The sequence below is a fragment of the Lampetra fluviatilis genome, chromosome 9 (genome assembly GCF_964198595.1).
Source record: "Lampetra fluviatilis chromosome 9, kcLamFluv1.1, whole genome shotgun sequence".
NCBI lineage: Eukaryota > Metazoa > Chordata > Hyperoartia > Petromyzontiformes > Petromyzontidae > Lampetra > Lampetra fluviatilis.
Window position 1 is genome coordinate 9,570,888 of NC_136283.1, and position 144,179 is coordinate 9,715,066.

At 42.4% G+C, this 144,179-nt stretch overlaps 1 protein-coding gene across 3 annotated transcripts; it reads right to left on the reverse strand.

The window, feature by feature from the left end:
• Window positions 1-10,462: 10,462 nt before the first annotated feature.
• Window positions 10,463-72,090, reverse strand: LOC144934187 (netrin receptor UNC5C-like). 3 transcript variants are annotated; one of them, XM_078859750.1, is made up of 17 exons: window positions 71,559-72,090; window positions 42,244-42,468; window positions 39,498-39,641; window positions 38,462-38,565; window positions 35,919-36,099; window positions 32,470-32,637; window positions 31,661-31,825; window positions 30,850-30,879; window positions 29,540-29,737; window positions 26,346-26,804; window positions 23,994-24,081; window positions 23,105-23,273; window positions 21,111-21,347; window positions 18,696-18,845; window positions 17,984-18,148; window positions 14,958-15,136; window positions 10,463-11,534 (listed from the first exon to the last, which is right to left on the reverse strand). In XM_078859750.1, exons 1-17 carry the CDS (start codon window positions 71,665-71,667, stop codon window positions 11,372-11,374), a joined length of 2,934 nt encoding a protein of 977 aa, XP_078715876.1. In that variant the 5' UTR covers window positions 71,668-72,090; the 3' UTR covers window positions 10,463-11,371. The 3 variants fall into 3 exon arrangements, with proteins under 3 accessions (XP_078715876.1, XP_078715877.1, XP_078715878.1); XM_078859751.1 differs by lacking the exon at window positions 30,850-30,879 and having other exon boundaries at window positions 71,559-72,089; XM_078859752.1 differs by lacking the exon at window positions 10,463-11,534 and having other exon boundaries at window positions 15,014-15,136; window positions 18,767-18,845.
• Between the last annotated feature and the right edge of the window lie 72,089 nt (window positions 72,091-144,179).

The window sequence follows — 144,179 nt, forward strand, 5'->3', positions numbered from 1 at the left end:
CTCATTGCGCTGGATATTTTGGGGCCTTTTCCTGTCACGCCTAGGGGTAACAAGTACATGTTGGTTGGTGTGGAATACTTTACCCGATGGCCTATGGCGTGGCCACTCGCCAACCAGTCAGCGGCGGCCGTGGCGGATGCTTTTGTCCAAGGCTACGTCTTGGACAAGGGGGCTCCTGAACGCTTGCTGACTGACCAGGGAAAGAATTTTTCGAGTAAATTGCTGCAGGAGGTGTGCGACCTTTTGGGTACTAAAAAGGTGCGTACCTCCCCGTACCACCCACAGACTGACGGGATGGTGGAGTGACTCCACAGGACTTTAACCTCCATGTTGTGCCAGCAGGTGTGCGAGGCACAGGTTGACTGGGACTTGCAGGTCCCGGGGGTCCTCGCCGCGTATAGAATGGCCCCCCACGCAGCTACGGGGTTTTCCCCATTTTATCTGATGTATGGTCGGGAGGCCGATCCGCCCATGGAGACTCAGCTGGAACTTTCCGCGCCACGGCCCAATTCCAAATTGGCCGACCATATTAAATTTAACATTGCAAAACTCGCCGAGGCACGGGAGGCCGCACGGCTTAATTCAAGATCTCGGCAAGTCGCCACCGAGCGCTTGCGTGCACGGAAGGTGTCCGTGCACGATTGGAAACCGGGCGATAAGGCCTGGCTGCACTGCCCTCATGCACCTTTGGCTACGTCACCTAAATTGTTGAGGCCATGGCGGGGACCCGTGGAGGTCGTGCGGGTTGCACGCCCCCTGTGTGTGCAGATAAAATGGGGAAAGCGCAGGTGGTACGTTCACCCCTCCCGGCTAAAACCGTTCTCGACACCATATGGCCTTCCTTTGTGTCGTGATGACCGAGCAGGTGATGTGACCGACGACCCGGGAAGGGGGATTTCTTCGCCTGATCCTCACATCTTTTCGCCTGATCCGCTCCCAGGTGTCCAGGAACTGACGGCTGCCGACCTCCGGCGACCGGATCCCCGGGGCACGGCCGGTTCTTCCAGGCCCGAACCGTGCCTTCCTGGGCTGCCGGTGCCACCGGACGGTCGACAGCGTCTCGTCCCGTACGACGGACCGGCCAGGCGGACTCGCGCTAGGTCGCACAACTTTTCCTGACCGAATAAATGGGGTGGGCATGCGGGCCGATGCGGCCGGAGCGTCTCGTCACTACGTTCCCCGTCCGCTCGACCACTTTATCACCCTTTCAAGGAGCGTGCGGAAGGGGGATCGGTAGTCAAGGAGACACTGGACACGTTTTTTTTCAGAATAACTTTATTGTGTTGCTCGTCGGTTTGTACATAGGTTGTTGTTGTGTTGTGTTGTTGTGTTGTCTTGTTGTGTTGTGTTGTTGTGTTGTCTTGTTGTGTTGTGTTGTGTTGTTGTTTTGCGTTGTTGTTGTGTTACGGGGCACACTTCGGGAGTGGGGTGTTTTTTTTTGTTGGTTTGTTGTTGTTTGGCAGCCGAGCCGGCTGCGAGCTATGTGGGGGGGGGTGATGTAGTGGTGATACGCGCTGGTAGTAAGGATCGTGGGGTAGCGCGTGGTGATTGGCTGTGTGTTGGTGATGCGCGCTGACGGTGAGGGATCGTAGGTCAGCGCGGGGTCATGGGTTATGTGATGGTGATTGGCTGTGTGTTGGTGACGCGCGCTGACAGTGATGGATCGTGTGGCAGTGCGTGGGGATTGGTTATGTGCGCTGGCACAAGAAGGGATCGTGTGGCAGCGCGTGATGATTGGTCGGTTAGGGTGGGTGCTCGCATCGCCGTCCACATAGGCTCCGTCTCCTTGGAGCGGAGGGTTATATAAGGCGGTGCGCGCGGGCGCTCGGGGAGAAGTTGGTGACCAGTGAAGACGGAAGACGGAGGAGGAAGAGATAGGGCCCTGAGACACTTAGTCCCGCTGTCCTTGTAGGGACCGGGGCCCTGCGTGGCTCAGAGGCGGGACCTTGGGACCCGGGGGCCGGACGTCCGTGTGAGGACCGGGCCACGGGACCCAGTGGTCGTGATCCGTACCCAAGCTGGGGTGGGTCTAGAGGTTTCCCCGGATGCTACGGGGCTGGAATGCCCGTGTGTGTGTAGCCGGGTGGAACGTGTAGCGTGAGCAGTAGTTACCACCCGTGTCAGGTGGAACGTGTAGCGTGAGCTGTAGTGACAACACGTGTTATTGTGACAACCCAAGTGTGAATAAAGTGTGCTACCCGTCAAGTGGTTTCCCGCCGTAGTTTACTATACTTCATATGCATGTACTGTGCATATGGATGATTAACATGTGAAATGCTGACACATGCAATTGTAAATATAAAATTTACCTTTAAATATTTACATAACAATCTATGTGAATGGGTCGTTCAGCCCTCTGTGTTTAGTGCAACATGCACGTTATGCTGGACCCTAAACCAGTTCCATATTAGGGTCTCTTCCCAAGCCGCGAGCTCTGCTATTACACATCCACTTTTAAAGTCCCTGGGCACTTGGCTAACGGATTATAAACCCATCTGATCTACGTCTGGGCTTGTGCTCAGGAGGGCATGTAACTGTGCTCCTCTGAGTCCTCTATATAAATTGAACCTTTGCCATCAATTGTCTGGAATAATGGATCGTTTTTGTTCAGTTATTTTACCAATCCTGCACTATCTAGCTAAGCATTGCAAATGCTTGCCATCACTTGTATATCCCAACTGCGTATGTTTACGTGCAAATATTCCAAAGTGCAGCACTTTGCTGATGAAAGGGAAATGGTAACAAAGAGTAGTTGCTGATATAAATGTAACATTTTTAAGATAGATAAGTCAAGCTGTGGGTGGCAAATTGTGTGTGTCTACGTATGGGGAAGCATACATAGAGAAGAGGCAGCCGTTTACCAGCAAGGGTGGACGAGTGACATTTGCGACTATGAACGGAGCACCGGGCTAAAATGCAGCAAGTTGCCACAGTGTGAAGCACAGGTGGTGCACTAGTCAGCTGTCCCAGTCAGCAACTCATGGAACTTGGGTCTGTCCTGTCACCAGCCAGCAATCCTTCAATACTTCACGTGGCCTCAAGGTGCACTTAACCTGGCACAAGCGCCGTGTTGACATCACCGTTATTGAGTGACGAACGTAGGTTGTTATGGGGGGAAGCAGTACACGAAGCTACAAATCTGGAAACCTAAGTTCAATACTGGCACCAGTGGTCAGTCGTATCTGACCCGGTTTTGGGTCTCTAAGGGTTCATCTCAGGCATAAATGAGTACCTGGTGCAATAGATAAATATGGCACTGGGAAGGCAAAGGAGTCTGCTCCCTCATCCCCTTCCCATCATGCGATGTGCCGTCCTTAGGAATTCACTAACAGCACTTTACCCAACAGTCTATAAGGCTATATGGGATATGTTTGTATTTGTGTTAGTGGGTGACTATGCCAAGTTATAGTATTTCAAAGGATGTCAAGCCTAACTCCAGTGCTGTGGCGAAGTCACCGCTATTTAGCGGTGGATATCGCTGATGGCGGCGTCTGCTCAATGTGCATATGTATGTTGGGGTGTATGTTACTCCTCGTGCTCAGCTAGTATGTTGTAAAGTCAACAAACAGAAAAAAATGTGGACGTAAAGCGAAATAAGTTAATCCATTGTGTTAACATTTATCACAGTGAACATTTTTCACATAAATAGCATATGCTCTACACTTTATGTATTCAACATATATTTTTCTTTTGCTCAGTAAATATACATGTGCGAAATGTCTACGATGTAATTGCTGCTTAACCTTTGACTTTCATACTATACATTATATGTGTTTTGCCAGCAGATTTATTTGTATTTTAAATACCTGCAATGGCACAGCCACAGTTCCTCTGATTACGATCCCCAAAGAATAAGCATTTTTTCATGTACATAAATTTATAAATGCTGCCGCATTTTGGCAGAGAAATTTTCCACCTGCTGGGATTTGAGTATAACGCCAGTAGAGTATAAGAACTCCACGCTTTGCTGCAGCAGGATTGTGAAACTATGCAAGCACTCGACATTGGTTGGCAGGAATTTTATTTACATTACGTTTTTTATCTTCTTTTCCAGTGAGCAACACAAGTAGGCAGCAAGATAAGAAATCAAGTCAAACGTGTGGTCAAACATTCATTCAACAGATGCACGTCAGAATCACACGGGCTCTGAATGCACAGATTACAGCCTTGCATTTTGTAAATGTTGTTCGCAAATGTAGCATACAAAGTAGGAAATACATTTTAGGAGCAATAATGGATCGACCATAACAAAGGCTGGAGTTAGACTGAAGACAGTAGCAGTGAGCTCCAGGTGGATGAAGGTGAAAGATTTGGTGGTTGTTATTCTGAGGTTATAAGGTATATGAGGTTCATTTTGGAACATACGTTGGTCGGTTTAAGCAGTGATTCTTAAAAAAGTAATCATTTAATAATTTTCGAACCAAAAGCCCTCTTGTAATCTGGAATTGGATTCAAACCCAATATATGCATTCATTCACTGTTTTTGTGTTCATCAGAATGTCACACTTTACTCCATCATTTATTGGACGCGCATGTTAATAAACCGCCGTATTATAGGCAACGAGTTATTTCCTGCATACGTTACGTTTATATATGTTGTCTTAGTGGCACACAAATACCACTGAGACAATAGTTCTTATCTCATAACCGAGTCTGTGCACCATCGAAAAACAACATCTATAAAATGATTTTGTTTAGCAAATTATTATGGTACATGATAACTCTAAACCATCTGCTAAAGAAATTCCCAGTAGCTTTGTCATAGCAGTGCAAACGAGAGCATCGTTTTGGTTTATCTCCAAAACAACGGGCAATGTTTTGAGGCTTTCTTTTTTAAGGTAATTGATAGGCTACTCATTGTGCTAAGGCTCGGGAAAAACATCGTGTCCATTCGTTTGTTTGTCCAACTGTCCATTCACCCGACGACCAATAATATAATCACTTAAAGGCCTCTCAAAGGAAAATTAAAAGACTTTCATCCAGTGTTCTCAGGTGCCCCATTACTCCGTTGAGTTAAATTGTCATCTTCCTCAAAACCCTCCATTAAGTTAGGGACCTCGTACAATTCCCTAAGAAGCTCCCACAACTTGGAGAGAGACGTTGCACATCATGCTGACCAACACGTGGCACAAGCACACTCCAGTCTTTGTATTCACGTTATATGAATGTCGCATCAATATTTTTCGTCTTCAATTATTCAAGCTTAAGCATTCCTCAATTGTTGCTTTGGAACAATGCACCAGTATGGTATAATAACCCGTATTTGACATTTGTTGTAAAAATATGTATACTAACCATACACAGTTATTTAAAAGGCTCATTATTTCATCATTCTCTTCATGTTGCATATTGCCGCAATGAGATGTGTCTCGTATAATTGGCTATTTTCATGTTTATGCCATTTGCCTGCCACTCTGCGTGTTAGGGTTAAAATAAAAAATGTAATAAAAATCCTTAAAACACGACGTTAAAAGAATGCATGCATGATAAAACATTGTTAATGATTACATCCTTTCTTTTATATATCCAAAGTTTATTTGTTGAAAAAAATACACAAATGCGGATCGTGTTTGGACGATAAAGTTAATGACCTGGAATTTTATATTTTAGGTGTCTAATAAATTACAGTACTACTGTTTTATGCAAACTGAAAATAAGTAATAAGATGTGAAACATTTATATGTGTCTGTTTTAAAAATGCTTTCTCCCCAAATATATATTTCCTTTTGTGCATTTGTATGTTTGGTGTAATTAAAGAATATCCAAGTGTCTCACTTCTCAATAATTTACATATCTTTTGCACTTACCACATTAACATCATACAATAATAGCATACCACTGGAATAGAACAAATGTGGTATATTTACAACCGCTGTGTTCAGCAAGTGCCTCTTTGAATGTACAAATAACAAAAACACACCAGCGCATTACCTGTGCTGCTGTTATTCTTAATGATCCCAGCACAGTGGGTGTGAAATAGTCTGAATAACGATGCCATCAGTACTCTGTAAGTGTTATGTGTGCCGGCATGATGGTGGATGTGAGCAGGCTGCATTCGCAACACATTCTAGTAAAATATCCACAGGGGATGGAGTGGGGACCGAAATTACCTCGAATTGCACTGCAGACCCCATTATTCCATCCCAGTTGTTATTTACATCGCCACACATTAAGCAGGGTGAAAACTGGTGATAAGTGTCCTTGATTCTGTGATGTATTCCTTAGAGTAGCTGTGTGCATTTGATTTAGAAGGTTAAGAAAAATCAAGTTTCACTCATTTGGACTCATGCTGCATGAAAACATTACTATCAATTTCACTTAGAGCAAACAAGCAAGGGACTCCACTTGATATGATACATGTGTATGTGATAATATAATGGTTTATCAAGAAAAGCCGTTGGGATATTGTATTCATTATTTCGCGAATTTTTTGCATGTAGGAGGAAACTAGTGAATGGTTACTATCCATCCTGTTTCAAGGAAAACCACAATGTCATCCCTGAGACAACCTCCAGTTTGGAGTAGCAACAATAAAATAACTAAAGAATAAAACCAATCGATAACCGCACAATGTATCAACCATGTTATTCACTAACTAAACGACTCAACCCAACTCTCACCAATCACAACAATTAGTATTCACGGTCTATGACATTTTGAATACTTGTGTCTAAGTGTTTTAGCAGTGATCGCGCGAAGACATTTTCAAGATGTATGTATGTTGACCATCTTTTGCACTGTACGTAGCCAACCGTGCTAATCAGAGGTGTGGGGGAAGGAAAACAAACTAAACACAAAAGAGTAGTTCTAAAGAAATTAGTTTTCAACCTAGATTTAAAAGCGCATAGCTACAATGGCTTTCTAATATCGGAAGGAAGAGTGTTCTAAACGGCCAGAGAAATGCATCTGAAAGCGCGTGATGCAGTGACCATCTTTGTTCAATGGCCAATCAAAAGCCGCTGCTGCGAGGATGACCAGAGTTTCCGTGATGGTTTATGCTCCTTGACAAGATCAGAAAGGTATTGTGGTTAAATTGTGGCAAGCACTTTGTGTGTAATGAGTTCGACCTTATAATGCAACCATTTGGCAACCGGAAGCCAATGCAGCTCGATGACCACTGAACAGATACGGTTGGATCTTGCAGTACATGTCACGACACGTGCCAGAAAATGTTCTACGCGTCGCAAATTGGTAATGATTTTGGCAGACATCCCTTAGAGCAGTGAGTTTCAATAATCTAGCATTTCCCATACTATGCTGCATGCCACCCATATTGGCTATGTCACTGCTCACTAGTGGTCGAATGTGTTGTAGTGCCCTCATATGAAAATTGCAGAACCTGATTATATTTTCCATGTGGTGATCAAACGACATTCCCGTCGAGTATGGTGCTGAGGCTCTTTAGATGAGTAGAAAACTGAATCCTGGAGTCCGCAACCGCCACACCTGATACTCTCACATTTTTTCCGCCTGAGTGCCAACCAGCAGAACCTTCGGTTTTTCTGGATTTAGCAGAATTTCATTTAGTGCAAACCACACGTGCACCACTCACGTGCAATCTTCGAGGTTACTGAGGCTTTATATATATATGTGATCGAACATTGATCGAGCCATGACGTTTTGAATACGTGTGTTTATGTGGCAGAGCAGTGATTGAGTTATGACATTTTGTGATTGAGCAATGATGGAGATATGACATTGTTAAAAAGTGTCTATGGAATTGAGCAGTGATTGAGCAATGACATCAAGCAATGATCAAGTAGAGGCGATTATTGTTTGTGGGTACAGTGATGCCAGTTACACGATTTGTGGATCTAAAAAGCCCATTAATTGCATTTTTGGCTGTTAGCCCACCCATTGATGACGATTGGCTTCCCTGAGCACTGACATAATTTATGATTAATTTTGTCGCGGATTAATTATATCCTGGTATAGCGCACCATCAGGCTAATGTATATATTACGTTACAAGTAAATATACTTTAATCAAATCAACCTTCGAAGGATATTTACAAAGTGCCAGCTGTATAGGAGTTAACGACGAAAATAAAGTCCGTGTCATTAAGAGCAGGACATAATTAAAGTTTACTTTTAGCCATAAGTTAATTATTTAGTCCAGGATAATATCACAATCTTTCAATTACGTTAAATGTGCAGCTTTAAGCGCACATTATTTCTAAATGGATGTTATCATTCGTCTTATGGGAATTTGAACAGTTGGACTCCTATCCTGCTGTGCTTAAAACTTGGTTTCATTTTGCCTGCGGCAGTGTTATTTCGAGAATCACGGGTGGTGATGCGGGTGTGCTGGAGTGAAAAGGGGGTCACTTCTTGGCCACAGTTACGCTTGCGAAACGTGCACTCTTCGAATGGCTCATCTTCGTCGGTTCGAAACATTCAGGCTGACCTGCCTGTTATCTATCCATTCTGGATTTAATTGGGCATTTTTCATGTCTGTCTCTGTGTGTGCGTGCCCTTTGTGGACTCAACCTCAAATGAGTACCTGAGACAAAGGTGGCCGGGCGTGGTGTTGGCCACCCCCCCCCCCCCTCGTGTGCCGTGCCGGCCTTCATAGGTGCTCGCTAACAACAGCATTTTGTCCAACAGTCTGTCAAAGGCTATACGAGGTTCCTTTGTGCATATTTGGCGACAAATATTGTATCTCAAACGATCCTGGGCCGTCCTAAATTGACTAAATCTAAAACAGAGTATCCCGTGGTGTGTATACACATCAGCATATTATGCGCAAACCTTGCCCAACGCATGTTCTGCCTGGACTGGAGGCGGTTTAAGGAAGGAGTTTGACGCGCTTAGACGCTGCTAAGGATGTTACGAAGATAGTTGTTGAGATGAAAATGCCGCATCAGTCGGAAAGTATCAAGTGTGTGAACAATTTATTAAGCGAGCATTTTTTTGTTAACGTGATAATGTAACACACACACATTCCTGTCAACCCCTTATCAGTGCCCTACCTTATTACAGAGCAATTCAGACCTTATTGGTCACCCCGTGCCCGAATAAATCTCACCGTTCATCCGACAAAGTCCCATCACAAGGGAGAAACACAAACAAATAGACAACATAGTTTGTTGTGGCCCTATTGAAACGGCTGTACGCAGAATGTACTTGAAAACTCATTTTCCCTGTACGAGAATACAAAGTAAAGCGTATGGGTTGACAGGTATGCGACTCCGCATCCCTTATTACAATAATGAGGGGTTGATAATTTCGGACCCAGAACCCCAACCCATATTTTTCCCACGAGGGTCTATTATTTGTCGAGCACGGCATTTTCCAGGAATGTAACCCCCCCCCGCCCCCCTTGTTTGGCGATGTTTTTTTCTGTAACGGAGAAACAAAGGCGACCGGGCATGAGGTTGGCCACCTACCCCCTCGTATGCTGTTGGTCTTCATGGGTTGCTGGCGAACAGGACTTGCCCCAACAGCCTGTTGAAGGCTAAGGGGGAGGGAGGGGATGTTAGTTTTTTTTGTCTTTTTTGCAAGTCTTTGTTGTCTTGAGTATTAACCCACAAAAGCATGGGTAATGGGGGGCGGTAGTGCAGTGGTTAGCGTGCTGTATTACGAACCCGGCGATCCGAGTTCAATTCCCGCTGACAGCCAACACCAGTGGATTATCTGAACCTGTCCTGGGCCTCCCCTAGGTCGACTCGGCCTCAAATGAGTACCCAGCTGCTGTATCGCCACTGGGGAGACAAAGGCGGTCAGGCGTGGTGCTGGCCACCCACCCCCTTGTGTGCCATGCCAGCCTTCGTAGGTGCTCGCTAACAGCACTTGCCCCAACAGTCCGTGAAGGCTATACGGATAGTCTTTGTTTTTGCATGGCTTTGTTGTCGGAGTATGAACCCACAAAAGCATGCGTTCAACCAATGAACGTAACCAATGGTGGAGGTTAATGGTCTTGGGTATGCTGTAAAATATGGAGGTATTCGCAGTGCATAAGCTCAGAAGAATAAAAAAAACGGATTCAAATAAAATCGGATAAGGGAGCAACCTCTCTTTCATTAAGGATGACATGGACAAGAGAGAGGGAGTCGTTATTAAAAAAACATTATCAAAAGGGGAGGGTATGTAGGTGCCAGATAGTGCCAATTTTGGTGGCCATAAAGGTCATCAGGGTTGAGGGCCTCGGAGGTTCGTCTGGCCAGAAGAGCAGACTTTCAGGTGGGTCGGGAGAATTCTGACTCCTTACATACAAACCACACCTACGTATCTGGTTGTCAAATAAGGGACTTACATTACAATATAATGTATGAGGTTTTTTTGTCTTTAGGCTATTTCCCAACATTATATTTTTCAAAGATTACTCTTTGATACAAGGAATAGTCATTTTTAAGATGTAAGCTTTAATATGTGTACTCAAATTCCACATTCAAGAAACAGAATGCTTTCAAATCTTTAAATATATTTTAAAACATAATTTAAGTACATCAACGCAACAGGTGTTTAATGGAAATATAATTTATTCCGTAAAAACGCTTTCATATTACAATTAGAGTGCCAGATTATACAGTAAAATTACACCTACTCAAACATATAATAGGCAAGAGTACATTTAATTGGAACCAATTAATGCAGTATTGACAGCGGTTGCATAGTTTACTAGATTACGCATTTGATCTCACATCAGCTAAGAAAATTAAGGCTTTACAGTGGACACACACTCAAAAGATGCACACTTGCTTTCCAAGCAGAGCAAAGACCTTATAAAATATGAAATACAAATTTTTTTTTTGGTAAAGATACAGTATACTATAGAAATAAATATCCAATACAATTTCTAAATATAAAAAAATCCAAGGAATGAGCAACACATACATGTAACAATTGTACATCAACTAAATAACAGTAAATACAAATACCAATAAGTAACCCCTAACCAAATATAGAGAATGCGTAATTTATTAAAGTCTTGCTTTGTACATTGTATTCAAAGTGTACCTACTTAAATTAAATACAGTGAGTGTTATGACAGGTGTGAGTTTGTGTCTCTTGCCAACATATGTAAACATATACTCGTGTACTAAAGGAAAAGGCTAAAAAGCAGTAACAATACATATGTTGGAATCTTTTGTTTGTGTTATAAAATGGACAATGTAGCAATGGCGATGTTCGCTTTCGGTCCGTTGGATTTTCTTTGTTACACTTGGGCTTTAACCCGACATTTTTGTTTATATAGTACAATTGGAGACACTGTCATCTTGCACTGCTCACAGTCATCTTGAATTTCTTGGCAACTTCTTTCTCTCGGCTGCGCTGCATAGCGGCATGGAGCTTAAGAGCCATCCCACTGGGATTGGGTGTTGGTCTGTCCATTAGTGTCCTTATGGATGCTATCACGCCCATTCTTGAGCTCAGGCATGGGCCAGGGCAGGGTGTGGGGCCTCCTTGCGGCCCATCTCCTCCAGCACGCTGGCCAGTGAGTCCAGATCTCCATCCTCCTCGTGCTGGGCCTCCCACAGGTCCAGCACCACCCCCGTGGGGCTCCCTCTCGTCTCGAAATAGTCCATGCTAGCACTGCAAGGGGCACAGGTCAGATATGAGGGCATCTCAACATCCCACCGTTTGGAGTGACAGATAAAAAATGAAACAACAGGTTACCTGATAAGTCGGATTCAGTTACATCCATCGTAATTATCATAGAATATGGAATATTTTGAGAGGATCCAATATAGCTTAACACGTAGGCGTTCACGACCAACATCCATAAGAGTTTTTTTGGGTTAGATCGCGTAAATATAAAGGTGTCGTTAAACCTGACACCACCCGACAGCCAATTAGTTAGATCCAATATGCAATAAAATATACAACAGGCAATGTTTCCGGCAATGGCTCTTCACAGCAAAATGGCCATTGCCCAAAATGTATCCTGTAATTTATTTCCTCTTTAGAGCAGTGCTATTGACACAAGTATTTGGTTTTTGTTATTGGTCCTTATACACAACTGGCAATGCAGTATCACACACATCTTGTTCAATATAGTAAAAGCAACAAAAGTATAATACCATTTTTTTTACCTTAGTGGTAGAAATTAGCCCTGGTTTTTTTACACAATGTGAATTAGTTTAATTCAACATTAAATGTTTGAAGATTAATTCCATGGCTTCCATTTAATATGTTGCTGAATTATGTTAAATGTGTTTGGGGCCTTAAACATAAATTAAAGAGACATGGAATTTCTGAGTTTTGTTTTCACTTCAGGTGTACGATGCACATCACCTGCATTTTTCAGAAATTAAATATTTAACAAAAAAATAAATAAATCAGTATGCCAACTTGAATTTCACAACATACTACGTTGCAAAGATTATTTTTACGTCAAGAAAATAACATGGCATTAAAGAAAAAAAGAAACTGTACAACTTATCATAGTTTTTGTGTTCACATTTCGTATTTACAGTATTTTAGTGACAATTCATGCAGGATTTAGTCTGAAACTTACATTTTATATGATTTTCTAACAATGTACGCATGCAGTACTGAGTTTTAATTACAGTAGTGTCTTCAATATATACCAAATATAATTGGTCAGTGTGTTCCTGTTAAGCAGTCGTATTGATAACGTGTGTGGATACATCCATAAAGTAAAATTAAAATGCGTTTGTCTACGCACATAGGGGAGTTAACAGACTGCGGTCCACTTACTCCTTTACAAATGTCTTTTTAAAAGCTCCGATTTAAAAACACGTCAGACGTATGCCATTAGCAGCACATATTGCTGGGACCTTAAACAAACACCATTAGGCACCACACAGAGTGAGCTCTGATTTCACAGTCCATATGGCCGATTGTAATAATTAAAGGACCTCTACAATCACCAGACAGATACAATCATGTGAGTTTGTGCGTTTCTTCATCAATGGACCGCAGAGCCTAATTGAATTGAAGTGCTGATGGCCCAGAAACATTTAAACATCGACATGGGGTCATTAACATTATGTATTGTAATGATTACTCAAAGCTCTATAAAATGTTCCCCATTAAACCTAAGCCCAGAAAAGCCCAGATATGCGACAGGAACAGTGACAAACACGGTGCATGCATTACTGCCAGTTGGATACGAGTTAAAAGACGCCATTTGCTTTACCATTGGTTTAGTCAAATCCATAGTATGTCAACAATCAGTTGCTAACACTATTAGGTTGCAGTCATGGCCTGATGTTTATTTTTCTAAATGCAAGAAATATTGGGGTTGGATGAAATGAAACAAAAAGCACATGTTTTATGATGAAGGGTTGTACATATAACATTGTATTATATACATTCTTGGATTGTTCTCAATGTTTAAACAAATATTCGTTTTAAATAACATAAATTGACATAATTTAAACAGCCTAAGTCAGCCAGTTGGTTGGATTATGGATATCCTAACAATACTTTTTGTCAAGGAATGCAAAATAAACAGTAACATATCATTGTATTAATGTAGGCAAATGGTCTGTCTGTTTAAGCGGGGGCTACGAGCCAATTTGGTCATTAGTGGGTCACCCACAATTTACCCCACTGAAAGTGTTAGCAAGCACCACCTCCACCATGTGGAGGCGGTGGTGGTGCCAACACTGTGCCCAGTATCTCCCTAGTGCTGGCATTGCCACACTTTAGCAAGGCTGATTTCATGCTGAGTGAATCTGTAAGAGGTCCAGGCCAGAGTACAAATGCTAATTGGCACTTACGCTTGGCCAGGAATTGAACCTGGGTTACTAGGATCATAGGGCACGGTGCTAACACCACCACCACACGGACATACAAGCTGTGCATATATGTTATGCTTTCATACTCATTATTAAGCATTAGTCATTATCAGCATTTTGTTTCCCAGAAAGCTTTCTAAATAATTGTGTTTCATGCTAATGCTGGATGTCATATTAAGGCTAAGTGCCTCACCAGATAAGTATGTTTACCCAGGAAATTCATTCGGGTATTTGCATTTTAGCAAACCCGTCGAGGCTGACTAATGTAAGCCAAAATGAGCATTCACTGGTTTGACAGTGGCTGTTTCCACTGCAGGTGTTTAACCAAACATTTATCCAGATAAAGAAAAGAGTGACTTTTGTAGACTTAAAAATTAGCCTAACAGGTAATTTACTTACATACTTAATCGAAAACGAATGTCCCCACGATGGGATACAGTAAAAAGGGTTCTGTTTTTATTTATAATTCACAGAATTCCAGAATTCTCAAGACAACTAAAGTAACACCACGTCAACTGGTGCAGATAAAATGGCAACAGTGTTAATACGTACCACATCTATTTTTTGTTTACCTTTAAGTTAAAATGTTAAATTCGAGCAAGCCTGCCTCCAGTCAAAAGGAAAATGTTCACTTGCTTGCCAGTAGTTGTTTCCATTGCAAGTGGAAACAGCCACTGCAGATGTCACACCTGAAGAAATTCACAGGAGTAACTCCTGGACCGGATGGAATAACTGTAGACATCATGACAAAAGCAGGGCCACCTATTGGATCAAATTTAGAAAACCTATTTACGAAACAGATAAAGGAATAAATCACCTTCATTGTGGAATGGCGCAATCATTCTATTAAAACATTGAGACCTGAAGAATTACAGACCCGTTAGCCTTATATCACAGGTATGTAAATTGTTCTAAAATATCAAAGGGAACAGAAGAATGGACCATTTAGAGGCCTTCCAGACACGTGAGAAAATCTTTTGATAGGATGACATGTTCTTTGCACAAACAGTTGGCCATGGTTCGTAAAGTGTAACAATAATATCCTTCTAAACCAACATTATGTATATTTAACTTTTTTGTGCACATACGTAGCCAACCGTGCTATATAGCTCTCAATGTCCACTCATAGGAGTGTATGCCTAGTCTATTATTATTAACCCCACAGAAAAGTCTCTGTTCACCCCTACCTGTTGATGCCCAGTCTATTCTTAATAACCTCATATAAGATTCCCTGTCTGTCCACCCGTACCTGTTGATGCCCAACCTGTGCGCCAGGAGCCTCCAGTCGTTGCCACGGGGGTTGGGGGAGTCCAGGCTGCTGCACAGCTTCTGGCGGATGGAGTAGGGCAGCTTGAAAGCCTGGGGACCCACGAGGGCCGAGCCAGCAGAGGCAGCCTCCGTGGGGGAATCATCAGTGGCACTCGGAGCCTGCAAGACAAAATCAGCAACCACTGACTAAATGTACTGCGTGTGGTGGTACTTGTCAACAATCCAGCTCTCAGCAGACCTGGTTGATGGATTTTGCTGAAGTCAATGTGCCTAATCCTAACAATCTTCTCTTTAGTCCACTGCCAAACGGCAGTTATGTGACTCAAACTGCCTGCATTCTGTAAGATATTGACCTCTTTAATTTCACCATATGGATCCATTCCTTCAAGTCATTAAATCGCGTTTAACATTTTCTGCCTCTTGGTTTCTTTCCCAACATCTCTACACAACTTCATCCATCAAACATTCACCTCTAAGAATGTGCCCTTCCATATATGTTGTTTTCCCTGGATTCTTCTGAGACTCCTCTCTCCTGAATTTGCTCGAGAACTTCCGCATTCTTCCTTTCCATCCAACAGATTTCCTCCAAATGACTCCACAACCAACCAATTCAGAGGGAAATGAGGTGGTGTCTAAAAGACAGTATAGAGTACAGGTCACCAACCGGTCTGTGAAAATTGTACGCGTTATCCTGTCGCATGCATGGGTGTTTTTATAGACTCTGTTTTCCTCACGCTTGTAAAAAATACTCACAAATAAAATGACCAAACATCCCGAGCATAACCTTTTTTAAATATAATTTTGCCACTATGGTGTGACTTTGCTGAAAATATGGAGATTATTTTAATTAACATAAAATTATCATGATGGAACAGTTTTTGCCTAAATCCTCAATGGCATTCTGATAATAGCTGCCAGTAGTAACTTGTATCATTTGGATTTATTGCACAGACATGCATCTCACAGTTTACTAGACAGAGCAGATTCCAAATCCTGGAGAAAAAAAACACCATTAGTGTGCGTTTTCCCACCACAGGCATTCAATATCTTGTTTCATCACTGGCAAAGATCAGCTTTTAACAGATACATACTAACCATTTGCCAAAATACAGCTTATCTAAGGTAAATATTCTCGCCTCCCTTCAACAGCAACAAGATATTATAACAACATGGTTTTGGCCGCTAGAGGTTGATGTGGTTACAACCCACTGTGTCTAATATTAAACCCCTCATATCAAATGTTGTGTTTCTAGGTGGAAGTCTTCTAAGACATGAGACACAAGAGAAGTGGAGAATACAATCCTGAGAAATGTACGGGTTTCTGGATAAGGTTAGACTGGGTAGCCTGGTAGTACGTACACTCATTCGAAACAATTTGGTTTAACAGAATATGTATTTAGACTGGAGGAATCCGATAAGATATGAAGCTATTTTTCACATATGTCCAGTACGGGCAGGTCCGCAAGTTACAACAGCAACCAATACAAAAATCATAGGAGTCAAAAAATTATAAAATAGTAAGCAAATCACGAAAAAACAAAACATTAATTATATAAGTCCGATTTATCAAGATTGGGCAAGGCAGCAAAAACAACAACATAGTCCCAGACTACACCAAGATAACAGTCCCTCAAAGAAATTGCACATTAACATTGATTTAAATCATACTCTTTGGTTCTTTCGGTAAAGTCACGTAGGTATAAAATAAAATAAATTAAATCACCACGTTTCCGGCGCAACACAAGCGTCCGTCATCAGGTGGGACAACCACAGTAAGAAAACAATTGCTGAAGTGGGCAAAAGGGCTGCTGTAACAAGAGGCTAAATAGGTAAGAGAAGGGGGGAGGATCCAGGGAGGAGAGATAGAGAGGGTGGGGGTGTGGGCTAGGGGGAGTGGAGTGCTGAAGCTAAGACACATAAACACATGGCAAAATGCCGGGGTGGGGAGGGGAAGTGAGCGGGTCTGGGAGTGGGAGGCTGAAGAAACTGGAGATGCGGATATGAAGGCAAACCGTAAAGCGGTTAAGGTTTTACCTGGTTAATAACATCCTTCCAATGATTGCCCAATTTGTATCCATCTTCTCGGTTGAAGTTATGTCTATGTTTATATATCTGGATGGCTTCATGAACACACCTTTGATAGTAGTCAGAAGGTTTGCAGAGCACCTTGGTCTCGGAAAAAATAATATCATGAGAGCCCACAGTGTTATAGCAATGGTCAGCCACGGCGGAGGTATTAGTCCTGCCGTGTTTCAGATCTGCCTTGTGCTCGCGAACACGGTCCGACACATGCCGTTTCGTTTCCCCAATGTAACAATCACCACAGGAGCAACTTAGTTTGTAGACTCCTGGATATTGCATGTCAGGAATGACATCCTTTACAGATGGGATTAGATCACAGATTTTGTGTACTGTACTGAATCGGACCTGGATCTTGTGTTTGTTTAAGATTTTGGCAATCTTTTTGGTAACGCCTGCTATGTTTGGTAACGTGATGGTTTTGATTGGTGTCTCAGGGGGTTGTTTCTCCATGGTTGGAGAAACAGTTTTGCGGATGATGCGGTCCGAATAGCCATTCATCTTAATGGCCTGGTGTACGAGTTCTAGATTGATTTAAATCCTCCAATTGCCTGCATTTACCAAATAATTCTGACCACGTTAAAGCAGAATAGAGAATGTTGCTCTTCTTCCACAACTATTTGGAATTAGGTTGAGCCAATCCATTTGTTTTTTCCAAGATCAGCTGCATTACCTGGAAGCACATATATCAGAGACTCTGTGAGCCAGAAATAATCCCCATGACATGCATGGTGTTTAGAGGTTTTCAGCCTGCAGTGGGTTAATAAAAGGGCCGTAGATGTACATGTGTATATATTTTTTTACATATGTATTTACTCGAAATGACTCAAGTTATCAGTGGAAGTAAAACATTATAATGACAAACTGACACATCTTTTTAAGTTGGAGAAAAGAGTTGCACAAGAGGGCATGCCGCGGGGGACTCACGTTGAGCAGGGTAGTGCGCAGCTGCAGCACCTGGCCCTCGCCCTCCAGCTGCTGCACACAGAGCTTGCAGGAGAACTCGGTGCTGCTCAGGCCGGCCCTCTCCAGGGTGAAGGTGCAGTGCAGCAGCCGCTGGCAGCCCGGCCACACGTGCCAGAAGGGGATCTCCTGCACGGCGGCGGTGCAACAAACAAAGGGTCAAAGCGCCGTGAGCCAGCGTTCAAAATTCCCCTGTCTCATGACCGTGGCCAGTCTCTTCTAGATGGAGCATTCTCGACTTCTCAAGAAGCAAAATGTAAAAGTGCAGCCCTGCAATTCCTTGCTCATGTAATTAGGCGGAGTATGCTAAATGTTACATAAAGTGGGAAGTTTCACGTTTTTTTCACACAAAAAATCGACATACTAACCCACGTCGTTTTTGGAAAAAAACAATGATGGGTTAGTTAACATTGGCCACATTTTCATAAGATTTGTCTTTAAATAAAAAGTGCATTCCTCCAATGTGTTCAGGCTTAGAATGATAAATATTAAATAAAAAGTTGGAAATGTACTCATGCAGGTACAGAATGTTGTGCATCATTGAATACCCCCTTTGGATTTTGACTTAAAACTTTCGTGACTGCAGGAATTCATATTCTTTGGTTATTTCGGTAAAGTCACATATATAGCCTTCAAAGCCATATTCAAAAGAACAATGTGAGCTACTTCATTGAACCTGGAACGTGTTGAGCAGCTTGTTAGTCCAGAGGACGTCTGGGATGGTGTGGATCGAGAGTCGCAGGTTGCCTGAGTTGGCTTTGAAGTTCAGGGTCGTGGGTTCCTCCAGCAGACGGCCTCCCAGCTGCTTCTCCAGCTCCACGACCTCCTGTATGTCCCCCACCACACACAGCAAAAAGGACAAAGATAAAAGATTATTTTCAGCCTGGATAGGCTATACTATTGGGACAGGCTCTTCTAATAAGAGCACACTAAGGGCAACGTGACATATGGAGGGGGTGATGGGGTTAGCACCACACCCAGTCTCCTTTGTGTCTGGAGTGCTGACGAAGCACAACTGCAAGATATGCCAAATTTTACGCCAAGTCTACCCAAGTGCAAACGAGCACACATTGAGATAACCATTGTCATTTGTTATTTGCATGTCTAATTCAAGTCGGGTCAGTGGGATTATACAATAGCAGGCTTATTGCCATGCCATCTCTTCTGAAAACATGTCCACATATTTATGTTCATTTTACCAGGTAAGGCTTACTGAGCTATATAGCTCTTTTTCAGAAGTGATCTGGACACAAATGATAGTGAAACAAAGTGGCTTATCACGTGGAAATTTACAGCAGCCAAATACTCTTAACGCGTGGTGATGTTGATTCTAAATGTTGAGCAAAAAACCGGAGGACCCGGAGAAAAATCCACGCGACCATGGGGAGAGAGAAATGCAAACTCCAAATATACACACGTCAGGGTTGGGATTTAATCCACAACCTGTATACCAGGCGAGGTAGATACCATCTCGTCACCATACATATCCCATACACACTGTGGTTTTTTATTCCCTTTCGAATTTAGTAATGCTTGCATAACTGTTAGGAGCCAGCACAAATGTGTGCACACCCGCATGCATGTGAGCGCAAGGGCACACGTAAACATACACATTCACCCACTCACATACATAACATTGCCAAGCTTGGCACTTATAACTATTGCCTCCCTATTCATAATATTATCTCAGCCCCAGGGAATAGCTTTTGATTCACATAAAAGCAGGACAAGCTGTGCCGAGCCTGGGAAGCAAATTAAACACTGAATCTCAAGTAACTAGTGGGCTTGTCGGCAAATTTAATATGTGCAGAATTTGCGATCCAAGTCAAAGCTTTTACACAAAACTAGATATCAGGACATTGTAATAAAAGATATCCGTTACAATGTGTGCAGAACTTTGACATTTATTATGCACATTTATATTTGTGGCCAACGACAAATGATGTGACTGAAACAACTGGGCTTTAACATCATTAAAAATACATTAAATGACCAATTTGGAGTGGTATGAAATATAATCTGAACAGAAATAAGAAAATTAAATTATAAAGAAATGCACGCTTCGAAAGACTGCAATGTCCCCACATATAAATACTCGGCTTTCTCAACCATAGTTGAGCTGTAATTGTACCATAAAGCCAAACTGAATAATCTACTAATGCATGTATGAATTAAGTCACTCAGTAGAGATATCACCATGCAAAAAGAGAATTGAATCAGCCATGTCAAGGCATCTCAGTGTGTAAGTACCATGATGAAAAATAATGATGCTTTGCTAATGACCAGCTGGGCAGAATTACATTTTGATATTCAGATAAACTGTGACTATCGCAAAAACAGTTTCACGTGGGTGGCTGAGCGACATACATTCACAAGACACAAACTTTGCAGTTAACACTGCGAAGACAAATTGAGGTGTTAAAAATGTTCAGACATGAGCTGATCCATGATTGATAACTTCAATGAACATAACAATGACTGTCAATTATTTTGTATATTTTTATGAGTAATAAAAAATAATCAATGTATACGAAATTATTCAAATTTTACACAAACAAAATTTTAAAGCAGCTTTGCACTTTCAAATATATAGAAATCTTCCAATATAAGCAAAACAACTACACAAATGCCCTCAATATATTCATGGGCTTTCCTGTGCCTACTTTATGATCACATCTCACTTAACTATCCACCACTGCTCTATGCTCAGGAAAAACCAACTTCCACTCGTCTAAACCTCTCAACCTCTGTTCAATGGACAAGTACTATTCTTCTCAGCTCATTACATATACATAAAATGTATTATTTACAAATCATGAAAATTATATAGCCCCTCTGGAGGGTATTTGTTTCGCTAATGTAGCAAATAAAATTGTGTAAATGAGACGAAAAAAATAATACAAACTGGATGGTAAGCATGAGTGAAAGAAATAAGTGATTATTGAATAGAACGACAATTGTTCGAAATGGCAAATCATCAAATCACTGTAGAGGGTCAATAATTACATCCCTATAGAACACACACACAGACAGACAAGATGAGCAGTAGTGCTGGTGGCTGGCGTAATCCCCGGGAGGGAGCGGCTCTCACCGCGAGGGACTCGGTGTCGTCGTTGAGGCAGTAGAGGCGCAGGCTGTACTCCAGGGAGGGGCACACGCTGGGCGCGAACGCCGCCAGCCTCAGCCGCTTGACGGCCGCCGGGCCGAGCGCCTCCCCCAGCACGGCGTACGTGCCCGGTGTCTCTGTGAGCACGTGGCACACCCGCTCCTCCAGCTGCCAGTGGCAGCACGGCGGCCGTGCAGGCTCCTCGCCCAGCCTCAGCACCTCCTGCAATGCAGGGAGGGAGGGAAGAAGTTAGTCAGACGAGTAAATGAGCGAGTCAGTGAAGAGCCAGTGGAGTGAGCAAGTAGGCAGTCGAACTCCAGTGCACTACAAGGCTGTTCAACATTGAGGCTCAATAACACGGTGTTAATTAAACAATTAATTGACCTTCTTTAGCTAAGTGACAGTACCCTGAAATACAAAATCTATTTTGCAGTGAATCTGAGTTACTAGAACATAGATTTTGTTTTCTAAGTCAAACTGTCTATAGTCTAAAAAAATACCTGGCACAAAACCAAATCATAACATATATATAAAAATGCCTTTTGGCAAAACTAGCAAATAATATGTAATACATAATATTTTCTCAGTTCACTGCAATGTAATTTTTACAATGACAGTGATTATGATTTTTTTCAAATACATTATTACACTTGTTTATCCAGGTAAGCCTCACTGAGCCTTAAGGCTAGCTTTTTTTCTGTAGGAGGGATGTCGCTGTGTGTAATCCCAAATGAGCAATTTGCAGGTAAAATATCAGCATTGGGATGTATGGCCGGCACAGCAACCTTTTATGCGAGTTTTGCAGCTATGGGAGGAGTATTTGGAGGAAATCCATGCGGAAATGGGGGAAGAGAGTACAAACTCAACACAGAATTGCGCCCAAGTCGGGAATGAAAACCCAGGCCTTCTTGCTGTGAGGCGCGAGTGCTACGACTGTGCTACCCTGCTGCCCAATGCATATACATGTTTGACGCTGTTGGGCTGTAAAGCACATGGAGCATTTGTTTCCAAGAAGCAGATTGCAAAGGTTTGGTGGATTGAAACCCACCTTGAACTGGTAATCGTGCAGGGAATTTTTAGAGCACACCATCTGCTATACAAATGATGCCAAAGGCCTTGTGCAATAATTTGCAAAGGTAGGCGGCTATGGCACGCCAGTGGCAAGGCACACATTTGAACATTTCCCCTCTGCAGGAGAGCCTCATTATAGTGAGGCCAGACAATGACAGGTTGTAAGGTGTGAACAGGTTAACAACAGTGCACTTTTTGAACAGTCATTTCTGCCGCTGCCTAATACTGTCAAAGGCACTAACGATGACTCCAGCATGGTTCACTTTGATTATTCGGCAGCAGTACAAGTCCTCACGGCACTACCCTCACTTTCTTTTCTCCGTGATGTCTCTTATTTTGCAAGCGGAGTTTGGAAGCAATGTACAGTACACCACAGCAGCAGCACACTATCAACCATCTGTTCTCTATCCTATTTCCCATAGTTGCTCTCATGTTATCTGGTGTCTGTGTGTGCATGCTCTTTATCAGCTCTTCCTTTATCTGCACTCACTTGGCTTTTGTTTTATCTGCACTCTCTCTAAAGTGCCATTAAGTGCCCTTGTTTGAAGGGCTTTATCATTATAACTGGCGATGTAGTTTCAGATACAATACACTGCCATTTGGATAAAGCCACAATCTGATCCACTATTAAGGACTTTATAATGATACATATCAGGCTTTGATACAGAACCCCACTTACATTTGGAATGACGGAATGTCAATCAGCTTAACATCTCGGGTCAATAAAGTAAGTACCATTCTGTGCTAAGTCACCAGTGAGTATCCTATGGGTAAACTCACACATATCAGAGACATGTGGAACTTCCACCACTAGCTCAGGACAGCTAATTCAGATGAGAATTACTCAACACTCAATCAAGCAGGCAGGATAAACTTTGACTTAATGCTAAAATACTCAAGAGGCTCACCTCCCAGTGCCCGGAGTCGAGCTGCCGTTTGAGGCCGAGGGCCCAGTCTTCAGAGTTTAGTTCGGCGCAGTGGCGGAGGGAGAGGATGACGGGGGAGAGGAGCGGGACGCTGGGAGGCCCGCATGACACCACAGGGCTCAGCAGGGTCTGGCTGCCCTCAAGCACTGGCCTGTGAACACAAAAACACAAAGCCAAATCATATAACCTACACAGTCTGTTGATGCAAGTGCTATTCGCGAGCACCTATGAAGAGTGGCACGGCACACGTAGGGGTGAGTGTGGCCAGCACCACACATGGGTCACCTTTGTCTCCCCAATGCTGATGTTTACACACCACAGCAGGTATTAATTTTAATGGTGCAAGTCTGTTAAATCCCTCCACTTATGTCAACCCAGCAGTATAAATTGGTACACTAGTTAGGTGTCTGGCATTTCACGTTGTGGTGGGATAAAGTCTTCCCACCACAGCCTATCCTTTAATGTGCCCTCTAGTGGAGGCCCTTCTGCCAACCAGTGGCGTGAGCAAGCAATTTCAGGGATGTACCTTTAAACTGCAATGTAAAATGGTTATGGAATACATACATGGCCTTAAAATACGGCAATAATAAATGAAGCAATAGACATGCCTTGTTAATCCATACAATATGTAACTATAATGTTCATTGATATATGAGTAACACTTGGGGAACAAGGATAAGTTAAACTGCCGAAACAGAACATTCTGTAACACCAATTGCTGAACTGTCACATTTAAAGATTTTACAGTTGAAAACAATAAGCACAAACAAGCAGTGCTTGCTAAATTTAAGATACGGTTTATCAGTACAACTGGGTATAATAAAACGTGACGTAAGATAAGCACCAACATTATCTATTGTTTGCTTCATACCTTTTATCTTCGTTCCTGTGAACAGTGAGATACATCTGGTAGAACTGGCCAGAAGGGATTGCACCAGGCGGCACAAGCAAGCTCAGCCCTTTTAAAAGAGATGAGACAGAGGAGATTACAGCAAGAGATTTTAGAAACAGCAGATGTTGCAGGCAAAGGCACGCACGTGAAGACTCACGGCGCCAACCTACACACCGCAATCCATTCTTGCGTCTCCTGAACGCGTACTTAATATTTTAACACAGTACATTGTTTATGGGTCGCGTTATTTTGCAGCTCAACAATAAAACAAACAAGCTATTACTATTTGGCTTGAAACTTTTGTGACTGCAGGAATTCATATTCTTGGTTCTTTCGGTAAAGTCACGTAGATAGAAAAATAATCATAAAAAGTGAAAACAAATAATAAAAATTAAATAATTTTTTTTAAAAATACTAATGTAGATTGTAGCTTGGTTCTTATCGGAGTGAGTTTACTGGCAGTCGATAATGTAGACTGTAGCAATGGTTAATAAAAATAAAAACAAAAACCACGACGTTTCAATCGCAACACAAGCGGTCGTCATCAGTAAAAGGGGGGTTTGCCTCTAAAGGAAAAATGCTTATAAAGGTTTGAAGATGGGCGTAGCCCAAGTGTCAGCAGCATGGGCGGGGCAGCTAATGCTAATGTAGGAGGAAGCAACAGCTCCGGTGGCGGGTCTTCACCAATCAAAGGGCTGCCAGGCAATCATTGTGCCTTGCTCCATACACCCACACAGCTGATGGTAGAGGTTGACAAGAAAACACAAATCAAGTCATGACCAAAAGTGGTTGATGACATCTTTCCAATGATTGCTGAGTTTATAACCATCCTCTCGGTTTAAATTGTGTCTGTGTCTGTATATATGGATGGCTTCATGAACAAATCTTTGTTGATAGCCAGTAGGCTTGCAAAGTACCATCGTCTTAGAGAAAACCGTGTTTCAAATCTGCCGTATGCTCACGAACACGGTCCGAGCCATGTCGCTTAGTTTCCCCAATGTAACTGCTGCCGCAGATACAGCTTAGTTTGTAGACACCAGGATATTGCATGTCAGGAATCTTGTCCTTCACAGATGGGATCAGATCATAAATTTTATGTACTGTGTTAAATTGGATCTGGATCTTATGTTTGTTCTTGATTTTAGAAATCTCTTTGGTTACCCTGCTATGTATGGCAAGGTAATAGTTTTGATTGGATCCTCAGATGGCTCCTTCCTCACGGTTGGGGTCATGACTTTGCGGATTGTGTAGTCATAATATCCATTTGCCTTGAGAGCTTGAAACAAGTTATTGTTGTGGATTAAAAATTCGGTCAATAGCTTGGGGAAGAGCCTTGTGCAAGCAGTGAATAATTAAATTACCGGATGATGTGGGCTTACGTATGTATTTAGATAACCAGAAATGGCTTATTCACATCTTATTACATTTTAAATAAAGCTTGAAATGAAACACAAGCATCTTACAGCAATTGCTTTTTTTTTGGGGGGGGGGGGGGGGGTCCTGATCAACGTTTTAGTAGGGCGAGGGCAAGATTGGCTAAATGCAATCTTCAGTGGACAGTGTGGCTTCTCCAAACTCATCATAATCCAGCACCAGATTTATCAAGCCAAGTGCTATGATGTCGACCCATAAGCACCTATCACCCCACCCCATGGAGAATATGCTCGTGATTTGTATGTTTGTTCAACTATGTGTGACCCTATTCTTATCATGCATTCAAAAACAAGCCCACATTATGCAACTGGACAGTACATTTCATTACTATATGATGTTCACTTATCCCTACATTACTAAGTTAATTAACTGAAGGTTATTTTTGCACACATTGAGTCATCGTTATGTAGAGTCAGTTTTAATGCTCATTCAAGATTTCTCCACATAGTCTCTCTCTTGCCAGTAAAAATACGACGGTTATGTGATTGGCTTATCACTCGTGATGGGTTAAAAAGTAGGTGCTGAAAAGTAATAAAAATCTTGATCGACCTCATGCTGAAATAAGCATCAAATGTCATGTTCCACTGTTAGCCTTGAGGTAGTAGTGAAAATTACACATTCTTAAGGTGTGGGCTAGTCCCACCAAAGAAAAACTATCTTCGTAGAGGTGAAAACATTACGAGGACATATGCTGTAATTCTATATTCCATAAAAACACTCTCCATCACAGATGCATGCACTGTGAAACAACTGAATTCAGTTCGTGAAGACGCTCCCAGCACGTGGAGCGGAAAATCGGCCAGTGTGTCAGACAACATGGGGTAGGACCCTGCAACACATTAGAGGGTCTCCACAGCAGAACCGCGAAAACCTCACATCGTAAAATGTCTCAATTACCGGAGTTTGGTATCACAAGACGGCCCCCCATGCAGCCAAATGTCCCATAGACACTGGCACCACCAGCATCCCCAGATGCTGCGCCGCCGCCACCGTGCTGCAGCGTCCCCACGCCCTGCTCGCTCCTCAGGCTGGCCTGGTCGGCATCCAGCCGGGGCCTCTGCGGGCCACGTCTCGGAGAGGGCCCCGGCGCTCCGTAGCCGACGTTGCCGTCCGGGGCGGGGCGCCTGGGTGACGCGGCGACAGAGCGGCCGCTGCCCCCCTGCGCGTCGGCAGGCGGCAGGCCGGAGGAGCCACACACGTTGATCTTGAAGCTCGGCAGCGCATCAAGCAGCGGCGACTGGGTCATGGGGATCTTCTGTGCCGTGTCGTGTGCGGGGAAGGCGGGCTGCTGGAACGAGCCGGCGGTGACCGTGAGGTCGGGCTGGATGGCCGTGCGCAGAAGATACGAGTTGTCGGCTGCCGGGAGAAGCGTAAAAGAGGAGCGCGTGAGTGAGCACAGCGCAGAAGGTGGCGGCGGCGACGTTATTTCACGCACGTCATGTTGTTAAATTTGTTTAGATTGGGGCAGAGGAACGAGCCTTACTTGTTTTCAAACCTAACACAATTGTAAGTAATATGTGCCATGTTGTTTTTACTGGTGGCTCATTGCTTTAACGTTGTGCAATTAAACATTCTGCATCTAGCTTGTTGTGCTGGTATGCAGACCATATTTATGCCGGTATGCTGCTGTGTCAGGGCAGTGTTTATTTCCTTTGCTCGTGCTTTCATATGATCTTTTTAATGTCATATTTGACTGTTAATCTTTCTCTGTATACATGGGCTGTAGTCAGAAATATTCAAACTATCCATTCTGAACATTTAACATTTCATTTTAAATGAAATAATTAATTACAACCATATGTCAGTCCACTGCTGAATGAAGGATTCCCCATGATGTGTTGGTCTTGGGGGTTATTGATCACACTTTACGACATTGGTCAGTGTAGGCTGTGAAGTGGTGGGCAAAGACCGGTTCAGATACCACTCTCCACTCATGTAAGCCATGACCGGGAATCAAAATCAAGTCACCAGGTTTATTGCACAGTCCCCTAACCACTGTGCCGCTGCTCCCATACTTTTCAATACTACACTACAATCTGGTCCATCATTGGACTGGCAGCTTTTAAACAAAAGTGCATACAAATTATATATTTTTTTAAACGTTAGAAACCTATAGATCTCACAAATTTAACAGAATGGAAAATATGTGAACGTGATGTGTTAATGGCCTACCCACTTTGATACGCATGTATTACTTGCATTTATACAATGTGAGGGTGCATGTAAACATAATTGTCAAACAGTGTAATATGAATCACAAAGGCCATATGTAGTATTTGTATGTAGTAACATTTCCATATCAATTATTCACTCAAATGGTCGCTAGAGTCGGTGGCTTCATAAATTTTAACTGGTGGCTGCATGGTACATACACACATACATATGAACTTTACTGCATTTATGATTTCCCCACCACCGCCACCACCTTTGAATTCCCTGTGTGGGGATTTATCCTCTGTGGATTGAGGAATCTGGTATTTGAGGCTTACAGGGTCAGGATTAGGAAGCGTGGAGAGTGACAGTTATAATGCAGGTGAGGCACATGTGTGGTTTTAGGGTCAGTGCACCACACATGCACTCAGCCATAAGGTTTCCCAAGCACAAAATGTAGTCCAATGGAATAATACCACAGCATGTTCTGTGTTCTAAATTAATAATTTCTGTATCTTGGACAGTTATTGGTTGTATGTATATATACGCAATCACTGGCCGAGTTGGAAGCTAGTCCTGGAAAATATTAAAAGCTATAATAGTAAACCGTTCACTCCGTTTGTATGAAAATCACACAAACTATGATGCTCTAACGGTTCAGCCACAAAAATAACCTTAACTGCATCCATACATTTCTCAATTTCAATGAAACTAAAGTCCCCTGCACTATTGATGGCATGCTTCAGTGATGTCTCACAATATTACAAGGTAGGGGCATAATTGGAATTGTTGACTGTGGGTAATCAGCAAGCATTGTCAAGCTTAAAAAAAGGGATGCTAATCATTTAATTTATGGCTAAACAGATTTTCCAATTTCCACATGTAATGAACCAGACTAGCGATTATGGATGGGTGGACAAAACTGGTTTATGACAAAGGATTGCGCGAGGGGTTTCTCTGCTCTCCCCGTTCTCGGGTAGCGAATTTAAATAAATAATTATTCATGGCCAATGGCAGAGCCATTGGCCATGAATAATTATAGGAGTTGTTAGTAAGTAAGGACTGGTCCCTTGCCTTTCATTCGATGCGTGTGCGGCGATGGCGCAGCCATCGATCGAGGGACGAATTCGAACCGTTTGTGATCGGCATCGCGCTCGTTGAAGGTATGCCTTCAAGGAAGTCGTGTACTGTATACGCAACTGTGCACCATTCTGTGAGTCACTTATAACTGCTTTGCCGTTACTTACTGCCAATTATGGACTCAGACTATTGTCCTATCATCTCATAGAGTCTCTGGCATGTAATAATATGCTACACAGTGGCAGTGGGGGTCGCAAAATGCCGATTTATTACTAATAAACCCGAATGATCCGATTGAAATTAGGGATTTCGATCGGATCATTGGGGGGGCACGTGACACCCCCCCCCCCACTGGCTCCGCTAGTGATAGTGGGGGGTGACCCCCTCATGTAGAATGTTTATGTGGTAACCGTGCACATTTCTTCTTGTCATTTGCTGATCCCATCAAGGAGCATTAACTATCATGCAAAGTCCAGTCATCCTCGCAGCGGCTTTTGGCTAGCCATTGAAAAAAGATGGTCACTACATCGCGGCGCTTTTAGATGCGCTTCTGCTGCCGTCTGGAATGCTCTTCTTCCGATATTAGGAAGCCACTGAAGCTTTGCACTCTTTTATATAGATGGAAAATGCATTTCTTTAGAACTGCTTTTTGTGTTTAGTTTGTTATCCTTCCCCCCACATCTCCGATTAGCATGGTTGTCTATGTACGGTGCAAGAGAAGTTCAACATACATATATACATTTGCACTGTTCTGATCACTGTAATTTTGGGGAATTTATTGCAGGCTATTTATTTTGAATAACCACCTCACAATAACAAGTGTAAGCATAAATGTATAGAAGGAGGAAATGGACACTAACCGTGCCTACCAGCCTTCTGGTTGACAGGACGAAATCCACCAGTCAGGGCTGAGGCTGATTCAATGATGTCAGAGCCGTACTCTTGCTGGCGTCGTTTGTACAAGAGAATGGCCGCGGCCAAGACGATGCCGACTGTGATAACGACCACAGCTGCCACGCCAGCGTACAATGCCACCTCATCCCCTCTAGCCTCCGACGCTGTGGCAGAAGGGAAAGGAACACCATTGCTCTGGGCTGCGACATCTCACAAACTTCCATTATGGCGACAATTGCATTTGTTACATTTACGAAAGTGTCTCTTCGCTGCTCAAACAGGCCTTGGGTGTAGCTAATCTGCCAAGGCAGCCTGGATCCGTTCTTGGGAATTATACATCCTGTGATGGGGCATGGTCTCCCCGGAGGGCAACTTCTGTTGAATTGTCACAGTGGTACTCATTTTATTGACCCCTATTTGGGTAAAGAGCCGAGTCAAACCCTGAGAAGGATTTGAGATTGCGCCTTTCAAACTGTCAGTCAGGTTTTCTGCCACAGTGCTACCGAGTTGGCCATTTACTAAACTGGCACAGTTAAATTTTACTATAGGGCTTATAATAACAGGCCCATGGCATTACCAAATTAAAATGTAATCAAGAAAGGGAACTGATTACAAATATAATGTGATTCTGTTTTAAGAAGTCATACCATCAAAAATGGATGCCAATTAATCAAGGTAAACAGCTATATTATTACTTCACAAGGTTTGTAAAAAATGTCTTCCTTTTCATATATTAAAATTATTGGCTTTGCCAGGTACGTGTAATTTAATGTAGGTAAAAAGTGGAAGTTTACATTCAGTATTCATTAACCTCAATTATTTATGCAAGGTTAAAATAGAATTAATGTTTATTGGCACTGCTTTATAGCATGAACTAAGAGGGTCTGATCAAACCCCACACTATATATCACATTGCATGCACGTTTTGTGACGAATGGTATAAGTGGGATCTGATTGCACAGCATAGCATTTCAATGTCCATTCTTCCTTCACATGTAATATGATTTATAACGGTGGACCCTTCACAAAATAGATGAATATTATATTACTACAATTGGTAACACAACATAAACAGCATTTATATAAATAATTATACGTGTTCACACAACGTTTCGTAGAGACATTATGTTATATGCATCCCATTATGCTTAATTTATACTTATTATTTATGTTTTTAATTTACATTTTTTGTGATCAGGACCTGGGAAACAAGGTTTAAAAAAATAAAAATCACAATAAAATAAAGCAAAATGTAACAAAATGAAAGAAAACTTACAATAAAACAACTCATCACGGTATTTTGCATCTGCAGGAGACAGACAATCAAACGTTTCAAGAAAAATAAACAAAAAAGTAAACTCATTTTGCACACAAATCACAATCATTCAATGCATATACTTTTTTTACAATTCGATATACACACACACATGCATTTACAATGCATCCTGATTCAAATTATTGCTCATTAGAATAATAATGTTAGAAATCAACTACATTATTTAAAACATGTAATGTCAACAGCAATGGCATTTACGAGTGAAATACTCCTTTTAAACACGATCTTCGCTGTAAAAATTGGATTGCAATCAAATGCAGCACTCATCCCTGACAGATCCAGAACGTTCGGCAAACACACATTAGCCTATGAATGAAGTTCAGCCTCATTCCACAACACTGATCTATCTATGGCAATAAATTGGGACCAGTTGCCAACTGCCATGGACCACTCCGCGATAAAGTGGCATAGCTGCATTAGCGTGAAGCAGCTCATTAATCTTAACAACGCAGCCTTTAGCGGGCAACATGCACACCGTGCAAAAATCAGAATAATTATGTCTGCGGGGACTAGGCTTGCTTCATGCACTGTGCAAGGCAGTGTTAATTAATGTCATAGTGGGACTTGACTCGAAAGCGAATCAAATGTACCAATAGAATAAAAAAGAAATCACATATACAGTGGACTGCACGCTCACACAACCGTGTGGCTGTAAAACGCTGGCGATAGTACCAAACGGACATGCGCTCGAGTCGATGGATGCTTTATTACTGGGTTTGCACAGAATCGTGGGTGGCAAAGCTGTACTCACTCTGTAGGCAGAGAGCGTCGGAGCAGTTCTGGGACTGCAGTGGAGAGCCGTGGCAATCCTTGCCTCCGTTGACGGGGGCCGGGTTGGAGCACTCCCGGCTCCTCCAGTGGGTGCAGTCGGGACCACAGGTCGACCACTTGCTCCACTCCACCCAGCCGCCATCCACTGCCATGGCACGCAGCACAGCATATAGGACGATGTCACGGCATGCGGAAAAATTCAGCTGCTGCACATAAATAGGCAGGCAGGAGAGTCAAAATGCCACCATGCTCAAGCGAGTGTGGGGGGCAGTGCACATCTCTATTTACAGCACAGAACCAATCGTAAAAATTCAATATTCCTTTACTACAAATCCAGCAGAGGGTAATCCAGCACATGGCTGGTCCATCATTGTACTGAAATGCACAAAGTAGAATGAATAGGGAAAAGCCCACCATAGGCATAACTCGGGATATGTGCACAAATAGCAGTGCCATAGCTCAGGATCACTGCATCAACATCCAGAACAAGAAATGGAGCACATTTATTTACTTTTCCAGTAATGCATCAGGTTACATAAATTAACATCCTGTTTGCATTTGCTGTACTGGGAAACGAACCAACAATGTCACAATCAAGAATGTAAAACTAAGCAGTTCAAGCAAACTCAATAAACGATGGTACAAAGAGAATTTTAAGTTCACTTATTATTAGTGCTGTCACACTCACGTGTATATGCGCTCAAGCAACTTTACACCCATTTTATTTCAACATGTGAAATTACGACCACACCACTGTGATCTGACCAAAGAAATGAAGAGGCATTGCACCTGGGCACAGGGAGCTGCATGGCATCTTCTCCACACCCTGACCATCGCACACAGCCCCTCCGTTGAGAGGCGTCGGGTTACTGCAGCTCCTGGTTCTCTTCTGGGTGCCACGGCCACACTTGCTGTTACAGGGCGACCACTCCGTCCACTGGGACCACCCCCCATTCACTGCCAGGAGGGCATTTCAGCCACAGAAATACAATCACACACAACGACCACCGTTATGAACATTATTTAACGAACCGATGTAATGAAATCTATTTAAGCCAGCGGGGGAAACGAAGAGGTTGGTATGGCCAGTACCACGCATGCCAGATGCATACCTAGCCAATCAGCCTAGCGCAGGTGGCTTGGACACCACACACATTTTAATCTGTAAGCGGATGTTTACTGATGCATGCATAAACAATTACAATAAATGAATGTTAATCAGTTTGTGTAGGTCAGACCAACTTAAGTGTTTATAATATGCTAAAGCACAGTCCATTAATTGTTCTCTCGGGTCGTCATTTGCGGTTTTGTGAAGATAACAATAAAAGCAATCGGATACACTCCCAGATGGAAATCTGCAGTGATCATTACTGTAAAATTCCAATGTTTTTATTTAGAAAATTTTACTTTAAGCAATGATTAAGCTCATTAAATAGCTAATTGCATGCATTATTAAGTCATAGAAAGTGCAAAGATTATCTTTCCCTCTTCAGAGGACAGCAGAGATTCTCTTGGTCCCGTTCAACAAAAAACAAATGACTCCATTATTGGGCAAAATGTAATTCCTTAATATTAACATAAATTAGGGCAATCAAAACACACCACTGACACAACACGGGGGCATCTGACACCCGTATCTGAAATTCACAGGAACATTAAAATGCAATATAAAGCAATGCACCAAATAGGCTCAATTACCACAATTTGCCTCACAAGAGCCAACCAACATCAGCCATTAAATTACCAGTTACCAGAGACAGAAAGAGACCTTATGATCAGCTATTAGAAGTTTGTGTGCTGATGGGTTTTAATCGCCTGGTAAGAGTGGTTTTGAGCATCATAAAACATCAAATGGAAATATAAAAGAGAAACTACAAAATGTAAGCGGCATTTATGGGCTAGGCCACTGCACTATGAACCTGGCAAGTGAAAGCTGATGTTGCCCTGTCCACCCCTTCACCAGCGCACACTAACCATCGTGTTAAAGTACAGGTATCGTCAATCTGCTCAATGATGTAAATGGCATGGGGAGGCCTTCATCGAGTGGCAGGGGTGGAAATGGGCCGCAACGACCCAGAACGCCGAGGTGGGAGTGAAAATGTTAACCGGACTACGTGCGTCGAACTGATCCAAATCAGCAGGGATAAGTGTAGTAGCAGCGGGGGGGGGGGGGGTCTCAATGTATCTAAATGTGTAATCCGCAAGTGTCCATCCATCACGCTCTGGATCTCCCAAACGGTACGTTTGGAGAAACACGCGCATAAAATTGCGTAAAAGGTCTGCCAATATACATGACACATGTATATAAGATCGATTTGTGCTGCTGAAACGGGCAAACAACGTGAATGCATTCGTCGGTGCTCACGTGCGCCGCCCCCCCCCCTAGCACTCAGGCTCAGTTGGCACAGGCCAGATTTGTATGGGGTGGGGGTGCAATTATTGAGTTCCCCCTGTAATGTGTTTCTATTTCCAGCCCTGTCCAGCAGTAAATTGACAAAGGACTGTAAATATTGCTATTAATTGGTATTTCAGCAGATCTTACTCTGATTGCAGACCCCAAGGGGCCCATTGAATGGCTGCAAATCTAATAGGACTACAACTCTTGAAATATGTAAACTCATGGTGTTATAGGCTTCAGAAATAAAGGTGATATGGGAATAACTACTGCTCAGTTCAATATTGCCTTTTTCTGATAATCATTAAATCAAAATGTGTTGCATCTCTCAATGTGGTAGATTTATAGGATGTAATGCTCCAAATGTTGTTTTATTTGTTGTATACAGATGGATCCATTTATAGCGACCCCATTAATTTTTTATGAGCCACTTTTGATTGAATATTGCACAATGGCTCCATATCTAACAGAGGAACAAATCATTGTATCAGGAGATTGTTGAACGATTTTATAAGTCAAGTATTATGATTAACTATAAAACAATTTACTTTGAATTATATTTCAGCTTTTCCTAAAGTAAATTATTCATACAAATCTGACAGTGGAATGTTTACACTTTCCCATATACATTTAAACGGTTTGCATATAAATGCATTCACTGATGTAAACCAAAACAGGTGACGTAACATTGAGAGTGAAACTGACGGTGCTGTAAGTTTATGGACAACAAAGCAGGGATTATGACCCTTTTCAAGTCACCAACACCAGTTCCAGTCAGTAAATACACTCAGCAATCAGTTCTATTCAAAGAATGCATTTGCTACCTTACTATCACAGTTGTTAACCAGATTCTACGTGTGTATAACATGTATAACAAAAGGCTGCATTTACATTTGATCTGTTAATCTGTGCTGTCTATAGATTCTGATGAGATTTGATACAGCATACTTTGGATTAAATTAAAACAAAGGACACATACTGTAATAACTGACTATTTTATAGCGTTCCTTGCTGCATGTGTGCGTTTTAATACACATCTCATGTAATTTTGTGAACCAACAATCAGCAGAAATTACATGCAGTCCGTGCATTAATTAAAAAACTTTAGATACTTTGTACGGGACGCATGTGGTTGTTTACAGCACAGAGTGGTGTATGCTGTTTATTCTTGCTACATCATAAACGGGTTAAAGCAGATGTTTTACAACTTGGGAGCGTCTGCTCCCCTAGGGAGGTTTGAGGCAGTAGTGAAGCCTGCAATCAGATTGCAATGTCAAATGGTCCATCAGAGGCCTACATCTATAGCAGCACAGACCGGTGGAAAAATGGGCACAGGATTTAGTTAATAATTCATTATCATTCATAGCCCTTTTGTGAAACCACTGCTGAACGAATTAAGGCTGCCACACACTGTCTCAGTCATGGGAGTTATTTGACCGTACTTCACCACCCCGCTGGTCAGTGTTGAGGCTGTGGGTTCGCATTGAGGCTGTGCGTTAGTGTCGAGGCTGTTGGGTAGCTTGGAGGCCATGGGTTAGCATTACGTTTTGGGTTAGTGTCGAGGCTGCGAATTAGTCTTGAGGGTGTGGGTTAGGGTTGAGGCTGTGTATTAGTGCTGAGGCTGTGGGTAAGCGTTGAGGCTATGAGTTAGTATCGAGGCTTGGGTTAGCATTGAGGCTGTCGATTAGGGCTGTGGTTGTGATGGAATCAGCTTGTGTTGCAAGCTATGAGCTAGTGACGAGGCTTGGGTTAGCATTGAGGTTGTGGGTTTGCGTTGAGGCTGTGGGTTTGGGCTGTAGTTGTGACGGAATCAGCTTGTGTTGCAGGCATAAGCAGCACATACCATACACGGTGATCGTGGCAGTAGAGCTCCGCCGCTTGGCCACCAGATTCTTGGCAACGCACGTGTAGTTAGCGCTGTCTGACAGCCGAGTCTGCTTAATGATCAGGTTGTGATCTACCGTGATGTAGAAGTTTTGATCTATGACTGGGTCAATAATTTCTTCATTTTTCAGCCACTCCACCTAAAATGGGAAATGCATTGTCAGTTGATGAACATAGAATAGGCAAAATTTAAAGTTTCAAGGAAGACACCACGTCTAAAATTATGAAATTGAAATCAAACCTTTCTCTTCTGATTGTTCATTCTCTTAAAATAATATCTAGTAAACATCTTTCCCCCGTGATGAACGTCCAAATATTTCGTACAACTTGAGATTCGTTCGTAAATAGATGCTCTGCAAATCCAAAACTGTTGTGATTGGATCTTCTGCATGAACCTTCTTAGCATGTATTTTATATGTTGCTATTCATATTATGTTGCATTGTGTACTATTTGGGTAAAAATCATGCAGTTGCAAGTAGCTGGATTTTACTGACCAAATCAAAGCATCGGTACCACATTTCAAACAACATTTAAAGTACTGCACTGGCAGTAGTAGAGATGCACTGGCTAAAATTAAAACTACATTTATCAATGTATACCTTCCAATCATATTGGTAAGCATGGAAAATAAATGTCTATCGATAGAGGTAGACCATGTATTTGCAGTGGTGTTAGTAGCATTTCAAGGGGACACCATTAAATATTTAACATCAGCGTCAAATAGTTTAATTGCGATACATTGCCACTCTCTAAAAACAATGGTTGTGATCAATTGTGAACTTATCTGGGTCAAGCATGAGTGTAGTTTCCTAACTTTTCCTCGCGAAAGATAAACAATTATTAAAAAAATGGCACAGCCCTGAACATACTTCTGGAAGGGATCTCAAATGTGGACCACAATGAATTAGAATGGTAGGTAAAACCAATTTCAGCAGCAGATTTGAACATTAATTTTGAATGCCCATTTATACAATTCCTGTGTTTAGTTTATCTTCTGCAAATGGAATCGAGTTTCTGACTGTACAGGAGCCAAATAAATCACTGCGTTCCAGCAGCCCAAGCCCTTATGGAACTTCAGGATTATCATTATGAGGGTTGGTTATCTTCAAAAATCGCTCATGGTGGTATGCAGTCATGTGAAATTGAAGATAGCATACACAGTGCATATTTAGATGAAGTACAAAACACCCCATCAACAATATTGTAACACATTAGGGACAAATGACTTATTTTCACCACTAAAGTAACACACGTTTATCCATTAATTATTTAGCGTCACTCATTTTCCATTATAATAACCTCCTGAGCAAAGCACATGTTTATTTTGGTTTGTGATGCAGTGCTGGCTTGGTCTTTCACAACACTGTTTGGCTAAGGCTTATCAAGAAGATAGAGTTTATCTGGCAATGTGGGATCTCCAACCTGCCTCCAGCCAGCCTGCCAGACTTGATCTTATCTTGGTCTATGACGTTCCTGAAACCTTTCAGACAGTTATACATTTTTCAAACACCAAGCCTGTGGCATCTATACGAGACCTATGATTCCAATTAGCAAATCCATTTTCTTGCAGACAGATGCTGCAATTCCTGCTAATTGCAGTCATTCTGTTCACCCAGGGTTATTTAAGCTAATGATGCTGATTTCTCCTTAGGGCAGATGCAGTGCCTGGTTAGGGAGTGTGTTTGGTACGGAGCCAGTTTACACTGGGTTTGAGTCCCATCACAGACCTGTATTCACGTGGAAAATTACCAAAGTATAATAACATTTTCTGTTATTAAAGAAACATATAAGAACACCGAATCTATTACCGGATGCCAGTATCATAGCCCAATGAAAACATTCACACAAAATTAAAAGAAAATGCCTCAGAAACTACATTGCTGTATTCCATTTATAGACCAATACAAATTTCAACTGCCTCTCATTCCACTCATCTGTACAGTAGCCTACCGGAATGGGTAAACATTGCTGTTGTATTAACATTACACAAGTGGTGAACCCAAGAAGGCATGAACATAAACAATACAGCCCTCTTCATTATATTTTTATGGACAATATATAGTTCTGTAATTTGCAGTTCATCCAAAATGTCAAAAAAGCAATCAACTAAATGCTTTCGAAACATGTTTAATGCAGGCTTTGACATACTTGGGTGATTACACCTCATGGCCAGATCATAACTCAGCTGGGCCATCACGTACTTCCGTTTTGCACTCTTCCTATCTGGTCTCTTTTCTCTCCGCTCGTATTATGAAAGTTCCTCATGACGATACATTCCCAGCTTTAGAGCTCATTTGGTTATCAATCATGCTCCTAAAACGTGTTATCCATATACAAATAAATGCAAGTATATATTACATTAAAGGTACATGGGACTATGAAGAAAAGACACGAAATGGTTCAATGTAAAAAATATGTACGATGTGCAAGGGAACAAGACGTTATTTTTAATCGTGAGTGAAACTAAAGATGGTAAAACTCAAAAGGGACACTGTATTCACCTCGGCTTGGGGAATGGCATCAGGAGGGCGACAATGCAGCAGAACTTCATGGTCAAGAAGAACATCTTTGCCCAGTGGCTCTTGCTCAAAATTCTTCCGCAAATCTAACACAAAGCAATCCACCGTCAAAACTGGTCATTTCAAATTATCCATTTTTGAAAGCCTAATGGAATGCTTTTACATATTTTATACATTTCATTGTTACATTCCAATTTAAATTTCTCAAATGCAACTGCTGCCACGATGTTGAAAGCAGCATGCACATGAAATATTTGAAAGTATTATCACATATAGTAAAGTCTTTGATGAATGATGAGCTTGCACATAAGAATCCCAGTTTTGTACTGTATGTAAAACCAAAAGGCAACTATTTAGCGTTTTCCAATGTAAGCTGAGGCAGGAGGCTCAATTGAGTGAATGAAACTGCAACCGTCGATATATTTCTCATGATACCCATCTACGGTATCTGTCGAGTGTAGGTAGGTTTTTGGGTCGGTATTAATGTTAAGGCTATGTATAAAGTTACTATTTTAATATTGGAGTTGAGGCACATGTTATTATGAAAGTGGCATGGTTATTTTTAAGGCTAGGTTTCAAAGCCAGCGTCTCCTAGCTCAAACGAGAATGTCAATCATAGTTGGTGTCCACGTTGTCAGCGGTTGAAGTTCCTCATTCCCATGGAAGAATGAAATGTCCCCAAAGGATAAACGCCTGCTTCCTTCATGAAAAATAGTACTCGAGTGTCTCAACTCCTGAGCGACAGCAAGCTGCTCTAATACCAAACTAGGTTGAACTCATAACCTTCCAACTAAGAGTAATTCACAATAACGAAACTGCCAAATTAGGGGAAGAGTTAAGGTTACAGTACTGGTATGGCTATGAATATGACTCGGGTTATTTAAAGAGTAGCATTCACCAGTCACAACTGCGCTGCATTTGTGAATTGAAGTGCTTTTCACATCCACCAAAAAAGTGTGTGCGTTACTTCCACTACCAAAAACACGCGTTCAGCCCTCCGCCCACAGGGGATACGAACATGCTATGCGGACGTAAGCCTTGCGGCTCTTGCTGGTGCCGGCTGCGCTCCAGGCGACGCACTGACACCAGTAGTCCTCCAGCCCAAACAGCTCCTCCACCTGCTGCCGGGACACGTCTGTCTGAACCTCACGTACTGACCGCCCTGCGAGAGCAGAATCAACAACATCGCAATCAGCTGTTGTACCGGCCCAGGCCAGTCTGTTATCTGGCACCAAACCGATCTGGAGGCAGACTTGAGGGTGTTTGCATATTCCCCACTCCAGACACACAACAGTTCTAATCCTGAAGATACACACAATCCTGAAGATACACACTTATGTGTTCACAGACTGTAAGCACACAAAGAGATGTTTAAACTATTTTGATTAGACTATTTTTTTATAGTTTAGTATAGTTTTAGTTTAGACTGTACCCACACAAAGATATTTTTGTTTATCCAGGTCACATATTTAAGTAAATTGTCACTGAGTTTCAACACGGTTTTTTTTTTCATGAGAGCTCTCATCCAGATTTTTACCTAATTCTTTATTTTCATGTTTAAGCAATGTTAAATGTGAGGAGAAGTTAGTGCAAAGAGAAACTCTGTACATGTGAGAGGATAGCAATCAAACTTAGACATATCACAAAACCCCGTGCTGCTCTGCTGCCTACAGGCACCATATTGCCCTTTAGATAGTTATCTCACACGCAATGGTTATATATCTCTGTACGATCCACCAACCCAGCCTTTACGTTTCTAGATTATGGGCATGTCCACCTACACGTCTTTACTATTTGCGACTGGCATAGCAGCTGAAGCTCAAAAACTGAGAACAACCAGTCAGCATTACTCAGAAAACAGAGCCTTTGGTGAGGATAATTATCCCACCATCTTCATCTGGTTTGGGATGTCAAATACCTAGCAGTGCTTTTCCAAATGCTTATTCCATTGTGACTGGTCTCCAGGCAAATTATCCACTCTCAATAGGTAACTTATCATTCCCTGATAAAGAGATGCTTTTCTAATTAGTTCTTTACAGCATTGAAGCACATCCCTGCAACAGCCTAGCACACGTGAATTAATTAGACTCATGAAAATGACAAAGGTGCCACTGTTCATATAATAACGTAACAAAGCCAGGACAAGCCATTCCATTTAGTCTCTTAATGCTTAAACTTCTATTATGGCCATGAACCAATGCTGCTAAAGTGGTTAGCAGATGCAAACACTCACTAAAGAGTTCAAATAAAGCAGGTCAGTAAATGCCACATTCTTATTTCTGGTGTTTATTTGTGCAAATAGTTTTTAACAATTAAACACATTACTATGCTAGAGGTCCGATTAATATGTTGGAAAATACTGTACTGCATTTTGATACATTTTACAAATATCATTCACACCAATTTCATTAATTGGATATTCAATGTCATTTATGATACTTTCATTTATATTTGAGACTCATTTCACTGAAGGAAATGTTATCATGAGTATTCATGATTTAGTTTAAGCCATTTATTTTACATTGGAATTATAGCTTTTGTCTGCACACACACACATCCCTTTCATTTATATCGCAATGTGTTCAAGATTAACTCTACAACAGGTGAGGCACAAATAAATGCCAAACAACGTAAGCAGATGGCATTGAGATTGAAATTGCACAGCCTATTAAATATTGCATATTGATGGTTAGAAAAACTAACAGCTCTTAAATAATACATATCACTGAAACGTAATACATTTAAACAGAAGCTTAAAATGGGAAACATGATATTTTGCTTTTCCCTATTAAGGGCAATTATTTCACATTATTACCAAGAAGTTTCTCTGTTAATTTTGCAATTGTAGCCACTTCAAGAATAAACATGCATACCCTTCCAAAATTCTCTCAGTCAGCGGTGCGTCGTCATATTACAGCGAGAAGATGGCCCTGGAAGATGATACCGCAGAACTGCTTCTCGAGTCACTTCGAGAGCCCTCTCTTACCAAGCACTCGACAGTGCTCCTTCGAGCTCCATCAAGGGTGCTTTCTGCAGGTCAATCATCCCATAAATTATAAATTTTATGTCTCGTAGCTGCCCTAGGCTATATTATCGGAAGTGAAAAGCCAATACTGTATTATTTCATGTCAGTTTCTTGCAGTAATTAGTGACTAGGATGGTATTGTAGACTCGATAGATTTCAGAACCTGACTGAATTTCAGGATTTAAAAACCCTGCCTCTCAATTATGCTCGTTCAGTGTTCTGACACAAGCAACATTTCAGTCACTCAGCCACCTCTACATCTTTAAATACATTTGCAATGGTATAAAGGTAAAGGCGTAGCTCTACAATTATTTGCTCACATTACGGGCAGAAGGATTTAAACTAGAGGGAGATCTAGGAATCACATGTAGAGTTATATTGTATGTTTCAATTAGAATGAAATTTGAACGAATCCATTTAAAATGGTTAACATATAATTTAAATCTGATTGGTTGTTCCTGATAATTCATGACACCTATTGGACAAGCTGGCTGAGGTGATATATGCATTCTGACTTACTGGGTTTTAGTCCGACTACTTGGATGATCCTGAAGATCCTTGATGTTAATCATCCAACTTACCAGTGCTCTCAAACATTAACAATTGGTGCATTAAATGCTTGTACAAGTGACGATAATTGTGTTTCATTATTTTGTATGGTGGAGGATCTTACGACTGAACTATGGCCAAATCATGAGGTGGCCCAACCCAAAAATCTATTATGAATCAGGGTATATACCTGTTGTCTCATCCACCCTCTCCTCAATGTGATGGGCCTTCTGGTGGAGCCACTCCCCGTTGCACTTGAAGTAGATCTGGGTGGCAGGCGAGGCGGCACAGCTCATGGTGACCGGCTTGTTGCGCACGATGTAGGCGTCCTCCGGCTCCTGGAGGAAGTGGGGCAGGGGCTCTGCGAGAGCCGAGGGCCGAGAGAAAGCAGCTGCCGCACCGCTGCCTGCACTCTCTGGAGACCACAGTGGGGTGTGTGCATGTGCGTGAGTTTGTGTGTTTATGTGTGTGCACGTTCATGTGTGCATGCGTATACGTGTGTGTATGTGAGGGAGAGAGGAATGGTATCAAAGCGGTTAGAAAACTTTGCGACAAACCCGGCGACCTGAGTCCTGATTCCCACTCACTGTCAACATCAGTGGTGACTATATTAACCGGTCCTGGGCTTCCCCTGGGTTGACTCAGCCCTTGAATTAGTACTTGGTGCGGTGTGTAAACATTGGCACTTTGGAGACAAAAGTGGAAAGGCATGCTGTTTGCCGCATCACCCCTCATGTACAGTGCCGTCTTGGCTCTCGCTATGACACTTTACCCCAACAGCCCTTTCGGCTATATGGGTAATCTTTGTCTTTGTGTGGGAGCACGTATAAAAGCGCTAGACAAAAAACTCATGCTTTTATATTTTTTTCACATTGTCATAGTTCACCACGCCACAATGAAAATTTAATGGTGGAAATTGTGTGTACAGAAATGGTACTTTTTCCATCCAAGTCCAATATGCATCATTAATAAATGTCTTTCAATTTTAGGAAACATATCTGAAGCCGACTCGTAATGGGACTTTAATGAATCTTAGATTTCTGTATTCTTTTTCTCTTTTGAAAGTTTGCAAATAAATAAATTACATTGTCTCTATTTGTTAAATACTGCTTTGTATGTAAAAATAAATACATGAAATACATGTGCACAAAGTAAGACCATTATAATTATATGTGCAACAGAGTTTAAAAAGCTAAATCTAAAGTGAAGAAAAAATATCTGCACTTGATGCTGGCTAGTTAAACTTATATTTCATGTATGCAATGCAACACAATTAACAGCTAGCAGAGAGGCAACTATACTAGCACAAAGAGACACTTCTTTTAATGACAAGAGTTACATTTGCCGGAAATAGAAATAAAATACCCTTGCCATAAATGAGCAAATCTCATGCCTATTACCGTGCCTCTGCTAACAAAACCCAGCACAAAGCACAGACAATTTCACTCCAGCGAAAATAGATTGCAGAGGTCTGACCTTTGAGCCCTGGGTTTTAGGTTTGGGAAAATGAGTGGGGTAGGGGAGGGTTAGGGGGTGAGGCAACGTTTAGCCACTGCAATGTGTCACTTAGCAGGGGTCAGTGCCAGTATGCGAAATCATAACAACTTCTGTACACACTGGTCCAACAGCTATCCTTCCCATGTCAAAGGGTGAGTGAACTCTCCATTTACCAAACGAGACAGAGAGTGTGAAAATGAACAGGCCTCAATGGAAGTATGTGAAGCAATATAATTAACTATATACTCCGGGGTATAAAGAAATATGTTCAAAAGTAGCATTGCAAAGTTAACATTTGTCAAGAGCGAGTGTCTTAAAACTGTCGCAAGCAATCATATGTCAGTTTTGTCCTCAATCCATATGCACTCAGACACATTTTACTCCACATTGCAAAGTTCATTTTATGCCACATTGCAAACATGGTCCCTGAAAAAATAAACACAAAAAGAGAGGGCATAACGTTTACTTAGGTCAATTCTACTCAGCAGAGCAGCTATTTCTTAAACAAGCATTGTAAAGTGTGCATCGTAAATCAAAATCACTTTGAGTCAGACAATGGGACATTTAAAGCAAAAGAAGTAGACGAAAAAATAATAATAAAACGGCTTGTAATTGACTGGGAGCAGAACCAGATTCCTGGAGAGATAAGATCTGACAAAGGCCACAGACAGCCGTGCACTGGGCACTGGTAATTAGGTGGGTGGGCGGCTGGGTGCCGCATTTGGCCAGGACTGCCTTGCCTTCTCAATCAATATGGGCGTTTGTAGAACAGAAGTGCTGGAGAGGGTCACCAGGCCAGAGAATTTAACACTCAGGGTATTTGTTACCATGCCCTCCTACACACGTCCATAAAAAAACACGAGAGAGCACAAAGCTCTTATTGTCTTTATCCAAAAAGCGTTTTTTTTGTTGTTCTTCCATGACAACACTACAGTGTGTTGCCCGGTTATTTTATGCATATATACGTACAATTGTTTGAACATACTGAAGAATATATCTATAAAGTTAATATTAAATGTTTACATCTTACAAAACAACAACAAATTCAATATATTGTATGTGGTATATTTGTAATGAAAAGTTTAATTCAAAGGGATACAAAAAAAACCACATTGCAAAGCATATTGTACTTTTGTAAAAAGGTAATGTGCTGATATTTAATATTATGAGCTGAATGTATATGCAAAAAGCCCTAAATGGGAATTAAAAGGATATCATTGTTTAATTAAACCCATGTCCCACTCTCATTCGGCCCGTACAAATAAGCCAAGAACAATAATTCACACATGAACTGCCAGAGCTGTCATACTATTTACTTCTACACCATTATTCAGTAGTACACTTCCTGTGTGCACAGAGTCTGTACCATTACTCTTGAACGAACAGCTAAATGGCTTTCATTCTTTTCGAACCCCAACTCGTATTTAATCTCATCTACGCAGCGACCAATGCCGAGTGGCTTGTTTTCTACGACGCTTCGTTACCATTCAGCGGGGCTCAATTGCCCTCCCCTTGGATGACTTGGACAAAAAAACAAGGCGACCGACATCGTGGCGCTTACGCACGAACAGCATCATTTCGCATGGGACCTAATTTACGTCCATATGGAACCCAACTTTTCTTTTATATATTTTATGATACGGCAAGGCTTGACCCTGACCACCACAAGTATTTCTTCATTACCAAAGCGGCATGCTTTACGGCAAGAGTTTATTGCCACTGCAAGCGATACAATAAGTTGATGCATTTTCATTTGCTGCCTGGTACTATAAAATAGAGTGCACAAAATAAAGTTCATGAGTGTTTTTTTGTTGGTGCAAGGCTGTCCCAAAACACTTAACAGTCAAGCTCTTTTTCCCCATTGACCTTCAGGACTTATCCATTAAACCTGCAGTGGAGCACAAGTGCTCGCCAAACCCACATAGCCACGGTGAAAGTCTAAACCTTTCAAAGTGCATTTACGTTTTACCATCAAGACATCCATAAAACAGGAAATGTATTATAAAAAATGAACTTCTATGTTTTTATTTTGGCAATATAATATTAGATGGCTTCAGAATTAGGCATTTCAATTGTTCTTACGAGTCCTTGTATATCACTGTTGGAGGGTTGCAGCTTGCTCTGCACGTGTACGTACATGCTTTGCACATGACTGCAAACCATCACCATTACAGCATTAAACTGTGGCTTAATTCCAAAACACAAACATGAAATTCGAAATTTGTGGAACGTTTTCATGTGCATCCAATTTTTTATTTTTATCTTTCAAATAAATCACATGTCAACATTTTAAAAGGTATATTTCATTCATAATGTTCAACTGTATTCTACACAAGCGTTTCCAAACTTGGGAACATTTTATCATGACCTGAAACATGTGTTACTGTACTCCAGGGTGTAACTTCTATATTTGTATTGTTGGCATATAAAAACAACTATTACCTTTTCAAATAACCAAAATAAAACTTTTAAAAACAAAGTTATTTTTTCCACTCTCAAATTTTGACGTGCAAATGAAACAAAAAAAGGCATAGAGCTTGGAGAAAGTCTATCCACCACTAGCAGCATCCTAAACTATTTGTTCCAAACCTCCAGCTACAGATTGAATCTGGCTGCTGTACAGCATATTTCAGCTTTATACATCAAATCGTGTTAAACATAATATTTAGTGAATACTGCAGATCATTTTACACGTACACACAAGTGACCCATGGCCTGTGAATACACCCAGGCCACAAGTCACATTGCTGCCTCTAAAGGTGAACAAATAAACCATTACAAAACACGTGCTAATAGCAAGTTAGTCAATTAAGACATACTGCCTGCCCAAAGGCATTGATTTGTGTGACGAGCACTGCCATTGCGTGATATCACTAATCCGGTATGTGTTCAAAAAGGTTTCTCACGCCTGAGTCAGGCAAGGCATGGATGGATGTAAAATCCAGCCAAGCGAGGCACCCCTGACGTCTGCCAGCACTTTGTTTTATTGCCGTGTATCCTCTGGTAAATAAATACTCCACGGTGCGCTGCTGCTGCACCAGTTTAAGAAGCACCTCTTTAAGTAGCGGGTGACATATGACTTATAAGGGCTGTTCATTTGCCCATGACACCACAGTCTAATGTCACTGGCACACTTTTAAAACATGCCAATGGATCGTTATCTGTAGCCGTCTAAACTGCAGGGGTTTTGCCCATAAGCTGAAGGCCTTTGGTCCTCTTTGTTAAATTCCGGATGTTTTATACAGTGCAGTACCACAGGCACTTTTGTTTTTACGAACAAAAATGTACAGCCTGCATGTCTTTCCCAATGTGCTTTATTAAAGACAAGTTATTGTACAAGAGAACTCTTAACTGCGGCAATTTGGGAGCCCAATTTAGTGCATCCTATTATTTGCAAAAATGCTCCACTTATCAGAGGAAAAAATGAGGGGACAGCTGCAGATAGTTGAGAGGAATTTGTCACACGACTCCTCTTAACCGTACTATGAATTTTGGTAAATTTGGACACTGTTCGTTAAACGACTCATAGGAAGAGTCGCAGATAACGGTGGATAATTCGAATAGAGCCACGGGTAATAATGAGTTTTCACGGACCCCAAAGCTCCAGTGGATGAGTTGAGGATAAACGGGTGAATACATAAGAAATCTGTATTGAAATTGGCTGATAAATTATAATTAATGTTAATATATACTGATATTATATATGATAGTCCATCAACTCTAGTTAGTTTAACACCACAAATTGAGGTTGCATGGATAAATGCGTGTTTAACATTTGTAACGATTACACAACGCAAACACATGCACAAAAACACATTTTAGATTTGTGCTTCCGAATTCGTGCTTCAAGTTATATGTCAAGCTATGGTGGCTAACCAAGCTTCTACTTGCACAGTATGCAAATATACCTGGAAAAATAGGACAGTAAATAAATAACGCAGAATATCTACTAGCAGTGCGAATTGAAGACAACACACTTTTTATATTCAACAGCTTGTGCTTGTACATAAAAAATAACGTAGAAAATAACACTGCACATGAAGCATTGACTTGTATTACTGTAATACGGTAACATATAACTTCACATAACCCAGACAAATAAGAAGAACCAATTTCCAACACGTTTTTGACAAATTAGGTCAATAAAGTGTAACTGGTTTAAATTAAACAAACATTATATTTACATACATTTAGTTAAAATTGTGTATTAGCCTGTTTAATTAAATATTTTCTATAAGGCCTAGACAATATGGAATTATGTTTAAAGTTTTTTTTAGCCATTTATCTATGCATGACTAAGATAATACACTTAAGTGGAAGATTAATACAGTTATTTACCTTGACATTATTTTGGGAATTAGATTTCAGAATCTGAATAGTTATTTCTACTGGAGGAATCCGATGAGTTGTAAAGCTCTTTTTCACAGATGTCCATATTGCTGATAAGACACCAATGCCAATACTCAACTCAATTCAAAATAGGCAGAAATATAAACTTGCTTGTAGTTATGAATTTTTTTTTAATTCGTATGAAAATCACTGCCATTGACAGCATAATTTATTCGTTCAGAATTTGTAAACGGACCATAACTGGTGTGGCCAAAAATGACAGCTGCTCACGCCTGCTTACATCAGATCACAGCAGCAATATAAAACATCTTCAGTTGCCCAAAAAAGGTGTTTCCTAATTAATGTTGACACTCACATATCATAAGTCAGGATAACAACGTACCAGTAAAATTCCTCTGAAAGAGAAATGCAAGGGAGTCTTCTTTGGAAAACTTGAACGCAACATCTGGGTGCCCCGTGGAAGGAAAGTAGCAGTAACACCTGATTAAGTTACATTACCAACATTCTCCGTGTTTTGAGGATGATGGTAAATGTGACAACCTGGTAAGGCCGTGACAGGGAGGAAAGTACCAGTTCCATTTCGATCCCGCCATTACTTGGCACCCACGAGTGCATAAGTGAGAATCTCTACACCAAAACTGGACTGTCGGAGGTGAGAATGGCTCATAGGGTGGAGATGGATAAGACCGACCTGCCTAAGGATGTATTTGCGGAGGCCACGGTGTCCAGTTGATCATTTCCGATATCCATAGTCACCTTGCAAATGTTCACCACAGGAATGTGGCATACACTAGCCCAAAATGTGCCCATCACTCTTGCCAGATGGCCCTTAATGATTTAGGGAGGCAGCCTCACAACCACAGATTAACAATGACAAAGTGCTTGAGCCGGATGGCTATTTATGTCTTCTAGCCCAAGCGACCCTGAACTGGCTCAAATTATTCAGCTACTAACACCTCCCAGGGGTCATCTACTACATGCAGATCAGGATGGTCCTTGCCATATCTAAAGCCCGCAGCTGCTGCTGCCACTCTACCAGTGACTCTCTAGGATTAGGAGATATGGCCGGAGAGTCTGTGACTCTGGACCAACACAGAGGTTCCTTCGAGTGGCGGGAAACCATCAAAATTGTCTCCTAGAGCTGCTGTAGTTTGCAGAGCTAAAGACATGTCTGCGTTGGCATCTGTGCTGTGGGTCTCGCATCACCTCTTTTTAGGGCCAAGGCAAGCACCATTGTCGCAGGTCTCGGTGTCGTGGTTGATGCCCGGCAGAGCACTTTTAGTCCTTGTCTGAGTGTGTAAACATGGGTCCACAAGCACAGATTATCTCAGTCTGGCCCTTCGCCGCATGGTAATTGATGTCAACGAAGAATGGCAGAGGCACGGCAGTAACTAGCAAGCAAACCTTTAAAACAATATTAACTGAAAGTAATATTGATTTGATACTTTAGCATTGTATGTTTTGGGTTCCCTGAAAATAACAGGCTGGCACTGCTGCATCAGCATTTCCTGGAACATGATCAATAGCGTGACTTGTCCATAAACACAAGGCATAAAACGGAGTATGAGAAAAAATATAAGAACTACCTCAGCTTCCACCACCATTATAGGTCAGTCGTAAAAACGTATTTCATATTTTAATCCGGACTCCGAATTAATTCATACATTGCCAGGATCTAAACTAACTTGTTTTCCTGCAAAGGGCAAATTAATTACTTTACCATCGACAGCAGCCGTCTATGAAGTTAATATTATTTGAATGTCATATTTGCCGCCGTGTCTGATGCTGGTGGCGTGTAAAACTGGTTCGGCCAGAAGGTTCTTTGAGGTGAAGCACTTAGCCAAACCCGTGACGTTGCTGAGAAGCAGTGGCGCCACGTTTGTGGAAGTAAATCAGAAGTTTGGCCAAATGCGGTCATATTAGCACAACTGCTAGTTTTGTACCCAGAGGTAATGCTAGTAACGTAAACATATTAAACACCCCTGTATTTTGACCTCCGTCTACTTTTAAACAAAAACACCTTGTCAAAGATATGTTTTTCCTCTGTTGCAAATATTGCAGGTTTGCAAAAGTATAAAGCTTTAGGTGCAGTAACTAATGCACTGTAGAGGGTGGTCCAGACAACTGACCCCAATATTTTTTTCTCCTTCGCATGTTCATGTCTGTTTTAAATAAACCTTACTTTAAAAATATAACGGGAACGAGATTTAAATGTGGGTCACACAACTCATAAAACAATCCATACTGCACATGTGCATCAAGTTGGCAACAAGATCCGTAACTTTTGAGGTGGCCGGCTGGCTCATCAATGGGGCTGTAAGCACGGTTTTCCACGAACAAGTGCAGCAACTAAACGTATGCTCGAATCGAAATTGACCCGTTTTAATTGAAACATGTTTAGTGACTTTAAAAATCCCAAAAATTAATACATTTCTCTCAAACACTGCTGGAGAATTTCAATGACTCGTTGGGTTTCGCTTACAGAGGATGCTGCCGTGGTAGAATGTAAGTGCAGGCAGTCCTCGATTTACGAATTCGCGACTTATGAACACCCATACTTACAAACCAGCTTCCACGTAATACAAAAAAACCCCTGAAAACGAGAACTTGCAATTGCAAACTGAAACGCGGAACTATTTTGTTCAGAGGTGTGATCCTCCACGTGCTGGGAATGATTTGTGTGTGTGCGCGCACAGACGTGTGTGTTAAAGTGTTTGGGGAGCGGCTAAACGGGCTAAGTACGGGCAAGAGAAGAGATGGAGTGATGTGGTACAGGAGGACGTGGAGCTGAGTGGACTTGCCGATGACTGTTACCAGCGGTGTCAAGATCGGCCTTTGTGGAGGAGGCTCGTGAAGGACGCTGCTACTGGGCAGTTGGAGGCAGTCGCCCTCCAGCAACAACGGAGGGCGGAGGAGCGACGCTCACAACAACGAGCGGAGCGCCGGGTGGCTAAAGCACAGCAAGTTGGCACAGTAGGGGGCACAGGTGGTGCATCAGCCACTCATCTCGATCATCTCAGTCAGTCGACCCGTGGCACCTGGGTCTGCCCCGTGACCTCCTGCCAGCGGGCGTTCGACACTTCACGTGGCCTCAAGGTGAACCTAGCCTGGCACAAGCGTCGTGGTGACGTCACCGCCACTTAGTTGCGAATGGCGGCAGTGTAGAGGTTAGCACGCTGCGCTACGAACCCGGCTGACCCGAGTTCGATTCCTGCTCATGGCCAACACCAGTGACGATTATCTGAACCGGTCCTGGGCCTCCCCTAGGTCAACTCAGCCTCAATCGAGTACCTGGTGCGTTGTGTAGTAAACATCGCCACTGGGGTTGCTGGCCCACCCACCCCCTCGCGTGTCGTGCTTCCATTTTTGTTGAACCGTAACATATTTTGTTACACTATTCTATCGGCATTTAAATGCAGTGCATTGTTGTGTTCCAACTTATGAACCGTTCTACTTACGAACCATTCGACTTTCGAACGGGTCTCAAAAACGGAATTAGGTTCGTAACCCGAAGACTTCCCGTAACACTGACAATCCAGAGTTTTGTTTGCTCAATCTCCTGGTGAGGCAATTGAAAATGTGTGTGGGATGTGTGGGGTTTCATTTTACGGAGTTATTTCATATATATAGTACAGCATACAGTTTGTCTGGATGATTATGGGATAAGGGGAGGTGGTAATAAGACGTGCTGTACATTGTGGTAATACGATGTACTGTACATTGTGGTAAAAACCCTTCTTTAAAGTTTCAATTTAATTTTCCTTTGAAGCATCACAGTACCTTATGATTTCACATCGAGAAATACTGTACATCTTAAATCTGTACCCTGTAGAGTTTGTATGCCCACAGATAAATGTGTCCAATGTGTTGCCATGATGCTTCCCTCCCACAAATAAAAAGATGATGGAAGCATTACCTCACCGGTTTTCTGTATAGTTTGAACACTGAGCAAACAACAAAAGATCAATGCTATTGTGAGTGCATTAGCTGTACAGTAATGGATGCTGTAAAGGCAGTGTAAGCGGCCTCAGAACATCTATAAATGTACACTACATCCAGGAACACTATAAATCACAATTATTTCCAGGCAACTTTTGCATTTATTTCTTGTAAATAAATTATTACCATGAAAGCCCTCCTCCCTGACTGATTATATATTTATCCTCTGGCGTTAAGTGCATACTTCAACACTGTTGTTCGAAGCGAAATGTATCCCAGAATAATATATAATTATTCACTTTAACACCTGTGTGATGTAAGCAGTCCAATCCTTTGCAGATTTACATGTGTTTCTTAAGCACTTTACGTTGGCACACACAGCTAATTATGGTTCGAATGCAAAGCAATAATCGGGCACATTTGCAGTATCATCCCACCACAAGGTGTCATCGTAATCATCATCATCAGCCAAAATCAATCCGGCGCAGGATGACGGAATCCCCAACCCACAAGGCACGTATAAATGATATGCACATCCAGTTATTAAGAGGATTGAGACTTGAATATTATCTAGCCAATCGTCATTTTAACAGGCCAGATATTTTATTGAGCTTGCAGGGGGATTTGAGTCCAGGGCATTAGTGCTGACCCCCCCATACGGTTATTGAACAGTCACAAGATCTTTACAGTCCCGAGGGGAGGTAAGGTGGCCAGGATCTGTATTTGATGTCTCATCTGGAAGAAAGCACCTCCCCTACAGCACATTATCTCCTCCTACAATAGCAGGACACTGGTTTGGATGTGGCCCTCAAGGGAGGATGCCCATCTACTAAGCATCCAACACCACTTTAGTATTGACAAATACCATAGCATGGGGGGGGGGGGTCTTTAAGAAACTGGAGCCGTTCAATGCTTCCTTTCCCTGTGGCCAAATCATTTTTAAACGTGTAACTTAAAAGGCCTTAATGAGTCTACAAGACTACTTTTGTAAGATCTTCCCTTGCATGTTGGGCCAATTCCTTTTTTTACATTTAATTATGCATTTACAGTGAAATAGTGACAACCATCTGTTCCAAGTATGTTTAGCATAGTTAAACAGTTCTGCAAAAAAAACAAGACATTACAAGTGGAGTAGGTACACATATATGCAAGTATAACTTTTTTCAATAACTCTGTGGAACACCATTATAATAATTTGTTTCATTAACAATAATGATGTTTTAAATGTTATACAAGCAAAACATCACTGTATTTCAACAGAACTTGTACTATACTGCACATCATTTTTTAAATGTGTTGACCTTTCACATATACACTTTAAACATATTTTCCTGACATTAATTTCAATGTGCAATATAAAATGGCATGGGAGTATCAACGGTGCAGCGACTGATTTTTTTTTACAAAAAAGTAAAATACAAACTGGTTGGACAAAGACAGCAGGACCAAAGTGGTCTGGCGGACCCATAACGAGACTGACCGAGGGACCCAGGACCCTGCGCTTTTCGACACTGCACACACAAGTTGGAAGGAAACGGGTGTAGGGGATGACAGAAAACCATGTGGCAGGGGGTACGAAATCTCGGGAGTGTTGACAGGGAGCGAAGCCGTAATACCGCCTAAGAAAGACAACCACGGCAGGAAATTTCCTCAGCCCCTGGCTCAGCCCCATCGAGCTGATGTAAGAGGCAGGTGATGGAGATCATAAAGTGACATATTCATTATCTATTAAAAGCATGGTGTGACAGCATTGTTGCCCGTTAAGCATTTGGTACATCTAGTACATATACTTAAAGACTAACCATTGGAAACAATACAGATGGGGTGTGGTGCTGAAGTATGGGGTTTAAAGATGCACAGATACTACTGCACAATCCTGATGACAACATTGTCAAGCGTTCAACCAATGATTGTTGTCTCGATTATTCAAGCTGACACTGACAAGAATTGATGCTGTGCGGTAAGGCGTGAAAGGGAAGCGGGATTTGCAGCGTAGGCTTTTGTGCCACGACACTGCTTTAAGCAGTTGGAGAGGTTTGTGAAATTCTAGCTCGTAAAAACACAACGACAGCAGTCGTAGTATTCAGCATGGCAAGAAGCGCACAACATACTTACAAGCAATCATCAATTGACTTCTTGAACTCGGGTTACTTGTTGCATACACACCTGTTTATTTTCAAAGAATGGGTATGAAAATAGTTATTTAAAAAATGTGTTACAACCAACAAAGGTGATAATTGACATGACCCCGATCAGCTCTGGAAATTGGTTTTTAAAAAAATGGTTTCCATATGCGTGAGCAGTGTAGTCCCAAACATTGTTTGCCCTGCTTTTAAAGAAGAAACTCACTCCAAATAATAGAGATAACTTTCCAATTCCCATTACCTCCACTGGAGAAAGTGGTATTATTCTAACTGCACTTTACCAACAATCAAATTATTCCAAGTCATATTGAAAATGTCCAAAAATTGTGACAAAATTGGCTAAATGTATTTGCAATTCTCAAATATTTGCAATTTCATACGTATTAAAAAAAACGTACCTCTTCTTTGTGGACAAGGTTTCCTGACAAAATGTGGCTCTGTGTGCCATGCACGATATACTTTTTAGTGGATACAATGAAAGCAGCAAAATTTTGTCCATTGTTTCAACTCTCAGTGTAGCAGTTGAAACAATGGGAGTGTCATAAATCTGCTCACCTCTGTCCACCCAGCAGCATAAATAAATACTGCCACAGTTAGTCGATCAGCAGCTGCCGTGTGGTGGAATAAAGTTTTGTAACTCGCGCCTCTTCCAAGATGTCGAGCCAGCATGGAAGGATAGGCCAAATACCCTCTAAGAACGGCTCTCGAGCACTCCGTTTGGTGGAGGTCCTTCCATTATAAGTGTTGCGAACAAGTAATTGCAGGGCTGCACCTTTACCCTTTACATTAATAATGCAAGTGTGCTGGCACATGATGGATATGTACTTAGTGGCCAAAAGGGAAATATCCTCACACATATGGTTGAGATTGAGGTATTATGACATGCACATTGAAATTTGGGCATACATACCCTGGATAAGGAGATGTCCAATCATGCGCAAGGAGAGGGGACAGTAACAGAAAAAGTATAACAAATAAAACATATACAAACTTAAGTAATTACTGTATATAATGTGATGAGTCAATCAAATTCAAATGCTATTCATGTCTAACCACTAAAATATCTGATGGAAGTGGAAAACAAAATATAAAAATTACATAGTTCCGTGTGGGAGAATTGTGCATAATTTCACCACATCACGCTCTACTCTTGTTGAGAATTTGCAAGCAGAGTGGACACCAGATTTAAACATCCCTCCCTCGCGTCTTCCTGCGATAAAATGCCACGAGCACAGCATTAAGGCACGGGCAGCAAAAATATTGCTTTCATCTCCAAGGCAAAGATGCCAATTACACACCAACTTTAATCCACAAAATGGAGATTTATGTCCTAACATCTGCCAGACAGCTGTTTTTCAATTACAATCAGTGGCTCATGTAAATTCCACAGTCCTGTAATTTAAGGTTCACTTTCCAGATCATTCCATAGTTTCACTGCTAGAAAATATACGTATTTTCCATGAGTGTATTTAATCTATTAAGCTTGTCAAACAAATATCTATTGGCCAGTAAAGGGAAAAAGTGTGCTTTTTAGTACTCTCAAAATAAAAACGTAATGTGCAAATTTAGAAGGATGCACTTGACACATGGGTCAAGATCCATTTCAGCACTGTCAGGACTAATGTGGGAGGTAAGGATGTAAGTAATGACTTTAATACCTAACGCAGCGGTGGCCGGAAAAATAAATGGAATTCCGACAGACATGAAGAGCAGGCGGCCGCTAAAAGTGCGGAGTGATGGATACAGCATTAAAGTTACAACAGAAGTGGTTGGAACTCAAACAATACCCTCCCAACCTCGCCTTGCTTAATCAACACCACCGTGCTGTGCTATTATGTCTCTGCACATGCTGCTCGCTCATGGACCATGAAAAGATCATCCAACGTGATTTTATCACACAGCAACATAATCCTTCAAGCCCAGTCACCACTTTCCAAAAAAACTGGACCAACAGAAACAAACATAAAAAAAACACTCCGGTACATGTATACTTAAAAGCCTCAAGCCTCAGATTACAATTTCATGTTGACCACAGCACATTGATTTTTCATTATCATTGTATTTTTCTTAACAGCCATTAGATTGCAATTAGTGAAAGGTGTTTAGAGTACTAGTTGTGGTAATCAAATAAATTACCAGCCAAATACAATATGATATAGCATTGCTACAAATGTCAAGCAAAATATATTTTTAAGAATTAAAGTTTTTTTTATAAACTTACTCCGAATATTACTCCGAATGCACTAAACGGAGATGCAACCTACATATTTTGAAGGTGTTACCGACAATCAAACATAGCACTGCCTTCAAAGCATGGTGTTTCTTAGCTCAAGGGTAGAGAACTTGGCGAAGAATGTGATGTTCCCCAGGACATGCTCGCATACCCAGTGCTGTATGTTTAATTAAAGATAACACGTTTGTTAGATTGCGTATCCCTCTGTTAGATTGCAGATATAAATATAAAATGACTGTTAGAAAAGTCGTGTCTATACAAGATATACACCATGCACTCATCCGTATATCCACATACAACACTACTAGTAGTTGTCGTCTAGCAGTACGTGTATATATGTACAAGTACATAATAGAGTATTGTATGGGATACGCCACAAAAATAATATATAGCAGAGTGAAACAGTTCATATATAAAACTGTGTGTTTAGTAAAATAGTACCTATAATAAAAAAGGCAATTTGGCAAAGTAAACACTGTAATCACCAATAAAAGTCATATTACCTAGAAACACTGTTATAAAAGATGTTGCTTCATTTCTACAGATTAGATAGGCCCAATACGTTTATATGCAATGTTTGTTGAGCAAAGGTTGTTAAAAGGTGTCAATGACTTAGATTGTATGCCGTTGCATAGCTTTGAAAACGAAACAGAAGTTGGTCACTATACATGAGAAATTTGTAATTAGCATTATTTTTTTAAATTAAGTAATCAACCTTAACATACTCTGTTTAAGTAATGCCATGTAATTTGCCAAAGTCTTGCTGAGGCAAGTACAAGGTCTCTTTCCTGAATAAGGCACCGTTCCCCGGCTCCTGCCAATTAAATGTTGTGGTCACATGGCGAGCGGTGTGATAATTATCACACCGCTCGCCATCTGCTTGCTAGGATTCGTTAAACAACCCACACTCTTTGTAACAGTAGGCCATTGTGTAGCTGGTCACACAAGCAATTAAATACATCCATTAACTTGGTAATGTCTGTTCAGCATAAAAAAAAAACCTGACTGACTTGTGAAGCTGTAACGCTAATACGGTCATCACATTTTTACAGAATCATGTCACACTTTATGAGAAAACTCTATATATGCGCAGCCATATTATCTCCAACTCCTATTATTTGTGGCAGCAGTAGGGTTCACGAAAGCTATTATGCGCAGCCCTATTCTGCAATTTATGCACAAGTCTTTGTGAAATTACATCCTATCTGTGATTTTTCTGGATAAGAGGAGTCACACAGCAAATACTGTACATCTTATTTTGCGAGTTAACCACAATTATTTCAATTTAGAAAAATCGCCAGAGCAAGTCATTGTGTACTGGCATCAAGAGACAAATTTGTCAGATTATAAAATTAAACGCAAATTACTCAGTTGGAATTATACATAGCAATCATCACCCCCTACTGGCAGACTAATTCCCCGGGTATTTTTTTACAAATTAAACGATCCTGGCCTCTTAAATTCTCACCTGGTTAAGCAAAATATACTTGAACAATACAAAGCCGAATATTAAATAGAATTGCTCCTTGCATTATGAACTCACGATTCCATGCAGTCGCACCTAACGAGCAGAATGATAACTGTATTAAACGGAGACATGTGGATGTCTACACCTAGATGTCAAAACCAATGCGTCAGTGCAGCATGTATGTGTCAATGTATGTATGTTGAACTTCTTGCCACCGTACGTAGCCAACCATGCGAAACGGAAGTCAACAGTTGGCAGATTAATTGGCATTACTGTACAGGGATTAACACTTTGTTTTACCAACATATACTTAATCAGAACAAGTCATACTCAAGCATGAAAGTGTCCAAACTCTTGCCCTTTATTGAGTAATGTGATAATTACTCAGACATTTTGGCTATACCGGTGCATGTAACATTTCAAACTCGGTCTGCGCAGAGAGTAATGGGATACGTATGCATACATTATAGTTCGCATTGCCATCTTCACCTTTCCAGCAGGGGACCATTTTCTGACTTACACCACAAGAGAATCAAATAATTATAATACATGAGTAATGTATGAGCCGTATACTTTATGGTACATTTCCAGCTAAATGTGCATACAAGCGTATACTATTTAAAGAAACCCGTGAAAAATGTGAACATCTGCTTCACTTTCCTGACTCCACACAACGCAGTGTATACCCCCCCCCGCCACCTTCACACCACCTACTCCAATTCCCCATAGCTTCTCACCCACCTTGCTTGCCTCTCCATAAACTATTCCCATCCCATACATGACAGCACAAAGATGTTAACTAAAATGATCCGGACAAATCACATTAACTACTGTTGAGCAAAATTTTGGGAATTAAACTAAATTATAGTACATCATCCTCTGTCCTGAATTTCCACTTAAGTCCGTTTTTATTGTATCCATAAAGCCATTGGCCTTCTAAATTTGTTAACCAAGAAAACCCTGGACCTGTAAAGCTAGACTGCTGATATAATTCAATAAAATATCTATTTGGATTTACAGTACTGTAATAATTATCCCAAGACGCTGTGCAGATACGTTATATAGAGAGATATAGTCATAGGCAGGATCTGGGCTTGAACAGGAGCAGGGAGTCAACAGCACAGACGGATGGAAAGGAAAGGAGTTCCAGACCGTGAGGAAAGCAGAGCAACCTCCCACTGAATGACTTGACCGTTTTAGTGACAGAATCCTTGGTTGCTTAAGTGGAAAGTGCATAGAAGGCAGGAGAGTGAGATTAAAATAGGTAGTAAGGGGTGAGTACATGAAGGATCTTGAAGATGGCGAGTGCAATCTTTAAACTCATCTGGATTTATTGGGAGCCAGTGGATGGATTGGAGTATGAGAGTTATCAAGTTTCATTCACTGGTGTGGATGAGGAGGCTGGCAGGAGCATTTTGACACATCTGGAGTTTGGAGATGAGGTATTTTTAGAGACCATGAAGAGATGCAGTAGTCAAGTTGGGATACGATAAAGGTGTGGATAAGGATATCAGCAGCAGCTGGATATGTGGATGTGGGAGGTGTTGCACATTTCGAGGTATAAGGTCCTTTATAATTGGGATATGCTGCAAAATAATAAGAGCTTGAAATCAATGACAACTATGAGATTCCACACACTCGTTGCCAGTGTGACATCACAGATTAGGTGTACGATTAAACTGGAGTCTTTACTGAGAGTGGCCTTTTGCCAATAAGGAGCATCTTGGTGTTAGCACAATGTGCCTGGAGCAAGTTAAGACCAATCCAAGATATTGGCGCACCAAGGCAGGATCTTGAATGGCAACTGATCAAAACCAAGACCTTCCCTTGCTGAGGCACAAGTGTTACCACATGCCACCCTGCCGCCTAAATACAGCATTGTATATCATCGCAATGTACATACACCCATGTTTTTACACTGTAATACATTACAGTATGGTTACAGGTGAGTGTGGGAAGAAGGAGCAATATATAGAGAAATACTGAACCTCCAAGGTGAGCTATATGAACTATGTAGAGGCACTACCCAAATTAAGGCAAGATGCCACGCTCACAAACCTCATCTGGCAAGGAAAAGCCCAAGAATGGATTCGAGCAGGTTGAAGATTAAGTCGAGTGGCAGTATATTATTTATTGTGTTTGCTACCGGCCAGCTTGCAGTCAAGAGTTTTTAATCCCCAGCTGACTGGTAATTTATGTGGAGCGGACCAAAGTGTCATCTTCTTCCACATTATTCACAAAAGTAAGCCTTTTGTGTGCAAGTGGCAAAGCATAAATACCAAGGTCACTCGATATGTTTCACATGACAGGCGCTGTGGTGTAGTAATCTTTCAGTGATGGTAGGGGTGAGTATAGTACAATACTGTATTTTGAAAAGTTACGTCACCATAATACAGTACAGTGCATAATTGCAATAGCCTAAACTCCATTCGCATGCAGTATTTCGCATAACTCGATGGAGACGGAGGTACAAGTGGATGTAACAACGTCGGATATGTGAACATCTACAGAAGATGACAGGTAAACAGAGCACCAATCCTTCACAGAGTGTAGGCGGTTAACTGGGTAGGGCAGCACATGTGACGGTAGGCTATGTATGTACAACTTCTTTCGCACCGTACGTAGCCAACTGTGCTAATCGGAGGTGCGGGGGAAGGACAACAAACTGAACACAAAAAGCACTTCTAAAAAAATGAGTTTTCAATCCGGATTTAAAAGTGCATATCTCGAGTGGCTTCGTAATATCGGTAGTGCATTCCAAACAGCCACAGAAGCGCATCTGAAAGCGCGCGATGCAGTGGACCGCCTTTTGTTCGATGGCTAGCCAAAGCTGCTGCGAGGATGACTGGAATTTTCGTGATGGTTTACGCTGCTTACAGAGATCAGCAAGGTATTGTTATGAATGCAACTAGTATTACAGTACCTGCACTGAGGACACTGTCCAATATAATAAGACGGTATATATTTTTTTCTGGTAACGACATCCACATATTTTTTCGGACAAAATCTGAAAATTCCGCAGGGAAATTCACGTGCGCGGCTCATTCCGCCGCTGCCATTCCGCTACTGCCCTTGCCCACTGGCCACAGGGGGTAGGGTAGGGGGTGGAGCTCATCACGTCAATCAAGCTGGTTGGGGCGTGGCTCGTGTGGGTGCCCATTGACCATTTCACACAAGTCCGTGTGCAATGTTTGGTCACCTCAATTGTGCAAAATAAAATGTTGGCGTGTTCTCATGACAGCTTTAGAAGAGTTTTTTTTGCGTGCTCTAAACGTTTTTGAAAGTGGTGCCCGCATACATGCGCACAAAGAGAACAAGTTTATGAATGATGAGAGCTCTCATGATACTAAACGGATGCTGATGATACCATTGTTTCTGCTTTTGATGTTAATTTTGCTCGTGCTGTTGATGAAGAAAGTCTTGCCGACTTCTTTATCAAGTTATCCTAATATTCTACATCACCCTCAATATAGTCTTTGTCATCATTGTTTTAAGCATCGCAACGCTGTCATTGGCTTAGCGCAGGGGTCTGCAACCAAAATAACAGGAAGAGACATTTTTGTCCAGTTAGGTAAAACATTTTTTTTTGAGATACGGTCCTTAATAAATAACATCACGAAACAGTCTTCAAAGGGCGGCATGCAGCTCCGGAGCCGCGGGTTGCCAACTTCAGGCTTAGCGATACGTTTCGCAGAATTTCCCAACTCGTACCATAATTCTGCAAAAGTGTGAACGCAAACTACAGCACCTGAATGGGGCCCATACACTTTCAATAAAGACAGGAATAATGCAATTGTATGGATGCTTAATGTCTACGTGGTTTTTATTTTTTTTCAAAAAAAAAAGGGCTGACTAAATTAACATACATTTTGCTAATTCATGTAATATTATGATTCCATATACAGTACTTTCTGTACTATTTGAAGTGCAAAGAAATAAACACATTCAATTCCCCAGAACACCTGAAAAAGAGGTAATTAATTTTAATAAACAAATATAAATAATAAACTAAGTTCTGGTTTTAATACGCAAGTACTGCACTGCACCATCAATGTAATTTTAATGCGTAGCTTCCTCGCAAACATTTAGTTACCTTTGGTTTGATAAATCGCACATTGCACACATCAATTATTGTGCGCATTTTAAAAGCTTTTCCTTAACATGTAAAAAAAAAGCAACTTTTTCATTAAAAAAACGTCTTGAATTTTTGTTTATTGTCTCCAGGCTATAACACGAGAAGTCATACCACAGCAGTGAGAATTGTGAACTGTTGTTTCAGTCTACAGTAACTGCGGTAATTGCATTTACAACCCAGCAATGGTGTAGACGCCCCAGACTTTTGCCACTTTGCTATTATTTACTTGACTTGTTAGAGTTGGCAGCTGCCTTTTCTGGTCAGATTTTGGCATAAGCTGCACAATTCCCCTCACCTTGTTTTGCTACTTATCACTTAACATTTTTTTACACGTATGTTTTCCATGAACAGCATTTCTTACAAATATTTATTTCGCGCACGCATATATAACAATTACAAATGATTATTACATTTTACCGAAGGTCAACACATGCTCAGCCATGTGATGTTTCACATACAAGGTTATGAGTCAGTCAGATACTTCCCCCTTTTGGGTGGATATTTATTTAGACCATATTTATTTGGACCATTGCGAAATTATATTTATTGCTAATGCATTAATTGCTCATATTGTACAGCATACATAGCTATCACAATTCACCTTCCCTCTATACAACGTGCATGCTCCATTTAATGGAAATACCGGACAGTGGTTAAAATAATTTTCATTAGTCCATCAGTTAATGGTCACTTAGCATAGTAAATTTATTTCTATAGTGCAATTATATATCAGCTTTAGAAGTGTCTATTCAGCTCTAGGCATTCTATTATGCAACAAATTGCCCATTTATATAAATATGTTTTCACATTACACTCACACCATGATAATTTGTCAAATACGGTAATATCTAGGGTATGATGTCTAAAAGTAACAAAAACCATTTACATCCCACCATAGCCAGGATCAATTAAAGAAAAAAACGCTTTTCCTGGCTCCGATAAATGTACTAGGCAATGCAACTGCATTGCTTTAGGCAAGTGTAGAGGCCAATTTTCCATGACTTCAAATATAATTTAAAAAGGGAAATATGTTACAAAAGTGGGTGCCCTAAGCCTGATAGTGTAATGCTATTGCACTACAGTATTGAATGTTTAAATGTGTCATTCTTTCCCCTTGCAAGTCAGCTCTAACTATCGTTGATAGACTTACACTATTATGCAAGGATAGGCCTAATCCTTTGATTGTACACAAAGGATAACTATTTTTTTCACACCGTGGAAAGTGGTTCCTTGTGTCGGGTCATGCTTAGTCCTAGTCTTTTAGATCTCATGCTTAAGTGTTTTTTGCTGAAAAATACATAGGATTAACCAGAGTAAATAACCATGACGTAATGGTTAGCAATTGCATTCCAGAGGTCAACAGTTGCAACGCCCAGCGTGGCAGTTAAAACAAGTTTTTTTATATCCCCCCGACTGCCTCTGGCCACCCAGCAGTATGAATAGGTAGACCACCGTTCGTCGTGTGGGGAAGTTCCACCTCTTCCAAAATGTCTGGCCAATTGCCCTCGGGAGGAACTCACGAGAGCTCATTTTAGTGGATGAGATTCCACCAAATTTTTGGCGAAAACGTTGGGTATTTACACAAACTATGTGTACAGGAAGCAGTTATACGAAATAAGTTTAAATATACACGTAAAAAAATGCAGACAGATGTCAACGGCATTGCCCAGGTCACCATGATCCAGAAAACAAAGCAGTTACAGGTCTTCTGGTAAATACAATTGTGCAAACAAACAGTAAATAGGCTTAGATTTGCTTTTCATAACCAGAGTAGTTGTGGGAGATGAACAATAGTAGAGGCCTAAGGGAGAGAGATGTATTATGGAGATGAGCAAAATAGGGGTTGTACGTAACACATACATGCGATTGGATAAGACTTGATATACAATTAGAATCAAACCAAGTCTGCACATGGCCTTGATGTTCATAACTATTGTAACGATCAGGGGCCTAAGATGTGGTTATCAAAAGTGGTGGAACAGTGGTTCATGCACTGCTCTGACCCAGACGACCTACGTTGGAAATCATTGGTACATGATACTTGAACCGGTCCTGGGCAGCAACCTTCACCAAACCGCACTGCCCAGTATGGCGAAGTGTTGTACAAATAAAACTCATGACCAACACAGCATGGGAGGGAGGCCTTCATCCACCAGTAGTAAGCTGCATATTATATGTATTAATAATGGTAAAACACGTGGTTAAATTATGTGTGTGCAGTTTGCAGTAACAAACAGGGTCACCCCGACATTTTGTAACTTCAAAATTATCTTAACAAAATCACTTCATACTGTGCGGTAGTGAAATAAAATTCTGGTCCGAAATGCAAAGTTTGTAATGTGTTCTAAAGCATTAAATGCAGCATCTTCGTTACATTTCCTTTAACCGTGTAATTGCAATCTACACACACCTTTACTGCTGTGTCCAAACATAATCACAACCATATCAGTCCTTCCAATACAACTTTAAGTTTACTGTATATCATCTAAGTTAATTATGTTCATTTGTACATCTATTCTAAAATACCATAAAAACTAGGCATTTCAATTTCCACAGTCATAATACATTAAATGATCATTCTTAATGAAAAGTTGACAGTTAAACACCTTCAATCCTATTTAAACCTGTCACTAAGTGAATGCATATTAAACAAGGAATAAAAAAGAGATGTGTGCGTGGATTCCAACATGCGTTTGCCCTCAGAAATATTTAATGAGCAATAATAATGGTAGCACTCACGCCAGGCGCGCAAGAAGCAGTACGTCCGTGGGCCATGGTGCCACAATGGGGCTCGGAAAGCAGCTCTATCGGGCAGGGCTTGCCTCAGCTGGCGGGAGGTGGCATTGAGTGCAGTAGCCACTCATAATTTACCTCGTTGCAAGGTAGCATTTAGTTCATACACAGGAATGGGAGTAATTCGTGGCAGAGCATGACTGAGGGATGGCGAAGACATCTAGAGGCATTCAAGCCAGCAGGAAATGGATCAAGGCAGCATTAATGGCAAAGGTGGCGGGTTTTTGTTTTGTGGCAATACAAACGAGATGGCATCGCAATGGCGTATGATGTCGTGAAATGTCATCACACAAATTACATCATCGGGAGGTGAGGCGCACACGACATTGGTCGTCCACCAACTCCCGAGGAGAATCCTTTTAGTTACGAGTTTTTGTCTCGGAAGTTGTAGGGCAACCCGTTTGATCAATTCGGGATTCTTCGACAGGGTTAGTCCCGATATTACCACAACTCTCTACTGACGTTTCTTTCATGTTCGATCATCTTTACGAGAGTTATTGAGCCCCCACATTCCAGAAAGAGAGATGGCCAGAACAAATGCTTTAACACGTTCAACCGTTGTTGGAAAGCATAACATTTTATGTTGGAATATCGTTAAATAGAATTGAGTACACGTTAGGCAAGATTTGTATTACTGCAGTTCTCTTTACATGAATGTCACAAGGAAAGCATTGTGAAAAATCCCTCTATAAGAAAACTAGCACTGAGAAAATTCTAATTTGGCACAAATGTACAACTGCAAAAGATGAATCACCCATTTGAAGGGGGGGGGGGGATATTTGCACACAGGTCTCACTGTGTGGTAAGAACTGTATTTAGAATATTACACAGACATGTTTGCCTTTACTGAGAAGCATGGCTTTTGCACTCGAGCCCATGCCAGTTCTCAGCCAGGATTCAGTTACAGTCCATTACAACACCTTACAGCCTTCACATTTAGCAGCACACAAAGATTCTCGCTGCATGGCCGATCTCAAGTCACACTCATGTTACTGAGCGCCATGTATATATTCGCGTAGGACAGCAAACACACAGGCGGCTTTATTGCAGTAATTACATTAACTGCTTTATTTCTGAGTCTGAATTTCGCAATTGTTGACATGTGACAAGCTGTTCATTCCATTCAATTTAACACACTTTTGCGTGGAAAATTCATGGCTTGAAATTATAACTGTACTTGAATACATTGCAGAGTTATTGCATATATCGTGTAACACATGGCATACGTTAAGAGTATAAAAACGGTTAAAACTTTTTTAAAGCAGCAATCTCGAGCACATTCTTTTACAATCATAATTAAAATAGTGAAGCTTATAAATTAATATTATCCATTATTCTTGATAACAAATAAAGCATTTCAGATTTAAAAACAAGTAAAGTGTGTTGCCAAAATTTTAAGTTCAAATGTGATATTTCGATATATATTTTTTACACGGACATGATATCGGGTTGGATTTCATGTAACTCAATCTTTAATGTGAACGTTCAAACACACCCTGTTGATGGATAGTAGTGATGGTTAAGGTGTCAGTGGCTGATAGAGTAGGACTATTTCTTATTTTATTTCTGTTACCGTGTCCTTACTTACATTGCATCACCATAGGAAGTGGACATTTCAGGAGCCTAATGGCTCAAGACCATTGAAAATAACTGGTACATTGATCTTTTTAACTGGAATTATTTATCATACCCCAATGGGATAGATTAGATGATATCTTGTAGGCTACATTTAACATTAAAACATTAAACTTGCAAACACATTTTATATTCCCAATGCTATTACTGTACACTACTTGGGGAAAAAATATGACCTTCAAAACACTAATAGTGACTCCACTAATGTAGACTGTTAATTTCATGTGAATGTGTAAATAGCTTGCATTGATTTAAGAAACCACAGCAATGGACTTGTGGTCACAGGCGTGCCTCTAGTCCACATAAAACCAGGTGTACTTTGGCAGCGGTCAACAATGGGCCCATATCCATCACATGCCAAAAAAAAGTTGCTTTTTATTAACACTAAGTCTCCCACAATCTAATATACCAGATATGCATTTGTTCTTTTATTATTTTATCATTAAGATCCAGTATTGTTGTCCATTGGCATATGCTTCTCATTTTAAAAAACATATGTTAGAAATTAAGGCATATATTTTATTCACTTTTAACACAAATCCACTGATAAATTAGTTTTGCTGAAAGCTTTTCTACCCACTTCATGAATTTAATGATTCCCTCCCACTCAAAAGCCAATGTTAAAAAAGACAAATGGCATAAAGCCAATGCAAACAGCCTCACATATCAAAATACAAATTCAGGGACTAGCATGACAAGCCCAACACATACCAGACAGGGCCTTAACATCTAATAAAACTTCCTGAGACTCACCTCTATGCAGTGTAATTGGATTTGTTGTATCAACATACAATGAAGCCTGTAAACATTCAATTAGTGTAATGAAAATTTGCTATTGAATGCACATGGAGTCAGAGCACACACTTTAGTTGAAGGCTGTGTATAAAATACACACCCTGTTTTTCAAACTTGAGGATTTTACGGTCTCCTATGTACAATATTTACTATTTCCCATTAAATAAAACTTGTACTTTACAGCCCTATGTCAATCCACTGCTTGATGAAGCCTCTGAATGCGAAGTTCAGTCACGTGGACTGTTTGATCATATTTCATCACGCTGGCCAGTGCAGGTTTGTGAAGGGGAGGTGCAGGACCTTTTCGGATATCGCTCACCACTGATGTTAGCCGTGGCTGGGACTCGAACACAAGCTGGGCAGGATCATAGTGCACTAAGCAAACCACTGTGACATGACTCTCCATTTATCCTTCTTAAAACCGTTGATATTTAAAATGGGCTTATCAAGCAAATGTTTATATTGTTGTTTAAAAAAGCCCCCCCCCCTCCCGATCAATTAACCAAACTCAAAAATGTTCACTTCGACAGGGGAGACAAGGGAAAGCGCCCCCAAGACTCCGGAAAGCTGATAAAGTCAAACAGCGTTCCACACACAAGACTTTCATTACACAGCTTCGAATGAGCGTGCAACTGAAAAGCCACAACCTCATTTAACTTATGAGAAACAGCTGCATGTGCCACATAGCCGCACATTAGTGCCGTTTGCCAGGTCACCCCACCTCCACTCTCTTTACTTCATACCCCCAACTTCCTCAGCATTAACCTGCAGGCTAAACAGACAGACTCTAAATCGGCGTTCTATATCATTAAACCGATGCCATTTAGCTTAAAATACTTCCACTCATCTGCACAATCATAAGAGGCTTCAAATAACAATATGCTCTATTGTGGTTCTGGAAGCTGTCATTAATGTTGCTGGGTCCCACCTAAGCCTTGCTCCATAAAACAAACAAGAGGCCATTTGGGCTAAGGCTACATCACAATAAAGGCTTGTGCCATATACATAATATTGTATACCATTTTGCCACACACTTCTTAAGTTCTAGAAGTATTGTGACCACGCCGTGCAATGCGTAATCACCAAACAAATAATGGATTTACTGTAGGTATAGCACCTGGCAGTGCAGAACCTTTCATGCAAACTGTATACCATAGTTGCAACCATATGAAAACGGTTAGCTATGACTCACAACGTTATATACGTAGAACTATAGATCAACTGTTGACATTTTAAATCAACACAAATAACCCAATAAAGTAAAGCCACTATGTTTGCAACGCACGTTTTTTTTTACGTCCTTCAAAAAAAACTGGGATTTTTGTTGTTGCTGTTCCTTGTGTAAATGTAAGGCGGCAGTGAAGCACCTTTGTACTGAAAGTCAAACGAGCCCCATCTCTCAAGCTGCCGCGTTGTAATTTTTGTAAACAGCCAGGATGAGGGCGAGGCACTGCAGAGGAGGAAGAAAAGAGGGCTTATTCCGGACAGGGTAATTACGGCCTGGGGCGCCCATATAAGCGCATTCCGGGAAATGCTGGAGACAGCGGGATAGCCACTTCTTGCAATCTTTAACAGGGCGAAATTACAAAGCAGGGACGGACACGCGGCTTGCTGATGCCTGGGTCCTTGCCAGTGATCGTGAACAAAGCATAGCAATTATGTAATTGGGGGGAGGGGGGGCTTCAGTAATGCAACTAAGAGCCCAAGAATCATGGGAATCAAAATGCACATTTTCAGAAAATGTTTACTCGTTTCAGTTCAGGTGTGCTTTGTGTGTGAATTGTGCGTGTGGCTACTGCAGTACATCCCAATTCGGCAGATTTGCGTGAGTTTAGTGATTATTATAACGCATCTGTAAATGGGGTCAATGTTACTAAGTTGTAACATTTACATAAAAAACTAACAAATGTGCTGTGTGCATCGGTCATGTTTAAGATCTACATTCTAATGCTACGTTTCGGTTCAGAAAAAGAGAGGCACATTGTTTTCCTTGGAAAAAAAATCTAACCTTTTGGGTGAAACATCAAAGTAGTAAACATTGTCACCAGTGCCGTGCAGCATAAGACACACGCCGGTGTTATGCTCTTGGCATACATAAACAAACGTGAACAACAAAAAACCTCACACTCGTCAACAACACTGCCTGAATTTTTTTTTATCGGCAATGTTTTGCGCAATTGCCCTTCTTTATAGCCCATCAGGTGCTGTGGAGAAGGGTATAATTGCCAACGCAGCATCACCAAACACATTTTTGTAAGCAGTCATCCTTTGGATAGAATATTCCACTTTTTTACTTTCGTGTAACGTTTAACACTAAAGACTCAATTATGTCGCTGCGACTTAGGGAAAATGCATTCACGTGGCTATATTTTTAAGAAGTGTTAATAGAATATGTACAAGTGACATTTTCACTTATGAAGAACTATATCCTGGGGAAATGTTTCCGTTTTGCAATGCACTTCTGTATCAGGTCCGTATGTAAAAGTTTCTTGACACAAATAATTACATGCTGCAACATATGCTGCTTTCGACTTATAGTCTACAATTGCGACATTTATGGAAAATAATACCTAATAAGGATTGCAGAAATCTTAGCATTTTATGTATAATTTCAAGTACGGAATAAGTGTATCGCATCCAGCATAGGCATGCACATCTGGTGTGCGAATAATAACACTGTGCAGGGTGGTCCAGATTTCTTGTGGTCTCAATTTAATTATCTCAAACTTTATATGTTTTAAAAGTAAGGTTTATTTAAATCAGAAATGAATATGCAAAGGAAAAAATTGGTAAATCTGAATGAATCGAGGGTCACAAGACATCTGGACCACTCAAGGTTGAGTCAATCCTCAACAGAACTAATACTAATGCTACGTTTAACGACATTGTGAAGCCCTGCGTCTAAGTGTGAATGAATTTATAAATTAAGCATACTGCCTGCATATAGAGTTGAAAGCAATGTCACGTGTGTGAATTTAAATTTGCTGTCACTAATTTGATTGTTAGGAACAACATCTACAATGCACAGTTTATGCAAATGCATGCTTAATTGCATTATTCGTTATGTAATTTAAGAGACAACTTAACAAGCAGACAGAGTATTAATGTGCCGTGGCAAAACTGTAATACATCCTGGCATGTCTGAGTTTCTATATTCATCCCCATCAGCCATTATCATTTTTCACTGCTGGATAAAGAACTCCCGAACAAATGTGTATAGTATCACGCTGTACTACAGCTACACACTGCCACTTTTACGCATTCATATAGTGAGAATACACAACGCTGTCACTTAGTTTATTTAGGACGCCTAACGGGCTCGCCTCCTCGTTAATTCACTCTATCAGTTTCCCGGGGCTGATTTCCCTGCAGAATAAACACACGCAGGCTTCCTTTCCTGTAGGAAAGAGGCACACAATAAATACCCAAGGCAGTGTACACACACACACACTCCCCATAGGAGATGCATACATTTTCAGTAAGACATAAACACACGTTGCCCACCCCCCCATAGGACAGATGCAAACAATGGCAAATACGATTACAACATGCTGTTGGGAAATACGTCACATTTACGTATAGTTCACACACTGACATCTACGTGGAGTATACGGGCACACACGATATTCTTCATGAACTACAATAAGACACAGCAGGCGACGTTGCAGTTCATGTATCAACAAAATAAGGTATAGTATGTTCAAAAGCACGGACCCTTAACTTCTCTATAAGTGAGCGTCTACTAAATATAGATCGCGGCAGGTCTTGCTTATGAGTATTGAAACTAACTCTCACACCAGCAGCAGCACCACCACCACAAGCATCAACAAATTGCAACCTTCAGTTGGCACCATTCGAACCTCCAGCACCGTCCGCTTCAACAATTTACAGCAACTTGATTCCCGGGGACCTTAAACCAAACTCGAGCAACGCCTCAACGAATGCCATCGACAGTACCTCAACCACATCAAGAGGGATCCAGCATCCCCAACATCATCACAAGCAGCAGCAGCACTATATCTGAGATTCCAACCGCAGAACCACCACAAAAATTACCCATGCCAAAAGCATGTGCAGAAGAACTTTCAGCGTCAGAATATTTAGGGACCACAAAAATATGTATCGAGTACCATGACCAGACAGGGTTTCTTCATAGCTGAGGGACGCACACAGAAAAACAAACATTGAAAGGGTGAGAAAACGTGTAGCCAAGAAACGGGACTTTTAACGAGAACCAATATTTCCCAGGGCAGAGAACGATCCTGGGAAAAGCATGACAGGTGGCAACCCCATCGGTAGTAGCACATAATGGCTTGGCTTCGCGAACGAAGATCTAGGAAGAACATCCACGTCTTCTGCACATACCGCCAGCTATATCTGCAGCGCACCAAAAAAAATCTCCAGTTATCAGAAACTCGTACAGCAGCAGCAGCAGCAATGCCACCACCAGCAACAACGGACCATCATCACCTAATTACTCCAGCACTGCCACCACCGCGAGTGTTGTTGTTATTACCTTGAGCAGCAGCGCAGTCCCTTGCGAGCAGGAAGATGAGCAGAGCCAGCAGCTTGGAGCGCTGCTGCCGGTGGGGACCCATGCCGTCTCCACCACCCCTGCTCATCATCACTTGCTCCGGCTTAGATGGCTTCGTGGTTTGTGCTGATGGTGGTGAAGATGATGTTGTGACAATGCAGGTGCCGGCTGCTAGCCGGCGAAGACAAGGTGGATGTTTACACCTTTGTGGGCGACCAAAATCTCCTGTTTGCCACCCGTAAAGAAGTCCTCTTCGCTTACCAAAAGCCAATCGCCAGTTAATAATGGTGAAACAACACGAGGCTCTTCAGTTCAGTGCGTCTTCTCTGGCTGCAGCCACCACTGCCGCCGCCGCTGCTGCTGCTGCGAGACTCAAAAGAGTCAGCAGCAGTGAGCGCCGGGGTTGGCTTCACGTCGCTCCCGCGGGCTCATTCATCAAAGCGCCGTGCGTGGGGCGGGACGGACAATGTGTGGAAGCGGCGGCGTGGGGTTTACAGGGGGGGTGGGTGGGTGTAGTGGGATGATGGGTGGGTGGATGTGTGGTTGGGTGTTTGGATGTGTGTGTGGGTGGATGTGTGGGTGGGTATAGTGGGATGATGGGTGGGTGATGCCGGGTGTGGGTGGATGTGTGGGTGGGTGGATGTGTGGGTGGGTGTAGTGGGATGATGGGTGGGTGATGCCGGGTGTGGGTAGATGTGTGGGTGGGTGATGCCGGGTGTGGGTGGATGTGTGGGTGGGTGATGCCGGGTGTGGGTGGATGTGTGGAAGGGGGTGTGTGGGTGGGGGATGGTTGGGGGTGGATTTCGCCGGGGTGGGGAACTTGCTGCTGGGCAGATTGTGAGAATAAATATTTTGCGCGTGTAGTGCAGTGGGAAGAAAAAAACACGACGAGTGTTGTTGCGGTGGGGAGTCTTTCGGACGGCCACTAGCAATCTGTGTGTGTGTAACTGCACGGTGTGTCTGTGTTGTTTTAAGGTTAATGTTAAACCTGGGGAGGTATCTAAAGTGCAACGAGCTGGTTACATACACACCTGTGAACGGTATCGTGCTGTTACGTGAGTGACGAGGGTTGTAAAGAGGTCGTTGGTAGGCGTGCGAACGAGTGAATCGTTTAATGTGCCAAGATAATCTCATGCGGCGAAGTGTGTGTGTTTGTGTACAAGTGATGAGTGGGTGGCGTTTAGAGCCAAACTCCGGACGTGCTTTATACGGCTTCTCGTATTCGTAATGGTGCACAGCGATGAGTGGGCGGCGTTAATAACCGAAGAAAATCCACCCGTGCGTTCCGTGTGTGTGTTCCAATGCTCAAGTGATGAGTGGGTGTTGCCGAGGGCCAAATCAAGCTCGCGTTGAACCTGTGTCGCTCATACGCGCGCGTGTGTGCAATGCATGTGCGATGAGTGAGGTGTTAAGACATCTGCAGAACGCTTACAGCACCACTGCTCCTTGCACTAATCTGTGCACCACACCCAGCGAAACACACACGTGCAGCAGCAGCACAGCACTCAAACGTGGGACTCAAGTGCAGCAACAGCACAGCTGCTCACTCACTGCACCCACTGTGCAGCAGCAGAGCTCTTACTGCAACCACAATGCAGCCCACAGGTGCAGCAGCACCACAGCTTCTACAAGCTGCACGCAAACAGTACACATGTGCAGCAGTACAGCTACTACTCTCGGACATTACAGAGCATCCTATTGCAGCAGCACAGCTTCTACGACTCACTGCACACACAGTACACATATATAGCAGCACAGCTCCTATTCACTGCACCCCAGTGAAGCAGCACAACTTCTACGACTCACTGCACAGATCACACACAAAACCCTAGTGCAGCACAACTGCCACGACTCACTGCACGCACAGCTAAAAAAAGTGCAATAGCGCAGCTCCTACTCACTGCACGCACAGCACCCAAGAGCAGCTGCTACGACTCACTGCACGGCAAACACAGCACCAAAGTGCAGCAGCACAGCTTCTCAGACTCACTGCAATAATACACAGCACCCAAGTGCAGCTCCAACGACTCACAGCACACAGCACGCACAGATTCTACGACTCACTGCACTGAGCACACACAAGAGCCTAGTGCAGCAGCACTGATTCTACTACTCGCCGCAAGGAGCTCTCCGCGTGTTACTCCGCCGCACGTGGGCGGCGTGCCCCCCCCCCCCTGACACTCGAACCAATCAGAATTCACAGCGAGTTCGGTTCATTCCCGTGGGCGGGGGCTCTTGTACGACTTTGACCAATCACGGGAAGGTATCTCGCGGGCATGACTCCGCCCCCCATCGGCGGGGCCGCGCCCACCCCCCCACGTGGCTCGGGCTATAGCGTGGCTCTGCTGCCCGCAGTGTTTGGGGTTTGTTGAGGGTTTTTTTTATTCCCGTTTAATGTCCTGCGTTATAAATTGGATTGCGAGTCTTTATAGCAGCTCCCGAGAACCATAATGTGCGAAGGGTAACGCTTTGCTACCTCGACATTATCGCGTGAGAGTGTGGCGTCAGCGTTTTGCATTGAGATCAAATTGGATGTTGTGTTGGTGACCAAACATCCATTCTCAATCTGCTACTGCCACCTTTTGGTCACTTTGTTTAATTTTGTTTACAGTTTTTTTCCATTCGTTTTCTGTGTTCGAAAAAACTAATTCAGTCTTATTAATGCAAAATAATAATCGTTAGTATACAATCGTTTTATGGCCTGCAGTAAAACTAATTGTGCGGTCTACGTAAACATACATTAAGCGGGTTCCTCTTCTTCAGTATAATTTTTATGCAATGGAAAACGATCAAAGGTGTATTAAAATCAAGTATGAAAATTACAGAGATTGTTCTGTCACTAACAATATGAAAAACTGTAAAATATAAAACCACGTTATCTGACACCAATTGTATAATTTCACGTGGTGTTGTTTTTTTATATGTAAAAATCACATCTACAGTTCAAACACTGATTATATTATTGATTGCCGAGCTATATTACAATAACTTAATAACTGGCCTCTCATGATCACGTTAACTATTAATGTGTGCTGAAACTTGTCAGTACAGACATATGTAGGCCACGTGGAACAATACAATATTTTATCCCACATTTTTGGTGTTGATTTATATACGGTAATGACAATGAATTTGCAGTACATACAGGTATGATTTTTATTATCACAGCTGTTAATATGTTCAGGAGGAAAGTCTTTAAAAAAACATACAGGGTATCGTTTATGTGAACAAAATGGGGTTTGGAATACTATACAGTTAGGATATTGACATCTTTGGCTTCTAAAACACAAAAAAGTATGCATATTGAATTATGCAAAGAAAAAAACACATAGGTCTGTATTATTACAGCTATAAATGCCACTATCATTTAATAGTGTGAAACATACCAAGTCATTTTTGCATAAATAACCTTAGTTATTACTCCTGTTGTGATTTTTGAAGATTGAAATGTAACTTTTATTAGGAGCGTTAGTTTAAAATATCAGTTCATGAACGTGAAATTTATTTTCAGAATTTTTGTATTTCTGGTTTGTGTGGACCAGTGAAAGCATTATAGCAAAAATACAATTATGAATACATTAGGGTTTTCACCAAATGATTTCTAAATGAAACATCATCTCGTGGTCAGGGGCTCAATGTGTGGTTTCAAACAGGTTTGCCTATTGTGCTGAACAATATCTTAACTTGAAGGTCATATTTGAGGATTTACAAATTGTGTGTGCTGTCGAAGGACAGACACTGTTGTGCAATTGTCTCCTATAACGTTTACGTTTACATTTTGTTAGTAACTGCATGATGTTCTTTGTGCAGCATTTGAGTCAAGGAAAAGTGGCATGAATATAACTGGAAGTAGGCAATTGCCAGCGGCTGTCAACAGTAGCCATGGAGAAGGAATGGGGCAAAGCAAATGTGGGGAGCAAACATCAATACTTGTTTATGTTCATACACAATTCTTTAACCGATGTTTAAGTTGCAGAAGCAACAATATACAGTATTGGCAGCAAGTGGAAATCCCAACAGTGGTCCCCATTGGGTGCTAAAAAAATTATTAACACTTATATTGATTTAATAACGTTCAATATTTGCATTGCATGCCAGAAGCATACATACAGCACACCTGTAGTACTTTTCCTGGTGCAAATCAAATATCATGAAAGATGCACACTGCTTGTATTCTATAACATTGGTTGGTTATGGGTTGCCCAACTGTCAAATCCACACAAACTGGAAATTCGCCAACCAAGATAAGCACCACGGTATCCAGCCAGGATACCTTTGTTGCGGTGACATTTCTCAACATCTATTGCTCATGTTTGTCTTAAGACTTTACACGTAATCACTTGATCGTGATATTTCAGTAATGGGGGAACACCCTCCTGTATAAATGCCCCAGGCCTGGGCTGAAACACTGATGAAATATGTCCTCTAGTAGCTGTCAGCTATTTTATTTACCCAAATACTTATATTAAAACAAGATTCAAGTTGTTGTAAACTGGCTTCCACTGATGTCTAATCAAGTTTGACTCACTGGAGCTCAATCTTGGAAACAGGTTCACCATCAAAACTTCTGCTACCCAACTTCCTATTGATCAAATGCCTTTTTGTGGAACAGTCGATAAATGGCCGAGAAGCCTCTACCTACTCTGGCATGCCAGCCTTCCCAATCACAGCAGCCAATTGCTTGCAACTCCCAGCTGTCTGTTACTTTGAACTTTTTAAAGACTGTAACACGGTGGCAGGAAGCAAATTGCCTACAAAATGTTACCATATTACTCTAACCCCTCATGAGCAGTAAATAAAAACAATGAATTGGATCCTTTCTCCAGGCAACCGTGTCTCCTAGGAACTGGTGCATGTGTACAGGGTCCCACGTAATGAATGTCAAACTGTACATCTAGAACATTTCATGATGGGAAATGTTACAAACTAGCCTCAAGACTGTGCAAACAAAACAATGTTTCCCTGCAAACCTTGTAGCATACAATTTTCTCCAACCTGCGTTTGATGTGCTGAGTTAAAAAATAAATTAAACGAGCCTGAAGCAGCATTTTCTCTTTAGAAACCCTCTCTTGCACCGCACACCCCATCATGAAGGTACACATCACCAGATTGTGATTTAAATAGTATTACAAATAAATGCATAAGTAGCATTTACAGTCAAAACTCCGTTTATACAGGGTAAATTGTGGGGGGGGGGGGGGCAGGCGGGTTCCTCGATTCCAACTGGGGAGTCACTCGTTTATGCGGTGGACGTGGTCACGGCTAATTCCGAACAATTGGAAAGATTTTCGGAATAAAACTCCGTTAATCCGCGATCCCCTACCCCCGCATATTTCGAAGAGCCCCGCCCACCCACGGGACGTGGCGAAAACGTCACAGAACGGGGCGTGGCCAGTGGTCAAAAAAATCGTGGGGACACCTCGTGGGCGTCATGTGAAGAAGAACGAGGCACCAACCATCAGGCACCAGTCCCACAGGGTCTCTCTTAACGTGAGATGGATGTGGGAATGGAGCTGGCCTGCAACCACATTAGGAGAGACCCTGAAGGACGAGCACCTCAACAATGCAGTGGTCAAAAGCGCTGCATCGGCATTTGCACCCGTACTTGATTTGGGGGCAGGAGGCGGTCCTAGGGTCTGTTCACCCACTTTTACCCTGGATAACTCTGGATATCTGTGGTCCCGGTCCTGCATAATTTAAATTGTTTGCCGAATAACTCCATTTAGCCCACATATGTGGATGGCCACGCTCCCCGGATACTTAGAAGGAAAAAAACTGTTTTTTGCTAACTCCAGATAAATGAATTCATGGAAAATCTGGTCACGGATAAATTCAGTTTGACTGTCTCTACTGAGGGGAGGCGACTGTAATGTAATGGTTATCACACTCAACTTGTAATCCAGGTCTCCATTTTGATTTGTTCTCCTGGTGCAACAGTTTAAGCAAAGGGGTAAAGTTCTTAAATCCCCTCACCCCTTTCCACCCAGCAGTAAGGTTCATCCCAGTTAAATCGGCAGGTCGAGTAGAGTGTGGATACTCTCATATTTGGCCAGGGTGGAAGAGTAGGCCAAATTCCCTATTGAGCGGTGATCTCGAGCTCCCAGTTGTGGAGACCGTTCTGTCAGCAGTGATGTGAGCAATAAATTGCAGGGTTGCACCTTAATTTCAATAGGAATATTTGGCCAATTACACATGTGAGGAAATAAAAATGTCCATAGGCAATCCACACAAATCAGAAGATAACACTCCAAGGTTCAGACAGGTGGATTAATAAGCCCACTTGCTTTAATTTCACACAATCTGCATGATCCACGAAACTGCATCTAAAATACTGTCATGAATTACACACACCCGGATATCTCGGCTTGCTCAATTTGGACATTTCCTACTGACTCAAGGACCATGTTGCTGTTGTTCTAAAGGCAGAGACACACTCATCGTTTTATATAGCATATTTTTTATGTAAAAAAATACATTTATAAAAAAAGATAATCTTCAATGATCTTACTTTTTAAGTATCATTAGTGACGAAAACATATGATGAATTCATTTTGAAAGCACGCTAATAAAGCAGACAGCATCTGGAAAAAATATAATTGCAGGTTTCAATCAATGATTCATTTATAATTACTGGCCTCCAATATGAACAAGCCTTGTGAAAAAAAAACAACTTGCAAGTACAAACACGTTACTGCACGTATAGATTCATGCATATAGTACTGGAGCTTAAAAACAAATTATTAGAGCCCAAAACATTTGTACAAATCTGGTAGCTTGACACATCTCTATGCTGCATTTTGGTCTCCCAAGACTAGAAAACATGAAATGCATTTTTGCTGCTGTCAGCAAAAAGTGCAGATGTGAGTCCTTGAGGTGTACTTTCAACAATGCAATGCAGAAAACGTCATTATTTAACATGGGACTATAGATGATAAACCACTGTGAACCCATGAATGACAGCATCACACTTAATAAAGCCAGCGACAACATTCCCCTCGTGGGCATTTATGTCCACATCATTAATTAAATAGAGTAAAGGGTTCGCATTTGTCCTTCAGTTGTTCGGTGTTCCTAGGCTCTTGTATCCAGGGTCTGTGTTCCTGCCATGTTTCTTCTTAGTAGCTTTATACTTGTCACCAAGAGCATAGGTGAATGCAAATCATTGTCCCTGGCTGTTTTGTGAATTGACCAGCAGGTGATATGGTTGGATCACCACAGTAAAAAAAACATACCAAGTCTTATTGCCGAGCATTTCCAGGTCATGATATAAATACAGCATTCATCCAGGGGAATTTAACCTGTGGGTGCTCCTCTGGCCATGTCAGAGTGGGGAATTTATTTTGGCTGTTTACCATTGTATATTGACACCGAGTAATGTTTGTGCACCTTTTTGTACCAGCTGCTGGTTTAACCTTACCTCCCTGAAGAATGATCAGCAAACAATGTTTACATTGGCCCCACAAAAACTGCAGATTTTGAAGACTATTGGAAATTCCTGACTTGGCAAACACATAACACGATCTATGTGTTTACTGAAAAATCGTTACGTCAGTTGAAAATCTCCCAGTATTTATATTATGAACATTCATTACATGAACGTTAATTGTAATCGTATAACATTTTAACTGTAACCTGGAGGGACATCCCTGTATTATTTTTTCGGGAGGAAAAAGCAACTGAAATATGGGACACCATGATACTGTGCACTATCAATAACATTGTAGTCAACATACTTTAAACCTACATATTTAAATAAATAACGAATATACTTTTTAATTTAGCATTTTGTAGCCATAAATATCAATGCATCTTATTATTGGTTCTTTCGGTAAAGTCACGTAGAAGGGAAATAATAAAAATAATAATTTTATAGTTTTATTTATTATTATTTTTATTATTTTCCTTCTACGTGACTTTACCGAAAGAACAAATAATATGAATCCCTGTAGTCACGAAAGCTTTAAATCACAATCAATGCATTTGTTATGTTGTTTGACTATTAAATCAAGATGGAGCTTTGCCATTGGCTTCACTTTGGGTTTATAGTAAAAAAATTAACCCGTAAAAACCAAGTTTTTCACTATAAATCCTTTATATGCGTGGCGGCTAGAGTCCTCTCGTCCTCTGGCTTGAGATGGCTGCCACATATGGGTCAAATGATTGCCTGCTACCATTAAGCAATTGGTAATTAAATATAATTATTTTTTCCCTAAAAAGTGTAAAGTTATGGAAAAAAAATTTCACGAAAATAAATTGTTACGCACAACGAGTCTGTGTGCAAAATGTCAGCTCGATTGGATCACGGGAAGTGGGTTAAAAAACGACCGAAAGATTTGCACGGTCGTAAGCGCGCAAGCAAGTGAACTTAATATAAAGGATTTAAATAAGTATAATCCGTAAAAACAAAGTTTTTCACTATAAATCCTTTATATGCGTGGCAGCGAACTTAATATAAAGGATTTAAAAATATATTCGCCTGTGGAGGACGCGGGGATCGATCCCGCGACCTTTGGCATGGGAAGCGAGGGCGCTACCAACTGCGCTACTCCGCCACGGCATGTGGAGGGGTTACGCTCTGGGCTCTTATACTGTGAATGAGTTCTATTTGAATATATGTAAAATAAAAAAAAATTTGCCTAGAAAGTGTAAAATTTTGGGAATTTTTTTTCACGAACATTAATTGTCTCGCACAACGAGTCTGTGTGGAAAATGTCAGCTCGATTGGATCACGGGAAGTGGGTTAAAAAACGACCGAAAGATTTGCACGGTCGTAAGCAAGCACGCAAGCAAGCAAGCACGCAAGCAAGCAAGCGAACTTAATATAAAGGATTTAAAACGGCTAGTAATGACCTTAAGAGCAAGTTAATGCAAATGTAAAAAACATTGATACTCTTATATATCTCAACCGTTTATAACAATTACTCCAAATATATGTTAAACAGGTATAGCAAATACCATTTTAATCATTACAATAAATATTTATAATAATGTATAGTTATTTTATATTCATAGAAAATCAAATCAAAGTGTTTTCCTGCACAAATGTAACAATTTCCAAAGACTAAGAGCACAGTTTACATATTTGGGGATTTCTAGAATATCTCAAACAGACAATCCAATCAATCAGCTAATTTCATGCCGAGGCTACTCCATCCATCCTATTGACATCTGGAATCTTCAAGCTGACCGAGCAGATCTGCCAAAAATTCACCAAAATGACTCACTTTATGCACGTCTGTCTCTCCTCCACTTTATATATTTGTGTCTGTCAAAGTCTATGCCTATTGTTTCTGCCACGAACCCTGTCTGTTGTTGTGTTTGTGTAATCCCTCTCCTATGTTATATTTGTATAAAAATTCAGTGTCAAATTCTGCCCCTCACCTAGTAAATAGCCAGTTACCACTACATATGTTTATGCTGTGGTGCTATTGAACTTTCAGATGTGTTTTTGGGTTGTACCGTATGTTGTTTAACATTATGTCTGCCGATTCAGTCTTAAGTACTGGGAGCTTCTCCAGGAACACAGTATTTCACCACGTACTGGGAGCTTCTTCAGGAACTGATTTCTTTCAGGGGAGGCCATATAATTCCTTCAGTTTCCGAAGAACCTGCCAGCATGTGGAACGAACAGTTGGATATCATGCCAAACAACACATGGTACAACCTGAAAACACATCGGAGTGCAAGTTAGCTCTTACCATTTTAGCCCGAATTTATGTCTACATGCCTGGCTGGTGGATTCCTCAGATGTGAATTGTACCTAAATTGAAGTTGCTCCTCTCCAAACAAGGAACACTCCTTTTGGCATGAGGATGCTTTGAATAAAAGAACATATCAGCCAGCTCCAACATGGGACATATGATGTGTGCATAACAAATGCATGCCCATTGCCATGCCTACTATGTATAGTGGATCAAAAACAATGCTTTATCAGAATTCACTGGTAGATATGTCCAAAATGTGAATCGCCTCTAGATTTGCCTGCTGATTATAAGTGAAAAGCCAGGTGGATGTCAATTCCACCTAGCCTAATATCCACCGCTTATGGACGGATGTCTTCCACCAAAATGTGAATCACATCCACGTGTTTCTTTACTGAAAGGAGTATGGGATGGTGCTCTTCCCAACAGTGCCACTAGGCATAAGCAAATTAACCTCATGGCGGTACCCCGGGGTACCATAGTACCCCGGCTCTCGCATAATGTCCGTGATGCAGTCGTTTTTAGTCTGTTGATAGTCGGCGATGCGGCAATCGACTCATCTCAACGAGCTGTACACGATGCACTATGGTGCATATGTAGGGGTGTTACGGAGGAGCTGTATGTGTAGGGGTGTTAGAGAGAGAGCCGTTATGCATGGCAGCTTATGGGAAACAAACACAGTTGGCGGGGCTACGTGAGTGCACGGGGGGGGTGCTCTCAACGACGTCCGCACCAGGCAGCCCGGGGCCCCACCCCTCAGCGGGGGTGGAGTATAAAGGGGGATGTGTCAGAGGGCTCGGGGCAGAATGTTTAAGTAAACTCTTGAAGACCGAAGACTGCCTAGCTAGAGCCCTGGACTCCCCTGGGACGCCGCCCTTGTCAGGGCCGCGCAGGACCGAGCCAGCGGCGTGGTCCCGTGAACCAGAGCCAGGACTCTGGGACTCCGGGTACCGTAGCCCAACTGACCAGTGTCGGGCCAGACAGCCTCCCCTAGCCCAGTATTTGGAGGATTAGGAGGCAGGCTAGGGGTAGCTAGCCGTGTGTTCCCAGCTATCCGGGTGAGGGGGCCGATACCCCCTCCAGTACTGTATGTCCCCAGTGACTGTTGTGAAATAAATACGTGTGCCTCTACTCGGGTGTCCACGCGTCCTCAACGGTACTACACATACGAGCGTTCAGGGTTTCAGCGAAATTGTCCTCGCTGCGTTTCGACATCGCGGAGTAGCACTGATTTCGGATTGATTGGTACCCCAGTCGCCCAGTTAAGTACACCCCTGGAAAAAATAGTGTCCGAGAAATAAAATATTTAATTGCCTCAGCCATTTTGTATTATTTGGTATCCCGGGCTACCGCGATAAGGATCAAATGCTTAGGGCCCCAAATTGATCATTCGGGCCTGGATTCATGAAATAAGTGAGTGCACTAAATACGGTATCAGCTCTAAATAAGATCGTAACTCAAATAAAAAGCTCATCAATCGAATTACACTACACTACTCATGATATCACAACTGTGATTATATCACAACTGTGATATAATTAATCTTGTCCTACATATTTTTTGCAGTAAAGTGATGCACCAACTCTGGCCTTTCCCTATATATGCCACTCAGCTAGTGGTGTAGATTCCATATCGCTATCGCAAAAATACATTGTTGTGCTATGTTTCCAAATGTTTGCCCCCTGCCTTCATCAATCTGCACTATGGTCAAATAACTGGGGAATTGCCCTCATCCAGCAGTGGAGTGACAAAAATGGCTGTTAATGGACATATGGGATGGTTGCCCAGTCTATATATCTTATACTACAAAAAAACAAAGCTGTATGCATGTCACTTGCGATATGTTTTACACTGGCGTATACCACATGTAGCTCACATGTAACCCACCCTTACAAGTTGTAAAATATTACATGCAAACCATATGTGACCTTATAGCCACACATGTGACATTGATTATGAGCAACGATTCATTTTACTCAGGATTGTAGAACAATCTTAATTTTACATATTACACTTGACATGAGACGTCACAGTTCCATTTACTTTCATTAAAATATATGGTACATCACTTTAGTGCCCAATGAATAAACTTGAAGATGTTTGTCATTTATTATTATGGGTATGTGAATCGTGTATTTATATCACCGTGTTTCCATTTGCAGTGTTATATTATGGTAATTTACAGCACTCATAGGTGCACATTATACAGGAGAGTACTTGTTTTAAAAATAGAGCTACTGCATTTAAAAGTGGACAACTGTGTAAAAAAACGTTCGTAAGGACGAATCATCACGTTCTTATACAGTTCACCTTTGCAGTCTACATCTCAATTCAAATTTACATTTCCTCAAATATCTTAAGTGGTAAGCATGAAAATACATAACTGCATGTGTGAAGTATTTTGGAGGACAGGCAAAGCATCTTATACTACTACAGCAGTGATAGCCTGATCGGTATAGTATATCTGCCAATAAGGCTCTATTTCATTCTTTACGTAGCTTAGGTTTTGCACAGCGTCAGCACATATTGACGTCCGTTCATGTATTATTAATTATACAGTATTCATTTTCAAGTGCATTCAATTAGTGTGCGTTGTTTACCCGTGTGATATGTGAACGATTAAAAGTGCACCTGTGCATAGCTGCTTGCATTAGTAATGGCGAACAACAACGTCTGGATTTGATAACCGTCTTGGATGGAATCCATATGGACTGATGTGAAAAATGTGGCTCTTGGAGAATATCATGCTACGCCACTAGCTTATTGAAGGTAGCGGCACAGTAAAGGTGCAGCTCTGCAATTGTTTGCTCACGTCACTGCTGGAGGAAGGGCCTCCACTAGGCAGAGCTCTAAGTAGCCCCTTCGAGGGTATTTTGGGCTATGCTTCCATACTGGCCAGATGTCTTGGAAGAAGTAGGAGTACCCCCACTTTACCTCATCACACATAACCCGTCAATTGGCTCACTGTAGTGAACCCACGTTATACTCGTGGGTGGACAGGTGTGGGGGGGGGGGATTTAATAAACCTGCCGATTGTTTCAACTCCCGCACTGAGAGATCAAACCAATGCTCACTGAACTGCAAGTCCAGTGTGCTAACCGTAGCAGCACCGCCTGATTGAAGGTGACATATACAGAGTACTAAGTATGTTAGAAAATAGATAAGCAGACAATGGCATTTTCTTCACATATGTCACTTCACGTAAAAAGAAAACAACCATCAGTCCCACGACCTTCCTGGAGTGCATACTTTCACCAGCGTTAATTCAATAGAAGCAAACTCTGGACCGGTTTCGACACAATGTGTCTCTTCAAGAGTCAGGCTTGTTTCAATTCATGCTCAAAAATTGCCAGATGTTGTAGGCAAGGTCTATAAGAATTGTTAAAGGCAAGGTCAGATGAGACACTTTATATCAGAGCCGGTCCAGAGTAAGCTTGTAGGTGTAGTGGCATCGGTGGAGGCCACTGCATGAGGCATAAGCCGGCCTGTGTGAGGCACGATGCTCGCTGCTTACACCAGCCACATACAGTGCCAGCCTCTGGCGGTTAGGGGGCGAGAGCGCCAGGGACGGCGCAGGGGTTCACCGGGGGACATGGCACTCCAGTGAACCCGGAGGCCTGGTGACCAGAGGTACCGGCAAAGGGGCCCCAAGGAGGGGGCTGGGGGGACCACAGGACCAGGACCAGGTCCCTCTCGAAGGCTCGAGAAAGGAGGCATGGCCAGGGGCGGAGGAAGCCCCAGGACTGGGAATATAAGCCGGACCCCTGAACGGGTCCGGCAGCTGTTGCAAGACTGAAGACAGAAGCCGTCACCCGGAGAAGACCTGCCTGACTACAGGACCCGGAACCGAGCCAGGGTCCGGTCCGAGATAGCCACCCCGTGTGAGCTAGGGTTAGCTAGCCCAGAGGAGATACCTCCCTAGGGAAGCTGTTGAAGGGGCAGATATATCCCTTCGTGTTTTAGGGCTTATTGTAATAAATGTGTTGCCTCCAAGAAGTCTCTGCCTCCCTCGTGTGAACCACTACAACTGGCGTCAGAAGGGCTACACAGTTAATAATTAACTGGCTGAATGGAGATGAGGAGCTGAGCACGTACCTGGTCTCCGGAGGTAGAGGACGACGAAGCAACAGCCCCGGGGTTGGTGGCCCCCGAGGGGGGTGGAGAAGCCCTACCGGGTGAGCAGCACGCCGTCCGGCTGCTCGGCGGCTCGCCGCCTCGCCACCATCGGGGACGGTCCTCCGGGTGGCTCACTCCCGCCTCGCCGAGCTCCTTCATGCAGCGGCATCAATTTTAGATGAGATCCATCACTGGGAGCCGGCGGCGGACGAGGTGGGGGAGTTCCCGCCCAATATGCGGAAGTTCCCACCAAAACTCTCCGCGAACCAAAGGTCTCCGCGGCTGCCGCCCAATTGTCCCGCCAACCGGGGACCTCCGTGTCACGCTTGGCGCGACCGGTGCAGGGGGCCGCCATCATAACGGCAGAGAGTGGCAGAGTTCCCGCCAAAAGTGACGGGGAGTAGCTGTTGGCGGCACGCGTCCCATCTTTCCAGCAGCGCCTGCCCGTTCTGAGGGAGTTCTCGGCCGCTGGGGGCGACTGGGCCACCTTCCAGTGGCGCTTCCTCATGAACTGTGAGATGTTTGGGTGGACGGAGGCTGAGGAGCTATGGGCGCGTCCTGCTGCCCTCGACGACAACGCCTTGGCAGCCCTGGTCACCATCCCGCCAGCTGATTGGGCCACGTTGCACCAGGCGATGCAACAGATGGCGGTGATCTGCGGGCCGTTGTCCAACACTCCTCATCGCTTCGCCGCATGGAGGTGCGGGGACACGGAAACGCCCCTCGCCTTCTGCAGTGTGCTGCTGGCATTGGTAAAGGTCGCCTACCCCCGGATGCACAAGGAGGGCATCGACGCCCTGGTGATGGAAAAGCTCCTGTCATTAGCATTGGAGCTGCGGGTGATTGTCCACCCATCGACGACACCGACTTGTGCTCCCTGCAAGTTGCACGGAGCATCCAAGTGCACGTGCTTCTCCAAAGGGAGACGGGATTGGCGGCGTGTGCTGCACCCATAGAGGCGTGTAGTGCATCACAAGAGCCAGCTCCTGCCGAGGCCTTCGCGTCAACCCCGGACAGTGGATGGCGGAGGGACGACCGGCTGTGTCGAGACGGCGCTCACCATCGGGGGAGGACGTCGCCGCGACCGGAGCTGGGCCTCATCTCCTGCTTCAACTGTGGCCTGCAAGGCCACGTTGCATCAGGTTTCCGGGCACCTCGACGACGCTTCCCCAGGCTCCAGCCATCGTCTGCCTGACCATCCTCTCCACGGCAACCTGAGGCGAGTCGCGATACCACACACATTCGGCCCTTAGTTCCCCTTCACGCATCTCATTGCGCCGGGTTGCGGTCTCATCATGCGTCGGTACGGGGGAGTGCATTCGGGCTGACTGGCTACTCCAACTGGGTCAGTGGTCAGAGTTGATGCGCGACCGCAGGTTTGTCGGTTGTTGTGGGCACCATTGAGGGGGTCGATTTTCTTATGCTCGTCCATACTGGGGCTTCGGCGACCATTATTTCCGAGCTCATTTATAACATCTTGCCGGATAAGTGCCGTTCCTTGTGCCTTGTCGAAGTGCCATGCTTTGCCACCAACGAGGGTTCATTTGGGATCATCGGCCAAATCACTGCTCAAATTTGTATGGCGACGTCAAATTGTCAGGGCTGATGCTCGTTTCGTCATCCCTCGCTGTCCCATGCTTGTATCGCGTTGCCCTCCAGCTGTCTGCTCACAGGGACCCGTTCATTCAGGTCCTGAATGCCGGGTTACAAACGTTTGTCATTCTGCAAGGCACGGTACTTGCCCATGCGTCGCCCGTACTTCGGGGCGATTGTGTGGTGGGTAGCGTTGGGGCCGGGTCATGTCCATCGCCGCGTTCGGGTTCAGATGTCCGCTGGGTGGACTCCCTCTGCTCGAAGGCTGCGAACTTGTCCGCAGCCCAGCGGAGCAAATTGAGGTCACTCTTAATGGAGGTCGCTGATATTTTCAGCACCGATAAATTTGATATTGTCCGCACCACATTGATAAGCCACCACATTGACGCAGGTGATGCTGCTCCCATCTGCCAAAACCCTTACAGGCTCAGTCCTGCTGAAAAAGCGCATGTTCGGCTGGCAGTTGATCAAATGTTGGCCGCCGACATTTTTATGACATTTACCAGTCCGTGGGGAGCCCCTATTGTGCTCGTTAAGAAGCACGATGGTAGCTTGCGCTTTTGCGTCGATTTTCGGAGACTCAACAAAATTTCAGTAGCTGATGCTTATCCTCTCCCCCGGATGGACGATTTCCTGGACCACCTAGTGGACGCCCAGTATTTTTCCACGGGTTTTGGCAGTTGCCATTGGACGAAGCTTCCAGGCCCAAGACGGCTTTCCGCACGCCACAGGGCCTTTTCGAATTTAACCGGCTCCCGATGGGACTCCACTCCACGCCGGCGACATTCCAATGTTTAATGGAGCTAGTTCTAGCTGGACTCCAGTGGGACTCCTGTCTCATCTATCTCGATAATGTCATCATCTTTAGCCGCATGTTTGATGAACACCTCGTTCGGTTGCGCGCTTTTTTTGCCAAAATGCGGGCAGCAAACCTCAAATTTAAGCCCCAAAAATGCCACCTGCTGCAAACATCTGTGCCGAGAAAACGGCGTGCGTTCAGACATGGCCTACCGCCACGTCGGTGGGGGAGGTGCGGAGTTTCATCGGCTTCGCATCTTACTACCGCCACTTTGTTGCCGGGCTCGCTACCATTGCGAAGCCCCTCCACGCACTGACAGCCAAGGGTCAAAAGTTTCATTGGGAGGAAGAAGAGGAGGCCTCGTTTTCGGCACTTTGCAAGGTCCTGGTCAACGCCCCTCCCCTCCGTTACCCCGATTTCACTATTCCATTCATCTTCAATACGGACGCGAGTGACACTGGCATTGGGGCAGTTTTATCTCAGGTTGTCAACGGGGTGGAGTGTGTCATCGCATATGATAGCAGAGTATTTTCCTGGGTTGAAGAGCGCTAGTGCCTCACGCACTGTGAATTCCTGGCAATTGTTTTTTTTGTGCTGCTGTACCGTCCAAATATGGCCGGCACTTCATGGTGCGCTCTGACAATGCAGCGCTGCAATATGCGCTGCGGGTCGACCAGCCATCCGGCCAACTCTCACATTGGCTCAAGATCCTCCAGGATTTTCCCTTCACCATGGCATACTGGAAGGGCACTCAGCACTCCAACGCTGATGCCCTGCCACGGTTGCCGTTGCGCGCCGAATGCGCATGCTTTTCGGGCTCTGGCCGCTGTAAGCCAGTTGACGATTTGGCCCCGCCCCTTGCTGCATCGGCTGAGGTGGCTTCCACGGAGGTGATGGATGGTCCTGGGGCATGCGACGCCATACTTGAGCTTGACCTCACTGAATGGGGACGTCTCCAGATGGAGGACACGTCCCTAGTCAAGTTGCGTCGTCGTACTGAGCGTTCCGCGGGTGATGAAATCTGTAGGGGCCTGGCTCTGGTTGTCCTGAGGGATGGCCTTCTGATGTGCTGGGACAAGGGGGCACGCCATTATGCCGTTGTCATGCCCACAGCCCTGCGGGGGAGGGTTGTGTGGGCCGTGCATGCCAAACTTCTACACTTGGGCGTGCACAAGATCCTCGCCATGATCCAATGTGATTTTTTCTGGCCAGGCATGGCCAAGGACGTGGCTGACCTATTGAAGGGTTGTGTACAGTGCGCACGGTGGAAACAGCTGGCCAGGCCCTGTTGTCCGCCCTTGTAGTCGATTAGAGTCTCACGCATCAACGAACTGGTCGCATTGGACATTCTGGGTCCCTTTCCCGCTACCCCCCGGGGGAATAAATATCGACTGGTGAGGGTGGAATACTTTTCATGCTGGCCTATGGCTTGGCCGCTCCCCAACCAGTCGGCGGCTGCCATCACTGACGCTTTCTTGGAGGACTATGTTATGGATAATGGTGCTCCTATTAACTGACCAGGGTAAGAACTTCCTCCAAATTACTGCGGGAGGTGTGTGAACTAATGGGCATGAAGAAAATGTGCACGTCACCATACCATTCCCAAACGGATGGTATGGTCGAGCGCCTGCACAAAATGCTCACCTCAATGCTGAGTCACCAGGTCAGTGAGTCCCAGCTTGATTGGGACTTGCGGGTCCCGGGTGTGCTGGCCGCGTATCGCATGGCTCCTCATACTTCCACTGGCTATTTGCCATTCTATCCAATGTACGGGAGGGATCATGACCCCCCAATTGACGTTCAACTATGCATAGCACCCACGCTCTCTAAATAAAAAATGTCCAAGGCAGCACGCTTCAATATTCAGAGGCTGTCTGAAGCACGCGAAGCTTCTAGGGTGCATTCTCATGCGCGCCAGTTGGCTAACGAGCGCCTACGGAATTGGCATGTTTCGCGCCATGAGTGGGTTGTGGGCAACAGGGATGGCTCCATTGCCCTCAGGTTCTGGTGGGTACTTCGCCAAAATTATTCAAACCTTTGAGAGGGCCGGTCGAGATCGTTCGCGTCGTCCGCCCACAATGTATACAAATTCGGTGGGGCCGCCGGTGCTGGTTTGTCCACTCGTCGCACCTCAAGCCCTTCGTCACTCTGCACGATTCCATCTCACCTCCAAAATGAGGGGTGTGCCCGCCGAGGGGGATCCTCAGCAGGGGCCTGTCGATTCATCCCCAGATGCTGCACGATTGACGCCCCTCCAGATGCAACCACCTACTGCTCCCTTGGCTCCGGGCGCCGGAAGCTCTGCCGCCCAGCGGGTGGCTCCCCGGTGCAGAATCAGCCGCTCCGGAACTCTTGCAGGTTACCCCCAGGCCCTCCCCGGGGAACCGGCTACACGGACTCGCTCCAAAACTTTACGGTTCACATGATCCCCGGTCACACGCGCCACCCTCCCCCCCCACACCATTATTGAGGTCTCACTCATCGGGCCATTGTTGTCGTTGCCTTCATTGAATTTTCACAAGGTGATACACGGTGTGGGTGGCAGTATAGTTGTATATAGTGTACATTTGTATTGGTGGGCTGAGGTATTTTTTGCCGGGGTTGTTATTGTTCTTGTTATTGTTCTCGTTGAGGCACACGTCGTTTGGTTGCTATTAGGGGTCAGCTCATTTTGGGGGGTTGTCAGCCGGGACGGCTGAGTGCTATGAGGGGGCATGGGGGTGATGTAGTTGCATCGGTGGAGGCCACTGCATGAGGCATAAGCTGGCCTGTGTGAGGCACGATGCACGCCGCTCACACCAGCCACATGCAGTGCCAGCCTCTGGCGGTTAGGGGGCGAGAGCGCCAGGGATGGCGCAGGGGTTCACTGGGGGCCATGGCACTCCAAGTGAACCCGGAGGCCTCATGACCAGAGGTACCGGCCAAGGGGCCCCAAGGAGGGGGCTCGGGGAACCATGGGACCAGGACCAGGTCCCTCTCGAAGGCTCAAAAAGGGAGGTGTGGCCAGGGACGGAGGAAGCCCCGGGACTGGGAATATAGGCCAGACCCCTGAACGCATTCAGCAGCTGTTGCAAAACTGAAGACAGAAGCCATCACCCGGAGAAGACCTGCCCGACTACGGGACCTGTACCCGAGCCAGGGTCCGGTCCGAGATAGCCACCCTGTGTGAGCTAGGGTGAGCTAGCCCGGAGGAGATACCTCCCTAGGGAAGCTGGTGAAGGGGCAGATATACCCCTTCGTGTTTTAGGGCTTATTGTAATAAACGTGTTGCCTCCAAGAAGTCTCTGCCTCCCTCGTGTGAACCACTACATATTGAATCAACGATGGTGAAATTACTATCTCTCTAAGGGTAGCTACATGCTCTTCTTGTCAGGATATTTTTACTCAGAGATTATGAACATTTTGCATGAATTACATTGCATATCTTTCAAGGCTTAATTGAGAACAGCCTATACCAATGCAAGGCAGATACTAAATAGTCCTCGAATTAAATGCAAAACAGAAGGACCGACACTCTAATAATAACGACCGTCCACAACTAGAAGGTGAAACCCGGTCTGGAACCACACAGCTTTAGCACTGCTGCTGGAAGAGAATGGGTCGTGGCAATATTTTAGTTATCGCTGCATTAAAGTGTATCCTATATATGTAAATACGTGTTGTTGAATTAATGTGATGTGAGTGAAACAATTCCATACCATCTCTACAATAGATATCACGTAAACATATTGAACATTTACAATACATGCTAGTCTCCTTGTTCTTAATGAATGGAAATGTTATTTTCATTAAAATAAATCAATGAATGCTGTAAATACACTTCCCATTATTGAGATAGATAAATTAAATATACACAGAATGCTTGCTGTGCATTTAATGCATTTTTTTCAGCTTGAAGATACGTATCAATAAAAGTTAAATGACAAATAGTCAGATGACCTTTCAATGTCCTTGTATTGTGAAATCACCCATGTCATGCACATACCGGGGTGACTATCGTGTAATTATATTCTCTTTAAATATTCTGTATTTCGGTAGACCATGATTGCTTGTCATGTACATATCTTTGGAAACACGTTGCTACTGCAGCTGCTCTGTTGTTTGTGGAGATTTAATCACATCCCACTCTGTACCGGTTTTCAATTCCACTGCAATTAATTTCAGCGGTCACAGTTTTGTTTTCAAATTGCTGTTGATTTCATTGTAACATTATACAATCGAAATTTATAATAATGTTTTAAGTGTTGTAACTTTTAACTTAAACGTTAGATAATGAGGGAAATCAAGAAAACATGTATTGGACACGTCAATGACGATTGCTTGTGTTGCGATCGAAACGTCGTAGTTTTTGGTTATTTTTGGCTATTTTCTTTGAACCTATCAACGTGACTTTACCGAAAGACCAAATAATATGAATTCCTGCAGTCACGAAAGCTTTAAGTCAAGATTTACATCAATGAGGGTTTTAAATGAACAATGGCGATTGTGTAAAACAACAAAGAGCAGCAATGTAGGGCAAGGGAGAACAATATACCTTGTTCCATAACTATTTCAATCAGGGAATACCAACCGAAGCACTGCACCCCGATAAAATGTTGGTAGGACGTGCTCATGCCATTAGCAGACACCTTTGTACATATGATGATTTATCAATATCAGCTGAGGAATGTGTGTGTGCTCATCAAGAGTAATCAAGAATTTATGAGTACAATATGCAGCTTTCTGCGTTGCATATTTTCGGATTTGATCAATTCAAGACATTTCTTCAGCTGCCTATTTTAGATTTCTAAAAAATATTCAATAAATTGTGATAATTGGTAAAAATAATTAAATGGTTTGAATCTGACAAAAGTATACTTTTAAAGGGATATACTACGCATAAATGTAAAAATTATCTAATGAACCATATCATATGATGAAGAGCAGCATGAAACGTATGTGTAGAACTATTTAAACTGTAATTACTGTAAATAATTATTTTTTTTATAAAACACCGCATTTGGGAAACCTATTCAAATTTGGATAAAAAAAGTAATTAGTTTCAATTTTCGATGCAGTCATATTTCAGTTTCAATTCAGTTTCATTTATTAGGTATAACCCTGTGAGCGATGCGGCTCTTGACTCGGGTGCAAACGCAACAAACAAAAACATGAACAATAAACATCTTAAAGTGACTACACGCAACAGAAAAATCCAGGAAAAAAACAGCAAAAATCTTCTAGAAAAAACACCGTATTTCAATGCGGTGTGCAAAAATCCCTGTGGGATGCAAGTCAAACAATAACAACCATAAGACATTCTAAATTTGAAGTTTTCGTGACTGCAGGGATCCATACTCTTCGATTATTTCGGTAAAGTCACGTAGGTATAAAATAAATTAAATTAAATCACGACGTTTCGGGTGCAACACAAGCGTCCGTCATGAGGTGGGACAACCACAGCAAGAAACAATTGCTGAAGTAGGAAAAAGAGCTGCTTGTGACAAGAGGTTATATAGATGAGAGAGGGGGGAGGAGCCAGGGATAGAAAGGGTGGGGGTGGGGTCAGAGGGGTGCGGAGCACGGCAGGCTCGACGAGGTCAAGGCACGGTAAATTTACTCGCGATAGGAATGAGCGGGGCTGGGCGTAAGAGGCTGAAGAAACTGGAGATGCGGATATGAAAGGAAAACTATAAAGCAGCTAAGGTTGTACCTGGTTGATAACATCCTTCCAATGATTGCTCAATTTGTATCCATCTTCTCGGTTGAAGTTATGTTTATATATCTGGACTAGCATAAGTACCCGGCGTTGCCCGGGTGAAAAATATATTTTTTAATAACCTTACATATATACACACCCTCACCACTCACCACTCACCCTCACCACTCTCCCTCACCACTCTCCCTCACCACTCTCCCTCACCACTCTCCCTCACCACTCTCCCTCACCACTCTCCCTCACCACTCTCCCTCACCACTCTCCCTCACCACTCATCCTCACCAATCACACCCTCACCAATCACCACTCACCACTCACCCTCAACACTCACCCTCACCACTCACCACTCACCCTCACCATTCACCCTCACCACTCTCTCTCACCACTCATCCTCACCAATCACACCCTCACCACTCTCCCTCGCCACTCTCCCTCACCACTCACCCTCACCAGTCACCCTCACCACTCAACCTCCCCTCACCACTCACTAATCACCACTCACAATCGCCACTCACAACCGCCCTCACCATTATATTTTTGCCCCAGTCAACGCCGGATATTTCCCATTCGTAGCAGTTTATATCAACTCTATAAGCAACTTATATTAAACAGGAAGCGCAATCCTAAAGTAATTTACAACCTTCGATTAGTCCTTTGTGCGATTCAAAGAATCGATTCCTGGCATGTTGGGGGTTTACATTTTGAATGATAGAGTTTCATTTTCATTGTTATTTTATGTTTTTATTTTTTCAGGAGTTTTTAATTACATTTTTGCCCCGGTCAACGCCGGATATTTCCCGTTCGTAGCAGTTTATATCGACTTTAAGCAACTTATAGTAAACGGGAATCGTCCGAATCTAAAGGAATCTACAAGCTTCGAATCCTTTGCGCGATTCAGAGAATCGATTCTTGGCGCGTCGGGTTTAAAAGTAATTACACAGTTGTTTTTCATTGGTATGTAATGTTTGAAAGTTTTCCTAAGATTTTAAATGTATTTTCCCCCCGGGCAACGCTGGGTATATCGAGTTTATACCACAATTGCGTGCGCATATTTTTAACGGGAATTAAAAATGGCGTCCACCCGGCAGCGAATGCGTCGCTACCCGTTGCCAGGGGCAACCGCCGTCCAATGAAACTGCGTATGGTCCGGCGACACACAGACACACACACAGACAGACAAACAGATTTGCGATTTTATATATATAGATGGCTTCATGAACAAACCTTTGATAGTTGCCAGAAGGTTTTCAGAGCACCTTGCTCTCAGAAAAAATAATATCATGAGAGCCCACAGCGTTATAGCAATGGTCAGCAACGGCGGAGGATTAAACAAACACAAGATCCAGGTCCGATTCAGTACGGTACACAAAATCCGTGATCTAATCCCATCTGTGAAGGATGTCATTCCTGACTTGCAATACCCTGAAGTCTATACAACTAAGTTGCATCTGTGGTGATTGCTACATTGGGGAAACGAAACGTCATGTCTCTGACCGTGTCCGCGAACACAAGTCAGATCTGAAACACGGCAGACAATTTAGATTAAAGTTATCAGGCTAACTCTGTACTACAAAAAACAAACATGGCTAAACCAAAACGTTTTCAAAATCACCAAAATAAAGCTATAAAAACAATGTAACAGTGATCATAGGAACTGTGATTCAAATTTAACAATAAAGATATACATAACATGTACGACCAAGCTTTGCAGCCACAACTGGCTGCATGAGTCACTCCGTAACAGCAGGAGTATCAGTAGCAGTATACAAAATTTCGATTCACTTTTAAAGATCAGCACACTATAATACAAACTCAAGATCATACTTTGTAGCGGTCATCCGGAACGATACATTTGATTTCAGGCCATTCTGAATAGCAGTGGCAGCTAGGGGTGTACAACTCCTCTAGAGCAGTTTTGAGTGAAGATCTCGCAGCTAAAATAACATGTGATGTTGATGTTCTATTTGGGAAAGGTAGAGAAAAGTCCTCAAGTTTCCATCTTACTGACATTTCAATCCCATGTTTAGTACAAAATGTATTACTGAAAACATAGCAGTGCTCTGGGTCAGAGAGAGCTGAGGTCATCCAGTCTGCACATTTTCCTTACCACTTGTGGTGGAATGCTGTTTTATGCAAGAACCACCAGATTCCATTTAACCTTCAATAACATTCATGTTGCAAGTTTGTGAGGCTGCAATGCTCAGATGAGAAAAGTTAATCCCATAACCCAGCATGATTTTTCTCAAAGTAAAGCTGATCTTGTTTTCGTCTACAGGATGAAGTAGTACACTTGATGCAATATTGTATTTCACTAATTTGGAAATTTGCCTTTTGTATATATAGTTCTCTTGTTGACCAGAGACTAAAACACCCACTCAGTCACTCGACCATAATTGCTGGCTGTGAGAGAATAAAATTGGGTGGTCGGGTTCGTAACGCAGTTCGCTCAGAACCATGATCAGAACTTATTGGCAATAAAATCACCACAATTTGTAATTTCCCCATTGCTATGCTTTCCAAGCTTACATAATCGACTGAAATCGACTGATACACTATTTTACACTGCTTCTATTACACAAGCCCTATTACAATTATCTTCGAATATCTGCGACTTTTTCCATAGTTCATTGCAAAAAGGCGTCTAATTAGCCATATTTTGTTTTATATATAAGAAGAATTGAGTGGAAAATTATTATATTATCCTGTAGATAAATGGAGTAGTCATGAACAACCCCGCTAATTATTGTGAATAAGAGTCTTACGCTCAAATGGAATTTAGTGTGTGTTTTATTTGCGTTGTAAAAATATATAAAAAGTGATTGTAAGTTGCAATAGGGGCTGAAGTTGTGTAACCTTTGCTCTATCCCACATGCTCATGTTGTCTCAAGCATGCAGCTAATGTACCCAGGGCATCGAATACAAGGGCAATGTCCATTACTGCGGTTGAGCTAAGGCAAGTGGGAACATGGTAAATTATGTTCTCCCATGACATGATTCTGATAATAGTAATCAGAAAAAAGGGGCAATGTTGACTTATCTAATCTTAGAATGTCCTTTTTGCCATGCTAGAGGCATGTGTATTTTATATAAATATGTACTGTATCTGGAATTTTAGATGAAGACAAACAATAGTGTGACGTTGACTTCAATGCAGAACGCAGGAGTTCCGTTTCATGTCTAGATGAGCAGTGTTACGAGACAATTATACTGAAATAATGCACCGGATGAAAATGTCTGATTATAATTCAACCACGGTGTACTTATTTAACTGCTGGGTGGGCAGAGACAAAATAATTCAAGAGACTTGCTGATTCTTTCAGCTGCCACGCCCGGAGACAGATTCAAACCAGCGACCCCCGGATTGCAAGACCAGTGTGCAAGCTATTATGTACAGCATTATCCCATATTTACGAGTGGACGCATTTAATAACTGGATGTGAAAGGGAAGTGTATTTATGAGCAAGTTTTCTCACGAGGTGGGCACACTCAGTCCTTTAAGATCTCCATAATAAATATTTGATATGTTTCCAGAACTAGTAAGCTATGTTGCCCATGCATTATATTTATTTATTAAACCACTTGCATGTGTTACCTGAGACTAGAACATCTGATATTAACGTTGTTGTTTTCTCATACTGAAGCCACAAGCCGCCAGTGCCTATACATTATTGCACTGTCAAGCTGAGGAGCCATTGGCAATAATGTAGAGTGACTGGTGATTACATAACGGCACTGTCATGCACCTGATCCTTCATCCCTCATTTACATCAGCTTAATTACTCAATCACGACTATTGGCCTCGCTTTGCATGTGTGTGTGCACAGAAACCAAAGACTTGGCTACCATGCAGACAAGATGACCCAAATGAGAATGAGAGATCAAATGTCATCAATAGAGTTACAGGTCCATCACTCACTAATCAATACTTTCACCTGTACGTGCCACAGGGATCCTTAGTAAGCCAGGCACGTGCTATAATTAGCTTTGGAGGGAACCATGGCTTGTAGAGGGGGTTGACTGAAATCTCTGTCTGCTAACATTTGGTTCCATCACTGGTAACATTGGATTTTTTTAGCTTGGAGTGAAGCCAATATGTCGATAGGCAATGTCCGTTTTAATTGTTTCTCTGTTGAAAAGGAACAAAAACTTAGCTTTAACACACTACAGTGCAATTCTAGGTGGAATTTCAATGTCATAATACACCGTTACTTGAAAAGTTAACTTCAAGAGCACAGTATGTATGTGCATTATGTGACAAGATAGGATTGATGACTTTATACACACTAATCCATTACTTCTCAGCCATTAAATATTTAACATTGGAAATCACGTTTCTGTATACAATGAAATTGACGCGATATTAATTATAACCACTTTGGTGCGAGTCACAAATGAAGAAAATTCCATAAGCCATTTGGTTTGTATTGAGAACACAAACAAGGCATCTTTTCAGAGAAAAATCCTTGAACATGAATATAATGCAACAGTCTGTTTTTATTTGTTCATCATATACCATTTTACACATCCATTTCTAGAGAACATTATTTTAACTATAAAAGTATTTTTTTGTTTGTCTGTCTGTCTGTGTGTCTGTCTGTGTGTGGACGAAACTTGTGGGGAGCGGTAGTGTAGTGGTTAGTGCGCTGCGCTATGAACCTGGCGACCAAGGTTTGATTCCCGCTCACGGCCAACACCAGTGACGATTATCTGAACCGGTCCCGGGCCTCCCCTAGATCGATTCAGCCTCAAATTAGTACCTGGTGCGCTGTGTAAACATCGTCACTAGGGAGACAAAGGCGGTGTGCCATGCCGGCCTTTATAGGTGCTCGCTAACAGCACTTGCCCCTACAGTCTGTTAAGGCTAAATGGGGAATCTTTGTCTTTGTATCTTTGGACGAAACTTGCAAAGGATTTGACTTGTGCACCGTGGGGTTTACATTTAAAAAAGAGTACCCAGGTACCATGCGATAAGCCCGTAGTGAGCTCGCGCTATTCAAATTTCGCATCTGTCAACGTTAAAGTAGTTAAATTAACAATTTATACAGGTAGGAACTAGGCCTCGGCAAGGTAAGGTAATTTACCCTTTTTACCGGGTAAAAGGATAAAGGTGTCGACATGCCAAGGGGTAAGGTAAAGGGTAGGGTAAAGGTAGCTCGGAAGAATTACCCGGTAGGGTAAAGGTAGCGCGAAGTATTACCCGGTAAATACGGTACCTTGTTTACCGCTAAAAGCTCCGTGGCGCAGTCCGTGGCCTCCATTTAATAAGTAATATTTAAAAAAACAAAAAAAAACACGCTTTTATTAAATGTACGAGTAATGGCAGAACTCCACGACTCCAGGAAGTGGCCCCGAAGCTTGCCATAATCTAAGGGACCATGGCCAATTACAGCCAACGTCAATTGAGCGTGGACAATTAGACCCAAGCCGAAACATCACATATAAAAAATAATGTTAAAAAATATATATTTTTTATGATAGAATACATTGTCATCAATATGCCATAAGTATACCAAGTTTGCAGTCGATACCACATTAGGAAGTGGGTTAAAATTGAGTTACAAGATTTGAGGATACAACGACGACAACGACGACGACAACAACAATGACAACGACAACAAGCGTGTAAAATTGGAATAATCGAGAGTATTCTATATGAATAAAGTGCTCTACCTAGCATTTACCATTGTAAACCGTTTTTTAAGTGTAGTAGTTCCCTAGTAATTACCCTGTAATCGGGTAATTTGTATGAGGTAAGGGTAAAAGGTAGGGTAAAAGGTAGGCTCGTTGCTTTTTACCTTTTACCTTACCTGCTAAAGGGTAAAAGGTAGGGTAGAGTGATTGTATTGTGGTAAGGTAAAAGGTAGGGTAAAGGTAGGCTCGTTGTTTTTACCTTTGAACTTTTACCTTACCTTGCTGAGGCCTAGTACGAACAACAGTTCCACACTGCCCACCAGGGATTGTTTGTCTGTCGTGCACGGCCCCGCCCCACCAGAGCCCTCCCATTGGCTTGGGGGCGCCGACCAATGGGAGCGGTGGGTTGGGGTTGGTATAGGGGGGGGGGGGGTTAGTGGTGGGGGGGGGGGCACCGCCGCGACTAGGGCCAATGAGGAGACGGGCGATGTTTCATTCACAAAATGGAACTGGGGAGGGTGGCTCCATTCATAAAATGGAAGCCTTGAAAAGAAAAAAGCGGATCTTTTTGCCTCGTGTTTCTTTCAACATTCCCAGCCTTAAGGTGATTCAGTTTGTCCCCGACTCTTGCGGAGGAGGGTGGAGTGGTGATCTTACTTCACCACACTGGTCAGTGCAGGTCCGTGAAAGAGGGGGGCGGCAGCACAAATGAAATCACGACTGATGTTAGTCATGGCCAGTAAATCGATCTCGGATATCACCAGGAAGTGCATTCAGCGCCGCACCACTGCGTTTAAACTTTGTACAGTGCGGTCCACATGTCTTGTGATTCCCCCCCCCCCTCCCCCAATTTAACTCTTTAAAACTTATTTTTTTAAGTGAGGTTTATTTAAAACATGAACGAATATGCAAAAAAAAGTTATGGGTCAATTAATAAACGTTTCATGACATATACACAGTATGAGAGCTTCCAAATGCAATCAAATTCTAAATGTGTAATTGCCAATGATATTTGCATGAATTATCGTCGTGGTAAAAACAAATGCGCTTTCAATTGCGTAGCAGGTGACATTGTTGCAATGATTTGTGATGTTAAAATGTACTCGTCTTATTTTCCTAAAACTGAACATTGCAGTTTCAAATGCTGCGCAAGTCACCGCAGTGTAAAGCAAACTCCTATTGAGCTGTTTATTTCTGTAATTAAACATCCACGCAAATTATTAAGTTACCCCATGGCATATGGGCACACTTTGTTCATCAATCAAGTCTTTCAGGTAACCTTTTTACCTTGCCATGTGAGGCATACGTGAGTCACATAAAGATTGTTGAATTCATGCACAAACCAGAAGTTATTGACTTGTGCTGTTCCGCATGGAATATGCTTAACGTGTATGGAATATGATCCACTTGAATACCGAATTCACCGATGGAGCTTAAGTTACTATCATGGGAAATAACAAATGCCAAAGTGATCTCTTGCTTGACTTAAAGCTTTCGTGACTGCAGGAATTCATATTCTTTGGGTCTTTCGGTAAAGTCACGTAGATAGGTTCAAAGAAAATAAAAATACGACGTTTCGATCGCAACACAAGCATCCTGATGACGAACGTTTGTGTTGCGATTGAAACGTCGCAGTTTTTTATGATTATTTTTTGTTCTTTTCTTTGAACCTATCTACGTGACTTTGCCGAAAGACCCAAATAATATGATCTCTTGCTGCTTAAATGAGCATGGAGGCAGTGCCCAACTCCTTGTTTACAGCCCTGAGCCAGCGGAGGAAATTTGACATTCTAAGGCAGGGTCAAGTCTATCTACAAGACTACTCTTGACTTTCCCAAAATGTAGTACTAATGTTGTCAACCCCGAAGGGTTGATGGGCTCAGTCAACCCCCAACGGCTCTCTCTACCACTGAACCACCAGACCAGATTATCATGAAGAATTAGGAAATAATACACTCTCCTAATCGTGTCCAGATGTTTAATCCACACGGTTCAGGTAGTATACAACCTTTCCCATACTGCTTTTTGTGTTTAGTTTGTTGTACTTCCCTCGCACTTCCGATTAACACGGTTGCCGATGTACAGTGTGAAAGAAGTTCAACATACATATGTAATGACTCTCGACAACACAAACTGTAGAGGTTTATTTATTTCTTATTCAGGGCGCTTCACGCAGATAACTTGGGCCAGGGATGATGCACAGATAACTTGGGCCAGGGATGACGCACAGATAACTTTGGCCAGAGATGGCACGCAAGTGGCGACGACATGGAGACAGCGACGACGCGAAGACAGCGACCGCACAAAGACAGTCGACCCCGACCATGGCAGACCCGAACCTTGCCTGTCGCCTCCTTTTATTCCCGGCAAGGACCTCGCTCCACCCCCGGCCATGCGCTCTTTCTCGAACTCTCTAGACGGTTCCGAACTTCCCAGCTGGTTCTCCCCTTCTCACAACTCGCTCTATGTTGATGTCCACCCCTGTAATTACCCCCTCGTGACCACTAGGCCACGTACTCTTCCTGCACCCGCACTGCCTCCACACCCACGCACTGCCTCCACACCCACGCACTGTCTCTCCACATACATACAAACCATGTTTCCAAGGCATCGGTAAAAAAATCTCAGCTTTTCATTATACAATAAACCCTGACTTATAGGCAGTGCATAAAAAGCTGCAATGTTTGTTAATGCATTCCTCAGCAATTACAAACTTTACAACACAGACCCGCGTATTAAAGAGAATGTACTTGTAAATGCAAGTACATGGATGGCATTTGCACACTCATGAGTAGTTAGGTGGCAAATGCAATGTATGTGCATTGAAGCAAATGGTTCACCTATGTTTAAAATCATTGCCGGGGCACATCTGGACTGTGAAATCCCACACGTAGTGGTCTGAGTTAGCTTCCAAGCCAGTCCTGACTGACAGGAAGAAGACAAAGATGAAGCTGCTGCTCGTTGCTCTGCTGAGGATCGTGGCGGTGGTCGCTGCAGCCGTGGCCTCTCCGTTTCTCAACCTGGAGCTGTCGTCCGAGTGGGAATCCTGGAAGGAGTTCCATGGCAAGGTCTACGACCAGAAGGAGGAGGGCTGGAGGTGGATTATTTGGGGAAAGTACCTCAAAAAGTTAGCAGTGCACAACCTGGAGCACTCCATGGGCAAGCACATCTAGCGCTTGGGCATGAACACTTTCGGTGACATGACAAGAGAGGAGTTCCAGCATACCATGCTGGGCCTCAGGGGCTTGAACGACACCAGCAAGGCCTCCCACGGTGCCACGTTCATGGCGCCCACCTTCAAGGCTCCCGAGTCAGTCGACTGGAGTAAGCAGGACTTCGACATTGTTAAAGGAGGTTCAGCTGTGGCTATGACACTGCCAACGCAGTCCCTGAAATGTCGTGACAATACATTTTTACAGACTTAAACAAGTTGTAATTCCTGATATATCAGGAATATGGTCACAAACCGTGGGAATAAGCACACGTAGTGTATAAAATGTGTTTTTTATTGGCACAAAAAACGCTATGGAGTATGTAACACATATCACCTGGTGATACTGCTGCGTTCGTAATGGTGCACGAGCACAATTAACACAAAAAAACTAACATTCATCAATCAACACTGCCCTATGTTTCCTTTTAAGGAAGTATTATTGGCAAATGTTTTAAGTTTTTACGTGGGATGTAATGTTTATAGTGGAAGAGGTGCCATATGAATGATAAGACAATGTATGTATTCCCATGCTTTAAAGGAATAGAAAAGCACTGGAAGCGATTGGTGCCACGACAATGTGAATGCATTGAAAACATGTAAGTGCTGCACATTTTAATGTACAGAGATTTAGATTTAAAAAAATATATATATATTCCAGACAATCTTCTAATTGGCCAGCTGGTAAAAATGTGTTTATGACGGTCATAAGTAATGTTATCATACGAACTTTACACTGCTGGATTCAGGCATTGATCAATGCTAAGAGCTTTTGGAGTGAGCCAGAAAATTGGGTTTTTATCTTCTTGTAAAACTCCCATTAAGTCTGCTGACTGAGCCTATAGCAAAAAGTAAGTATCTTTAATGGCTAACTGTTACTTTAGTAGGTCATAAAGCCACTGAAGATAAAATACATGCTGACCAGTGCAGATACAAAGTTGTACTGCAAGTTAAAAATGTGTGGTAGTTTAGCAATGATTATAATCATTGCTCGTGAAAATATAAAAGTATTGTTGCACTACAAAGTGAACGATGCAGACATTTCATAGACTATTGACAAAGGGATTGTAAATGATAAATATAATTCAGTAGATTACCGTTACATACACCTGTATGACATTTGACCCACACCTCAAGTGACATTTTCTTCACGAAGAAAATGTTGCTGGCAGTTATGTCACCTCGAGAGTTTGTATGTGCCCTTAATAGTCTCCCGTGTTCTACATGAAATGAATGGCATCACGTACTTCACTCACAACCGCATGCATGGATAGCATTTAAATACGGACAGTATGAATTTATCACACTGAATTGCTTATCACCATTGACTTCTTTGAATAAAGTCCAAATGTAAATTGTATCCATTACTCATTGTGGTTATGATATTTTAATAGATTAACTGAAATTATTTTTTTTCTAAAGTTATCATAGGCAGAAAATGGTGTGATTGATATACAGACAGGCATGTAAAATAAAACACCATCTTATCCACATATCTGACATTGTGATAAAATGTATATGAATACACACACGTAACATACTACCATAATTTCTAACAAATAGACTTATTCCCTTAGCTTGTCAGACACAGAAAACCCACATAAATTCAACTGCAGTCCATTTACAAGTAGAATAGCGAGGCAAAGACACCGCTAAAGAGGGCAGCCGTGATCCATCATGCTCAAGTTCAATCATTTCTGCAGCCACAATCACCGCCTTGACCTCTGTAATTCCCCATAGACACCAAAACCCTGGTTCCATTGAGGACACACACACACATTAGTTAATTATGTGTTTAGATTGTGCCAGTTGCCCTTGTTTTTATTAAGTCAAGTTTACAGACGGACTGTGCTAACTTGCCTCCACGCTTGAGAAAGAACGAGTGCTCTTATGCCCAGGTTTGTTTGAACAATTTGGGGAAAGGTGAAGGGATCCCCTCATACGGATCTCTAAGGGACGTTTTGTTCTTTGTAACAGTTGTGATCTCAATGTAAGTGCTTTAGTCTCCTGGGCGTTGCAATGATTGCTGTAGGCAGCACACACCCTGCTTGTGCGGTCATGCCCTGGAAGATTTTTTTACAGCAATAAAACCTGGGTGAGGGCCACACCAATACATAGGAATACAGGATTATGCTCTGTCCAATAAACTGAAGTTTCATAAATGTATAATGAGTTCCTGTGTAAGTGTGAAATGGATTGTGGATATCACATGACCATGAGGGATAGTGGCAATGAGAGGAGGCCTTAATTCAGGAGAGGATAAAAAAAAAATCACTGCTGATGATATCATATATACTGTATGCTACTTTCATGTTTGACAAAATTATTATCATCGATGCTGAATATAAAAATGCATGAAAGGGTGTTTTGCTATATGAATTCACAAATAGTATAACTTTAATTCACAAAACTATAATTCAACGTGAAGTAAACCTCTGGAAGTAAAATCCACAACCCACATCAACGGTGACTTATGGAATGCACTTTTCACATGTGAAGTTTTTATGTTGACATCTGTGTTAACACAATCAACATTTTATCATTAATGAAAGTAGTACCACGCTTGTTGAATTCAATGCTCAATATTGGAACCCGTGTCCATCTTGCGCCCAATGTGCTACAAGAACTATGGTTGTGATGGTGCAAACAACTATTTTACATAACAGCATTCACCGTTTAGAGGCACCAGCATGTGGACGGAGGTGGACGGAGCGGTGAGGTACAGCACAGAATATCATTTGGTTAAACCACAAAAATACACTCCATTGCTCAAACAATGTGAGTTCATTCATCTCAAAGTTATTGCTGTCATGCTAAGACAGCATCAGAAATTGATCTACAATAGCCACCATCCAGGAGTCGTGTTTTCATCAGAAATTTTTGTTACAAAGACGCAAATTCATTTAATATAAATTCCAGTATGTTATCTTGTGATAAAAAAAGGTCTTCCTGTTTTAAAGAAAGATCACAGACCATTTATTAACTTTCACTGCTAAACTTTTTTTGTTTCTGAAGAACATGTTTTATTGACCCTTTTCTTGCACGAGGGCCACAAATAATATTTTGTAATAATTGAATTATGATAGAAACCCTGTTCTGATTGAACAACCTTGAGGGGTAAGCCCCACATATATGTTGCAAGTCGCCACGCCAGATTATTCAGTGAACGTGTATGGCTACAACTGCTGAATGAAATAAAGCAAATTTCTTAAATTATATAAAAAATAAAATATAGCGCTTTAACATTGAACATTTCTAGAATATGTACATAACATATAAGGGTCATTATACTGAATTCCCACGATTATATTCATTATAGTAACATTAATTTTAAGGTCCAAATTTAATAATTGATATCGTTACCGATTTAAATGTAATCTGGGAGGTGTATTTATAGATGGATTCGAATTTTAACCAAACTTAAGCATAGTCTAATCATTATCTACATACCAAACAATGGTTTAAGTTCCAGATTATCTCCAAAATTCAATGCTGTGACCTCATTCTTAACATCCTTATATGCGCTAGTGTTGCTGTGGGCTGGGATACTCAAGTTAATCTAGTCTAGGCATGCAAACTGAACACATCAGGTGTTGGCATGCCAGGTAAATGAAGAATGCCTGCTGCATAATTGAATACCTCTGTGCATTTTCATTAGTTGTTTTTGCCATGTAAAGTTTGAGTGTTTTTCTCCCCAATCATTTCAGTGCAATCATTTGGAGCAAAGTTTAAACTTTATGGGCACCACGATGTCGAGATGTTAACTACCTCGTCTGGTATATAGGAGGTTGTGGGCTCGATCCTGGCCCTGACGCCTGCTGTATATTTGGAGTTTGCATGTTCTCCCCGACGTCGCATAGATTATTCTCTGGGTCCTCTGGTTTTCAACTCCACATTTAGAAACAAGAATCTGGAGTATTGGTTGCTATACATTTCCACATGATAAGCCACTTCATTGAGCTATCATTTGTGGTCGCTTCTGAAAAATAACTATATAGCTCAGTGGGCCTCACCTGTTAAAATCAAAAGTTTAATAGTTTGAAACCCATTGACTTATCCATACGTTGCATATTATTGAGTCAAGATCTGTATCTTTTGATGCAAAATTTCTGACGTGAATTCATAGCTCAAATTGTGACGACAATAGTGCACTTTCAGCAGCACATATTTGTATTTCAAGTCACATATGAGTATTCTTGGGTCTTTCGGTTAAGTCACGTAGATAGGTTCAAATAAAATAACAAAAAATAGTATTTTCTTTGAACCTATCTACGTGACTTTACCGAAATACCCAAGAATATGAATTCCTGCAGCCACGAAAGCTTTAAGTCAAGTCACATATGCGCTTAATGCCACTACAAATCCAAAATTATTTGCAGTTGCATTATAGCCATCCTTGAGTTTTTGAACATAAATTACTTTATGTTGCCAAGTGCTCAAATTGGCAGCTGTTACACATTAATAAACACTGCCTCATTAGCTTACACTAAATCAACAGACTGGCCTGCATCTGTGCTGGTATTATAACTATCTATTGGAAAGTTAATTCAGCTACATTGGATATGTGGATACCAATTCAATTTCATGAAAAACAAATTGGATAGCCCAGAATATATCGTGCAGCACAAATAAAAACTTGGAATATAATCCACCTCCTTTTCAAGTGTCTATTGAGGAAAATGACTTTTCTAAAACTGTTCATACGTTTGATTTCCTCTGTCATGTGACCATATTGCCAGTGGTGGCGCTCGGCAGAAGCAAACGAAGAAAATCCTTTGCTCCCGCAGTGGCACATGAAAAGTTTATAGATTAATCAAATATCAGCTCCAATTCAAATCATATCTTGTCGATTTTGTCTGCATCGATCTTATCTTACCTCACTTCATCTCTATTTATGTCCGTGCAGCAAGTTTGATCATAGCGAATATTAATTCCACTATAAATGACTGTGGTCTAAGGGTGGGCTATTGTTCAAGGGTAGATATGGGTTAAAACTGACATCGTGGGTGTATGTTCTCTTTGTCAACATAATGGAGGTTAGGCAACATGTTTTAGTGACTCTTTGCCTTATCACGTGATTTGGCTGAATGTAGCCCCCTCTTGATTTTTTTGCATCGTTGCTGTAAGAGAGAGGAAAGACAGATTGGTGATGTGTTGCAGGTGAAAACGTCTGGTCTGTTGCAGACATCTAGGGAGCACAGAGTAGTCAACTAACACAACACAGACCCGACCTCTTATGCTCCTGTAGTCACACAATTGATACATCATGAGCCTTAACAGAAAGTTGTCAAGAAATAAATCGAGTCTTTGTGAGCTGATTGTGGGATTGGGAACAGCGATATCTATTTGTTTCAACTCAGTTCATATATATTTTTTGTCTACATAGTTTCTGTCATCTCACTAGGATTATATATATCGAGTCATTTGAGGGTATTTTTTTACATTTTATTTGGCCCATGACGCTGGCACACATGGCCGATTCATTTTCGAATAACATCCCAGGATCTTCAACGTCCATTGTGAAGCGGACGGTGCGTACTTCTAACGGTTAATACGCCCTCAGTGTTAACCAGAGCAGCTGTGTGAGGCTCAAACCACGAACATTTGCAACGAGTGGCTAATAATGCACGCCCATCTGGCCACACCACCACCTGATTAAATCTGCTGTGATGCAAAAAAATTCAACCTAAAATCCCACACGTAAGAAGATCTCTGCAAAGGCTATATTAAGTTATCGTGATTTTGAGCAAAACAACGTGCTGGATAATTAATTGGTTCACAGAATATGGATGTGAAGTTACTGTGGCAAACAGCGAAGACATGTTATAAAATCTTGCAAACATTAAAAAATGTTGGAAATAATGCTTCTTCTTGTGTTAGCCACTTTATAAACTAACATAACAAAAAAATATTACGTTATCTGATGATCATCCTGCATCATTTAAGTCAGAGTAATAATCCTGCTCGTAGCTAGGGAATTTAAATGTTAATATTCAATTGTCAGTGTTTTTTTGCTGTGAATATTGTTATGCTGTTGATATGAAGTGTTTTCCAAGTATCATCTTTCCAGTTGAGTTTCTGCTGAATCAGAATATCAATGAGTGATATTTTTATCATTTATACGTAACTTGACCAAGAAAAGTATATTATTTGAGTCTTTCGTTAAAGCCACGTAGATAAAAAAAAATATAAAAAAATATCACGACGTTTCGAACGCACCACAAGCAATCGTCATCAGGTGAAAAATATAGCGGGAGAACTGCTGAGGCAGGATATATAAAGATTTGAGATGGGTGTAACCCAAGGGTCATAAGCGAAGTGGGCGGGGCTAGAGATTAAATTTGCATGTGAATGTAAGAATGGAGAGCTGAGCTACCTCCACGACGACGAAGCTGTGGAGGTGGCCATTGTATTGTGAGAGATTAGCATATCAATGTAAGAAAAACGAAAACCACCGCCACACCGAGGAAAACGAGCAACGTGCGATCGAAACGTGATATTTTTATTATATTTCTATCTGCGTGGCTTTACCGAAAGACCCAAAGAATATGAATTCCTGCAGTCCCGAAAGCTTTAAGTCAAGAAGAAAAGTATACCTACTATAATCACCCAGGAATGTCCTTAACGCTCGTGACGTCACTCCACATCGACCATCCCCCCTCATTAACAATCATGAGCAGGTCACATCCTCCAAATGGACACCCCACCCCCCCCCCATTATTATTACCTACTATAATTAGCCAAGAATGTCTGTGTGCATCACTCGTGACGTCACTCCACGTCGACCAGCCCCCCTCATTAATTATCATGAACAGGTTCCGTCCTCCACTCCAGCAATTGTTTCTTGCTGTGGTTGTCCCACCTGATGACAGACGCTTGTGTTGCGCCCGAAACGTCGTGGTTTAATTTATTTTATTGTATACCTATGTGACTACAGTGACATGACGTGAGGTGTTTTATGATGTAACTTTGTGCAAGAATCACTGCCATTAATACAGTGCTACAGTCAAATGCAGTTAAGTGTTTGATGACATACTTTCGTGCAAGATTCACAGCCATTAAATTTACACAAGATACAATTATCCTCTGCTCAATTTTTGCGTAAATATTACAGCTTCTGTCCTAGGATGGGCAAATATGCTAGTTGGCAAATATTATACTTAGGTATGATTCGAATTTTTTTTGCATATTAACATGAAAAAAGATAGCTCTGTTTTAGTACAATGTAATTGTGAATAATAATAACAAATTAAAAATATCAATTACTTTCGTTGAACTGTACCAGTAATTGCATTTCACTTTTATATTTACCGTTGGCTACATTAATTATGTTATCCACTATATGTGCAAGCTTCACGTTTGCAAAATCCTGTTTTGACACCACCATGATTTGCAAATGGGCTGCTGCCCACATTACAGTGCATGAAATTACTTTTAACCATGATCACTTTAATCAAATCAGTGGCATTTGTCTCCCAGTGCCATGCAGTTACACTCATGCAATACTGTACATGCAAACTATCGCGTAATCAAGCTACAGCAGCTAATGTTGGAATGTTGCTTGTAACAATAGGTGATGCATGAAAATTGCACATGAAATGCTAATCTGCTGGAGTCTGTGCGTTTTAATTGCACCACCATACATATACCTACTCAGTGTTTAAGTGTAACTGCACAATGTAATTGTTACTGTAATCAGTAGCCTCATCTAGTTCATGACTAGTTTGTGTTGATGTCATATAGTTAAGCTGATTTGGCCAGTCGTAGGGTGGTACAATAAAACCCTGTTGATTGAACTATCGGGTGCCACAGTGGCTAGATGTGAACGACCTCGCCTGGTATGCAGAAGGTCGTGGGTTTGAATCCCGACCCTGATTCCTGTATATTTGGAGTTTGAATGTTCTCCCCGTGGTGTTGTGGATTTTTCTCAGGGTCCTCCGGTTTTTCCCTCCACATTCAGAAACATGTGTTCAGAGTATTTGGCTGCTATACATTTCCAAATATTGAACTATCATATTTGTGGCCAGGTCACTTCTGAAAAAGAGCTATATTGCTCAGTGGGTTTTACCTGGTGAAATAAAAAAAAATATTTTTATCGTTTATATAGGCAGCCTGCGGTATGAATGGACTGGTGGCCACGGGTGCTAATGACAGGGGAGTCAGCCTGCAGTACGAATGGACTGGTGGCTACGGGAATGGTCAAGAATAGGAGCGTGGCCAGGTGACGAAAGAGGACAGTAGAGTCTGCTGGTAGAGTGAGCGGTCTCAAACCAGCGAGAACGGGAATGGGGGCGTGGCTTCGGACCGTATATAAGGGAGATACGCAGGAGACTCGGGGTTGTTGCAGTGGGGCATCCACCTGTTTGAGTGTGGGCAGGTGGCTCCTTAAATAAATAGACCATCTCAAGACAAGTGCGTCGAAGTCGTCTTTACACGTGGATTCTCTTTTATACTAGCATCTTTGCCCGTTCTAGGACGGAAGCTGTAATATTTACGAAAATATTGAGCAGAGTATAATTGCATCTTGTGTAAATTTAATGGCAGTGAATCTTGCACGAAACAAAGTCATAAAACACTTCACTGCAGTTCACTGTAGCACTGTATATAACCGACCTTCAATTTGATCAAATTGGCTGCTCTGATAATTTATTCTCTTCTGCTTTCGGTCGCTGTGTTTGCAATAAATTGGAAATCGAGACAATATCTGCAAGATAACCGAAAAATGTCTCCATAATGAAGGAGCAATTTGCACCTAGACAAATTCAATTACTTTAGGTGCAGTGCTCTGAGACTTACTTATGGTGTGCTGTAGCTCGCCGGAGTAGCAAGCAATCTGAATAGGAGGCAATGGTGGAAAAACAGCAGAGAAATGTTTATTTTAGCATAATTTGCAACCATAAAGTTGACCTTGCTTTAGATTGACGTGGCGAAGAAATAAATTAAGGCAGAAAATGCAGTGGGATGTGGCGTGGAATTGACTGGTTAGCTCTAGATAAAGAGGGGAAATAGACGTAAAACAATTTAATTTGTGCCGAAACAAATTTTCATTTCCACTCCACGTTTCTCCTTGCGGAGTGATGTCAGTCGTTAACGATTATAAATTAGCTGAATATAATGGCGGTGAATATTGGCAAATAAAAGTCATAAAACACCGTACTGCCTGCAACTGTAGCACTGTATTAATGTGAGTTAATGTCGCACAAAAGGAAGCCATAAAACACCTCACAACATTAGACTGCAGCACTGCAGTGATTGTTGCATGTAAGAATGTGATAAAACAGCTGACGCAATGCCGCTGTGCCACAGTATTCAACGGACACTTAAAGACTTTAGGTGCAGTGCTCTGAGATGTAGTTATATTCCGCTTTAGCTCGCTGGAGTTGCAAACAATTGTAACTGGAGTCAATGGCCGCAAAGCAGCTGAAAAATGTAGATTTTAGCATACATTCTCATTTCAGCATAATTTGGAAGCATAAAGTTGACCTCCCTTTTGTTAGACGTGGCGAAGAAGGAAATGAAGCCAGGAAATGCGGTGCGATGTGACGTTGCATTAATGTTATGGTTAATCTAACCTATATAATTCATTTTTTGTCTGTCTATCTATCTGTCTGTCTGTCCGTCTGTCCGTCCGTCTGCGTACGCTCCCTTGCGGGGGATGTAGCTCTCGGACTGTGGGGTTCGCCGAGATTAAATTTTGCAGGTGGGCACGCCCCCGGCCCCGCGGTAAACTTAGGCATTTCCGATTTTTCGTCTCTAAACTTTAAATCAGCCCGATTATCGAGTTAGTGCGATTTCTCTTTATTTAGTTATTTAAGTCTTTATTTATTTATTTAATATCGCCGACCGGCGCGGACCACGGCGGTTGCCCCTGGCAACGGGTAGCAACAACTTCGCTGCGGGGTGGACGCCATTTTTAATTCCCGTTAAAAATATGCGCACGCATTAACACGCGACTCTGAGGTAAATTCATCAAAGTTTCACGTCCTCTTCACTCCCCCCCCCACCCCAATGTGTGCAATTACTATTATAGGGTCGGTAGATAATAAAATTATAGCGATTAGACAGTATTATTGTAGCGCGGGGGGGGGGGGGGGTTAACGGCCCCAGTACCCAGCCTCAGCCGAGTGGGAAATCTAGGCGAGGCCGGAGGCTCTGCACGGTACTAGGCCTCGACACGCAACTCTGTCAGGCGACGACTTTGTGGCATAAACTCGATATACCCAGCGTTGCCCGGGGGAAAAATACATTTAAAATCTTCTGAAAACTTTAAAACATAACATCCCAATGAAAATACAACTGTGTAATTAAAACTTTAAACCCGACCGCGCAAAGAATCGATTCTCTGAATCGCGAAAAGGAATCGAAGGTTGTAGATTCATTTAGAATCGCCTTATTTCCGTTTAATATAAGTTGGTTATCGAGTTGATGTAAACTGCTACGAATGGGAAATATCCGGCGTTGACCGGGGCTAAAATATAATTAAATACTCCTGAAAACTTTAAAACATAACATGACAATGAAAATAAAACGAATTAATGTAATTAAAAATGGAAACCTCCTATGCGCCAGGAATCGATTCTTTGAATCGCGCAAAGGAATCATCGATGGTTGTAGATTCCTTTAGGATCGCCCTTAACATGTGGTGAGGGAGAGGGAGAGTGGTGAGGGAGAGTGGTGAGGGAGAGTGGTGAGGGAGAGTGGTGAGGGAGAGTGGTGAAGGAGAGTGGTGAGGGAGAGTGGTGAGGGTGAGTGGTGAGGGAGAGTGGTGAGGGAGAGTGGTGAGGGAGAGTGGTGAGGGAGAGTGGTGAGGGAGAGTGGTGAGGGAGAGTGGTGAGGGAGAGTGGTGAGGGAAAGTGGTGAGGGAGAGTGGTGAGGGAGAGTGGTGAGGGAGAGTGGTGATTGGTGAGGGTGATTGGTGAGGGTGATTGGTGAGGGTGATTGGTGAGGGTGATTGGTGAGGGTGATTGGTGAGGGTGATTGGTGAGGGTGAGTGTGAGTGGTGAGAGTGAGTGTGAGTGGTGAGAGTGAGTGTGAGTGGTGAGAGTGAGTGTGAGTGGTGAGAGTGAGTGTGAGTGGTGAGAGTGAGTGTGAGTGGTTAGAGTGAGTGTGAGTGGTGAGAGTGAGTGTGAGTGGTGAGGGTGAGTGGTAAGTGGTGAGGGTGAGTGGTGAGGGTGAGGTTGAGTGGTGAGGGTGAGTGGTGAGGGTGAGTGGTGAGGGTGAGTGGTGAGGGTGAGTGGTGATTGGTGAGGGTGAGGGTGAGTGGGGAGGGTGAGTGGCAGTTGTTAGTGGTGATTAGTGAGGGGTGAGTGGTGAGGGTGAGCGTGAGTGGTGAGGGTGAGGTTGAGTGGTGAGCAGTGAGGGTGAGTGGTGATTGGTGAGGGTGTGATTGGTGAGGATGAGTGGTGAGGGTGAGTAGTGAGGGTGAGTGGTTGTTGTGAGGGTGAGTGGTTGTTGTGAGGGTGAGTGGTGAGGGTGAGTGGTAAGAGTGAGTGGTGAGGGTGAGTGACGGTTGTGAGAGGTGATTAGTGAGTGGTGAGGGTGAGTGGTGAGGGTTAGTGGTGAGCATGAGTGGTGAGGGTGAGTGTTGAGCGTGAGTGGTGAGGGTGAGTGGTGATTGTTGAGGGTGTGATTGGTGAGGATGAGTGGTGAGTAGTGAGGGTGAGTGGTGAGGGTGAGTGGTGAGTGGTGAGGGTGAGTGGCGGTTGTGAGTGGTGATTAGTGAGGGGTGAGGGTGAGCGTGAGTGGTTAGGGTGAGTGGTGAGGGTGAGCGGTGAGGGTGAGCAGTGAGGGTGAGTGGTGATTGGTGAGGGTGTAAGTGTTGAGGGTGAGTGGTGAGTGGTTAGGGTGAGTAGTGAGGGTCAGTGGTGAGCGTGAGTGGTGAGTGGTGAGCGTGACTGGTGAGGGAGAGTGGTGAGGGAGAGTGGTGAGGGAGAGTGGTGAGGGAGAGTGGTGAGGGAGAGTGGTGAGGGAGAGTGGTGAGGGAGAGTGGTGAGGGTGAGTAGTGAGTGGTGAGGGTGAGTGGTAAGTGGTGAAGGTGAGTGGTGATTGGTGAGGGTGAGTGGTGAGGGTGAGTGGGGAGGGTGAGTGGCGGTTGTTAGTGGTGATTAGTGAGGGGTGAGTGGTGAGGGTGAGCGTGAGTGGTGAGGTTGAGTGGTGAGCAGTGAGGGTGAGTGGTGATTGGTGAGGGTGTGATTGGTGAGGATGAGTAGTGAGGGTGAGTAGTGAGGGTGAGTGGTTGTTGTGAGGGTGAGTGGTTGTTGTGAGGGTGCGTGGTGAGGGTGCGTGGTAAGAGTGAGTGGTGAGGGTGAGTGACGGTTGTGAGAGGTGATTAGTGAGTGGTGAGGGTGAGTGGTGAGGGTTAGTGGTGAGGGTGAGTGGCGGTTGTGAGTGGTGATTAGTGAGGGTTGAGTGGTGAGGGTGAGCGTGAGTGGTGAGGGTGAGTGGTGAGGGTGACCAGTGAGGGTGAGTGGTGATTGGTGAGGATGTGATTGGTGAGGATGAGTGGTGAGTGGTCAGGGTGAGTGGTGAGCGGTGAGGGTGAGTGTTGAGGGTGAGTGGTGAGCGGTGAGGGTGAGTGTTGAGGGTGAATGGTGAGTAGTCAGGGTGAGTGGTGAGCGTGACTGGTGAGTGGTGAGGGTGAGTGGTGAGGGAGAGTGGTGAGGGAAAGTGGTGAGGGTGAATGGTGAGGGTGAGTGGTGAGGGTGAATGGTGAGGGTGAGTGGTGAGGGTGAGTGGTGATTGGTGAGGGTGAGTGGTGAGGGTGAGTGGGGAGGGTGAGTGGCAGTTGTGAGTGGTGATTAGTGAGAGGTGAGTGGTGAGGGTGAGCGTGAGTGGTGAGGTTGAGTGGTGAGCGGTGAGGGTGAGCAGTGAGGGTGAGTGGTGATTGGTGAGGGTGCGATTGGTGAGGATGAGTAGTGAGTGATGAGGGTGAGTGGCAAGTGGTGAGGGTGAGTGGTGATTGGTGAGGGTGTGATTTGTGAGGATTAGTGGTGAGTGGTGAGGGTGAGTAGTGAGGGTGAGTGCTGAGCGGTGAGGGTGAGTGGTTGTTGTGAGGGTGAGTGGTGAGTGGTGAGAGTGAGTAGTGAGGGTGAGTGGTGAGGGTGAGTGGTGATTGTTGAGGGTGTGATTGGTGAGGATGAGTGGTGAGTAGTGAGGGTGAGTGGTGACGGTGAGTGGTGAAGGTGAGTGTTGAGGGTGAGTGGTGAGGGTGAGTGGCGGTTATGAGTGGTGATTAGTGAGGGGTGAGTGGTGAGGGTGAGCGTGAGTGGTGAGGGTGAGCAGTGCGGGTGAGTGGTGATTGGTGAGGGTGTGATTGGTGAGGATGAGTGGTGAGTGGTCAGGGTGAGTGGTGAGGGTGAGTGGCAGTTGTGAGTGGTGATGGGTGAGTGGTGAGCGGTGAGGGGTGAGTGGTGAGGGTGAGTGGTCAGGGTGAGTGCTGAGTGGTGAGGGTGAGTGGTGAGAGAGTGGTTAGTTTTGAGGGTGAGTGGTTAGGTTGAGTGGTGAGGGTTAGTGGAGAGTGGTGAGTGGTGATTGGTCAGTGGTGATTGGTGAGGATGAATGGTGAGTAGTGAGGGTGAAGTTGAGTGGTGAGGGTGAGTGGTGGTTGTGACGGTGAGTGGTGAGGGTGAGTGGTGAGGCTGAATGGTGAGGGTGAATGGTGAGAGTGAGTGGTGAGTGAGAGTGGTGAGGGTTAGTGGTGAGGGTTAGTGGTGAGAGTGAGTGGTGAGGGTGAGTGGTGATTGGTGAGGGTGAGTGGTGAGGGTGAGTGGTGAGGGTGAGTGGTGAGGGAGATTGGTGAGAGAGATTGGTGAGTGGTGAGTTGTGAGGGTGAATGGTGAATAGTGAGTGGGAGTGGTGAGTGGTGAGGATGAGTGGTAAGGGTGAGTTGTGAGTGGTGAGGGTGAATGATGAGTACAGTCAATATGCACTGCTGTTATCATACCAGGTACCACCACCACAATATGTACTCCTCTCATCATAGCAGATACCACCACAGCAGTATGCACTGCTGTAATCCTAGCAGGTACCAACACAGCAGTATGCACTGCTGTAATCATAGCAGGTACCAACACAGCAGTATGCACTGCTGTAGTGATAGCAGGTACGACCTCAGTCGGTATACACTGCTGTAGTGATAGTAGATACTGCTATCGAGTTGGTAGATACCGCTATAGTAAATACTAAAACAATCAGTATATACCACTACAGTCAGTCAATACTGCTACAGTCAGTATATGCTACTATACAGTCAGTACATACTGCTACGGTGAGTAGCTACTAGAGTCAGTAGATACTATTATAGAGTGAGTAGATACTGCTATAGATTTTGTAGTTACTACTATAGTCAGTGGATACAACTATAGAGTCAGCAGATACTATACAGTTAGTCGTTACGAGTATATAGTCGGTAGATACTACTGTAGGCCCAGTAAATACTACTATGGTCAGTAGTTATTACAGTCACTAAATACTACTACACAGTCAGTAGCTACTACTGGCTCAGTAGATACTACAGTACAGTCAGTAGATACTACTACAGAGTCAATAGATACCACTTCCTCTGTTGTATGTAAGGTGTTGTTAGTATATATACCTACGAGGGGTAAAGATATTTTTTTAGGGGGGGGGGAGACCACAATTTTCGGAAACCTTTTGACATCAACTATTTACCCCACACTTTCTACAACTTTTTGGACTTGTGAAAGCCTCTTATATATTTGTTGGTGGAGAAATGTACAAACAGCCCACCGGGCTTTGACAATTGTGGGGGCCGTTGGCCCCCGGGTTCCCCCCCGCCATCATCCCCTATTCCGCTTATGTTACCCCACCTCCCTAATACCCGCTAGGGTTTCGCCAGCAATCTAACGCGACGCCCCTACTGTTGCAGCCTCGCGCCGCGCTCCCACGCTGCGAGCATACGTGCGCACAGCATCATCAATCAAACGCCACACTCCCCCTCTTTACACCGCTACGTACAGCTCTCACACACTGCGAGCGTGTGCCCGTCTATAGCCCTGTGCGGCACTCGCCTCCACGTCGAATAACCACGTTACCAATGCGCATCCGTATCCGAAACGTAACGAACGTATGCGCACTCACGCACACAGCTCTCCGCGGCACTCACTCACCACTGAATACTCGCGTTATGATCGCGCACCTGTATCACACACAGAGTGAACACACGCGACACCCACTCTCGCACCGCTCTGCGCATCGCTCCCCCGAGGCGAGCCGCAGCACTACAGAACCACTGTGTACACACGCTCACCCACGCGCTCAGCTCCGCGCAGCGCTCACTTACGTGGCGAACCACTGTGTACACACGCGCACCCACACGCTCACACTGCTCGACAAGATCACGCGAGGCCACGCTTCGCTATTAATTATTTATTATCTGCTACCTGGTAATTGATGTTAAATCAGTTTGAGTCGACGAGGCTGGCCTATTCTACCACCCCTGAATCTATTCTCTATTTATCGGCTATGATCCTACTTTTACCTCCTTACTCACCGTCAAGTGTCCACGGCGGTCCGCTGATCCTTGTGCTAACAGCGTACCTCGGTGCGTCGCACGGACGTCCGGGTCGCTGGCTGGAGCTGCTGCTGGTCCTCTGGCGCTGGAGTCAAGAGAGCGATTTCCCCTTTGCGCTCCCTATTTATCCTCCCTACCTCAAAGGGATGCGGCTCTGAACAATAGGCTCGCGACCCTCTGGCACGCGCACGGCGGTTCCGGGCGCTTTTGATATGCTAATTAATGCTCAACCTGCGCAGCGCAAATTCCAATCAATCCCTTTCTCACGCAGGCCCCCCCATTATTGTAGTTCATGCGGCGGCGTCCGTCACAAAGGCTCGCCGTGGGAATCTGTGCACGGGCTCCCCGCGCGCCTCCCCTCTCCCGATCTATTCATACCTTCAGCTCAATCATTTACCCTCCCCAACAATTGTGCCTGCGCGCTCAAGCGCAACTATCCCAACCTTCCGCGACTATGCGCAAGAGCCCCTGCGGTCCTGCTACTCATGCTGTCCCATCCTTCCCCTGCTGGCCTCGTCGACGCATGGGGGGGGGGGTGTGTGTGGGGGATGCGTTTCAACCGTGGTGGCCGAATGCCCTTCGCCGCGGCCACACCATATTAAGGCCGGTCGCAGCGCCGCGGTGCAACGTAGCGTCGGGGGAGGTCATCCAATTCCCTGATCGCCGGAAACCGTCAGAGTTAATCCCGATAAGGGTTTCTCGGATAAAAACCGGTCGATCAGGTGTCCTCCCCTTCCCGCTCTATGGGGGGGGGGGGGATGCGTGCGGGTGTGTTCATGTGAGGTGAGGTGAGGGGGACGTGGGGTCGGCTCCGTCGCTTGGTGGTGGCGAGGCCGCCGATGGGGCGCCTGCTGAACGGCTTCGTGGTGGTGGCATCACACAATACCTTAGTATCTGTGTATATATATATGTAAGGTTTTTAAGAAATATATTTTTCACCCGGGCAAAGCCGGGTACTTCCGCTAGTTCTCTATAAAGATGGGTGTCTAAACAAATATAAGTTTCCGCTCCACCTTTCTGCTTGTGGAGTGACGTCATCTGTTAACGATTATTAATGAGGGAGAGGGGGTACCCAATATGGAGTGACGTCAGCCGTTCATGATTATTAATGAGAAGGGGTGGAGGCGTGTCCATTTTCAGGACGGCACCTGCTAATGAATATTAATGAGGGGGGCTGGTCGACGTGGAGTGACGTCACGAGCATTAAGGACATTCCTGGGTGATTATAGTAGGTATTCCCCCTGTTGTACGCGCACTTGCATTGTGACCCTTAGATTGCCAGTTCAATCTTCCAGGATGGCACTCCCACCACTTCCCAGACATCTGGCCAGCATGGAAGAGTAGACCTTCTAGAGGGGCTCTCTAAAGCTCCCTTCAGTGGTACAGCTAGACATACAGCTTAGGATTAAAGCAATATTCGAATAGTGAAGTGCAAATGTTATTGTCAAAGACAAAGATGGTTTATCAGTAGTAGAATTGGGTTTAAGAGAAAACTGTTATTGAATAACCACACTTGTACACCAGTCACATGGTTAATGGCGACTCGGTTCAAGAATTACTGTGTGTGACACACGTGCTGCCCACGTCCTTCATTTCAAGTGTGCAACACCCTTCAGTGAGGCAGATGTGATAGCTGCCTCCCCTGGTGCTTTTTCATTGCAGTTTCATTACGAGACCAGTGAGCCTAGATATATGTATACACAAACGTGAAATAAGTTACCTGGAGTATGGAAGGCAAGGACATGAAATGAAGGGGTCTATAAACATTACATTGGTGACATACTGAGATAGTAACAGGCACGCGCTTATTGCCCGCGCTCCATCCAGTTGCTGAGGGGTTGCACAATCAGAGGGGAGGCTGAGCACGTCGCTGCCTCACCTCTCGTCTCTTCCTGTATTTGCAACGGAGCTCCGTAAATTTGGCGATTTTGACTATAAAAATGATTGGAATCGTACAGAAATGACATTTATAACGCAGATCAGTGGAAAAATCTTAATATTTATTTTACTTGATTATTCTTTTTTTTTCGTAACAGCTATTTTCATTGGAGTATGACAGGTGAGGCTCTGCCTCCCCTGCCTCCCCTGCCTCCCCTGACCGCACGTCCCTGGTGTGCACACTACAATCGTCTATTTTAGCAAAGAACTGTTTTAGATAGCTCCTATAATTGGAGGAATATACCACCACTTACCATTAATATTGCTGTGTGTAAAGCATTGCTGCACGTTAAGCCCTAATTGCCATAACTGTTTACTCCCTGATTGAGCAGAGCATATTTTCAAAAGTAAAACATGTTCATACAAGACGATATATTTGCATATTTTTTTTTATAATAAAGGGAGATAATTTATAGATATTCCACTAAAATAACAGGGGCAATTGCAGGGGTGATATAATTCATAACAATTACAGGAAAATGTACATTTTATTTAAATGCCTCAACATGTCTACCATCCAATCTCCATTTACTTATTCAAACTCTTGACCCTCTACTTTGTAAGATATGGACCCATCACTTTGACGTTATTCAGTCACCTGTTGAGAATAAAATATGAGGGTCACTAGAAATCAGTTATCTATTAATGGATAAACCTCTATTCTGAGTATTAAGAAACATACATACTTACAAATGAATCCAGGATGCTATGCATTCATATCAATACAAACAGATTCCACTTCAAGATTCAGATAAGTATGTTTGTGGGTGTCCATTAAGGTCAGCACAGTACACAAGGGGTCTGTGTGGTCACATTATGCATCGCCATCAGTTCCTAATGAGTGTGTGTCATCTTAATGTTACCACACCGCGATAGGGACCCATGTTAGACTAGCTATCAGCCTATGTAAGAATCTTCGAAAGTATGCATGTCCAGAAATCTGTTTTTATTGTATTTATTCCTTAAAAGATTTAATTTAGAAAATCTCTCATTTGCAAGGGGGCCCAGTGTCAATTGACCCAGGTTGCGAGGATCAGAGCGCAGTGTGATAAACAGTGCAACATTCACCCACAGTGTTCGCACACATATCTCACACGTGCACCCATAGACAACTTATAATTTCTACCACTCAACATAAGAATGTTAAACTATAATCTGAAGCTTTTTATTATTATTTATCGTTCCTAGACCACACCTAAAAACAAACCCATTAGACGAATACTGGTAGGAACCTCCTGGTTACACCAACCCACCGGGGATTATTGTGTCCGACCGTCGTGCATCCAAAAATGGGAGGGGTGGGGCTCCGTGGAGAGGGGAGTGTGGGGAGGGGCTGGGTGGGGAGGGTGGGGAGGGGCTGGGTGGGGAGGGGAGGGTGGGGAGGGGCTGGGTGGGGAGGGAGGGTGGGGCTGGGTAGGGGGTGGGAGGGGTGGGGCTGGGTGGGGAGGGGCTGGTCACCCCTTGGTGCCCTTATAAAACTCAACGTTTAACCTACTCACGATGGCTTGTACCCGCCCTCACAGTCGGCCATATTTGCGGAATACACCACGCCGCCGTTGACCCTGGCAATTGACTGAGCAACCCAACGTTCCTACCAGCTCCCTCCGCAGGAATGTGTTTGAGCCAAACCATTAACACATGTAATGTAAACGCAGACACTATGCTTATTAAGTACCAGCATAATCCAAATAACTTTTTTCTGGTTCAGTGTACATGTGTTGCGGGGTATAATTGAATTTGCATAGCATTGCAGTGACATGCTAAGTTACCTTAGTTCATTGCCAAGATGCAGTGCCACAGCTAACATTGCCAGCCATCTTCAGATGCATAGTAAATGGAGGAGGCAGGATGACTACAGAGGTAAAAGTCCAGAGCGTGGACAGCTTCTGATGGTGGCTAGTGTCTAGGGCAGGGGTGGGGAATGTCCGGTCCGCGGGCCATATAAGGCCCGCGAAATCATTTGGTCTGGCCCTGACAAGGCAGAAACTCGAAATTCAATAAATCTAGGAGCAAACCTGGAAAAGCAGTTGCGAGTAGCAACATCATCAATACCAGCTAACATCACACGCTTCACCAAAGAGAAGCAGTTCCAGCCATCACATTAGGGGTGAGTTAATTAAATGTTTGACCAAATATAACAGGATAATTTTTAAGTTGATAATTTTGTATGTCCCGCGAATGATGTAATAAATATCCAAATGGCCCTTGGCAGATGTAAGGTTCCCCTCCCCTGGTCTAGGGGATAGTGTGCAGATAACAAGTGCAATTCCATATTCCACAGCTGGCTGGCATTTTCAAGCACAATGCCTCATAGGAGTGAGCAACGGGAGAACGGCAGCCACATTATTTTGCATTGTCGTACTTTTGCACTCCTCCCAGTTGTAATGCCTTTAGCTCGCACTGCCATGCATGGCAATCACTTGATGAATGCAAATTGTATAACCTGCAGTGCAACTGTGACTGCAGCGACTATAAAAGCCCTAGACCCCTGAAATGGCAACAGCTGAACAGTAACTCATGGGCAGCATGGTTCACCTGCTACAGAGAATTGAACTTCGTGGGTTTAATCATGAATATAATATTTAGAATGTGACTTTGAACAAAGAGCAAAGAGCTCTCCCATATATACAATTCAACCCCTTTCAAATGTAAAAGGTTGATTTCCTAATTGACTATTTCATAATTCAGTGTACTTAAATATTTAAATAGGTCACTTTATTATTGTCGCAATGCAGAAAACATATTCTATTCATTTACTGTATTTCCTTTTGCTCGAAAGGTTTATCCAAGTTATTAAGGAATTCCAAGAGTATGTTGGAAAGTTTAAATATTCATGTGATAATTTAGAAAATGCTGGAAATTTTACTTGTTAAAATAACTAATGGATAATGGAAATGACAATCCTGTATACTGTGACCTCTGGAAAATATTTAAATGAAAATAATTAACACAAGAAGCTCTATAATTAAATTCCACATTTTTTATTACAATAATTATATAAATTCAATGAATTAAGTAAAATTATAGCTAATAGTATTACTTTATTCGTAAAAGAAAATCTAAACATTCGAATGTTATAATAGATTGTTAATTTCCTACCATTATTAAAATACTATATGTTGCACACTCGAAATGAAGGACGTGGGCAGGTGCTCCAAATCGAGGGCAAACCCATTTATTGTGGTTAATCTGTAAAATGCAACAGCACGTGTGTCACACACAGCAATCTTCAACCGAGTCGCCATTAACCATGTGACTGGTGGACAAGGGCGGTTAATCAATTAACAGTTTCTCTTAATCCCAATTCTACTACTGATAAACCATCTTTGTCTTTGACAATAACCCTTGCACTTCACTATTCGAATATTACTTTAATCCTAAGCTGTATGTCTATTTATATCGGTATCTTACACCCATTACCTGTACTGTATGTGTACAATATACCAAGGCCGTAATTGGGGGGGACACATCCCCCCCAATATATTTATAAAAAAATATTTTCAAATAACGATTGCTATGCTACGACAGGCGACCATGCACCGCCGTCCGGAATAATAATTAACAAATGTAATCGTAACTAAACTTAACAAATCGCCATTATTATTACTACTGGTTCTAGTTTTATGGTGTACTGCAGTTTTGTGTGTGGTTTGTCCAAGTTGTATTACTGTACCCCAGCAGAAGCCGTTGCTTGACTGCTGTGGGTAGGTACATCAATGTCAAACACAGTCCTGTCTCTCCATTTCATTGCTTTCAAATTTCTTAAAAAGTGGAAAACGGGAATGTAATATGAGTGTTACGCAGGATATATCACTGTCGAGTGAAAACAAACTCTTTGGTGAAAACGGGCCGGTTTGCGATTGCTAATCAATCAACCTACACTAACGTCAGCTATCATAGCTAAGTAAGTTACTTGTAAAGTGAATTAGCCACACATTCAGCCAGCGACCAACAATGGCGCTCACAGGCGTATTCAACTAACGTTAATGTCTTTATTACCTTATATTTGTCAGAAAGCCCACGTAAAGTCTGAGTAAAGTGGCAATCATTTATGTTGCGCTGCATGTGTAATATATGTAGATAGTAGTAGATTTCATTTATTGCATATTCGTATAGTATAGTGTATAGCTGTACTTGCTTATGATAAATAGCATTATTAGTGTTTCTTTGATTCAAGTGCAAGCAGTTTTATTACAGGCAGCTTTCATTCACAGTGAGTATCATCATGAGCAAGATGAAAGGTTGCAGTGACAATCGTTATGTTTTTCGGGCAGCCTCAGAAAAGAAGAAAAGTAAGTTGAGAGCAGTGAGAAAATGTGTACCAGTCAGATGATAGAAGTATACAGCAGTAGAAGACATGAGTCAATGTTTCTCGATATAATAATTATTGCCATTTAGATCAGAAATTGTTATTAATCCATCCCTGAACATCATGGCAAGAAACACCACTTGTTTACTGATAATATTTCGTTCATGTTCACTCTGGTGCATTCAGAGTAAAGAGAGATAGAGGGAGAGAGAGGGCATGAGGATGCCGACAGGGCAGGGAGAGCAGGTGACATGGAGGTGAATGAAAAAAGGAGCAAATATTGATGGTTAAGACCGAATAATGACATCACAACAGTCTAATCCCTAATGTTGATTTAAACTGAGATATTCCTCTAAGTATGGCTTCTCATGTGTATTTCAGATAATACAATCAAGCAGGGAGAGTGGGTTTGAGACAATGACAGACAGAGAGAGAGTATAGCAGACAGGCAAGCGAAGATGAAGGTGCAGGAGACTTTGACTTTTAACCAACTTTTATTGCCGCCAGCAGCAACAGCACTGGAGGCGATTCCGATATGACATACACAGTCACCAGCAAACAAACGAATAAACGCTGTAAATCAACGCGCTGTGGCGCTAAATGCAGCGCGCACAACACGAAAGAAAAGTCACGTGGTAGTGGTAGTCATCGCGCACGCTAGGGAGGGGAGGAGCTTGTACCTCGCCCAAATCAGCCAAATGTTAATGTCATACCTAGTCAAACCCTATCAAATAGGACATTCTACTTTCAGGAGACAGAGGATCTGTTTCTATTGTGCTAAATACTTTGCAACTCAAAAGTCTAAGCTTGCGTCAAAAGCAGATTCAGCTTTTGTCAAGACTGGCTTTAAAAATTGAAAGGCACTGGATAAATTCAATGCGCATAAAGACAGCCAGTGTCACAAATTAGCTGTGATGACTCGGATTCAGGACCCAAAACCTGTTAATGTCCAACTTTCACGTGAGCTTGAAAGACAGCAGCAACAAGCGAGGAGAAATCTTATGAAGATTGTTGGGGGTGTGAAGTACTTGGCACGGCAAGGTCTGGCTTTTCTAGGCATTGATAAGGAGAGTGGGAATTTCAGCCAACTTCTAAAGTACAAGGCAGAGGGCGATGCAGAGCTGACCACCTGGCTGAAAGGTCACTTTTATTTCACCTGTCCCCAAATGCAAAACGAAATTTGAAGCTGATGGGCAATACAATCGTCAAAGAAATTGTGTTGGGAATAACATCAATGCCAGGGTCCAGTTCGCACTTATCATTGATGGCACCCAGGATATATCAGGAGTTGAGCAGGAGTGAATATGTTTGTGCTTTGTAGATGCAGATCTACAACCAAAGGAAGTATTCCTGGGATTACGATGTGTCATCAACGACAGGGGAAACTATATCCAAGATGGCATGTGGTGTGATGATGCATCTAGGCCTTCCTCTGTCCCAACTTCGAGGACAAACCTATGACGGTGCCGCAAATATGGCTGGACGATTGCAGGGGGTGCAAGCCATATTAAGTGAAGAACTGCTGGCTATGTATTGTCACTATGGTCCACACTTCGTGAACTTAGTTATGCAGGCTGCCTGTGTAGCCTCTTCACTAGTAAGATACTCAATGGGTCTGGTGCATGCATTGGGGGGCGTTGGAACCTCTCTGTCTCACCAGGTGGACTGTTCACACCCCTGCTATCTGCTCAGTTCTCAACCAGTATGAGTCAGTCCTGACAGCCCTTGAAGAAATGGCATCATGCAGCTCATCTGACACTTCAACCAAGGCCAATGGTCTTCATGGCACATTTCTAAAAGGGAACACTGTGCTTGGCCTTGTAATGGCTGAAGACCTGATGGGGGATTTGGAGTGCCTGAATACTTACTTCCCTGCAGCTTAGGAAACAGACTGTTTCAGGCATGTTGGAGGCTGTGGACCATGTAAAAACTAGCATGCAGGACAAATGAACGGAGGAACACTTTTATGTCTTTTTCGCAAAATAAACTGTTATGGCAACAAATTTGGACATACAACCTATTCAGATGCCTCATATCCGCAAACCTACAAAGCGTTACACCAGTCAGGCTGCAGCCCATATCCATCCGGATGCCCAGTCTTTGTACACAGCCCAATTCTACAATGCCTTTGACACAGTGAATACTCAATTCATAGAGAGGTTTGATCAACCTGGATTTCACAAGCTGCGGCAGCTTGAAAATGTGCTGCTACGCAGAGACATGGACAAGATGATAGACGAGTATCCTGAATTGAATTAAAGACCACTGCAGGTGCAGCTGGCCATGTTTAGGGCTAATTACACATATCAAACAAGCTCAGATGTTGCTAGCATTATTAGGGAAATGGAGGTGAGGGGGAAGGACAACAAATTAAATACAAACAGCAGTTTTAAAAAATTTGTTTTCAATCTTGATTGAAAAGTACATAGCTCCAATGGCTTCCTAAGATCTGAAGGAAGAGCATTCCAGACGGCCGCATAAGCGCATCCAAAAGTGCGCGATGCAATGACCATCTTTATTCGATGGCCAGCCACAATCCTCTGTGAGAATGACCGAAGTTCACGCGATTTTGTATGCTCTTTGACGAGATCAGTAAGGTATTGTGGTGTGCTGTAGTAAGTCTATGTTTTCAGGCAATGACCCTTCTTGAAGGCTAATATTTACTTTTCGATTATAAAGCAATGTTGATGAATACAATCACGATGCTTTTTTAGTCCTTGCATATGCATCACTGCCATGAGTCCCTTAAAAGTTATTTTAATTCTCATGTAATATATTTCTTAGAGTTATTTTAACGGTAATACTATACTACACTACATGTATAGAATGAACAAAATATCCTCGAATTATTTATATTTTTGTAATGAGTTACTGTACAGCAGAGGTGTGGACTCGAGTCATGTGACTTGGACTCGAGTCAGACTCGAGTCATGAATTTGATGACTTGCGACTCGACTTGGACTTGCATAACAATGACTTTGTCCCACCTATGAGATGTGGACTCGAGTCATGTGACTTGGACTCGAGTCAGACTCGAGTCATGAATTTGATGACTTGCGACTCGACTTGGACTTGCATAACAATGACTTTGTCCCACCTCTGCTGTACAGTGTATAGAAAAAGCAAGAATTGTATTATACTGTGCAATTCTTAGAGTATTTTATAGAATATTAACGTAACATATTTCGGATTACCACGTGGAACTCATAATGCAATACCCATAATTCAAAGATAACTCTAAAATATATTAGCACAACATAGTTTCGTTGCTATAATTAGCAATTTCGTGTTGACACATTATATATGTGTTAAAAGGCGGGGTTCATATTGGGCGGTTGCTCATTCTAGATTCATCGTCTGACTTGGCCTGCAGAGGGGGAGGGGCAGTGCCGGCCCGAGCCTCTTGGGGGCCCTAAGCAGAATTTGATTTGGGGGCCCCCCTCCCACCATCATTTATTCATTCATTCATTAATTCATTTATATCACTTGTTTAAGTTATTTAATTGTAAAAAAAAAACGATTCGGGGGCCCCCTGGTGGCCAGGGGGCCCCAAGCAGCCGCTTAGTTCGCTTATGCCTCGGGCCGGCCCTGGGGAGGGGGGTGAGAGCCAATCCGCTTCTCTCACAGCCTTGTGCCTGTGAATCAGGGGTCAAAGGTTATTTTGATCCTAACACGGCATAAAGAGTCCAAGTGAAGTCAGTGCAGAGCTCTTGCCACTTTAGATAAAAGTCTGTTGGCTGCTAAAAGGAAAGGTGACAACACATGCCGCATGGTTGCGAAGTCTAGAGCGGTCACACAAGCAAATGAACGAATCAATATAGCAAATAGAGCAAAAAAGGACAGCATAGAATTGGAAATGCAGTCAATTTAGCAAATGACACGTAAAATAGATATCTAGCTCTAGGAAATAAGATTGTTGATACTAATAATTGAGACAATGCTTACTATACTACAATTGGTGATGTGATAAGCTAGTTGTCTTTGTCACTTTGATCATTTGCACTTCTGTAATAAATTATATCAGATTAAATTTACGATAAATTAATATACAGATACAAATCCTCAGAGGACAAATGTGAGACTTTATGCGGCTGAAATACATGCAATTTCTACATCACATCTTCATCTGTTAGGTAAATATTGCTTTGTGACTGCGGCACCTCATGTATTGTAACCATTAATAGGCAGCAAATGTATGCTAATCTTTATTCTGACAAAGGCCTATTGCCTGAAAAGTGAAATGATGCAGTCCAAATGATCAGTACGGTGATTATTTTCTGGTTTGCTCAACCATAATACTGCATATGGATTCAACCTGAAGGTTCTGGGTTCAACTCAACTCACGAAATACAAATTTTTACAATTTGATATGGTTGCTGCCTCCTGCCTGCCTAGCATAAACAAAGTATGCACAGAAGTTCTTCAACGCCACTCATTGGCAAACGTTGTAGGAGCTATATGTGCAAGACAAAACACATTTATATACTAAGGGGAAATGTTTGATCCACATCAAATCAGATCATGTGATTAAACTGACCATGCAATGTTTGCAATGTGATCCAATTGGCTGACTGGTTTACCAGATCATTAGATACATTACATTAATATTATCCTCCGATGGCAAGCACTGCAGTAAAGTAGAGGGGAAAGACTTGACCCGCTGAATTTCAATGCATAGTTATATTAAATTAAGAAGATATTATAATATTCGTATGTTTAGTTTGTCCGGTACGAATAAAGTAATAATAGAAGCTATAATTTTCTTCAATCCACTAAATTAATTTAATTATAGCAGTTAAAAAATTGTGAAAGTTTTATTTTACGTACGTATATAGAATAATGCAATATGTTTCAAGTTGAAGAATATGATTTAGACAATTTCCATACTTGTAAATCTAACCCATCAAGAGGCACCGAACCCATTTACTACAGTGCTGCTGGTTATTGAAGGCTTTATTTGAATATCGAATTCACACCACAACATTCTGCAAGGCTCCACCGGGACTCATGGTTAACTGGCAGCCTCGCTGCCCTTCAGTCCTGCCTAATTTTTACACAGCCTCGCCCACACAGGGAGCCTTTTGTCAGTGGCCCTGCCTTCTGCTAATAGGCCTAACTCATTGGCCAAATCCACTCAATAATAGGAGGCTATACATGTTTAAAACCAGGTCAAATTCCCGATGAACCTGGAGACTTGAGTTTGATTATCGGCCATGGCTCAAAGGTGATATCTAAATCCGTCCTGCTCCACCCCTTCTCCAACCTACACTGGCCAGTGGGTGAAGTATGCGCAAACAGCCCCCATACCTGATATGACATTGAGAGGCCTTCATCCAGTAGGGGATTGACAAAGGGCTGTAAATGTGACGTTTTTCACAATATAATTTTCGTTTTCTTGATAAAAAAGGCAAATTTCGATTTAAAGCTTTCGTGACTGCAGGGATTCATATTCTTGGTTCTTTCGGGAAAGTCACGTAGAAGGGAAATAATAAAATAATAATAATAAAAAAAATTCTCACGACGTTTCGATTGCAACACGAGCAATCATCATCAGGTGTGAAAATCACGGCAAGAACATTTTTCAAATTTTTCAAATTTTCCTACTGTGGTTTTCACACCTGATGACGATTGCTTGTGTTGCCATCGAAACGTCGTGAGAATTTTATTGTTTTATTTTTACTATTTCATTATTTGCCTTCTACGTTACTTTACCGAAAGAACCAAAAAAGGCAAAGTTGACAAAACCAGGATGTAATCATTCGTTAATGTTGAAGGCAAACAGATGGCTAAATGCACTGATTGACTTGTGTAAATACCTGATAAATAAAGCAAATAGTCCCTTGAATAAACTATCTTCAATGCACGCAATTAACCGAAAAGAACAGCTGAATGTATAGCCAAATATAATTTGCCCTTTATCACAGCTTCTTACAATACTTTTATTGAATGTTAATTGCTTTTGAAATAAATAAGAATTACTCTAATTATTTTTATTGATCGGTTTAGATAACACTCGTTAGACTGCCATAACAATAATGAAGATAATGTTTAGTTTTACAAAAAATTTTTTGTAAATTGCATCTCACAACACTGAGGAACCGCAGACAAGCTGGAAGACATCCAGGTTGGGGGCCGGCACCAACAATTGTCCAAGCTCTGCAGTCCTCTATATATTAAGATATTTTAGGAATTGTTGTTTAAATATAATGTGCTTTGCAGTGAAGGCAAGCAATTAATTGCTTTAATAAGTAGTGACTGCTCTAAATGTTTTTTTTCAATAATTAGATTTTTTTAAGGTTTGTTGATCGTTTTGCCCTATGCCAAGCTGACCAGTGCCATGGGGGCTTGGGGGATCGGAGTAATGCTTGTGATGATTATTTATGCACAATTTGTTTGGTAGATTATTTTATGGTGTGGTTATTTTTTTTATGGAGGCGAATGACAATGGCCTACTCTGGGAACAAGTGTCATTGTTGGATTCTTATGTCAAAAACCAGATGGCACAACTAGCTTAGTAACCCTTGGAAGAAAGGCACATTAAACAGTATTCATACAGTTGTATTTTTTTCTAATTAGCTGCTTGAGGACTTTGTACAAACAAATCAACATTGATTGTTACAAAGCACTTCAAATTTGTTTTATGAGTGCAGTCATCATTGCTACATAATTACGAATAACATATTGCCTGAGGCCAGCAATACACGCTCATCAACACATGACAATTATTCTTATACAAGGCCATTTAATTTGTGCAATCTAAGACAAATTTGGTTGAATAATGCCGTCTATAATGATATCTACATTCTGGTCCGCTCTGGGTCTTGTGTTATTTTCAGTTTGTCAATTGATTTGACTTTAGGAACCCTATTGGACATTCTGGGTATATGGATCAAATCAATGAATTAGCTCAGTCTGAATTAATTTTCTGATTAGCATGGTGAAAAAGAAGTCAGACATACATACATACAATACTGAGTGATGTGATTTCGGATGTGCTGTACAGCACACAAAGGTTACTTGGACATTGTACTTGAGGTTTAGTATCTTATGAATATATGATCTTTTGAAAATGTTGCATTTTAACTTCACTTTTTTTAAATAATGTAAAAGTCGAATATATACAGCATATTATACTCGCATAGATGATAATTTATTTTTATTGAATGTGCTGAGGCTGAGTTTTCTTGTCATTTGACATGTTTTACAAGTCATTTAAGGCACCATTTCCTATGTATTCATCAAAATGGGCACACACAAAGCTGATAAAATGTAGTTTAAAGTCATGCAGCATGCAGTACATTCTCAATTGAGCCTTACGTTGAAATGCTCATACTCTTTACTTGTACAAAATAAGAGACAATTTACATCTGCAAAATTACATTTTCTTTATTTTAAATCAATCCAATGTGGCCCATAAAACGACAGTGATATTTCTCTACCGTATGTCTCAGAAAGCAGTCTGTGGAATCAAAAATAGCACTAATGGCTCTGTGTGCCACAAAAGGCCAGCCTTATCATGAAAAAATTCCAGCATTGACCAGACCAGCTTGCTTGTCCCACGACATTTCACCCAGAGAGATAGCAATATCTGGTTGCTTAGAAACTATAGTGTGCAACCAATCAGGTAGGGGGAGTTGCAACATGTAAGAAAGTTGTGTTTCCTCATGGAGATGTCAGGTTTGGAGAAGAAATGTGCCTTTGTAGCCCCACCAAATAGTATTTTTTGAAAACTTTGATAAACTCCGAGAGCTTAAATAACATTGTGATACTGCGGTGGCAGTGGTGCAAAAGTCATAATAACAACGCATTCATCAACACTGCCTTACAAAATATATATATTAGAGGACATTTTGGGCAATGGTTACTCTTCAAAGCATGTACAGATGCCAGACATATAAAATGTATTCTACACTTTACACCATGGGGCCTTATATAATTAAACCTTAAAATGTTTTATTATATAATTAAACCTTAAAATGTTTAATCATTAAATTATTATTTTCGTAGCTAGAGTCACAAACCATTTGACAATACACATTATTACTAATATATTATCCTACTTTAATACTAATTCCGTATTAAAGTAAAATTATGTTGCTAGCATATTGCATCATGGGTGGGCTTAAATGTAATGAGGTCAATAGAAACATCGTCAGCAAAATGCAATTAGTGATGCATTCCTGGGCTTAGCTGTCATTTCAATAGGGTTACAGAACCACTCGGGGGAACTTACCATTTTTTAAAATTCCTGAACCTGTAACAAATATGATTTTGTTTAATATACAATTTAAAAACTAGTGTTATTTAGCCCGAAACCAATTTTACTGAGAAATCAGATGTATTTTTACATATATAAATGTATGTGTACAATAGGTACACCATATATGAACCACAATGGGATAAGATTGTTCTTGCACTCAATAATAAATCTCTTTTTCAGTGAAGGTGAGGCATTCTAAACTATATTCAGTCCTGCGTGCTGCATGGTATTAAGTTTAAATATGAGATGGCCTTATGTCCTTTTTCTGGTCTCATTCCCACCAGCGACCAAGACAAGGCCACGCTCCGACATGTCACTTGGGTTGCAGTCTCCGCTGTTGAAGTGACGAGCCACTGCTTTAGACACGTCTGCATGGCGAGCCAACAGAAGATTTTGGCAAATATACTGCCAAGGCGTTTAACAATTTCTCCCATGCATTGGAGGTCGTGGCATTTGCACTTGGTGCAATAAACCAGATTGGTGGAGGTGTGTGTGTAAACCCATGGTGCATCATCACAAATAATGCTGGGTGTTTTGATTTGCATATCGGTTGATGTGAAGATTACACGTGTTGCATGCTCTCCGATTACATGGGAAGGTGCCTGGTATGCTCTTGTTATTGCTTAGTTTTTAGCATGGAGCTGTATACAGAAATCCCTCGCCAACCGCGGACTTGCCAAGCGTAAAATTCATGTGTGCACTGTTTATTATTTGTATACTAATTTACCAACTTCGGCCTGTAAATTTGAATGTCCACGGGTGAGCACGGGTCCGCTGCATGCATTTACAAATTTCGGTTTTCCTCCGTGCCACAGCCCCAGCCGTCGCCACCCGGGGCGCTGCGTAGCTTCTCAGCTGTCCGTCTGTTTTGTTGGACTTTTGCTGTAATTATCAAAAGCGTATACATAGACCGCGTCGCATCGTAACTGCATTCACATTAATTTTTAGCCTTAATCATGGACCCAAACCGTGCAGCGAGTGAGAAAAATACAAAGAGAGCAAGACAAGTGATGAGTTTGCAGAGTGAAGTGTGAGAGTGTTGCGTTTGTGGGGGGGGGGGAGTCTTTGGGTTTAATGAGTCTGTATTTAGAACCATTAAAAAGGTTATGCGTTTACGGCTGGTGTTACTGGTGGTGCCACTATGCCTGCATCCTCGCCTGCCCACTCATCTGTCATTGGTGACCCAAAGGAAAAGGGTGGGTTGAGCCCCTACATCTAACCACCCATTCCCCCATAATCTCATTGGCATCATCATCGTTAATTTACAGGTTTGTCCAGTTCATGTAATATTTATTTATGTTTTATTATGCTATTGTGTAATGTACTGTATTTTATTCGTGTTTCGTGAACAAACAGGCGAGTTATTTAACCTATGACGAGTCTGGCCATGGCCGTGGTTCCCCTAAACCCCTATTTCCCATTGGCCCTGTACCTCACCAACTGTGGATTTGCCTACTGCGGGCTTTTCCAGGAACCTAACCCCCACGATTGGCGAGGAACTACTGTTCTAGCAGATCCCTGGGGTATTTCTGCAGAATGCACATTGTCATAGTCCCTTAAAAAGGGTGGCAATATTTGTAATTCCTTAGGATTTGGCTGTCTGCAATTTCAAGTAGAGACTCAACTAGCTCTCTACCCCCCCAGCTCCGAAATTCACAATGACCACCATGAAGTATAGTCCAACAACCTCCATGACTGACAAGAACTGAGGGGGCTTCCACCTCACCATTGGATTGGCATAGGGCTGTAGCTTTTCTTTTTCCTAAATTTATTTTAATCCTTGCATTGACTATTGTGTGTACATGCAGTACATTGTATTTTTCTCTAAAAGCAATTATTTGATAAAGCTCCGTAATTATTTTACTTCATAGATATTTAGTAAATGCTGATTGTGTTAAGGTTACAAGTTCAAATCCCAGTTGGGGGTCGACTCAGCCTATTATTTCTACGGGGTTGATTAAAGAATTGCTTCTCTGTGGGAAGTCCTATAGGGATATAAAATTCAAGCGCTGGATAAAGGCCACCGATAGACAAGAACACTGCCCAAACGTTCATTTTAGCAGGGTGAGTTTTACTTTTTGAAGCGTATACGTCTGCGCCATTGTCGGTGCAGTACTCGTACATAGTGACTCAATGTTGGTGTAGCCAATTTACTTCTATGGAACCGTGGTGTCTAAGTTCACACCTGTGCAATGTGTTTACGCTCACCCAAGCCCACTAACAGGCTGTTCACGAGAGCCGACATATGCTCAATAGCGCAGTGAGTAGGTGCTCCACCAAAGGAGGCACGTTTCTGTGGCTAAATAGCCACTCAGGGAATGTGGCCACTGGATTCGTGTGAAGCACAGCATTTGTGCTCACCTGTCATTTCGAATTAACAAGGCAATAGCACTTCTTTATTACCTGCATAAAAAAAGAATGAAGCACCCAGTAAAGGTTTTAATGAATTCATGCCTCTGCCACATTTAAAACAGCAGGCAAGTGCTGACACAATGCCCATCTGGCCAACCAAATTGCGACTAATTTCTTGGTCAGAAATTAATTTACTTTAGAAGCTTGCAAGGTCATAAGCAAAATGTTAAACTTCAAACATTTAAACTCTATGGGCGTAATAGTTTAAAACATTTTATTCCATGCGACGTATGAACACCACACAATTTTTAAGGTTTCATAGCAGAAGCCCCCATAGGTCTTTGGGGACTGTAGATAATACTGTGCAGGGTTATATTTTGAATTATTAATTAGAGTGTCACATTTACAGATCGTTTGATTTATTATTTCCTCGTTTCTCCATTTATTTTTCATTTGTACAGTGAACTTTGCATAAAGTAATGGAAGTATAAATTATGCTCTTGTTAATGTCACAAAATAAGTGATCTCTTATCTTGTGAGCTGATTTGCTATTTCTTGTTTACCAGCCTCCTTAAAAGTTTTACATTTATGGGTCTTCAGCTGCATCATACAGTATTGCCATGTTCTGCTGTGTTAGATACGTAAATAGTTTGATAAGCATAAGAGCACAAACTCGCATACAAACAGGGCTTATTTTTCGGTCTCAGCGATGTAACTTTAAGCTTTGCTGGCCATATCATTTGCAGCATTCTAGAAACAATTACATTATTCATAAGATCGTTGCTGTAACGTGTTAACAAAAATGGCTTAAACAAGATTGCTCTATGATTGTGATAAATGTTCAAGGATTATTTTATCGTATAATCTGATCACTCCAAATTACTGCATCAAGAATCACTCACAAATTACTCAAACAGGCCTTAAACGAATTAAGAGATTCTTGTGTTAAGAATATTGTGGCACAATGTTACGACTGACTAATTATTTACAATTCTCATATCTGTCCTTTTGCTACTTAAAAAAAGAAGTGTTAATTCTATTAAAAGTTGTATCACATGTAACAAAGAGCATGTTCTAATATTACTGACAATTGTAGAATTACTGTGAATGGTGAATTTTACAGCCTGGCACATTGGGCTCTGATGAGAGTGCCATAAAGAATGAATTGGGGCCCGTTTAACAGGCCCCTTGCGGTGTGAATCAAACCGAAGTATGACAGGTAACCAATGCCTGCAATACAACAAGTTATTTTTGGAGTTAAAAGGTATCATTTTGAAAGATAACTGAAGGTGATGAAATTCTGCAATTTCCAAAAGATAAAATAGCCTTCTAGTTTTATTTTTTTTAATCTGGAAGGTAATTACAATGGCCTAACACTGTATTGTAACTCGAATTATTTCTAGAAATAAAAAAGAGACATAGGAGAGAAACATCATTCTGTGGAGTGTTCACCATTTTGGTTGCAAGAAATGTATGCCAATTTTTTAAACTCTTTTTTGCAGCCCAATGAATGTGATACATAAATAAATATATATATGAACATGTGCTTTAAAAAATGTCCGTGTAAATATTGTATATTTCCGTCGAATTTCTGAACATTAAATCGCTAAGCCAAGGTTCTGATTTCAAACGTTTCTTCCCTACAATGGCCACACTAAGCTGGAAACTGAAAATCTGTAACATCTGCAAAATGCCCCACTAGATGTCTCATCAGCTAGTACTTTTATGAAGAGCCCTATAACAAATCCCAAGGCGTGTTCGTGTTGCATCTAAATATGAAGCAGCAGAACACATTGACATGTTGTTGACCAGATTTAAAAAATAACCCATCAAATGCTTGAGTGTAAAAATTATAATAAAATATTCCATTGAGGCTTTTATGAAGAAGTACAATATCATTTAGACGTCAAGCAACCATCAGCAACCTTCAACACACCTCTCCTTTGCCTCTTACCTTTAACTCATTAAATTGTTTAATAAGTACATACATACACAAGCAAAAGTCAATCTGCACCTATTTTTATTTGCTAATACTGATGGGAAAAACACTTGTTTTTACTCGGTAGACGCTTGCTCGCGTAACACGTACAACGGCCTGGCTATATGTAAATGCAGTTTCTATGGTTTGTCCAGTGTCTTATGCCACTACTCAATATATCCAGATCTAGTTTACTTTTGATTTAGTTTTCTTATTTTATGATAATGTACTCAAATGGTTTGTACTGTATATGTAAATTATTTGTATTATTTTATTGGTACTTTCAAAGACTAATTAAACAATAATCGTTCCATTGTTATGAGAAAAATACCTAGCACTTGATATACTTAGGGAAACTTGCTTTGTGTATTTTACTCACAGTGGCCCTTCACACTTTTTTTTGTCGGTCCTGCGTAATATCACAATTGTACTTTTTATGAGTGTAAAATGAAAAAATGGACACATTTACTTTTTAAAACAATTGCATTTGATCTATAAAAATGTAAGATTAAACTCTAATTTTATAATATAAAAAACATCAGAATTTCTTGAAAGCTATCGTGTGTGGGCAAATAAGCCCCAATTTAAAAAAAATTGGCAAATTGGTTTGGCATTATGCCAGAGATAACTTTTGTTATAACTCTGCTGCTTTGGAGGACTGCCATTTGCCTGTCTGAATTAAAAAATATATATTGCCATCAAAGCATTACTGTCCCTAAGTTGGGTTGTCCCAATATGCAAGAAAACATGTCGAGTACTCTACATTCTTACAATCTGGCTGGATAACACTGTTGGCAGTATTTGACTCAATAAGAAGCCCATAAGTTAAATTCCTAGTCGGGGCTTATTGAGCCTATCATCCCTCTGAGTTTGAACCAGATCAACATTTGACATCGTCTGGAGACCAGCCCTGACCATGGGAAGGCATTATGGCCAAAACCATTGGTGCCACCACACCTCGTGAATAGACCAGAGCTAAAAATCTCCTGCCATTTACTTTTAGGCCTTTTCTTCCCATTGGCCCTGTAATAGTGGAGACTATTCAAATGCCTGTCCTATTAACTGTCTCTGCTCCTCCTGCACTCATGTCCTACTCTGACCAACTTGTTCTGCCGAATCATGGTGACAACAATTAGCTGCCACTTTCTCTTCCAGTCCATGGGAAGCCAGCATTTTGTGGGATTTAATTCTGATGTTTATTAACTTTTGTAAGCAGCACTGACTGGTCTAAAACCATTACAAAAGTATATATAGAGGTTCCAAATGTTTTACAAAAGCAACAATTCCACAAGACCATTTAACATTTTCACAATTGATGTTGTATACCATTTTGATTATTGTTTATTTTAGTGTAGCAGTTTTTTTTTCTTGTTAGAACACGATCTAACAAACAAAAAAACCTCTTATGGATGATATTGGTCCCGAAAGCCTACGTGTTCAACTTTTAGTGGAGCAGTTGAAAGATTTATTTGATATCAATCGATAGTCTAGTGAGTGGCAAGGCTTAAAGTAACTGGAATTTACAGTTAACAGAGACGATTCAGACAAGCAGAGCACCTTGTACACCTCTCCACTTGCCCGTATTGCTGTTCCAGATGGATAAACCTTCATCGATAAATAGGAAATAACTGCTGAAATCATGAAACAGACTGTTTTATTCAACCCATGATTAAAATATGTATTATCCATGAAAGTATGAAAACCTATCCTTTTTCCATGTGTCGCCTATTTCTCATAGATTACCAACATGAGTATACCATTCACACATAGCACATCAAAAGTAGTATATAGAGGAGTTATGATAAACATAAGATGAAGTTACCTTACTTTGAAATCTAAAACTACAGAATACATAGGGGATAGGCATAGTTTAAACTTGAGTTATTGAAATTGATTATTAATAAGATGTCTAATTTTTCAAAGGGCTTGTCTAATTAGAGAGAACTTCAGTTGCACAATACATTTTGAATCGTTTTTTGTTAAACATTGCAGTTAATTTCTAACCTAAGCATGCAATGTCTTTTTTTTATTTGAGCTTTATTACCACCAAAGGACCAAATTCATTGTTATAATGGGGCGAAACATTTTTGTGAGACATTTCTAAAATTACATATGAAATATAATTTTTATATACGAGCTTTTCCTTCGAATAGAGTAAGTGGGCTGGATTATTATACAAACTAGACATTAAATATATACCCATACATGAATGTGTTTTTTTTATACAGCAGATGCCAATAGGAAAGTATTATTACTCTCAGTACATTAAGACAGATTTCAAGTGGCCTCTGGAGGAATTGAAAATAACTAATACCAGGTTCCTCTTATGAAAGAAAACTAATCGCAGGCCTTATATAAAAGTTAAGAGAATGAGGCTAGCAGACTTTTGAGACAAGAACACTGCATTCAGGGCGTTAAATAAGTTGGCTGGAAGACCCACTGTGTTATTATCTCCATCAATCAAAGCTTATCAGTTAAGTGAGCCTAATTGTGTTTGTTCAGTAAAACTGAAACTAATGAGGTAGATATTTATTTGCAACCCTAAACTCTGAAACAAGTATCTCCCAAGTGATGCATGTTATTGAGATGTATGACATTACTAACAGAGTTTGTTGTGTGGAAATGCATGAACATTTTTGCATTTAAACATTATTACCATATTGTTAATGCACATTACATTCAGAAAAGTATATTGTAAGTGACGTGGCGCTGCAATAAATGTTATTGATTACATGAAAATGGGAATGTTAAACCAGTTTCACTTTTTTTTATTTAACAAAGTGTGATAGATTTTTGCAATGTGCTGCACAAGATTGGATTTTATATGTGGTGAGCGCAGTCACCAGCTTCTGGGAAATCTTTCACTTCCATTGATGATTGTCAACAATTATTGGGCATCAAAGAGAGATCTCTAACTTAACGGCATAGCTGCACAGCAGTACAGAAACAGTGCTAGGCATTCAAACATATAAATCTTGATTCGCGATGAATTTGCTAGCCTGCAAAGAGTTTATCTTTAGAATGTCAAAATTAAGGAAGAATTCACGACGTTAAACATCTGTTCTTCGCATGTGTGAATGACGATGTCAGACTTTACAGAGAATGTTTTGCATTTTACCAATTTCAATGACTTATAAAGTGCGTAATGTAATCCAATTACATCCACTAAGTGGCACAATCGAGAATTTCATAACAACCATTTGAGCCGAAAAACATTTTGAACCAATAGCAATATTAAAGAACATTACATATTTAAGTGATCACTCAAATGTATACGCGTTATACATTTACCGAAACGATTTACGTATCCGGTGTATTTTTTTACATGGGTAACCTTACTTTGGTCACACCTCAACGTGTTGTTTTTAACAAGTGCATCTTATGAGCATATATATTGCTCCTTCGATTTTAAATATTCCCCCTTCACTGTTTTGTTGACAAAAGAAGTGAATCCTATAAATCCAACGCTATTAACTGGGGATTTATCAAACGGTTACCCCAAAAAGCTGCACGTTGTGTTTGACTGCATACTTAATACATACAGCAGCAAGTGGTGTTGAAATAATGTCACGCAAGAAAAGATATTGCTTTAATTTGAGCTATGGCTTAAGTCTATGCTTGGCAAGCACATCTGCTTATGGGATCATGGAAGCCTATGCAAATGTATTTATTTCATTGAGAACCACAATTATATGCCTGCCTGAAGGCAAGACAAAAAGTGCACTGTTTATTTTGGCTATCATTCTTGCTCACAACAAAGGCAGATGTTGTTACTTCAGGTGTTGCTAAGGCTTTTGGCGAGCAAACCTCCCCACCAAAGCAAATAACTTAGCCTATGCTTTGTCTATGAACCACACTTCAAAATATTGGCAATGCAATGACGGGTAAAGGCGCTGCCCCTGAACTGCTTCCTCACGCCACTGCTGACAGAAGGCCCTCCACTTGAGGAAGCTCAAGAGAGCCCCTCTACATTGTTGTCTGCTATTCAACGGTGGTCAGACGTCTTGGAACAGGTCAGAAGGCGCACAATTTACCCCACCACACACGACCTGCCGATCGAATGTGGTGAACCCATTCACACTGCTGGGTGGACAGAGGCGGGGGTGAATTTAAGGTAACTTGACCATTGTTTCAACTGTCACGCCAGAAGATGGATCCGATGACTCCTGTATCGCAAGTTTGGTGTGCTTACCATAAACCATGACATCACGGCAGCATTGACAAGACAGTACAGTCGATTTATTTTAATGGCCGGGTATATTAGTTTTGATCTCTATTACCATTGTATTTGTACCTTTCCTGTGACGAGCAGATAAATCAAACGAAAATAAGTTCCAACGTTACTATTGTAATGCCATAGTGACATCTACTGGTTGGAAAAGGGAAGCACGGGTACAGGCACCACTATAAACATCATCCAATCCCAAAGGGAGACCTATCTGGGCCAAAGGTAAAGGGCGGGGCTGGTCGAGATACTAGAAGGTTCCACGAGAGGGCGTGGCTGGAGGCGGAGCCTAGCCGCATCTGCGGCAATATAAGCGGAGGTGGTGGAGGACTCGTGGTCCGTGTGGGGAGCCTTGGGTCCGTACTGCGTTGCTGCTCGACATCATCTCTCTCCGTCGTTCGGCCATATAGCAGATCTCCTGCGAAGTCCCACCACCCTCGCCGGCACGCCGTCAACCAGCAGCGAGGCCGGGAGTGGGTGGACGGAACCACGATGTGGAATCGACCACGTGTAGCCTCTAGGGATGCTAATATCTACATGTGTACTTGGAGAAGAAAGAGAATAAGGTTGGCCTGTGGTGTGCCCGAATCTGAATAAAGAAGAGAGTACCCTCTATACGACGTGTCGCGGAAGTCGCTCATTACACTATTAACGTTCAAGTAGCTTGTAAAATCCCTTCATTGCTATGCACTTCTGGGTTAAGTGTGTCCCGATTCCCCATCATACCGTGTGGATGTCGCCGTGCATGGAGGAGGGGGTGTCAATGGTCAAGTGATGGAGCTGGGTCCGTTCTGTGGACCAAGAGGCAAAGAGGGCCAAGTCGCGGTTTGTCTCCGCACCTCCAATTTGCACAGTTGGCTACGTACGGTGCGAAAGAAGCTTAACATACGTACATCTCAAGCTGCGATTGTAAGTTAGCCAACACGTGCAAGTCTGTAATTGCAACTAAGATTTAGCACAGGTTGGCTACGTACTGGGCGAAGGAAGTTCAACAACAACAGAACCATTTATAGGGGTGGATCGTAGAATAAATCCGGGGGTGGGACGGGGAGATGGATGAGTGGTGCGAGCCATAGGTCGGCCCTGGCAGTACATAATATGCACATTCACGGATCAAAAAAAGGCACTTTTTGTCTCCTTCTGGCCCTATGTCGGAACCGCGAGTGGACCGCACGCTCGGGACGTTTGTGATAAGTGGCGTTCGTCAACGGGTCCTAACGTTGGGTCACCGCACCCCTCCCTACCTCTAGGCAGGTCCGACCCGCCCCTACCGAACATCTGTGAAAAACAGCTTACGAGGCCATCGGATTCACCCAGTCGAAATAAAAATTCTGATTCTGAGGTCCTCAGTGTGTGAGCTGGGGTAGTGCCGTCATTCCCCGTTGTGCAGAAAGTCGCAGGGCACAAGTGTTGTAGTGTGACCAAGGAGTAATCACTGCCCTTAGGAACACCCAGTGTGTTGACACGCTGTCGTTTGTAGTCTAAGCAGGTGCCCCGTAACGTGCAGTTACTCTGATAAAGCGTTCCAGCCCAGCTAGGCCCTGCGACACTGTCGATAGTTTCAGTGTCTCCACTTCGGCTGCGTTCATCGGGAGTGGTGGCCGCAGGGCCTACACTAACCCTTGGAATATCGAATAGTTACCCTGTAGGTGCAGTACACACAGACGTGATATTTTCAAGCTAAACACCAGGAATGTAACAAATCACCCCCCACCCCAGCGATGTGATGAATTGTCATGATATGGGGGCTCAATTTTCATTCAACATATATATTTTTTAATACCAATGTGGAGTGTATGGAATCTATAATGACTAGAGAGGTCATATGAACCAGTCAAACGCAGTATATATGAAGCAAAAATACGTACATTAATAGATTCTTGCACAATTCGATGTATGTATTGTAGGCATAAAATATATTTGAATGCCTGTATAATACATTTTAATGCCTGCATAATATTGTACAGTGTACAGTGTAGTTTGTGAGGGCTTGTGGATGTGTGTGTGTGCATATGTATATATTTGTGTGGGAAACCGTCGTGTAGTGGTTAGTGCACCACTCCCATGTTCAACTCCCTCGCACAACTAACATTATTTTCGATTGTCTAAATTGGTTCTTAAATTGGTATCTGGTGCGTGTTTACCATCAGCACTGGGGAGACAAAGGTACTCGCAGACAGTATATTCAGGTTATATGAGGGATCTTTGTATGTTTGTGCAGCCCGTATTTGATGAGACTATGGTTGTATTAGAGGTTTTCTGAATTTCCAATGACAGATGTGGCCAACGTAAGTATTTGCAGTATGATGAAAATGCCAACACTTCATTTATTTCATTGGTGACACCTGCTAAAGTAAATTTATGAAAACAAGCAGTAGCAAACCTGGAGCAACCACCCATATGAACTGCATTGGTATGTATAGCTACTCCATATGTTGCTCCCAAACTTTGAGTCGTCAAAAATACATACAAAATCACTCAATAGCTTTGCATCACATGATCCAGGATGTATTCTTGTATACTGAATACGAGAGCTTAATTTATTAGAAATTTACGAGGAATGCAAGTATGCAATAAAGCAGTTGGTATTTTAGCATGGTCACGTAAATAAGTGCATGCATAAGGGTACAGCCGGTATGGGTATTGTGAACAGATTGCATTTAATCTTTAATGTGCCCTGAGGTTAGCTAGCCTCCATAGCACTTAGTATTCCACAACATCCCAATCTTAGATTGTCTTTGCAACGAAACTGGCAATTGTTCCTCTCCACTCTATATACCTAGACAATTTACACATTAAGTATATCTCGGCTACTAAATGCACATCCAGGTAATACATGTTATTTATTTACTCATAATTTGAACCTAAAAGGTGATATCAGTGTTGTACCGAACGGTATAACATCCAACTCAAAACACTGATTTATTATGTTCTGGTCTAAGCCATACATTTCTCAAATCATCAACTCAATGCACAATGTAATGAAAAACTACAAATAATTATAGAATTTACAAGTATCAACTCTCTTAATTACAACTACTTCCGCAGGAATCGTTAAAGGAAATTTACATCCCTTCTCCATAAACATGGTGCATTACTCAAGGCATGTGGAGCTGCATCGCTCCATGTCAGGAAAGCAAAAGGGGCCAGCACCAGGCTTTATAGAGGCTCCTTTCAACGTGACGTGCAAGATGCAACCATGCCATTAGTTTCCTGAGAAAAGGAGTAGCTATCCATTTTGCACTTGTGAATAATAATAA

Excerpts from the sequence above, each read along its gene's own strand:
- LOC144934187 (XM_078859750.1), bottom strand. The coding sequence starts at position 71,667 with ATGATGAGCAGGGGTGGTGGAGACGGCATGGGTCCCCACCGGCAGCAG. Across the intron at positions 18,846-21,110 it reads ACGACACCGAGTCCCTCGCG|GAGGTCGTGGAGCTGGAGAA; the intron begins GTGAGAGCCGCT and ends GGGGACATACAG. Across the intron at positions 18,149-18,695 it reads AGCTGCTCAACACGTTCCAG|GAGATCCCCTTCTGGCACGT; the intron begins GTTCAATGAAGT and ends GCCGCCGTGCAG.